The sequence below is a fragment of the Callithrix jacchus genome, chromosome 10, assembly GCF_049354715.1.
Source record: "Callithrix jacchus isolate 240 chromosome 10, calJac240_pri, whole genome shotgun sequence".
In the NCBI taxonomy this organism is placed as follows: domain Eukaryota; kingdom Metazoa; phylum Chordata; class Mammalia; order Primates; family Cebidae; genus Callithrix; species Callithrix jacchus.
The window spans coordinates 69857671-70001849 of NC_133511.1; the positions used below are offsets into that span (position 1 = coordinate 69857671).

Consider the following 144179-nt stretch of genomic DNA (forward strand, 5'->3'; position numbering starts at 1 on the left):
GGGAAAATGTGTTCAGTATCTAATTTTAAAGAGTTGTTGTCTTAAAATTTAGGACCCTGCAATCAACTCCTAGTACTGTAAAGAGATTAGACTTTAGACAAGTGGGCTGAACTCCAATTTCCATCCAAGCCCTAGAGGACTCATCCCTACCCCAGGAACATCTTTGATTTCTACTTGGTGACCTTAGAATAGCTTCAGATACCAGGAAGACCAGATGCAAGAAACAAGAGGACTTGGACACAAGGGATTAGGACTCAGTTAACGGGTCTGTTCCTTCCCTCTGGACCAACTTTGGCATGCTGTGCTTAAGTTTAGATTTTGTGCTCATCCTTCTGGGACAAAGCCTGCTATTAGCTTTCTATATTGAGGAAAGTGGGGAGGCTCAGATCCCAGATGGAATTCCCTAGACACCCAAGCAGAGTGCTCATAAGTGCAAGGTGTCTGAGGCATTTGTAGAGCTCCAGGCTCTTAGTGACATGACACAGCCCAGGTAAGAGGATCTTACAAAGAATGATATAGAAAAAGAATAGGGGTCATAGGGAATAGTCCCCAGCTTATAAGGATGTACAGAACTTGGGGAGCCAACTTAGCTCATGTTCCTATAAGTCCAAGGCCAGACTCAGGACAGGGATTCTCTGGGAAGGGGAATTTAGAAAAGGTGGAGTCCACACAGAGCCACAAACAAGAAGTCTCATGAAGCCTCTAGTTCACTAATGTCAATACAAGACCTTTTAATACACGGCCATGTTCTTTAAATAGGCGTAATAATTTCTTATTCAGCAGAGCCATGTACTGTGCTAGCACATGACTTCTAGTAAAAGCCAGGCAAGATCACCACCCTTTTAGAACTTACTCTGTTTGGGAAAACATCAGAAGACAATTCAGAGAACTATTCAGGCAGTACAGAAATAGGGCGCCAAACCCAGAATCAAGGCAAGGTTCACTAAGAAGTGTGTATCTAAGCTATGGCGAGGTGAACATGTAAGGATTCACTAGGTGAGGGAAGGAAGGAAGAATGTCATTTCAGTATCAGGAAAGAATATGAATTATTCTCAGAGGCAAAAGGACATGTTGCAGCTGGGAAACAAAAATGCAGTCTCATTGGAAGGTAGTAAAAAGGGTGAGAAGTGGTAAAAGCCATGACAGGTTTGGTGGATGTTTGGACACATTATGCTCACACCATCCCTGCACAGAAGCTGCAGTAGACTACCGTATTTAAGGTATGAGAACTGCTGACAAAGGAGGTATAAATTAGAGAGCTAGTCTCAGTGTTGGGATCTTAGAGGAAAAGACAGGGGTCAAAAGTTTATCCCAAGAGTGGGTCCTCTCCATGTAAGCAGCTGAAGTGCATCTCTGCAGTCAAGGATATGCTCTTCAGTTTCATGATATGCTACCAGAAATGAATAGGAAGAGATGAAATGGAGGTGTCCATCAGAAAACAGCCCTGTATGTTGTCATGTATGAGAAAGGAAAGTGAGACGATAAATTCGACCTTCTCCAGAGTTTGTCAGTCCAGGAGGACATCTGATGTGGCTCTAACAAGGTCTGTGACACCAGAGGTCTATTGGATTTCATGAGAAGTCACTTCCTCTCATGTCCACAATTCACCAGGTACACACTTGGTCTCATCTGTGATTTGTGCCTTTAAGATTCTCCTACAACATGATCTCTGCACAAACCTAGAAGGGAGCCACTTGCCAGGGAAATAGCAAAGGGGTTCAAATTGCATTAGAAGGAAAGATGAACCCTGAAACAGCTTTCTCACCAATATAGGAGGAGTAATAGCTGTACTCAGGAATCATGGCAAAAGAAAAATCCACTTGGTAGAGTCCTGGTAATTTTACCATTCAAGAACTCTCCATTTCTGGAGTAGAACAAAACATTTTCATATTACAGCTTTGCTTAGGACACATTCAAGCTATAAAAGCCCTTTGATTTGACATAGAAGCAAAATAGACAAGTCCCCCTTTATTGTAAATCTTAGTATCAGAGGAAAGAGTATCTAGCCCAATTGCCATGAGTTTATAGCTCCTTCGCCTTTAGAATTATTTTTGTGACTTGTCAACTTAGATTGTGTCCTACTGAGGAAGCAGTCTTGTCAAGAGACAATTCTGGGTAAATATTAGAAACTGTTTGGATCTGGTCTGATATATTCACAAAAGAACAAGTGGCATAGTCAAAGGGCATTTGAAGGGATTATATGTAGAGACATAAGACCAAGACACTGCCAAAAGGGAAGTGGCAGGCAGGAAGGGAACTAGACAGTAGGTCTCTGATCACTGGTTTTACCCTCTTTTCTAACATTAGTGCCTTCCATCGACTGAGCCCCCCTGGAATCTAGAGGATAAGGGAATCTGGGTGATACAGCTCATGAGTATAATATTTCTGGGGCATAAATAGGGATCTATGCAAATGGAGGATGCAAATGGAGAACCACCAGCATATAGGTTAAGGAAGCCAAGCCAGCCACCCTCCAACTAAACCCATCACCCTATTCTAGCTGATGGCCTCACAGGCCAGTTTCTGTGTATTCTTCCCAGCTCCAATGACTCAGCTTTTTTTTTTTTTTAATTTTTTATTGGATTATAGGTTTTGGGGTACATGAGCAGAGCATGCAAGACAGTTGCGTAGGAACACACATGGCAGTGTGCTTTCTTTTCTTCTCCCCTTCACCCACATTTGGCATTTCTCTCCAGGCTATCCCTCCCCACCTCTCCCTCCCACTGGCCCTCCCCTTTTCCCCCCAATAGACCCCAGTGTTTAGTACTCCCCTTTCTGTGTCCATGTGTTCTCATTTTTCATCACCCACCTATGAGTGAGAATATGCGGTGTTTCATTTTCTGTTCTTGTGTCAGTTTGCTGAGGATGATGTTCTCCAGATTCATCCATGTCCCTACAAACGACACAAACTCATCATTTCTGATTGCTGCATAATATTCCATGTGGGAGTGTAAATTAGTTCAACCATTGTGGAAGACGGTGTGGCGATTCCTCAAGGCCTTAGAAATAGAAATTCCATTTGACCCAGCAATCCCATTACTGGGTATATATCCAAAAGACTATAAATCGTTCTACTATAAGGACACATGTACACGAATGTTCATTGCAGCACTGTTTACAATAGCAAAGACCTGGAATCAACCCAAATGCCCATTGATAATAGACTGGATTGGAAAAATGTGGCACATATACACCATGACTCAGCTTTTTTATCTTCCCTCTTCAGTTACTGAAAACACTATGTCCACTTGTAATCTTTGAGAATCTTAAGGTGAGCCCAGCTTAAAGGAGAGAAATTTTATAGAATAACATCAACAGGCTTACAGCAGTCATCCTCCCGAGCACTACAGCTACCTGGAGATAGACATTCTAGAGTCCTTTGATGTTTGAACATTTTTGGCTTTGCATGTTAGTCTTAACAGAATAAAGAGCTAATGCTTAGTGTTACTGTCAGACCCTGCATTTTCATTTAGACATGACAACTTCTCTAGGCCACAGCCTTAAGTCTCTTGCAAATTGAGGTTAGCCGTATTTCACTAACGGGATAAAGCAGTTCACCTAAGCTCCCAATACCAAGATTTGAAGACAGATCTAGAAAGGTCCTATGCCCAGACGACTGACTATTCTACTGCAGTCACCATAACTAGGCTCAAGATGCAGAGTATTAAACTTCTCACAAGCTCCTCACTTCCTTTCACACTCCTCTGATCTATAAGGAACACATTCTGGTATGATCTTTCAGACAAAGAAAAACACCCAAATCAGAGATAACACAAATTGTTTTCATGTATTTTCTTTAAATTGGTATCTTTTTAGTGACATTCTCTGGACTCCACGTAAAGATGTTTCATCACCAAATGTTTGTTTCCTAGCCTTCATGCCACTCTGCACTGAGTATCTTCTTCCTCCTTGCTGATAACCCTGTTTCTGGAGTCTTATCTCCATATTCAGCCTTCAGAAAGGGAGGAGGCTCTTGCCAGGCTTTGCCTTTGGGAATCAAATATGCATAAAGTGAGCTTTGATTAGCTTTTATCTTTCAGAAATCACTGTTTCCACCCTCTGGAGGTCCCATTTTTACCATCCCAAGTCGCTGCTTTGTGACGCTGGCCTACAAATTAGGCACTTCAGCTCATCCAGTAGTCAATTTTGGTCCCAGGCTTAAGCTTTCATTTACCATAGAGCCTAGGTAGTTCCAGGAGTCTGACCCTCTGACACTTCAACGCATCTCCTTTTCTTTCAAGGAACTCTATACTCTAAAGCCTTCCAATATTATCTCAAGAGTCATCTCATAGCCTACATGCAGTGGTAAATGACCAAATAGATATTTGCTTTAGGTCAATTCATTCAGTGATGCAAGAATATCAACACCTTGAAGGTCATACTGCAAAGAGATCGATTTCATTCAAGTGAGTGTTTTGGCTTGTGCTTGGTAAGACTGAATATTTTAGTATGATGTGACACTGACATTCTACAATTTCTTCTAAGGATGACTTATTATCTAACATCTAGACAGTGATCCTATTCCCTATTATATGGTCTTAGAGTAAAATATTGTCTTTTGTTTCCAGGAAAAACACCCTGCTGCATTTAGTGGTACAAGTGAGAAGGTTCACATACAAATAGCCATGATCTATTTTCATAATGTCTGCTCGGTACCCAGCTCCTTCCAGCTCACAGGCATCCCAGGGCTGGAGTCCCTGCACATCTGGCTCTCCATCCCCTTTGGCTCCATGTACCTTGTGGCTGTGGTGGGGAATGTGACCATCTTGGCTGTGGTAAGGGTAGAGCGTAGCCTGCACCAGCCCATGTACTTTTTCCTGTGCATGTTGGCTGCCATTGACCTGGTTCTGTCTACTTCCACTATGCCCAAACTTCTGGGAATCTTCTGGTTTGGTGCTGGTGACATCGGCCTGGATGCCTGCTTGGGCCAAATGTTCCTTATTCACTGCTTTGCCACTGTTGAATCGGGCATCATCCTTGCCATGGCTTTTGATCGTTACATGGCCATCTGCAACCCACTACGTTATAGCATGGTGCTCACTCATACAGTGGTGGGTCGTTTGGGGTTGGTTTCCCTCCTCCGGGGGGTTCTCTACATTGGACCTCTGCCTCTGATGATCCGCCTGCGACTGCCCCTTTATAAAGGCCATGTTATCTCCCACTCCTACTGTGAGCACATGGCTGTAGTTGCTTTGACGTGTGGCGACAGCAGGATCAATAATATCTATGGGCTAAGCATTGGCTTTTTGGTGTTGATCCTGGACTCCATGGCTATTGCTGCCTCCTATGTGATGATTTTCAGGGCCGTGATGGGGCTAGCCACTCCTGAGGCCAGGCTTAAAACCCTGGGGACATGCGGTTCACACATCTGTGCCATCCTGATCTTTTATGTTCCCATTGCCGTTTCTTCCCTGATTCATCGATTTGGTCGCTCTGTGCCTCCGCCAGTTCACACACTGCTGGCCAACTTCTATCTCCTCGTTCCTCCAATCCTCAATCCCATTGTCTATGCTGTTCGCACCAAGCAGATCCGAGAGAGGCTTCTCCAAATCCTGAGGATAGAAAAGAAGATTAGCTGATTGCTATTTTCTTCTCAACTAAGCTCATGGAGAAGGTGTTTAAATATGGTAGGCTGCTTCCTGTTGGGAACTTCACGAGCAGTTTGAGATATTAGGCCCTGTGGTCTCCAACTTTTGTAGTTCCAAAGGAATACTAAGAAAGTATACAACTCTAAGTCCTAAAGGTGGAAAATATAAGACTTATGACTAAAAGATACTTGAGCTGCAAAGAAGGTAAACCAACAGTAACGACGACAAACTGCTAACATTTAGCATTGGGTCATGTAACTCCTGGAAATATCCTGACATGAAGTATTATTGTTTATGTTTTATGAGGAAATAGGACAGAACACCTTGCTCTATTAACTGCATACAGTTACTTAAGCTGCCTTGCTCCATGTTTTGACTGGAGTTTGTAATACATTGTTAAGTTATATATTAATACTTTCTACTCTTTGTTTCCTGTATATCTTTTAAGAGGTAAATTCTAAAAACTAAATCATTTAATCGATGTTTCCTTAGTTACAAGATACTTCCCGAGTTTAGCCTCTAGTGATTGAGATGCTGTTCAAACTGCTGGTAATGTGTTCTAGAAGACTTACTTGTAAGCCCAGAAGATTTGGGAATACTTATGAAAGAATGTGGCCCCCCAAAATTTGTCAGGTCAATGAAGGAAAATGAGACAAAATTACCATGTCTCAACATTGCCTTTGTTGTATTCTCTGCAGGCTCGAGACATGAGGGCTCTGTGGAAATAAGCCTTCCCTTTCCACAGAAACACTCCCCAAACCCTGGTCCATCTGTAGGATTCCTGCGGAGAGTGCTACATCCTTAAAATGAATTGGCATAAATTGTGAGTTACACAATTTATAAAGACACTGACTTCATCCTTCTGATTAAGTGTTAACGCAATAACTAGAGTGCAGTTAATGTGAATAAAGTGTTTAGTTACTATGGTTAGGAAAAACTTAGAAACAAGGAAACACCTCAGAGAGGCCTCAGGAAATTGGTACCAAAAACTGTTCTCTTGGTCCCCCTGGCTGACATCCTTGCTCACTGGCTTAGCAAGTCCTTTAATGTTAGTGGTCCTAGGGTTGACATTTGGACCATGCCTTTTAAACATGCTCCGCAAGTTTATCCAAGAAAGAATAGATTCGGTAAAATTAATGGTTCTAAGATCTAACTATGGGCCCCTGTGTCAAGAAGAGGACACCTATTAAAGATTTAATACATGATTATAAGAACAGGGGGGAATGTGATATAGCTGGCCTAGAATTAGAACCTGTATAATGCCATTTTTTAAAGAACAGTGCTGTTTCCATTCTCACAATGACTGCTAACCTTGGCTTTTGTAAATTGCTAGATCATTTGCAGGATGCAAAGAGAGGTAAAGCTGCATACCTTTTATCTATCAGAATTGCTGGCCTTTGTTTCCCAGAGTAGGCACCCCAAGATCATTCCATCCTGGCGCCAAGCAACTGAAAATCTATGGATCCCACCCCTACCCAGACGATGTGTAAACGAATGCTAATCTTAGCATTTGTGAACTCCTTAAATGACAATCAGAATAGTCCTCTGGCCCTCGAAATGTCCGGAACCCCCTCACCCTCATCTCCGCCCAGAAGCTGATTTGAATCCACTGGCCCTCGGAATGTCTGAAGCCCCTCACCCCATCCTCTCCCCTCACCCCCGAGGCGATTTTACGGGTATAAAAGGTCTTGTCACCCTCTTTTACGGGGCCACGGGTTGGAGAGACGTGAGTCCTCCGTAGTTGCCGGCAATAAACCTGCAATTTGGCATACTTTTGTTCTGGTGTTGACTTTCTGTGCTAAGTTCAATGCAACACACTTCCACACTAAGAATTACTCCATTTTGCAAATGAAGCAATTGAGTTCCCGGAAGTGATATAATTGCCCAAGGTCACTCAGTGAACAACAATGAAACCAGGGATTCAGCCAAGTTTGTTTTTAAAGCTCAGAAGCTTCCAGCCTCTGATCTGCATTTTCCTTAACTGAGGTAAGGTGCTGAAAATTTCCTGGAGGTCCGAGTTGTCATGTGCTTAAAGTTCCCAACCCAGCAGACATTAGCTACACTATTTCTAAAGCCAGATCCAAAAGAAGTCTTCCTTTACACTGCTGTTTCCAAAGGAAGGACAAAATGTAACATTAGTGAACAGACTTAGATTTACAACTCCATACAGTCAGGATAATTTTGAATATACTAGGCTTTAGGTACACCAAATCATGTAATTGGGCATGACAGAAAGGAGTAGTCAGGCGCGAGGGAAAGTTCTGCATGAAACCGTAGAAACTGCTTTCTGGTTTCTCTTTGGCTAGTCGAAAGAATGGAAACCACTCCACTACTGAGGTATCTGGAATGTGTGATCATTTAGGGATCCAATTACACGCATCTCTAAGTTCCATCCTCTCACACCGTAATAAGTAGCTTTCCTTAAGCTTTCATCTGAGTTTAGAGAATGAGTGTTCTCCTATGATTGGGGAAACAATCATAAGATGCATCTTCTGCTTTACCTATCCCACCATGGTTGGGAATCAGAGGAAGACTTTTGGAATCAGTGCCAAGTATGTGCTCACAAGCTGGCTACGGAGCAGGGATGAAAGGGCAAAGCAGTGACCCAGAATGACCTCTGATGTGATTTAAAAATGTCATCTAGTAAGGTTAAACTGAGATATCTCGCTGTTCTCCCACAGCACATTTTTTTTTTTTCCTGGAGGAAAGTATACAGGAAGGAAGTAGACATAAGTTGGAACCCAATTTATGGAACTTCAAGAAATTCAGCCTATCATGTGAATCATGCCTTCATTCTCCAAAAGTTATGCAGTCTGTGTCAGATTGTAGAATACCATGTTCCTGTAATTCTAGCTTTTGTATATTGTCATACAGAAGTTGTGAAATCTAAATGTAGCCAAAGGACATTATGTTTGTCACCTAAACGTAAAGTTAAATAACTTATGAAACATACAAGAAGCCATGAAAATTACTGTGGCAACCTTTAAGAGTATCTTCCATATCTTCTACAGTGAATGCAGTTGACTGACAGCTTCAACTGCTGCCATCTAAACTATCACCATGCTTCTACTGAGGCCACATTTCCCAGAAGCTGTTCCCAGTGATCTAGCATGATAGGGACCTAGAATAGGCCCACCTAGGACTGCACACTTCTGACAGGAAACTGACTCCAAGACTCTCATATGGAACTTCTAAAAGTTTAGCGATACTTCCTTAGCCTCCCTCAATCCTTCACAGAAGTCAGGCTGGCATTTACCATTAGTTCTCCCAACCTCCTCCAGCTCCCTCCCTGATTCTCCTTCACAAGCATATTCTTCAGTAAAATACTAAGATGAGATTAGGCCTAAGATTGTAGAGTTTATTGGTTTCTTCTAAGTTACACTGGTGCCCCTGCAGAATAATGAAGTTGAGAGCTATTAAACAATTAATGGATAAGGCATGAGAACTTAAGGGTCTCCTAAGCAAACAGAGAAAGTCCCCTGCAATGATGCACAGCTGAGAAGCAGACTAAAGACAATTGTTACAAGCACACAAATGTTTGAGAGCTCAGGAAAGTGTTATTCTAAAGTCAGGGCCATATTTAGGAAAACCTGAGACACTGAAACACGGCACGGGAAGGGATGCCCTTGAGGATATTGAAACTGTAGATACCCTAAATGCTTTGGGCTTTCAGAGGTGACCCACTTTTCTCTAGTAAAAGGTAACACTTTGCAGCAACAGGGACTCCCTCAGGAGCTGCTCTCACCTCTTCTGGCTGCCAGGGTACGTAGAGTTAAAGACAGCATATTCTTGCTGAGAACAGGCAGGGCTGGATAAAGACGGAAGTAACTGTACAATAGAATTGTTTTTAGAGTTAATTAACAAATGTTCCTTAGCAAAGGCCCACCCTCAAGCCTGGAAACCCACAGCCCTAGGTGGTAACCGGCATTCCTATTTTGCATCAAAAGTTGCCTTTTGGCCTGCCATACCGCCTCTATCCTGTAGCCTTATAAACCCCAGACCCCACAAGCAGGTGAGGAGATGAACAGAAGAGCAGAAGAATGGCACAACAGCACAACAGCACAACAGCACAGCAGCGAGAAGAGAAGCAGCATCTGAACACCAAGAGGAGTTTGGCTGGAGGTGGTCACAGAGGAGATCGGCCACTGGGTGGCCAGACTCCAGGGGAAGATTGTGTTCACATTCCATCCCCTTTCTAGCTCCCCACACATCCCACTGAGCACACTAACACATGCTCACTTGGGCTTCAGAAGTCACAGGCTCCCGCCTCAGACACTGCTGTAGGGCTGGAGCCAAGGGGTGCTTGCCCGATTCCTGTCGTCCTGTGTGCTTTCTCTCCCATAAGGGGTTTGAACACACACAGCATCCAAACAGATGAGCAACAGCCTTGTCTCATGTCCTGCAATGGGGGTCAGGGAACTCTCATCTGGGGGCTTGTCTGGGATAAAAAAAAAAGTTAAAACAGAACTGTCAGATCTGTCTTTTCCATAACCCTGCCAACTCTTTCTGGTAATCAATAGGGATACTGGCTCCGTTGCCCTTCACAGAGGTCTGGCTGTCACATGGGACTGGAGTAAACCTTTGGGGCAAGCAAAGGCATCTTTTGCTGGAAGACTCCAAGACTGAATTCCATTGGCCAGGACCCCCAGACTTTGTTATGATATCTCTTCTTTCACAGTTTGAAATGGCTTCTATCTCTTTTCATAATGTTAACAGTTTTGCTACAACTGCAGCAGTGATGGCATTTGGCTCAGCCAAAGGTGTAGTTCAGAACCATGTGGTCTGTTCTTAGAAGTGCCATCCTGAGCCCCATCCCAACAGCTGCAGGTGCAGGTGGTACATGGTGCCTTCCCTCCCAGCTCAAGTGCCTTCATGTGTCCTGCAGCATGCACAAGCCACATCCAATGCCCACAAAGGGTGGGAGAAAACTGCAGCTGCTGCTGGGGCCCTGCATGGAGGTTCTTCCCCCACACCTCCCCCTTTTGCCCCTAAGCTGTGTTTTTTCCCTTCCCCATTTTCTTTTTTTCCCCTTCTCTAAAAAGAGGGCTCCTTTCCCCAGCACTCTTGCTTATGCTAGAAAAAGTGGAGTGACCCCTGCTGGCTAGTAATTGCAAATTTTGCAAGGCCCATTTGAGTCTTCAACAGATAAATGCAGACCCTGAAATATTTTTGTCCTTAACTCAATTCCAGGCTTCAGGCTGAGGCCCTAGAAAGGAAAACCAGATCTGAGGAATCTAAAGCTAGGTGACAGGCACCATGTAAACAGGCAGAACTGCTGACTAAAGCCCTGCTTCAGGGAAGGAGGCTGTGCTCCATGGCATGGATAAAGCCCAGGAAATTCAAAGGTTGCCGACAGCAGGGAAAATACAGACACAGGTAAGGGTGGCTAATTCCTGCTCTCCAGGTGCCCCTGCTTCACGGGTGCAAATTGAAATGGCCGCCATCTGTCTAGGGTCACTGGGACTTGGGAACAACAAAAAAATAAGAGGGAATGCCTTTCTTTCATCCTCACACAAGTTTTTGGTGAAAGAGGGAAATGAGCTATGCCTCTATTTTCCTTTCTCTGAATGGGCAACCAGCTCTCTTCATCACCCTCAGCTTATACTCCTCTGGAGTGTATCCTGAACCACTGGGTCTGCTTTAACCCTCAATATGTGAAGGAAAAATGCCTCATAGCCCTCTGCACATAGGTTTGGCCAAAGTATAAAGGACTGGCTTGGGCTCAGGAGTCATTTATTTTAATACTATTGGACCTTTTTATATAGGCATGAGAACAGGTGGTCTGAGGCCCCATATGTACAGCCTTTCTATACATTTCAGAGCAATCCAGAGCTTTGCCAACAGTGCAGGGTTAATGCAGCCCTCCCGTTTGCCATATCAGGAAAGGATGCAAGCAGCAATCCCAGGCAACTGAAAAAATTCCAGAGGCATTCCTAGCAGAGAAGCCAGCTCCCTCCAGCCCTGCTTCTCCAGGTTCATGTCAACCTCCCTATCCAGCTTTAGTTTCTCCTGCCGCCTCCTAGAAATAATCAGATTAGATAAGCTCCAGTCTCACTCTTGCCCCTCCAACAGATGCCTGGTGAATTTGGCCCCAGTAAGGTCCAGGTTCTCTTCTTTCTACAGAACTTAAAGCAAATTAAGGGGATCTTGGCAAGTTTTCAGATAACCCTGATATTATATATATGCATATTATGTATATTACATATGAAAGTCTTTTTAGAATTTAACCCAAATATTTAAGCTCTCCTGAAAAAAAAAATGTTAATTTGAAATCAAACCCTGGTGGACTGAGAAACAAGCTGCTCTGCAAGTGGCAGAAAAAGCTGGGGATGAGCTTTGTATCATATAGCATCAGGGAGTGGGGGGGGGCAAACTTTATCTAACTGGAAGAAGAGCGGTACCAGCAAATGACCCTGGATGGGATACCAATGAGATGGGAGACTGGAAGAGGAGACATTTTCAGCTGTGCATACTGGTGGGCTTATGTAGAATTAGGACCAAGCCTTGATTTTAGATAGACCAGGAATTTAACGAAGTAGATAGACCATGACAGACCAGTTTAATAAAAATCTCACTGCCTTCTTGGAAAAGCTAGAAAGGTTCTTGGTAAAGCACAGCTCTATCTCCCGATTCAGTGGAGGAACAACTAATGAAGGATAAATTACTCAGGCAGCTCCTGAGATCAGGGCATTGCAGCAATGGGCCCTGGAACCAGACAGTACTTTAGGGGACCTCTTCAAAGTGTCTATACCTCAGTCTTTTATAATAAAGATAGGGAGACAAAAAAAGCAGAAGCAGCTTTTATGGCCACGATGCAAGCCCACAAACCCCAGAATTCCCAAGGCGTACCTATTAATTGCTACAGATGTGGCTTGACCTAGACAGTAGTGGAGATTAAGTATTTTCCCCTAAGGAACAAATTAGTTATGCAGCCAGCAGGCTTTTCTCACCACTTTTGAACACGGCAAAAATGGAGGATCAGGAGGCTGAGATAATCACTAGCGAAGTCAATGTCAGGCCAAATTCCCAAGCTTGTGTCAGTTTCTAGATCTAGAACTCATTGAAGAGGTACCTGAAACCTTAAGTAGAAACGCCCTGAAAAAGCCCCCATTATGTACCATGATTATCTCAGCTCCTCCTCAGAGGCACCTGTGATACTTTACTCAGGCAACCTGGGGTAAGAACTAGACATTGATTACTGAACAGCTTGAGTTGACATTGATATCCAGAAATCAGAAGTACAGTCATGGTTCCTCTATTTACTACATAGACTAAAATAGAGTCCCTGCTTTAAACAGTGTTCATATAGCCTGGTTCAACAGATCCATTCACTGGTTGTGTTTTTAGACACTGAAACTTAAATTACTATACCAGTTTGTTTAAATAATGACCACACAAGATTTTGTTCTGAAACTGCCGTCCCCACCAAAATAGAAAGCTTTTTGAACACATGATAGAGAACTTGGCAGTTTATTGCTTTCTATTCTAGTTATATGATGATCAAAGTTCATATTCATACCGGATAGAAAATAGGACTCAATTTGCCTTGGGCACATTAACTCTACTGTCATGTGCCATAGTATAGTCCTAAAAGACATGGACCGCCTGAACATCCCAGAGCACATCTCAGTGATCCAATGGTATCATGTTGATTGTGCCAAATGAACACGAGGTGCTTTGTAAAGGCCTTAGATGAAAAAAGCTCGAGCCCAATTCCAGATGTGTCAGCAAGCCATGGTCTAAGATGCATGGCATGTGCATTAACAGCCATATCCAGGGGCAGTTACAAGAGTGGAGAAGCAGTCTTCAATTAGTGAAACTTGCTATCACTAATCGACAGGTTTATCAATTATCAGTTTCTTCCATGGGAAGTGGATAACCAGGTATCAAGTAGTATTATCACTTATTGCAGAAAAAGTGGCCCAGGATGAGAATCTCTTTAAATTTCTGTGTAGTGGCCAACGGTCTTCTATCTGGTTAGGGGCTTAGAAAGAGACCAGATGATTAAAAACAAGAAAGACTGGGAGAAAGGCATAAATTTGAGTATGTATGAATCAGGCCCAAATGTGAAGATTCTTGTATCTTTAAAAGACATCTACCCCATGAGGCACTGAACATTCAAGTAGATGAAGTGACTCCGCCTGGTGGAGTTAAGTAGATGAAGTGACTCCGCCTGGTGGAGTTAAGTAGATGAAGTGACTCCGCCTGGTGGAGTTAAGTAGATGAAGCGACTCCACCTGGTGGAGTTAAGTAGATAAAGTGACTCCGCCTGGTGGAGTCAGCTAGCCTTCACTGTTCAGCTCAGAACTAGAATGATGGCTTATAGAATGGCATCAGCGGCAGCAGAAGATCCCATGTATGGTTCCTGAAGCCCCGATGTATGGCTCCTCAAGGAGGCCACTTAGTGGCAGTTCAGATCTACATTGAGCCTCTATATTCTGGGAGGGCCAGTGGTTTCTACTTCCAGTTATGTATTTGTTTTGGGTGTGGGTTTGCCTTTCTTGTCCACAGAGCCTTGGCCATTAGTACTAATTTGATGGCTTCCAAATCCCTTATCTACAGGCAAGAGACCCCACATGGCATAGGATCAAAGGAATAGACATTCACAGCAAAGGATATGCATGATAGAATAGGGCTGATGACCATGGGATTCACTGGTAGTATAATATTAACAGAAGAAGCTAGTCTCAGGATATTAAGGATACCTGCTAAGAAACAACTAAAGCAGCATCTCACTGATGCAGAATGTCAGCCTTCAGAATACATTATGTATGCTTAATTAGAGATCTGTATGGTGCTGTGGCTCCAACAGAAGTACCATATATCAGAACCCAAGGAGTAAAAACAGGAACATCTTAGTCATTTCTGATAGTCTACTAGGAGACTGACTTCCCATTTCTGGAAATCTTGGCTCTGCAGGGTTGGAGATTCTGGTTCCCAAAGCAGGTTCACTGTGTGCAAGGGACTCAAGGTCTTGTTGAGCTACAACTCACAGCTGACATCAGGATACCTTGGACTACTATGCCCAGGGACCAAAAGGTGAGGAGTTGCCATACTGGCAAAAGTAATCGATCTTGATTAGCAGGAAAAGAGTGTTGCCTTTATACAGTGTATGAAGGAAGAGACTTAAAATGTGAAGCCAGGTGATTCACTTGGACATTTTTTGGTGCCTCCTTGACACATTGTAACTATGGGCATACATATGGATCATTCCCCAGATAAGGGTATAATTAAAGTATCAGTCCCCTCAGGAATAAAGAATTGGGGTCACCCCACCAGTTAAGCCACCAAGATTTGCCATGGCAATAATTGAGGGTGAGAAGAATTGAGTAACAAAGGAATGAGAGGAAGAGTCATGTCCTGAAACTACTTCAGAGAAAAGGGCTGTAGTTTGTTCTATCAGCCTTCCTCTAAGTGTCCCCTTCAGCAGGGAAGACCCACTGGAGCTATGAAGGAGATGCTCCTCACATCTGTTTGAAGGAGATCCATGCAGTGCAAGAAAGGACGGTGGTGGCTGTGAAAACATGCCTTTAAGGTTGAATGCAGACATATTGGATGGCCTCAGTTCCTGTGCTCTAGAAATACATGGCATTGTCTAGGCTCTACTTCCCTTCAGTTGTTTCTGACCAATCAATAAGCACAGAGCTATTAAGACAGGCCTAATCTTATGAGATACTGGACTCCTGATAGGTGCCCTTGTTCAAGGTCTCCATTAACCTTTCCAAAACATTCTTAGAGATGCAGACATTTAAGACCCTCCTTATTTTCCTTCCACCCTCCCAAAAAGGAGACTTGCACGGTGACCTCATGGCTCCTAGACCCCTAAGATCCCCCTCTCTCCATCTTCCTTGATGGCCTTTTTCCTCCCGCCCCCTTCAATAAGCCTCTGAGATATCTAGTTCCATCTTTATCTGTTCTTGGGAAGATCCAGAGAAGTCTTTCTTCCCCCACAGCAGTGGGTCCTTGGAAAGAATGAATACCTTTTATGAGTAGAGTCCTTTGAGATCTCTCTTCAAAGACTTCTCTCAAAGCCAATTAAGGAGGAATAAACGGATTCCCTGAGGTCTGTCCTGGGGAGATAGTGCTGCTCCGGGGGCTGGCCTGTCAGGGAATGGCTGCGCAGTCTGCTCTGGTGCAGATTCGTGCAGGCAGCCTCTAGCCCCTCTACTCCCAGGTCTACCTCCTGGGACACCGCCCACCCAACATGTGCAGTTCTACCTGCATCTCTCCACTGTGGACTTTTAAGAAGTGGCTCCCCACCTCCGGGTCTCAGGACTTGACTGTGCTGGGAGCCAGGAGGCATCCTCCTTGACCTGCCCGTGCCCCTGGGCTCCAAAGCTGTGGGAGCTAGTGTGAGTTGGAAGGTTTGCCTTAGGGCCGGTGCAGGCTTGGAGTACTTCAGGCTGGAGCTGGGGGCTGTGCGCTGCCCTGGAGTGTGACCCAGCCAGCAACCAAACCTTATGTGACTGTGCCCAAGAGCAGCGCGTGCAGATTCTCCTCAGAAGTGAGACTTTCCAAAAGGCCCATTGACTTTTCTGTGCCCTTTCATTTTTTTTTTTTTTTTTTTAAACTCTGTAGCTATGTCTCAATCCTGCCATGCAAGGCCTTACAGATTAGTCAGGAAAAAGATGTAAACAAGAAAAACAGCCAACTACGAAAGACAACCAAGGCAGCCAACAAAAATATGGCATCCGTCGACTGTAAGCCATGGCAAATTAAAGCAATTAATTCAAGAAAGAGATATTAAGAGAAAAACAACCCAAACCACATGCCTGTCAGAAGCCTTCTAACAAGACCTGGAGTAGCACGCATGAGTTTAGATAGGACTGAGGTTCTTGGTCAGAACCCAGAGCCCTTAACCTGCAATGTGTTTACAATGGTGCTAGGAAGCATCTCTTAGTAGGTGACTATCCCACCCACACTGGTCACAACCAAATCCAAGAGGATTCCACTTTCTAAGGGTTTAGAAAAGCAACGTGATTATGACATGACACTTTTGGAAGCAAAGCACTCAAAATGATTTGGTTCCAAGGCAACACACCCAAGTCCTTCCTGATAGAGACTAATTGGTGTACAAAATTCCTCTTAAAAGTTAAGAGCCAAGAGACAACTCAGTCTTGGTGCCAAAGAGTTGAGGATTCCAAAATCAATATCCCTACCCACAGGGCCACTGGAAGGCACATGCTGTGGTGAAGGACTATTCTGTGACAAGACATTGAATGATACTAGTGATTCCCCAAAATTGTTTGCTCAGGACAGTGTGTGCTTCTCTGCCCCAAAGAGTTACCCTAAAGTTTACTCTCAAGGTAACCCCTGCATTCAGTTAGAAGAGATTCATGAGTAGAATCTCTTAAGTTATCTGATTCTTACCTGGATCCCATTAAAAGTGAACATGATTGCTACCCTATCTCCAGTCAAAGGTTCAATTCAGGTATAACCTTATTAACTCCTTGGCTCTTGGTGGGTGTACTTCTACCTCTGTAATAAAATTCCACTTGGCAGGTTCAAAACAAGTGACCCTTGCTGCTAATCAAGAGACCTTCAAAGTTACTTCAAATCAACAGGAAGCTCCTGATACCACCTCTGTCATAGGACAGGACTTTGGTGCTATCCCACTTCAATGGGAACTTCCTGGGGATTACCCAGGTCATGAGGCGGCCCTGGGTGAGACCCCAGATCCACCCAAGATTCCTGGTGCTATTCTGGTCCAAGGAGAGGTCTTTGGTATTATTTTAGAGCAACAAACTCTTGGTATGAGTGGGGTGTTGTTTCAGACTTGCCAGTTCTCCTGTTCCTTCATATCCAATTGCTACCTTTAATGCTCTTTCCAAATGGCCTGAGCCCCAAAGCACTGTCTCATATGGACTTGCAGTCCAGGATGCTATACATATTTCTGCCTTTGGGCTCAGGACACATTCCTCAGTGATCATCAAACACAGAAAAATTCATTACCTCCAATAATGGCTATAAGCAATGTAGAAAGTTAGAAGTAGGTTCATATAAGCTTCCTGACAGCTAACACTCAGGGTTTCCCATTAGCCCGAGAGAGGACTCTTCCATGCTTTATTAGTGCTGCCCAACTTCCTGCTGATTTGCAGAAGCTTTAAAGTTCTCCTGATTTGGTTTAGCACCAAGAGTCACTTGTTTCGAGCCTGCCAAGAGGAATCTGGAGGTTATAAAGGAAAACAAGAGGCCCCAGAGGAAAAAGCAGCCCAAAGTTTTAGAGGTAGATTGACAACAAATGAGTAAATGGCCCCAACTCAGAATCCATGGACTACTGTAGATGTGGTCATGGGAAAGAATGAAAATTGGAATTGAGTCCATATCCTGTTGAAAATATACCTAAGAATGAAGAAAGCATGACAGGCATTAAGGTGGAGAAGTGGACACAAAACAAGAAATCACATTTAACTGATGTCAAAGGAAATTTCAGTGCTAATGTCCCAGAAGCTGAAAAATAGAAAAACAGATTGACAAGAGTTGAACAAAAACTGCAAAGTTTTCTGTACAAAGTAAGAAATGGCATTAAACATGTACACCTCTATCCCACTGAAACAAATGTGTCATTTAAAAAAATTCAGTATTGAAGAATTCGGCAAGCCATTGGAAGACAAGTCTTATAAATTCCTAAAAGACACTGGAAACCGTAACAACACTATGAGCTCCATTGCTACTGATGAGTTGTGATCATCTCAAGGGGAGAAGTCATGTTTTAGCATTTCAGTAGCCTGGTTTAGCTGCAATTCCATCCCATATTCTTTATACTCCAACATAAGTCATCATGCTAGCATATACACGATGAGGGTGATCAACCAAAAACTCTTGGTTCTTTACTTGGAAACTTCTCAAAAGATGGATCTCCAAGTTCATCCAAGTCTCTGAAAGATAGAAGATCAACACTGGAGCAAGCGGGAGCCAAAGATGCCCTGACTGAACTCTCAGAAGCCCCATCGGAGAATTCCTCCCCATCAAAGTCAGAGAAGGATGAAGAATTAGAGCAGACAATAGCCAGTTTGCCTTATAGCTGCAAAGCTATCCTCTACACTAAGAAAAGACCTCTAAGACCCAAGGAGAGTCACCAAACCTTCATCACTGTCCATCTTTGGAAAAACAAAGTTCATGCAACACGGTGGTTTTCAATCGGCAAACTATGCTTTCCAACTCACATATCAGCTCAGCTACTAACCAAGCATCCATCGAGTCACATGAATATCCAAAAGTTACAAATTCATTTTTATACCAACCTCGAACTCATCCAATACTGAAACCAAAACAAGTATCGCTCCAGGGATATTGGAGCAGTTGTTCCAAGGATTTGCATTAGTTGCCTCCAAGAAATAATGAAGTGGAGTTTTGTAACCAGTTACTGGACAGCAGCAAAATTTGGACTCAGATAATCTATTGCTTCAGGATGCAGCCCATACTCAAATTGAAGATGTTGCAACACAGTTGATACAACTTGCTTCAATAATTAAGTTCAATTATATAAAACCACAGGATGAAAAATTGCAAGTACACCACAAGCCTTGTGGCATGTAATATGCAGCAAAAATACAATCAGGAGAAGGGCACAATACAACAAAGCCACCTACAAGTGTATAAAATAATCGTGGCTCATCACTAACAAAGCAAAAGAACACAACCCAGAAAAAGAAAATCCATCCCATCAAGAGATTGGTGGAAAAAGCAGCCCAGTTTTAAGTTATCAATAAAATGATCAGAAATGGGAAACATTGTCCTGTATGCATGGCACAATTTGAAATTAAAGCTGTCCAAATGTCACATAATTTTGGGCAATTTTGTCAACATGATTTTCCTACTGTATTTGAGAAAATTTCTTCCTCGACCAAATTATGGAAACCACTGACTCAAACGAGGCCATTATCCAGCCCCAAACAGTATTTCCTACACTCAGATAAAATTAGAGATATCCTGAATCAACAGAGGACAAAATGAAGACTGAACCATTGGATTCACTCAGCTTATTTCATCTTGAAACAGAATCCAATGGGAAGGCATTCACTGATAAAGCTTATAATTCTCAGGTAGAGTTAACAGTGAATTCCAATCAGAAAGCACATCCTTTGACCCAGCTCTCTTCTCCTTCTAACCACTGTGCTAATATGATGGCTGGCAATGACCAAATACGGTTTCAGCAGGTTAAGGAGCAATCCCTGCATCAGAGACTGCCAACACTGCCCAGTATCTCTCATGAAACACCCTTAGCGGAGTCAGCTCTAACTCTGGTATGTAAATGTACGTTCAGGTGGAATTACATTGGTTTTTACCAGAAGTGAAGAGGAAGTCTGTTCATCCAGTGTTAGAACATCCGAGTTTTCCACAGTGGAGAGTGCACAGAAAAATTTCAATTATGCCATGAAATTCTTTACTAACCCTACAAAAACCTAGTGTCTGTAACTAAAGATTCTGAACTGCCCGCCTGCAACTGTCTTGATTGAGTTATACAAAAAGACACAGGCCCATATTATCTACACCTTGGGGCAGGACCAAATGTTGCTGCTCTCAGGGAAATCATGGAGAATAGGTATGGTCAAAAAGGAAATGCAATAAGGACAGAAATAGTTGTGTATACCGGTAAAGAAGGGAAAAGTCTCATGGATGTCCAATTGCTAAGTGAGTTTTAAGAAACAGTTAAGAAAAAGTTCTTTGTTTGGTCCAGAAGCATACAGGTAACCACTGTTCAATGCTGTGCTGGTGGTGCTCTTCATAGTATGGGGTGGCATCCCTCTTCCAGTGACTGACCGGCTATACACAGAGCTCACAGAATCTAAAGTCATACAATGGGCGTCCTATCAACTGAAGATGCACCCTCAATGAAAATCATACCTGTACATGTCAAGGAATTAATCCAGAGACCTGTGAGGCTTCATTCTCTTGGCTGTTCATGGAGTATGTACTTTAATGTCTATGTTTGGTAGAAGTCCAAGCCCCAAAAGATTTAGAATTGGTTCAAGCTCTCTTACATGAATAAAAGCCCTTGAAGGTAACAGTTTGGCTACACTATTAGCTCCAATTTATAACAGGATGCTCCAGTAGCTTACCTGAATTTTTCAGAATCAGATGGAATATGATGTTGTGGGAGAATGCCAGCTTGGCAGCATGGAAGGTCGTCCCTTCTCTGGGGTCACCGCTTGCCTGGACTTCTGTGCCCACCCCCACAGGGACATTCACAACATGAATAATGGAAGCATGGTGGTTTGTACTTTAACTAGAGGAGATAAGTGCTCTTTGGGTGTTACTCCTCAAGATGAGCAGCTCCATGTGCTTTATAAACTTTCAGACAGATGAATTTGGCTCCAAGGAAGGAATGGAAACCAAGATCAAATCTGGGGCCACTGAGGTCCTGACACCCTGCCAGAAAAAAAAAAGAACATGTTTCACTCAGCCTGTTTCCTGTTCTGGGAAGAGGGCTGTGAAGATGGAGGTTGTTGCCCGTAAGAGCAGTGGAGAAGAAACGTATTGCCCGAATCAAGCAAAGAATAACTCAACAACCAACAGTAAGGCTTGGTCACTGCCAACCTTAGGGAGTAAAACAGACCATGCAAACTGAAATACAAAGTGAAACCAATCCTGATTTTATCTTAAGTTCAGGCAACACTAAGCTGATGCCATCTGCTTCTCACCCAGTGAAAGAGCCATCTCCAGGCTTCTCCTGGTCCCCGAAGATTGCTTCAGCCACACCAGCTCCACTGAAGAATGTTGCAGCAGTCTTGTGCAGGTTTTCAGAAAGCAGCAGCACCCCCCACACTGCACGATGCCTTCGGGAAGACTCAGTGGTGCCAATGCAGCTGCTGCAGAAGTCCCTGGCACTTGACAGCCTGGTGACGTTGCTACTCTCCCACTCTGTCTGCTCCTGTGACAGAGCTTCTTAATCTGAGATTTCCACTGGTGTGAATGACTGAACCACTAACATGTCAGCCAAACCAGCAGCCCTCCTTCACCTCTCAAGACCTTGCCTCTTCTCCAATGGAAGATGAGCAGCATTCTGAAGCAGATGATCCTCATCAGAGGAGCCCCTATCTGATAACCCCTTGTCACCTGCTGAGGAACTGCCCCACATTGATGAGTATTGGTCAGTAAGCACCTCTTTTTGGATGCAAATATTGGTGGAGCGGTCATTGCACCGGCTCACGGCTCAGTTTTGATTGTATGTGCCTGGTGAGAGCTGCGCGTTAACACTCCCGTTGAGCATCCCAACCATAATCATCCAACCCACCTCTCCCTTGTCTTGTTACTAGCACAAAAACCTGAATAAACCCCAAAATGGTTTTGAGCTAAACAAGAGTAAGTTTGAGGCTAAGGAAGCTAAGAATAAGAAAATGAAGGCCTCAGAACAGAAACACCAGGCAGCTAATGAAGGTCCAGAATTGTCCTCAGTAAATGCATTGAACCAAATTTCTTCTCGTAAAGCATTAACATTAACCCATGACAATGTTGTCACCATGTCCCCTTATGCTCTCACACATGCTGTGGGGCCCTATAACCATTGGGTCTGAAGGTTTTTCTCCCCCTTTTAATGCCTTGCTAGTTCAGTGCATTTTTTCAAGGTGCTGTTAAAAATCAGGTCATTTAGTGTATTTTGATCTCACCCATTTCAAGTCTGAGGTAAAAAAAAACAAATGTGGTGGGTATTTCTGACTATATTTTGACAATTGGTAGAAGGTGCACATTTTAAGCAAAGATAAGTTTTATCATTTTAAATACATAGAGAAATAGGCATTAATCTTGGTAGAATCACTCAGTTTGGAGCTTTAAATTAACTTTACTATGAAATGAGTCATGTTTAGGGAATTTTAACAGGTTCATGTTCTATGATGTAAAATCAAGACACAGTGTTAACTCTACACAGTTTCTGGTGCTTAACCACATCCACACAGTTAAAGATAAGCTGAATTATTTCATGGTGCAATTGTCCCAACATCTTCCAATTATTGCTAAAAAAATTAGCATATTCTTTTGAAATAAACTTATGAAATGTTTTCTCTTAAAATATTTCTCCTGTGTAAAATAAATCGTTAGTAGTGGTTGGAGGCTGTTCATGACTTGTATTTTAAAAGCACCTTCTATTTTTAAAAGTAACTTGAAATAATATAGTGTAAGAATCCTATTGTCTATTGTGCATAGTTGCATACTAGAGAAGTCATTTGTCCTTCTGTATAGAGTTCCATCTTATTAACTGCAGTATGTATTCTAATCAAGTAAATGGTTTGTTCTTTTAATGGTGTCCTTTCACATTCAAATACTAGCAATGTGCAGTATATAAAAGAGATTGAGAAGTTCTTAATTAGGGAACTAGAAAGCATATCACCAATATTAACATTTTCTTTGGAACTAGATAGGTTGTTCAATAAGTCAGAAGAGACCAATCTTAAGTTTAGTTTCATCCCACCTTTCTAATACATGAGAGGTGTTTCCAAAAGAAGATGGGACAGAATAGGTTTCAGGAGAGTCAAATGCTAATATCTCAAGGTGATAAAATACAAAAATCAAGTAGACAGGTATTTGTACTGACATCTGATAGAATTAGAAAAATTCTTGAAATATTTTGAAAAGAAATTCCCTACTATGAAATGCCTCCCTAGCCCCAAGTCAAACAAGAGGAATGGTACTATAAACATGACTTTGTCCATTAAGAGCTAATTCATTTGCTTATCTTAGCATATTAAAATTGAGAAAGTAACTCATTTTTTCCTGATAATTGCCTATGTTCTAGGTAACAGGAAAATAGGAATCAAGTTTAGTCTTCCCATTTTTTCCCATTACTTTGACTCATTGTATTGCATAACAAAAAGGATTACCCAAACAACATGCTTAGAACAAGGAGAACTTTCAGTGAAATACTTGATTATGTTAAAATGCAGAGGTGCTGTAACATTGAAAGTGTCAGATTCCTGGGGAGTATGGAGAACCTGATGGTGCTTCTCCCTTGGAAATGCCCTAGGAAGCCCACAACCACTAACACAATTTTGGTGCAAAAGCAAACAGTCCAGCAGGCTCTCTAAAGTACCACTAATTGTAACTTATTAAAATAAAATACAGTGTGAAGTATCTGCTTTGAGCTTTTGACTAATCCAAGTAAAGGTATATGAAGAGATCGTAAACAAAATGTCCATTGATAGAACATTGTGTACAGATTTCTGCTTGTTGAAATGTAATAGGGTAATTCATTAACTTTAGTATTTGTGTCTTAGATTTCTATTTTAAAACATGTACATTTTTGTGAGCCTAAGGTTTCTTATACATGGAAGTATGTAAATAAGTGATTGTTTATTGCTACGGCTGCTTCAGTAAGATGCTTACTAGTATTAGATTATCAGGAATACACCCTTGCAAGATTACGTTTTAGATTTTAGGCCTTAGCTCCCACTAGAAATTATTTCTTCACCAGATTTAATGAATAAAGTTTTATGGTTCTTTATGCATCCTAAACTTATTGGATAGTCATTAATCAGTATAGGCTCAAACAGTGAATAGATGAGTTGATGCATAATCTGTCACCTCTGTCTTTGCATCATGACCTATGACACAGTAAACTTGAAAAACCCCCCTCAGGAATATTTTAAAAAGAAATAGCAAATTATCTTCAGAATAATCCATGGCAATGTATACAGTAATTCAAATTGATGCCTCTCTTATAGGTTTCTTAACAATCTAAACTTGAAAGATCAAATTTTTGGGACTATTGGGATTTGTGTTGCTTCTTGCAGGTTACCACAACAAGTATATGAAAATATCTAATATTGACTGAAATGTTTCCATTCCATTGTTGTAATTACTATGAATGGACTTCTTAAACTGATTACCCCACTGGGGGAACCAAATTGGAGTCCTACTTTGTTGGACTCTTTTAACCATTTACCATCCCATTTTCTGCCCTGTGATTTTTAAAAAGCTTATTCAATGTTCTGCAGCATTGCTATTGTATGCTGGCTACATTGCTTTTAGGATGCTCTTTCTCATGGAGAGAAAATAAATTTGTTTGAAATTAAAAGAAAGGAATGAGGGGCCAAGATGGCCAAATAGAAACACCTCCTGTTTTTGCCTTTGGGCACCACATAAACTGAGCATTGGTCAGCTTTTTTTTTTTTTTTTTTTTTTTCCCCCAAAAGTCACTGTTTCCACCCTCTGGAAAGTACCATTTACTCTCTAGAGGATCCATCTTTACTCTTCCAAGTTTCTGCCTTGTGACTTTGGCCTGCAAAGTAGACACTTCAGCTCATCCAGTAGTCAATTCTGATCCCCTTTCCAGCATCCCACCCATCCCACTGAACAGACTAACACAAGCTCACTTGGGCTTTGAGAGTTGCAGGTTCCTACCTGAGACACTGCTGCCAAGCTGGAGACCCGGGTTGCTCCCAATCCCATAAGGAGTTCGAGCACACACAGCATCCAAACAGATGAGCCACACCCCTGTCACATGTCCTGATATGGGGTCAGGGAACTCTGCTTCCTCCGGGGGCCTGTCTGCTATACAAAAAATAGCAAGTTAAAACATAGAACTGTCAGATCTGTGTCTTTACCATGACTCTGCAAACTTTCCTGTAAGTAAAAGGAATACTGGCTTTGCTTCCTGTTTCAGAGTCTAGCTGTCACGTGGGACTAGAGTAAAGCCCTGGGGCAGCCAAAGACATCTTTTGTTGGAAGACTTCAAGACTGAACTCCATTGGCCAAGACCCCTAGACTTTGTTATGGTATCTCTTCTTTCAGGATTTGAAATGGCTCCTATTTCTTTTATAACGTGAATGATTTTTTCTACAGACTACAGCAATGACATTAAATGATGGCATTTCGTCAGCCAAAAGGTGCAGTTCAGAACCACGTGGTCTTTCTCAAAGGTGCCATCCAGGGCCCCATCCTAACAGCCGCAGGTGCACGTGGTGCATGGTGCCTTCTGTCTCAACTCAGGTGCCTCTGTGTGTCTGGCAGCAGACTCAAGCCACGCCCAATGCCCACAAAGGGCAGGAGAAAACTGCAGCTGCCTCTGGGGCCCTGCATGGAGGTTCTTCCCCTAGATCTTTTTGCCCCCTATGCTGTGTTTCTTTCCCATACCCATTTTCTTTTTCCTCCTCCTCCTCTAAGTGAGGGGGTTCCTTTCCCCAGCACTCTGCTTGTGATAGAAAAAAAAATGAAGGAGTGACCCCTGCTGGCTAATAATTGCAAATTTGGCAGGGCCCATTTGAGACTAACATAAATGCAGCCTCTGAAATATTTTGTCCTAAACTCAATTCCAGGCTTCAGGCTGAGGCCCTAGAAAGAAAAAACAGATCTAAGGAATCCAAAGCCAGGTGGACAGATACAATGTAAACAGGCAGAACATATTCCTATCGACTAAACCCCTGCTTCATGGAAGGAGGCCATGCTCCATGGCATGGATAAGGCCCAGGAAAGACAAGGTTGCCAACAGCAGAGAAAATAAAGACACAGGTAAGGATGGATAATTCCTATTCCCTAGGTGATCTGTTTCACAGTTGCAGGTTGCAATGGCTCCCATGGGTGGCATCTGTCGGGGGTCACTGGGACTTGGGGACAAAAAAACCCAAAAAAATAGGAATGCCTTTCTTCCTCACACCCCACATTTTTGCTGAAAGGAAATGAGGAATGCCTCTTTCTCTTTCAGAATGGGCAACCAGCTCACTTTACCTTCCCCAGCTTATGCTCCTCTGGTGTGTATCCTGAACCATAGAGACTGCTTTAACACTGTACCTGGAGAACAAAATGCCTCTAACCCTCTGCACAAAGGTTTGGCCTAATTATAAAGGACTGGCTTGGCCTCAGGGGTCATTTGTTTCAATACTATTGGGCAGTTGGACCTTTTTATATAGGCATGAGGACATATGGTCTGAGGCTCCATATGTACAGCTTTTGTATGCCTTGCAGGTAATGTAGAGATTTGCCAGCAGTGTAGAGCTAATGCAGCCCTCCTGTGTGCCATCTAAGGAAAGGTCAAAGGGCCATCCCAAAAAACGAATGAATTCCAGAGGCACCTCCAACAGAGAAGCCAGCTCCCTCCAGTCCTGCTCCTCCAGATCCATGCCAACCTCCCTATCCAGCTTCAGTCTCTCCTGCCCCCTCCTAGAAATCCTCACATTAGACAAGCCCCAGTCTCACTCTTGCCCCTCCAACAGATGGCTGGTGAATTTGGCTCCAGTAAGGTTCAGGTCCTATTCTTCCTATAGAAATGAAAGAAAATTAAGCAAGCTTACTGATAACTGACATTCTCTATGTTATACATATACATATTAGGGAGGCATAGAGGGAGGAAGGAATGGGGGGGGCTTTTTAGAATATAACCAAACTAAGCTCTCTTGAAAAAAAAAGTTATTTGAAATCAAACCCGATGGACACTGAGAAGCAAGGTGCTCTGCCAGAGGCAGAAAAATTTGAGGATGAGCTTTTTATCACATAACATCAGGGAGGAATGCAAACTTTATCCACCTTGAAAAGCAGTACCAGCAAATGACCATGGATGGGATTCCAATGACTAGAGGAGACTGGAAGAGGACACATTTTTAGGTGTGCATAATGGAGGGCTTATGTAGAACTAGGATGAGGCCTCAATTATACACCAGGAATTTAATAAAAATCAATTTCATTAAATTCTTGGTCTATCATGGTCTAACTTTTGAAAAGGCTAGAAAGGCTCTTGGTAAAGCACAGCTATCTCCTGTTTCAGTTGAGGAATTAGGAAGGATAAATTACTCAGGCAGCCCCTGTTATCAGGAGGACATTGCAGAAATGGGTCCTGGGACCAGATAGTACTTTAGAGAACCTCTGGAAAGTGGCTACCTCAGCCTTTCACAAGATAGGGAGACACAAAAAAGCAGAAGCAGCTTTTATGGCCACCATGCAAGCCCATAAGCCCCAGAATTCCCAAGGCACACCTAGTAATTTCTACAGATGCGGCAAGAACAGTTACCTCTTCTGAAGTTTAACCACTCCTGTATGAGGAGTAATTTCTTTCACCAGGGTGAAACAGCTCAGGGTACAATGTTAGTATGTTTCACTTATTGTCATATATTTGGCACTAGATTCTTTCCTTGTATCATACACATGTTTAACCCATGCATACTTAACCTTATAGAACTATTTCTCTTGCCTGGCAGCCAAAATCCAAGCGATCAAGCAACTGGAATCTCAGACAATAGCTCTTTTGCCAGGGAGCCTTAAACAAACCTCTGGGAGGAATCTGACTGTTTCCCCTTAAACTCTACTACTTGTCAAGCAGAAAGTAGCTAAGATTGGTTATTATCCATATTCTAATTGCAGTTAGATATGCCTCTTCAGAGGGGAAAATGATACAGACAAGAGACAGGGAAATACTGGGTAGAAGAGGGCAGTTCCCCAGCAAAGGCACTATTCTGTCCAGCTTGGAAACCTATGGCCATAATATAGGAACAGGTATTCCCATTTTCATGCCTCAAAGTTGCCTTTTGGCCTGCCATGCCCCCTATCCTATACCTACATAAGCCCCAGAACTCCAGGTTTACAAACAGATGAGCAGATGAACATAAGCAGACAAGATGAACAGAACAGCAGAAAAAAGGAAGAGTATGGCAAAGAGAAAAGGAACATAGGAACTCAGGAGTTTGGTGGAGGTAGTCAGAGATTGGCTACTGGATGGTCAGACTCAAGATTATCTTCCCACTCCATCCCCTTTTCCAGCTCCCCAACCATCCAGCTGAGAGCCACATCCACCACTCAAAACCCCCACATTTATCCTTCAAGTTTGTGTGCAACCCAATTTTTTCTGGATGCCAGACAAGAGCTCAGGATATGGAAAGCTGTCACAGTGACCCTCTGCTCTTGCAAAAAGGCACAGGGTCCACTGAGCTGTTTAACACTTAAGCCGTCTGCAGATAGCAAGGATAAAATGTATTGTAGCACATCCACTTGGGCTTTGGGAGTTGCAGGTTCCTGCCCTATAGGCTGCTGTGAGGCTGGAGCACTGGGTCCTGTGCTGCCCATCTGCATGCTCCTCATCCTGTAAGCTAAGTGTGCATGGTAGTTGAAAAGATGAGCCACACCCCTGTCCCATGTCTTGCAATGGGGGCTGGGGAGATTTGTTTCACTAGGATGGCTCTTGTAAGTCTGTAGTAGTGATGGCCAGTGCTCAGCAAAGCAAAATACTTAGATTTCTCTGGAAGAAGATAGAGGAAGAGGGAAGGGAACCTGTTATGATAGACATAAGGGCAGAAGAGCCAGAAGATTATGTCCAATGGGAGAACCCAGAGGACAGTGTTCACCAAGGCCATCATAAATGATCTGATGACATGGACAGCAACACTACTAAGTTTTCCTCGGGCCAGAACACATGGCAGCAGGGGTAGTCAGTCACAGTCTTATTAATACCTATTGGGATAAAGGAGCTATAGTGAAGCCAGGTGTTAACACTTAACATGAAGGAGGTGGCTGCAGTTCTGTAAGAGCTGGCAAGGTTGCAGGAGATGCTAAGGGAGCTTGACCCGGATAGTTGTGGAGATTGTTAAGTATTGTCCACCAAGGACCAAGTTAGATATGCAACCAGCAAGGCTCTGCTCACCACTTATGAGCAAGACAAAAATGGAGGATCAGGAGGCTGAGATAATCACTAGTGAAGTCAATGTCAGGCCCAATTCCCAAACTTGTGTCAGTTTCTAGATCTAGAACTCATTGAAGAGGTACCTGAATCCTTAAGTAGAAAAGCCCTGAAAAAGCCCCCATTATGTACCATGATTATCTCAGCTCCTCCTCAAAGGTGTCTGTGATACTTTACTCAGGCAACTGTACTTTGGGGTAAGAACTAGACATTGATGATTACTGAACAGTTTGAGTTGACAATGATATCCGGAAATCAGAAGTATAGTCATGGTTCCTCCATTTACTACATAGACTAATATCTAGAATAGAGTCCCTGCTTTAAACAGTCTCCACGTATCCTGAGTCCACAGACCCACTCACTGGTTATTTTTCTAGTCACTTAAATTACTATTTTGGGATGTTTAATGACAAACTTTTCTGAAACTGCCCTCCCCACCAAAATAGCCTTTTGAATGCATGATAGAGAACTTGGCAGTTTTATTGCTTTCTATTCCAGTTATGTGATCAGAAAGTTCATATTTATACGAGATAGAAAGTAGAACTCCTACAGTTTGCCTCAGGCACACTAACTGTACTGTCACGTGCCTTAGTATAGTCCTAAAAGACATGGACTGCCTGAACATCCCAGAGAACATCGGTGATCCAATGGTATCATTTGATTGTGCCAAACGAAAAAGGCACTTTGTAAAGGTCTTAGTAAGATACATGCTTCAGAGGGTTGAGACAAATCCAAACAATTTTTAGAACCCATCATGCCATTATTTAATTGGGTCAAGGATTACATTGAATGTTTCCGAGTAAAGAAAAAGGCTTCATCTTGCATCTGCTATCCCAAAGAGGAGGGCACAATGAATAGTAGGCCTCTTTGGATTCTGGAGATAACACTTGATACCTAGGAATCCTGCCCTGAGCCATGTATGAAAAGTCATAAAAGGCTCCCAACTTTAAGAGGGTCTGCAGCAGGAATGAGTGCTACAGCAGATCCAGGCTTTGGTGCAAGCATCACTGCCACTTAAACCTTAAGAAGTGACAGACAAGTGTTGGAGGTGCCAGTGGTAGGAAGAGATGCAGGATGAAGCTTATGGAATTATCACTATAGAGATCCCTGTATTTTGAAATTAGTCTTGTCTATCAGCAAAACAATTATAGATCTTTTGAGAAATTGCTCCTATTTTACCAGGCTGTGGTCATGGGGTACCAAGCATTCAAAACAGCCTATTATGAAATGGGTTCGTCCGACCTACATCATAGACTTCCACTGGACCTGTCCAGGTCCACAAGATGGAAGTGGTAAATCTGGAACCAAGCCGGACAGAACCAGAGAGCATAAACTGCATGAGCAGGTAGCCCAGACTCAGGGCACCCACAATATTTGCACCAGTACTCCTTCCTCACATCCCATCAGTGGCCCTATGGAGTAGTGCCATATGACCAACTGAAGTTAGAGCCCGTTTACAGAGGAGTTGGTAAGCTACGTTCTAAAGATGCATCACAGCCATATCTGGGACAGTTTCAAGAGAACGAAGAAGCAATCTTCTTCCTGTGGAGGAAAAAGTGGCCCAAATGAGATTTTTTTCTAAATCCCTGGGCAGTGGACAATGACCTGCTGTCAGGTCAGGGGCTTAGAAAGAGACCAGATAAGAAGCAAGAACTGGGAGAGAGGCATAAATATGAGTATACGGGAGGAGTCAGGTCCAAATTGTGAAGATTCTTGTATTTTTAAAAGACATCTACCCCATGAGGCACTGAACAATCAAGTACAGAAAGTGACTCTGCCTGTTGGAGTTAAGTAGATGAAGTGACTGCGCCTGTTGGAGTCAGCTAGCCTTCACTGTTCAGCTCAGAACTGGAATGATGGGTTATAGAATGGCATCAGTGGCAGCAGAAGATCCCATGTATGGTTCCTGAAGCCCAGATGTATTGCTCAAGGAGGCTACTTAGTGGCAGTTCAGATCTACATTGAGCCTCTTTATTCTGGGAGGGCCAGTGATTTCTACTTCCAGTTATGTTTTTTTTGTTTTGGGCATGTGTTTGCTTTTCTGGTCCACAGAGCCTTGGCCATTAGTGATTTGATGGCTTCTAAAATTCCTTATCTGCAGGCAAGAGACCTGACACAGCACAGGATCAAAGGAGTGGACATGTTTCACAGGAAAGCATGTGCAGGATAGAATGGGGCTGATGACCGTGGGATTCACTAGTATATCATTATCTCAACTGCCAGAAGCAGCTGTCCTCAGGATATTGAGGATACCTTCTCAGAACAGAACTAAAACAGCATCTCAGAAAACACTTCACAGAAGCAGAATGTCAGCCTTTAAAATAGTTTATGTGTATTTAGAGATCCATGTGCTGCTGTGTCTCCAATAAGAGAAGTACCATAAACCAGAACCCAAGGGGTAAAAACAGGAATATCCTATGTATAGTCATCCTTAATAGTCCACTGGGAGGCTGACTTCCCATCTGGGAGTGTTGGCTCTGCAGGTTGGAGATTCTGGTTTCCAAAGCAGGTAGGTTCACTCTGGGCAAGGGACTGAAGGTCCCATTGAGCTACAACTTTCAGCTGCCATCAGGATACCTTGGACTACTATGCCCAAGGATCAACAGGTGAGGAAGATTTGCCATACTAGCAAAAGTAATTGATCTTGATTAGCAGGAGGAGAGGGTTTCCTTTATACAATGTATATGAAGATAGATATGTAAAATATGTGAAGCCAGGTGATCCACTTGGACATTTTCTGGTGCTTCCTTGACCAATTGTGACTATGGGCATACATGTGGATCATTCCCCAGATAAGGGTACAATTAAATAGTCAGTCGTCTCAGGAATAAAGGATTGGGGTCACCCCACTAGGGAAGCCACCAAGATTTGCAGTGGCAATAGTTGAGGGTGAGAAGAATTGAGTAGCAAAGAAATGAGGGGAAGAGTTGTCGCCTAAAACTTGAGAGAAAAGGGCTGTTTATTCTACTAACCTTCCTCTGTTTCTCCTTCAGCAAGGGAGGCCTGCCGGAGCTATGAAGGAGATGCTCCCCACATCTTTTAGGAGATCCACGCAGTACAAGAATAGACTGGTGGCCATGAAAACATGCCTTTCAGATTTGAATGCTGACAGCATATGGGATAGCCTCAGTCACTGTGCTCTAGAAATACATGGCATTGTCTAGGCACCACTTCCCTTTGGTTGTTTCTGACCAATGAATGAGCACAGAGCTATTAAGACAGGCCTAAACTTGTGAGATATTGGACTCCTCATAGATACCCTTATTCAAGGTCTCTAACCTTTCCCAAAACATTCTTAGAGATGCAGACATCTAAGGGTCTGTTCTTTTTTCCTGATCATCTTTCTTGAATTAATTTCTTTAATTTTCCAGCTTCCTAAAGGTGAGTCTTACATTGTGATTTATATCTCCTAGTTTTTTTTTTGAGATCCATCTCTCTCCATCTTCCTTTATGGCCATTTTCCCTCCAGCCCCCTGCAATAAGCCTCTGAGATACCTAATTCTATCTTTATCTGTTCTTCAGAAGATCTATTCTAACACAATTATGAAAAGTCCCACAGGAAAGTCTTCAATTTTATGCACACAGCAGTTGGTCCTTGGGAAGAACTAATACCTGTTATGAGTAGAGTCCTTTGCGATCTCTTTCCAAAGACTTCTGTCAAAGCCACTTAAGAAGGAATAAAGGGACTCCCTGAGGTCTGTCCTGGGGAGATACTGCTGCTCTGGGGGTTGATCTGGCAGGGAGTGGCTGTGCAGTCTGCTCCTCCACTGCTTTGTGCAGGCAGCTGCTGGCCCCTCTGTTCCTGGGTTTGCCATCCCAGGACACCCTCCTGGCCCATCCAAGAAATGCAGCCCTACCTGCATATCTCCACTGTAGACCTGTGGGAAGCGGCTCCCTACCCTGGGGGCTCAGGACTTTACTGTGCTAGGAGCCTGTAGTCTTGCTCCTGACCTGACCTGCCCATGCCCCTCCCACCTGCAGGGGCCCCGGGCTCTAAAGTTGTGGAGAGGGCGTTGGAAAGGTTTCCTGAGGACTGGTACAGGCTTGAAGCTGGAAGCCATGTGCTGCCCCAGGAGTGTGACTGAGCTCAACAGCAGTGCATGCAGATACTCCTCAGAACTGAGGCTGTCCAAAGGACCCATGACTGTTTCCTGTGCCCTATGATTTTTCTACTCTGTAGTCTCTTGATCCCACCATGCAAGGTCTTCCAGATCAGGAAAAAGGATGTTAACAAGAAAAAGAAAAACAGTTAACTACGAAAGACAACCGAGGAAGCCAACAAAAATGTGGCATTGGTCAAGACTAAGCCATGGAAAATTAAAGCAATTCAAGAAAGATGTTAAAAAAAACAGAACCTAAACCACCTATGCTGGTCAGAAGCCTTCTGATAAGAGCTGGGGCAGCACACATGAGTTCGGATAGGGCTGAGGTTCTTTGTCAGAACCCAGAGTGTCCTTAACCTGCAATGGGTTTACAATGGCAGTAGGAAGCACCTCTTAGCAGGTGACTCTCCTAACCCCCACTGGTCATAGCCAAATCCAAAAAGTTTCCGCTTTCTAAGGGTTTAGAAAAGCAACATGATTGTGATTATAAGATACCCCCCAATTTGGGAGTAAAGCACTCAAAATGATTTGGTTCCAAGACAACACACCCAAGTCCTTTCTGATATAGACTAATTGGTGGGCAAAATTCCTCTAATAAAAAGTTAGAGCCAAGAGACAAAGCAGTCTTGGTTACAAAGAGGTGAGGATCTCAAAAATCAGTATCCCTACCCAAAGGGGCCCTGCAGCTGAGACCCTTCCTGCTCTACTGGAAGGGACATGCTGTGGTGAAGAACTATTCTCTGAAGAGACATGGAATGATACCAGTGGTTCCCTAAAATTGTTTGCTCAGGACACACTGTGTGCTCCTTTGCCCCAAAGAGCAACCCCCAAAGTTACCTAAAGGAAACCCCCGAATTCAGTTAGAAGAGTTAACTTAAGAGATTCTACTCCTGAGTTTACCCAATTCTTACCTGGATCCCATTAAAAGGGAACATGATTGCTACCCCACCTCCAGTCAAAGGTTCAATTTGTGTATAACCTTATTAACTCCTTGGCTCTTGGTGGGTGTACGTCTCCTACCTCTGTAATAAATTCCACTTGGCAGGCTCAAAACAAGTGACCCTTGGTGCTAAACCAGATCAAGATACCTTCAGAGCTACTGCAAATCAACAGGATATTTCTGATACCACCTCTCTTCTAAGACAGGCCTTTGGTGCTATCCCACTTCAATGGGAACTTCCTAGGGATGACCCAGGTCATGGTGAGGCCCTGGGTGAGACCCCTGAGATTCCTGGTGCTATTTCAGTCCAAGGAGGGGTCTTTGATACTCTTTTAGACCAACAAACTCTTAGTATAAATGGGGGTGTTGTCCCAGACTTGCCTGTTTTCCTTTCTGTTCCTTTAAATCCAATTGCTACCTTTAATGCTCCTTCCAAATGGCCTGAGCCCCAAAGCACTGTCTCATATGGATTTGCAATCCAGGGTGGTATACAGATTTTTGCCTTTAGGCTCATGACACACTCCTCAGTTATTAGCAAGATAGAAAATGAGAAGTAGGTTCATATAAGCTTCCTGACAGCTAACACTCAGTGGTTCCCATTAGCCTCTGAGAGAGGACTCTTCCATGCTTCACTGGCTGTTGCCCAACTTCCTGTTGATGCAGAAGCTTTGAAGGTCTCTTGATCTGATTTAGCACCAAGGGTTGCTTATTTTCAGCCTGCCAAGAGGAATCTGGGATTATAAAGGAAAACAAGAGGTCCCAGAGGGAAAAGCCCAAAGTTTTAAAGGTAGATTTTGACAAGCCAGTAAATGGCCCCAAGCCAGAATCCATGGACTACAGTAGATGTGCTCATGGGGAAGAAAAATTGGAATTGAACCCACATCCTGTTAAAAATATAACTAAGAATGAAGAAAGCATGACAGGCTTTCTTTCAGGTGGAGAAGTGAACACAAAAGAAATCACATTTAACTGATCATGTCAAAGGAACTTTCAATGTTAATGTCCCAGAAGCTGAAAAATTGAAGAACTCAAGCAAGATAAACCAAACCTGCGAAATTGTTTGTACAAACGGTAAGAAATGGCATTAAACATGTACACTATTTACACCCACTGAAACAAATGCGTCATTTAAAAAATTCAGTATTGAAGAATTCAGCAAGACATTGGAAAACAATTCTTACAAATTCTTAAGACACTGCAAACTAACAATGCTACGAGCTCCTTTGCTACTGATATGAGTTGTGATCAAGGGGAGAAGTAGTGTTTCAGTGTTCCAGCAGCCTGGCTTTAACTGAAATTCCATCCCTCATTCTTCACACTCCAAAGTAAGTTGTCATGCTAGTATACACAATGAAGGTGATCAACCAATAACTCTGGAGAATATACTAAGAACCAAAAGATGAATCTCCAGTTCAATCAAGTCTCTTATCATTAATAAAAGATAGGAGATTAACACTGGAGCAAGTGGGAGTTATTGAGGCCCTGACTCAACTCTGAGAATTCCTCCCTAAAGTCAGAAGGATGAAAAGTCAGCAGAGAACAGCAAGCTTGCTTAATAGCTGCAAAGCTATCCTCTACACTGTTTAAAAAAAAAAAAAAAAAAAAAAAGACCTCCAAGACCCAAATTTCCGAGGAGAGTCACTAAACCATCACTGTCCATCTTTGGAAAAACAAAGTTCATGCAACATGGTGGTTTTCAATGGACAAACTACACTTTCCAACTCGCATAACAGCTCAGCTACTAACCAAGCATCCACAAAGTCACATGAATATTCAAAAGTCATAAATTCTTTTTATACCAAAATCAAACTCATGCAGGACTGACACAATACAAGTATTTCTTCAGGGATAATTACTCTTGACAGTTGTTTCAAGAATTTGCATCAGTTGCCACCAAGAAATAATAAAGTATGGTACTGTAACCTGTTAATAGATAGCAGCAAAAATTTGGATTCAGCTGATGTATGTCAGGATGCAGCCCATACTCAAATTGAAGATGACCTTGTAACGTGGTTGGGACAACTTCCTTCAATAATTAAGTTCAATTATATAAGTCCACAGGACAAGAAAGTTGGAAGTACACCCACAAGCCTTGTCACATGTAATGTGCCCTTCCCACTTTCTATATTGCTTATAGCCATTATTGGAGGTAGTAAATTTTTCTGAATTTGATGACTGAGGAGAGTATCATGAGCCCAAAGGCTAAAATAGGCACATTACGTGCAATAAGGGCACATTTATCCAAAAATAATTGTGTTCTTGCTATACAACAGAATCACCTTCAAATTGCAAAATAATCATGCTTCATCATTAACAAAGAAAAAGAACACATCTCAAAGAAAATCCACCCCATCAAGAGACTGGTGGAAAAAGCATCCCACAGTTGTAAGTTAAAGAAAAAGATCAGAAGTGAGAAACGTTGTCCTTTACGTACAGCACAATTTGACATTTGGATAGCATTGAAATTTCAGTATTTTGTCCACATGATTTTCCTCCTGTATTTGGAAAAATTTCTTTCTCAACAAAATTATGGAAATCACAGGCTCAAATGAAGTCCATTATACAACCCAAAACAGTATTTCCTATACTCACCGAGATAAAATTAGAGATATCCTGAATCAACAGAGGAAAAGATGAAGGTTTAACCATTGGATTCGCTCAGCTTATTTCATCTTAGAATGGAACCCAAGGGAAAAGCATTCACTGATACAGCTTGTAGTTCTCAGGTACAATTAAAGGTGAATGCCAATCAGAAAGCACATCCTTTGACCCAGCCCTCCCCTCCACCTAATCAATGAGCTAACACGACGGCTGGCAATGACCAAATACGGTTTCAGCAGATTAAGGAGCAACTCATGCAGAGACTGCCCACACTGCCTGGTATCTCCCGTGAAACACCCTTAGTTGAGTCAGCACTAACTCTGGAATGTAAATGTAGTATGTTCAGGTGGAATTACATTGGTTTCTACCGAAAGAGAAGAGGAAGTCTGTTTATCCAGTGTGGGAACATCAGCATTTTTCACAGTGGACAGTGCACAGAAAAATTTCAATGATTATGCCATAAACTTCTTTACTGACCCTACAAAAAAGCTTAGTGTCCATAAAGATTCTGAACTGCCCACCTGCAACTATCTTGATCGAGTTATACAAAAAGACACAGGCCCATACTATATACACCTCGGGGCAGGACCAATTGTTGCTGCTCTCAGGGAAATCATGGAGAATAGGTATGGTCAAAAAGGAAATACGGTAAGTATAGAAATAGTGTATACTGGTAAAGAAGGAAAAAGCTCTCATGGGTGTCCATCACTGCTTTTTCTTAAAACCCACTTAGCAGTTGAAGAAGAAGTTCTTTGGTCCAGCAGCATACAGGTAATGACTGTCCAACTACTGTTGTGATGGTGCTCATCATGGTATGGGATGGCATCCCGACCGACTATACAGAGTTCAGAGAATCTAAAGTCATACAATGGTCATCCTACTGATCGCAGATGCATCCTCAATGAAAATTGTCTCCGGATTCCTTGACATGTACAGGTAACTCATGGAGCTTCTTTCTCTTTGGGCTGTTTGTTGAGTATGTACCTTGACGACTAAGTTTGGTAGAAGCCCAAGCCCCAAAAGACTTTAGAATTAATCCAAGCTCTCCCTTACATGAAAGAAAAAACTTTGAAGGTAACAGTTTGGATATGCTATTAGCTCTAATTCATAAGCAGTATGCTCCAGTAGCTTACTAAATTCAGGTGGAATATAAAAATGTTGCCTGAGAGTGTCAGCTTGGCAGCACAGAAGGTCGTCCCTCCCCTGGGGTCACTGCTTGCCTGGACTTCTGTGCCCACCTCCACAGAGACATTCACAACATGAATAATGGAAGCACCATAGTTTGTACATTAACTTGAGGAGATAACTGCTCTTTTGGTGTTATTCCTCAAGATGAGTAGCTCCATGTGCTACGTCTTTATAAACTTTCAGACACAGATGAGTTTGGCTCCAAGGAAGGAACTGAAACCAAGATTAAATCTGGGGCCACTGAGGTCCTGACACCCTCCAGAAAAAATGTGTTTCACTCAGCCTATTCCCCATTCTGGGAAGAAGAAGGCTGCAAAGATGAGAGGTTGTTGCACATAAGGGCAGTGGAGAAGAAACCTATTCCCCAAATCAAGCAGAAGAATGACAGTAAGGCTTTATCACTGCCACCTTAGGGAGTCAAACTGAGATCATGCAGTCTGGAGTACACAGTGAAACCGATCCCCACTTTATATTAAAAGGTTCAGAAAACACTAAAACCTATTTGCTGATGCCATATGTTTCTCACCCAGTGAGAGAGGCATCTCCAGGCTTCTCTCCTGGTCCCCAAAGACTGCTTCAGCCACACCAACTTCATTGAAGGATTAGTCTCTTGTGGGTTTTTGGAAAGCAGCAGCACTCCCCACTGCACGATGCCTTTGGGAAGATTCAGTGGTGCCAAGGCAGCTGCTGAAGACCCTGGCATTTCACAGCTTGGTGAAGTTGCTTTTATCTGTCTGCTCCTGTGTCAGAGCCCTTCATTATTCTGAGCCTTCTCCTGGTGTGACTGAGCTGCTAATGTCTCATCAGCCAAACCAGCAGCCCTCATTCCTCACCTCCCCTCAAGACCTTGCTTCTTCTCCGATGGAACAAGATGAGTAACATTCTGAAACAGATGAACCCTCTATCCGAAGAGCCCCTATCTGATGACCTCTTGTCACCTGCTGAGGAGAAATTGCTTCACATTGATAAGTATTGGTCAGACAATGAGCACACATCTTTTTGGATGCAAATATTGGTGGAGTGGCCGTCGCACCTGCTCGCAGCTTGGTTTTGAGTGTGACCAGCGAGAGCTGTGCTCTACCACTCTTGTTGAGCATCCCCACCATCTCTCCCTTGTCTTATCAGCACAAAAACCTGAATAAACCCCCACATGGTTTTTAACTAAAAAAGATTAAGTTTGAGACTAAAGAAGCTAATAGTAAGAAAATAAAGGCCTCAGAGCAGAAAGACCAGATAGCTAATGAAGATCCAGAACTGTCTTCTATGAGAATTTGGTTCAATTCATTCACTTCAAAAGAATTAACTCATGACAATGTTGTCACCATTTCCCCTTATGCTCTCCCACACATTGCAGGGCCCCATAACCATTGGGTCTAAATGCTTTCCTCCCCCTAATTCCTTTGCTAGTGTAGTGCATTTTCTCAAGGTGCTGTTAAAAGAAAGTCATGTCATTTACTATGTTTTCATCTGACGCATTTAAAGTCTGAGGTAAAAATAGTAATAAGTGGGGTGGGTGTTCTTAACTATTTTGACAACTGGTGGAAGGTGCACATTTTAAGCAAAACTAAGTTTTTACAGTTTTAAATACATAAAAGAAGTGTTTCATTTAGGCATTAACCTTGAGACTGTTACCAAGACTACGTCGGGGTTTATTCAGGTTTTTGTGCTGGTAACAAGGGAGAAATGGTTGGGATACTCAAGAGTGGTGGTGTGCAGCTCTGTTTACTATGAAACAAGAGTCACTTTAAGGGGATTTTAACAGGTTCATGTTCTATGATATAAAATCAAGACAGTGTTAACTCTACGCAGCTTCTGGTGCTTAACCACATACACAGTTAAATAAGCTGACTTATTTCATGGTGCCATTCCACCATTTCCAATCATTGATAGAAAATTGGCATCTTCTTTTGAAATAAGCTTATGAAATGTTTTCTCTTAAAATATTTCTCCTGTGTAAAATAAGTCATTGTTGTAATGGTTGGAGGCTGTTCATAAATTATAAATATATTTTTATAAGCACTTTCTATTTTTACAAGTAGCTTGAAATAATGTAAGAATCCTATTGGATTCTGGAGAGAACATTTGTCACTTAGGAATCCTGCCCTGGCCCATATGTGAAAAGTCATAAAAGGCTTCTAACTTTAAGAGGGCCCAGAGCAGGAATGAGTGCTATAGCAGGTCCAGGCTTTGGTGCAAGCATCACTGCCACGTAAGCCTTAGGAACTAACAGACAAGTATTCCAGGTGCCAGTGGTAGGAAGAGATGCAGAACACAGGTTATGGAATTATAGCTATCTCTGGTATTTTGAAATTAGCCTTGTCTACAGCAAAACAATTGTATTTTGAGAAATAGTTCCTGGTATTTTACTGGGCTCTGGTCATGAGGTATGAAGTGATCATCCATTCTAAACAGCTTTTTATGAAATGGTTTGTCTGACCTACCACACCATAGACTACCACTGGACCTGTCCAGGTCTGTAAGATGGAAGTGGTTAATCTGGGACCAAGCCTGACAGAACCAGAGAGCAAAAGTTGCATGAACAGGTAGTAGATTAAGGGAACCCACAACATTTGCACCAGTCCTCCTTCCTCACATCCAGTCATGGCTCTGTGGAGTTGTGCCATAAGACCAACTGAAGCTACAGCCTGTTTCCAGATGCACTGGTAAGCTATAGTCTAAGATGCATGGCACATGCATTAAAGTTATATACAGGAGGAATTTCGAGAGAACAGAGAAGCAGTCTTCAATCAGTGAGACTTTTTATACCTGGTTATCCAGTTTCTGTGAAGAAAAAGTGGCCCAAAATGATAATTTCTCTAAATCCCTGGACAGTGGCCAATGCCTTCTGTCTGGTCAGGGGCTTAGAAAGACTAGATTAGAAACAAGGACTGGGATAGGGGCATAAATATGAGTATATGGGAGTCAGACCAAAATTGTGAAGATTCTTGTGTCTTTAAAAGATATCTACCAGAAGAGGCACTGAACTATCAAATAGATGAAGTAATTCTTCCAGTTGAAGTTAGCTAGCCTTCATTATTCAGCTCAGAACTGGAATTATGGGTTATAGAATAACATCAGTGGCAACAGATGACCTTATGTATGGTTCCTAAAGCCCAGATATATTGCTCAAGGAGGCCACTTAGTGGCAAGTCAGAACAACACAGCATCTATTCTGGGATGGCCAGTAGTTTTTTTTTATAATTGTGTTTGTTTTGGGCATGGGTTCAACCTTCTTATCCACAGAGCTTGGCCATTAGTCCTACTTTGATGGCTTCCAAAATTGCTTATCCACAGGCAAGAGAACCAACATGGTACATGATCAAAGGAGTGGACGTGTATCACAGCAAAGGATAAGCAGGACAGAATGGGGCTGATGACCATGGGATTCACTAGTGGTGTAACATCTCAACTACCAGAAGCAATTTTCCTCAGGATATTGAGGATACCATCTAAGAATAAAACTAAAGCAGCATCTTAGAGAACACTTAACAGGAACAGAATGTCAGCCTTCAGAATACATGTGTGTTTAGAGATCATTATGGTGCTGGGTCTCCAATAGAAGTACCATATACCAGGACCCACTGGGTTAAAAACAGCACTATCTTATATAGTTATTTCTAATAGTCTGCTAGGAGACTGACTTCCCATCTCTGGAAGTAGTCTTGGCTCTTCAGGGTTGGAAATTCTGGTTCCCAAAGCAGATTCATTCTGGGCAAGGGACTCAAGGTCCCATTGAGCTATAACTAACAGCTGCTATCAGGATACCTTGGACTACTATACGTCCAGGGGTCAACACTTGTGGACAAGTTGTTGTATCAAAAAAAGGAATTGAGCTTGATCAGCAGGAAGAGAGGGTTGCAATGTATGAAAGATATATGTAAAATATGTGAAGCCAGGTGATCCACTTGGACATTTTCTGGTGCTCCCTTGATTAAAGTGTCAGTCCCCTTCGGAATAAAGGACTGGGGTCACCCCACTAGGTAAGACACCAAGATTTGCCATTGTGATAGTTGAGGGTGAGAAGAATTGAGCAGCAAAGGAATGAGGGAAGAGCTGTGGCATAAAACTTCAGATAAAATGGCCTGTAGTTTTTTCTACTAACCTTAAGTTTCCCTTCAGAACGGGAGGCCAACTGGAGCTATGGAGGAGATACTCCCCACATGTTTCAAGGAGATCCATGCAGTGCAAGAATGGACTGTGGTGGCCATGAAAACATGCCTTTCAGATTTCAATTCAGATAGCATATTGAATGGCCTCAGTCACTGCGCTCTGTGCTCTACAAATACATGGCTTTGTCTGGGCTTCATTTCCCTTTGTTTCTGACCAATGAATCAGCACGTAACTATTAAGACAGGCCTAATCTTGTGAGATACTGGACTCTATAGGCTCCCTTGTTCAAGGTCTCCATTAACCTTTCCAAAACTTTCTTAGAGATGCACAGACATATAAAACCTTTATTTTCCTTCCACCCTCCCAAAGATGAGGCTTGCATTGTGACCCCATGGCTCCTAGCATCTTGAAATTCCTCTCTCCCCATCTTTCTTTATGGCCATTTTCCCTCCAGCCCCCTTCAATAAAGCCTCTGAGATATCTAGTTCCATCTTTGTTCTTGGGAAGACCCATGCTAACACAATTACAGCAGATCCCACAGGAAAGTCTTCAACTTTATGCCCACACAGTTGGTCCCTGGGAAGAACTTATACCTTTTATGAGTAGAGTACATTGAGATTTCTTTTCATAGACTTCTGTCAAAGACATTTAAGAAGGAATAAAGGGACTTCCTGAGGCCTGTCATGCGGAGACAGTGCTGCTCTGAGGGGCTGACCTGGTGGGGAGGGGCCACACAGTCTGCTCCCATGCTGTTTTGTGTGAGCAGCCCCTAATCCTACTTTTGGGTCTGCCCCTTCGGCACACCCATTTCTCACCAAGTCATATAGCTTTATCTGCCTCCCCCCTCCACTGTGTACCCTTGGGAAGTGGCTCCCCACCTATGGGGCTTGAGCCTTGACTGCTCGGAGCAGGTAGGCTTCCTTCCATACCTGTCCATGTTCTTTGCTTCCTTGCGTTCAAGAGACCCTGCCTCCAAAGTTGTGGGGAGGAGCATGAGTTGGAAAATTTGCCTGAGGGCTGTTGCCGGCTTGGAGCTGGGGTCAGTGCACTGCCCTGGGAGTGTGTCCTGGCCAGTGAATGAAACCTTGTGTGACTGAGCTCAAGAGCTCAGATTCTTTTCAGAAGTGAGACTTTCTAAAGGACCAATGACTCTTTCTTGCGCCCTTTCATTTTTTCCTACTCTATGTCCTGATCCTACCATGCAAGATCTTCCAAGTCAGGAATAAAGATGTAAATCAAAGAAAAATGGCTACTAAAGACCACCAAGACAGCCAAAATGTGGCATCAGTTAAGACTAAGCCCTGGAAATTAAAGCAATTGATTTAAGAAAGACGTTTAAAAAAAAAAAAAAAACCAACCTAAACCACCCATGCCAGTCAGAAGCCTTCTGACAAGAGCTGGAGCAGCATGCATGAATTTGGATAGGATTGAGTTTTTCAGAACTGGAATCTTTAACCTGCAATGCATTTACAAAGGTGCTATGAAGCACCTCTTAGCAGGTGACTCTCCCAACCCCCATCGGTAATAGCCAAATTCTCAAAGACTTTTGCAAGACATTGGAGACCAAAAGATTCCACTTTTGACGGGTTTAGAACAGCAACATGATTGTGATTATAAGATACTCCCTGGAGATCGATCCAAGATGGCCGACTCCTTACAGCTCAGGATTGTAGCTCCCAGTGAAAGCCCAGAGAACGAGACGACGCCACACTTTTGAACGAATTTTCGTCACTCACCGATCAGCCGATTCCCAGTGGAGGAGCCCCATGGGTCGCCAGCGCGACTCTTGTGGCCGCCGCAGCGGTTTTGCTGGCGTCTCGACGCAGCAGCTCTTCATGCAGAGCCAATGGGACTGCTTCCCCTACTGACCAGAGTTTGGAGCTCCAGGAAGTCAGAGCCACTTGTTGCGGACTCAAGAGGGAAGCCAGACCAGAGATTCCCGGGCAGAAGAGCACCATCAGTCTTATCGCTGCTATTTAGGCTGCCACAGTGGGTTGCTCGGATCCCAGCACTGGGAATCAATAAGTTGGACGTCGACTCAGAAACCTAATTAGAAAGGCGGTTCATCTATAATGAAGGGAAAAAAACAGCCTAAGAAGGCCGAGTATACTCAAAATCAAAACCCATCAGCAAAGGAACAAGCCCTGATGGAAAAGGACTCATCAGTAACGGAACAAGCCCTGATGGAAAAGGACTGTGTTCCATTATCTGAAGTAGGCTTTAAAAGGTGGGTAAGAAACTTCTGGGAGTTAAAGGAACTTGTTTTAACCCAATGTAAAGAAACTAAGAACTTGGAAAAAAGGTTAGATGAAATGTTGAATAGACAATATAGAGAGGAATACAAATGAACTTATGGAGTTGAAAAATACAACACGAGAACTTAGTGAAATATGTACAAGCTTCAACAGCCGAATGGATCAAGCAGAAGAAAGGGTATCAGAGATCGAAGATCAACTTAATGAAACAAAATGACAAGACAAGAATAGAGAAAAAAGGATAAAAAGGAATGAGCAAAGTCTCTAAGCAATATGGGACTATGTGAAAAGACCTAATATACGCTTGATTGGTGTACCCGAATGTGACGGAAAGAATCAATTCAAGCTGGAAAATACTCTCCAGGACATTATCCAGGAAAATTTTCCTAATTTAGCAAAGCAGGACACTATTCAACCCCAGGCAATACAGAGAACACCACAAAGATATTCCTCAAGAAGACCAACCCCAAGGCACATAATTGTTAGATTCACCAAGATCGAAACGAAGGAGAAAATATTAAGGGCAGCCAGAGAGAAAGATCAAGTTACCCATAAAGGTAAGCCTATTAGGCTTACAGTAGATCTCTCAACGGAAACCCTACAAGCTAGAAGAGAGTGGGGGCCAATATTCAATATACTTAATCAACAGAACTTTCAGCCCAGAATTTCATATCCTGCCAATTTAAGCTTTACATTTGAAGGAAAAATAAAATCTTTTAGGAACAAGCAAGCATTCAGAGATTTTATTACCACCAGGCCTGCTTTACAAGAACTTCTAAAAGAAGCATTATACACAGAAAGGAACAACCAGTATGACCCTTTCTAAAAATACACCAAAAAGAGCATTAACATAAAGAATTTTTATCAACAAAAGGACAAAATAGCCAGTTAATATCAAATGGCAGCAACCCTAAATTTAAATCGACCAAATCTCCCAATCAAAAGATACAGACAAAATCTAACGGTATATCCAAAGATATACATAGACTCAAAATAAAGGGTTGGAAAAAAAAACGTACCAACCAAATGGAGAGCAAAAATAAATAAAAAGCAGGAGTTGCAATTTTCACATTTGACAAAATAGATTTCAAAGCTACAAGGATACAAGGGTAAAAGGATTAATGTAATAAGAGATCTTAACACCCAGATACATAAGACCCATTATGAGATTTAGATTCAACGAGACAGAAAATTGATAACGGTAACCGGGACTGGAACTAAGATCCAGAACAAATAAACTCAATAGAGCTCTCCATTTTAAACACACAAAATATACATTATCCACCAAATCTAACGATATATCTAAAGATATACAAAGACTCAAAACAAGGGGATGGAAAAAAACTCACCAACCAAATGGAGAGCAAAAATAAATAAAAAGCAGGAGTTGCAATTCTCACACTTAATAGATTTCAGAGCTACAAGGATGCAAGGGTAAAAAGATTAATGCAACAATAAGAGATCTTAACACCCAGATACATAAGACACATAATGAGATTTAGATTCAACGAGACAACAAATTGATAACGATATCCAGGACTTGAACTCAGAGCCAGAACAAATAAACACAATAGAGGTCTCCATTTTAAACACATAAAACATGCATTAACCACTTTAAACACTCAAAATATTGATCGGCCATTATTGAAACCCATATTTAGGAATGAAGTAATATTCCTTTTTCCCTCTCTTTTTCCCCTTTTTCTCTTTTTCCCTCAAAAAAAAAATAAATTTAATCGGTTTAAAAAAAAATAAAGAATGGCCATAATTAAAAAGTCAAAAAACAGAAGAAAAAAAAAATACTCCCTGATTTGGGAGTAAAGCACTCAAAATGACTCAGTTCCAGTGAAAGACACCCAAGTCCTTCCTGATCCAGAGACTAACTGGTGTACAAAATCCCTCTTTAAAGCTAAGAGCCAAGAGACAACTCAGTCTTGGTTCCAAAGAGTTAAGGATTACTAAAGTCAGTATCCCTAATCACAGTAGCCCTGCAGATGGGATCCTTGTGCCACTGAAAGGGACATGCAGTGGTGAAGAACTATTCTCTGAAGAGACACTGAATGATACCAGTGGTTCTCCAAAATGTTTGCTCAGGACAGTGTGTGGTCCTTTGTCTTAAAGAGCAAGCCCCTAAGTTACCTCTTAAGGAAATCCCAGCATTCAGAAGAGTTGGGTTCACGAGTAGAATCTCTTAAGTTATCTGATTCTTACCTGGATCCTGTTAAAAATGGATGTGGAGTAGCAATCATTTCAGTCTTAAGGTTATACCTGAATGGAACTTTAGAAACTGCTTGGCTTTTGGTGAGTCTACATCTCCTACCATAATGATTTTTTTTTTTTTTTGCAGGCTCAAAATAAGTGACTGTTGGTACTAAAACCAGATCAAGAGACCTTCAAAATTACTGCAAGCCTATAGGAAGTTTGTTACCACCTCTCTTCTAAGAGATAGCCTTTGGTGCTATCCCACTCCAATGGGAACTTCCTGGGGATGACCCAGGTCATGGTGAGGTCCTGGGTGAGGCCCCAGATCCATTCGAGATTCCTGGTGCTATTCCAGTTTAAGGAGGGGTCTTCAGTACTCTTTCAGAGCAACAAGAAACTCTTGGCATGAGTGGGGGTGTTGTCCCAGACTTGCCTGTCTTTCTTTCCGTTCCTTCAAATCCAGTTGCTACCTTTAATGCTCCTTCCAAATGGCCTGAGCCCCAAAGCACTGTCCCATATGAAGTTGCAGTCCAGGGTGGTATACAGATCTAGCCTTTTGGCTCATGACACACTTCTCAGTCAAACCTGGAAAAATTCGCTATTTCCAATAATGGCTATAAGCAATGCAGAAAATGAGAAACCGGTTCACATAAGCTTCTTGTCAGCTAACACTCAAGGGTTCCCATTAGGTTCTGAGAGGACTCTTCCATGCTTCACTGGGTGTTGCCCAATTTCCTGTTGATTTTCAGATTTCAAGAGTCTCTTGATGATCTGGTTTCACACCTAGGATCAGTTGTTTTGAGCTGCCAGGAGGCATCTGGAGGTATAAAGAAAACCAAGAGGCCCCAGAAGGAAAAGCAGCCCAAAGGTTTAATGGTTTGTCGTCAAAATTGCCTTTAAATGGCCCCAAGTCAGAATCTATGGACAGTAGATGTGCTCATGGGAAGAACAAAAATTGAAATTGAACCCACATGCTGTCGATAATGTAACTAAGAATGAAGAAAGCATGACAGGCATCGAGGTGGAGAAGAGGACATAAAAGAAATCACATTCAACTTATCACAAAGGACAGTTCAGTGCTAATGTCCCAGAAGTTGAAAAATTGAAAAATTCTGAAGTTGACAATGAACCAAACCTCCAAAATTGTTTGGCATTAAGTGTACACTATTTACCAAGAGAAACAAATGTGTCATTTAAAAAATTCCCTATTGAAGATTTTGGCAAGACATTAAGAACATTTCTATGAGCTCCATTACTACTGATGTGAGTTGTGATCATTTGAAAGGGCAGAAGTCATCTTTTAGTGTTCCAGCAGCCTGCTTTAACTAACTCCATCCCACATTCTTCACACTCCACCATAAGTCGCCATGCTAGTAACAATGAAGGTGATCAACCCATAACTCCTGAGAATATACAAAGTAAAGAACCAAAAGATTGGTCTCCAGTTCAGCCAACTTATCATTAATCAAAGATAGGAGATTAACATTGGAGTAAGTGGGAGCCATAGAGGCCCTGACTCAACTCTCAGAAGCCCCTTCGGAGAATTCCCCCCCATCAAAGTCGGAGAAGGATGAAGAATCAGCAGAGAACAGCCAGTTTGCTTAATTGCTGCAAAGCTATCCTCTACATTGTAAGAAAAGACCAAGACCCAAACTTACAAGGAGTCACAAAATTTTCATCAATGTCCATCTTAGGAAACCACCGTGTTTAATGAACTTTTTCCAATGGGCAAAATACTATGCTTTCCAACTCACATATCAGCTCAGCTACTAACCAAGCATCCACAAAGTCACATGAATATTCAAAAGTCAAATTTATTTTTATACCAACCTCAAACTCATCCAAGACTGAAACCAAAACAAGTATTGCTCCAGGGATATTACTCTTGACAGTTGTTCCAAGAATTTTTTATCAGTTGCCACCAAGAAATAATGAAGTAGGGTATTATAACCAGTTACTGTACAGCAGAATTTTGGACTTAGCTGATCTATCCCATCAGGATGCAGCCCATACTCAAATTGAAGATGTTGCAGCACAGTTGGGACAGCTTGCCTAAGTTCAGTTATGTGAAACTACAGGACAAAAAGTTGCAAGTACACCCAAAAGCCTTGTGGCATGTAGTGTGCCTACTCCTGACTGAATTTTTTGCTGTATAATACAGCAGAAACCACCTTCAATACAAAATCATGGTTCATTAACAAAGCAAAGAACACATCCCAGAAAAAGATAAAAATCCAACCCATCAAGACATTGGGTGGAAAACGGAGCCCACAGTTGTAAGTTATTGAGAAAATGATCAGAAGTAGGAAACATTGTCACATATGTGTAGCACAATATGTGACATTTGGATAGCATTGAAATTTCAAGATTTTGTCCACATGATGTTCCTACTGTATTTGGGAAAACTTCTTCCTCAACCAAATTATGGAAACCACTGGCTCAAATGAGGTCCATTATACAACCCAAACAGTATTTTCTCCACTCAAAATTATGGAGATATCCTGAGTCAGCAGAGGAAAAGATGAAGGGTTAACTTTGATTCACTCAGCTTATTTCATCTCAAAATGGAATCCAATGGGAAGACATTCACTGATGATACGTGAGAATTATAAGCTTTAACGATGAATGCCCATCAGAAAGCCCATCCTTTGACCCAGCTCTCCTCTCCACTTAACCAGTGTGCTAACATGATAGCTGGCAGTGACGAGATACAGTTTCAGCAGGTTAAGGAGCAACTCATGCATCAGAGTGCCAACATTGCCTGGTATCTCATGAATCGCTCTTACTAGAGGTGGCACTAACTCTCAGGAATGTAAATATAGTGTGTTCAGGTGGAATTACACTGGTTTCTACCAAAAGTGAAGAGGAAGTCTGCTCAGCCAGTGTTAGAACATCAGCTGTCCACAGTGGACAGTGCACAGAAAGATTTCAATGATTATGCCATGAACTTCTTTACTGATCATAAAAAAAGCCTGAAGTCTATAAAGATTCTGAACTGCCCACCTGCAACTGTCTTGATTGAGTTATACAAAAAGACACAGGCCCATATTATATACACCTTGGGGCAGGACCAAGTGTTTCTGCAGTCAGGGAAATCATGGAGAATAGGATTTGTTCTAAAAGGAAATGCAGTAAGGATAGAAATAGTAATGTACTCCAGTAAACAAGGGACAAGCTCTGATGGGTGTCAAATGCTAAGTGGGTTTTAAGAAGCAGCAGTGATGAAGTTTGGTTCAGCAGAGTACAGGTCACCTCTGTCCAACTGCTGTAATGGTGGTGCTCATGGCATGGGACGGCATCCTTTCCAAAAAGCCGATCAGCTATACACAGTGCTCACAGAAAGTCTATCATACAGTGGGCATCCTACTGATGGAAGATGCACCCTCAATGAAAATTGTACCTGTACATGTCAAGGAATTGATCCAGATACTTGTGGAGCTTCATTCTCTTGGCTGTTCATGAAATACGTACTTTAATGGCTGTAAGTCTGGTAGAAGCCTAAGCCCCAGAAGATTTAGAATTGATCCAAGCTTTTCCTTACATGAAAAAACCTTGAAGATAACAGTTTGGCCACACGATTAGCTCCAGTAGCTTACCAGATCCAGGTGGAGTATGAAAATGTTGCCCAAGAATGTTGGCTTGGTTGCAAGTCATTCCTTCTGAGGTCACTGCTTGCATGAACCTCTGTGCTCACCCTCACAGGGACACTCATAACAGGAGTTAAAGTACCAACCACAGTGCTTCCATTCAAGGGGATAACCACTCTTTGGATGTTATTCCTCAAGATGAACAGCTCCATGTGCTACCTCTTTATAAACTTTCAGACACAGATGAGTGGCTCTAAGGAAGGAATGGAAGCCAAGATCAAATCTGGGGCCCTCAAGGTCCTGGCACCCCACGAAAAACAAAACGTTTTTCACTCAGCCTGTTATCGTTTTGGGAAGGAGGAGGCTACAATAATGGAGGTTTTTGCACATAACGTAAGGGCAGTGGAGAAGAAAGCTATTCCCCAAATCAAGCAGAATAACTCAACAGTAAGGCTTTGCCACTGGCAACCTTAGGGAGTAAAACAGACCATGCAACCTGCAGCAAAACCAATCCCCCATTTTACCTGAAAAAGTTCAGTCAACACTAAACCTATTCACTGATGCCCTCTTCTTCTTGCCCAATAAGTGAGCCATCTCTAGGCTTCTCCTGGTCCCCGATGACTGCTTCAGCCACACTAACTCCACTGAAGAATAATCCAACAGCCTCGTGTGGGTTTTAAGCAGCACTCCCCACTGCACGATGCCTTCAGGAAGACTCAGTGGTGCCAATGCAGCTGCTGCAGAAGGCCCTGGCATTTCACAGCTTGAAGACGTGGTTCCTCTCCCTGCCCTGTCTGCTCCTGTGGAGCCCCTTGTTAATTCTGAGCCTCCCACTGGTGTGACTGAGCCACTAGTGTCTCATTAGCCAAACCAGCAGCCATTCTTCCTTATCTCTGCTCAAGACCTTGCCACTTCCCCAATGGAAGATGAGCAGCATTCTGAAGCAGATGAGCCTCTATCAGGGAAGCTCCTATCTGATGACCCCTCGTCACCTGCCGAAGAGAAATTGCCCCACATTGATGAGTATTGTTCAGACAATGAGCACATCTTTTTCGATGCAAATACTGGTGGACTGGCCATTGCACCTGCTCAGGGCTTGGTTTTGATTGTACGTGCCTGGGGAGAGCTGCGCTCTACCACTCCCATTGAGCATCTCAACCATAGTAATCCAACCTGCTTCTCCCCTGTCTTGTTACCAGCACAAAAATGTGAGTAAGCCCCAGTACTGTTTGGAACTAAAGAGTAAGTTTGAGGCTAAAGAAGCTAAGAACAAGAAAATGAAGGCCTCAGAACAGAAACACCAGGCAGCTAATGAAGGTCCAGAACTTCCCTCTGAAGTGAATGAAGTGAACCAAATTTCTTCTCATAAAGCATTAACATTAACCCATGACGGTGTTGTCACACATGCTGCGGGGCTCTGTAACTATTGGGTCTCAAGGACTTTCTCCCTCTTAATGCCTTTGCTAGTTCAGTGCATTTTTTTTCAAGGTGCTGTTAAAAGAAAGTCATGTTGTCTTCACCCGTTTCAAGTCTGATATATAAACAGGGTGGGTATTCCTAACTTCTCAATTAGACAACATATTTTAAGTAAAAATAAGTTTTATAGTATTAAATGTTTCAGTTAAAATTAACCTTCATAGGATCACTGTTTAAGAAACAAGAGTCATTTTTAGAGGATTTGATCAGGTTCATCGTCTGATATAAAATCAAGACAGTGTTAACCATAAAGCTTCTGATGTTTAAACACATACAACCAGTTAAAAATAAGCTGAATTAATGTTGCCATTGCTCCAACATCTTCTAATCACTGCTAGAAAATTCGCATATTCTTTTGAAATAAACTTAATGTTTCCTTTTAAAATATTTCTCCTGCGTAGATCATTGTAAACATTTTAAAAGCACTTCCCGTTTTTAAAGGCAACTTGAATCTAGTATAAGAATCCTATTGTCTATGGTTTGTGCATATTTGCGTAAGGAGAAATAATTTATCCATTTGTATAGAGTTCCATCTTAACTGGAATGTGTGTTCTAAAAAAAGGAGGGAGGGGCCAAGATGGCCGACTAGAAACCGCTCTGGTCTTTGCCTTTGGGCACCACATACACAAACTGAGCTTCATTCAGCTTTTGTTTTTCAAAAATCACTTTCTACCGCCTGGAAGGTACCATACGCCCTCTGAAGGTCCCATCTTTACCACAGAGCAAGTCTTTCCCTGGTGACTTTGGCCTGCAAATTAGGCACTTCAGTTCATCCAGTAGTTAATTCTGATCCGTCCCCTTTCCAGCTTCCCACCCATCCCACTGAGCACACTAACATATGCTCACTTGGGCTTTGGGAGTTGCAGGCTCCCACCTCAGACACTGCTATGGGGCTGGAGCCAGGGGGTGCTCCCACTCTAAGGGGTTTGAGCACACACAGCATCTAAACAGAGCCACACCCTTTTCACATATCCTGCAATGAGGGTCAGGGAACTTTCCTCAGAGCTTGTCTGCTACACAAAAAATTGCAAGTTAAAACAGAACTGTCAGATCTGTCTCTTTTCCATACCCTGCCAACTCTTGTAAGTTAAAGGAATGTTGGCTATGTTTCCCTTCAGTGGTCTGGCTGTCACATGGGACTGGAGTAAAGCCCTGGGGCAGCCAAAGTTATCTTTTGCTGGAAGACTCCAAGACGGAACTCCATTGGCCAAGACCCCTAGACTTTGTTATGGTATCTCTTTCACAGTTTGAAATGGCTTCTGTTTCTTCTTTTATAATGTTGATGGCTTTGCTACAGACTGCAGCAATGATATTAAATGATGGCATTTGACTCAGCCAAAAGGTACAGTTCAGAACCATGTGGTCTCAGAGGTGCAGTCCCCAGCCCCATCACAACAGTCACATGCACGTGGTACATGGCGCCTTCCCTCCCAGCTCAGGTACCTGTGTCCAGCAGCAAGCAGAAGCCATGCATAATGCCCACAAAGGGCAGGAGAAAACTGCAGCTGCCTTGGGGCCCTGCATAGAGGTTCTTCCCCTAGACCTCCCCGCTTTTACCACTTACACTGTATTTTTCCCTTCCAATTTCTTTTCCTACTCCTTAGGTGAGAAGGTTCTAGCACTCTGCTTATGATAGAAATAATGAAGTGCCCCCTTCTGGCTAATAACTGTAAATATGGCTGGCCTCATTTGAGACTTAGATACATGCAGGCCTCTGAAATATTTTGTCTGAAACTCAATTCCAGGCTTTAGGCTGAGGTCCTAGAAAGGAAACCAGATCTGAGGAATCCAAAGCCAGGAGACAGGCACCATGTATAGGCAGAACAAACGCCTGCTGACTAAACTCCTGCTTCAGGGAAGGAGGCCGTGCTCCATGGCTAAAGGCCCAGGGAGCTCATAGGTTGCCGACAGCAGGGAAAATACAGTTAACAGTGGATAATTCCTATTCTCTAGGTGCTCCCTACTTCAGTTGCAGTTTGCAGAGGTATGCATGGGTGGCATCTGTCTAGGGTCACTGGGACTTGGGGACAAAAGAGGGAATGCCTTCTTATACCCCAAGCTTTTGATGAAAGGAGGGAAATGAGGACCGCCTCTTTCTCTTACTTTCAGAAAAGGCAACCAGCTCTTTACTACCCCCAGCTTTTACTCCTCTGGAGTGTACCCTGAACCATGGAGACTGCTTTAACCCTCAATACCGGGAGAACAAAATGCCTCTAGCCCTCTGCACAAAGGTTTGGCCAAATTATAAAGGACTGGATGGGCCTCAGGAGTCATTTACTTCAATACTATTAGGCAGTTGGACTTTTAATATAGGAATGAAGACAGATTGTCTGAGGCTCCATATGCACAGCCTTTCTATACCTTGCAGGGCAATTTAGAGCATTGAAGGGCTAATGCAGCCCTCCCCCATTTGCCATCTAAGGAAAGGTCACAAGGGGCCATCACAAAAAATCTAAAATGGATTCCAGAGGCACCCCAGCCGAGCAGCCAGCTCCCTCCAGCCCTGCTTCTCCAAGTCCATGTCAACCTCCCTATCCAGCTTCAGTCTCTCCTGCCCCCTCCCAGAAATACAATAGACAAGCCCCAGGCTCACTCTTGCCCCTCCAACAGATGCCTGGTGAATTTGGCTCCAGTAAGGTCCAGGTCCTATTCTCTCCACAGAAATTAAAGCAAATTAAGGGGATCTTGGCAAGTTTTCAGATATCCCCGAGAGTCTTTATATAGATTGTTATGTATGGAGAGAGAGTTTTTAGAATGTAACCCAAATATTTAAGCCCTCTTAAAAATGTTACTCTGAAAATTAAACCCTGATGGACACTGAGAAGCAAACTCCTCTGCTAGTGGCAGAAAAATTTGGGGATGAGCTTTGTATCATATATGGCATCAGGGAGGAGGGCAAACTTTATCCAACTGGAAGAAAAGTGGCAACAGCAAATGACTCTGGTTGGGATTCCAATGACTAGAGGAGACTGGAAGAGGAGACCTTTTCAGGTGTGCATAATAGAGGGCTTATGTAGAACTAGGACCAAGCCTCAATTAGATAGACCAGGAATTTGATGAAATAGACCATGATAGACCAGGAATTTAACGAAAATGTTTTGGAAAGGCTAGAAGGGCCCTTGAAAGCACAGCTATCTCCTGATTCACTTGAGGAATTGGGAAGGATAAATATATTACTCAGGCAGCCCCTGTTATCAGGGGGACATTGCAGAAATGGGCCCTGGGACCAGGCAGTGCTTTAAAGAACCTCTGCAAAGTGGCTACCTCAGTCTCTCACAATAAAGATAGGGAGACACAAAAAAGCAGAAGCTGCTTTTATGGCCACCATGCCATCCCACAAACTCCAGAATTCCCAAGGTGTATTTATTAATTGCTGCAGATGAGGCAAGAACAGTTACCTCTTCTAAAGTTTAACCACTGCTGTATAAGGTTTAATTTCTTTCATCAGGGTGAACAGCTCAGGGTACAACATTGTTAGTATATTTCACTTATTGTTATATCTTTGGCACTAGATTCTTTCCTTGTATAATACCCGTGTATAACCCTTGCATACTTAACCTTATAAAAATTTCTCTTGCTTTGCGGCCAAACTCCAAACAGGCGACTGGAATCTCAGACAACGGCTCTCTATTGCCAAGGACCCTTAAATAAACCTCTGGGAGGAATGTGACTATTTTCCCTTAAATTCCACCACCTGTCAAGCAGGAAGTAGCTAAGATTGGTCATTATCCATATTCTAACGGCAGCTATGTGTGCATCTTCAGAGGGGAATACAGACAAGGGGCAGGGAAATACTGGCTACAAGAGGGCTATTCCTGAGCAACAGCCCCACTCTTCAGCCTGAAAGCCAGTGTCCCTAAATGGGAGCAGGTATTCCCATTTTCATGCCTCAAAGTTGCCTTTTGGCCTGCCATAACTCACATAAACCCCAGACACCAGGCTCCACAAAAGATGAGCAGATGAACAGATGAGCAGACATGGAGATGAATAGAACAGCAGCAAATAGAAAAGGAGCATATGAACTCAGGAGTTTGGTGGGGGTAGTCAGGATGGCCAAATTCCAGAGGAAGATTATTTTCTCACTGCATTCCCTTTCCAGCTCCCTAGCCATACCACTGGGAGCCACATCCACCACTCAAACCTCCCATTCGTCCTTCAAGTTTTTGTGCAACTGTTTTCTGGATGCTAGACAAGAGCTCAGGATATGGCAAGCTGTCACACTGGCCCTCTACCCATGCAAGAAAGGCAGAGGGTCCACTAAGCTGTTTAATGCTCAAGCCGTCTGCAGATGGCAAGAGTAAAACAATGCATGATAGCAAGTCCACTTGAGCTTCAGGAGTCTGGGTGCTGCCCAGCATGCTGCTGTGGGGCTGGAGCATAGGATCCTGCCCTACCCATCTGCATGCTCCCCTCCTCTTGTAAGGTGTTTAAGTGCATGACAGTTGAACACGCGAGCCACACCCATCACATGTCCTGTGATGGGGCAGGGGAACTCTTTCACTAGGGTGGCTCTTGTAAGCCTGAGAAATAGTGATGGCCACTGCTCAGCAAGCAAAAAACTTAGAATTCCCTGGAAGACAGAGGGAAGGGAACATATTATAATAGACATAAGGGGAGAAGATCAAGATTATGTCCAAAGGGAGAAGCCAAAAGACATTCATCAAGGCCATCATAAATGATCTGATGACATGAACACTAACACTACTAAGTCACTACTAAGTAGTGCAGTGATGGTTTTCCTCAGGCCAGAACAAATGGCAGTAGAGGTAGTCACAGACATAAGCTGATCACTACCTATGGGGATAGAAAGCTATAGTGAATCCAGGTGGTAACATTTATCAAGTCAGAAAGCTGCAGTTCTGTAAGAGCCAGAAAGGTCAGAGGGGACCCTAAGGGGGCTTGCCCAGAGAGAGAGTTGGAGATTGCTAAGTATTGTCCCCCAAGCACCAAATTAGATTTGCAGCCAGCAAGGCTCTGCTCACCACTTATGAGCAAGACAAAAATGGAGGATCAGGAGGCTGAGATAACCACTAGTGAGATCAATGTTAGGTTCAATTCCCAAACTCGTGTCAGTTTCTTTACCTAGAACTCCTTGAAGAGGTACCTGAATCCTTAAATAGTGAAGCCCTGAAAAAGCCCCCATTATGTACCATGATTATCTCAGCTCCTCCTCAAGGCACCTATGGTAATTTACTCAGGCAACTGTACGTTTGGGAAGGAAAAACTAGACTGAGGATTACTGAACAGTGAGTCAACACAGATATCCAGAAATTGGAAGTATAGTCATGGTTCCTCTATTTACTACAAAGACTAGCATCTAGAATAGAGTCCCTGCTTTAAACAGTCTCCACGTATCCTGGATGCAGAGACCCACACTGGTTATTTTTCCTCATTTAAATTACTATTCCAGGTTACTTAAGACTGTCAAATGGGGACTTGGTTCTGAACCTGCCCTCCCCACCCAAATAGAAAGCTTTTTGAAGGCATGATAGAGAACTTGGCAGTTTTCTTGCTTTCTATTTGTTATAAGATGATCAGAAAGTTTATATTCATACAGGATAGAAAATAAGACTCATACAGTTTGCCTCAGGCACATTAACTGTCATCTGCCATATAGTCCTACAAACCTGGACTGCCTGAACATCCCAGAGAACATCAGTGATCCAGTGGGATCATTCTGATTGGGCCAAAAGAACACGAGGTACTTGTAAAGGCTGTAAAAAGACATGCTCCAGAGGGTAGAGACAAATCCAAAGAATTTTAGGACCCATCGTCAGAAGTATTTAATTAGGTCCAAGGTTACGTTGAACATTTCCAGAAGAAAGAAAAAGCCTTTATCTTGTGTTTTCTATCTCAAAGAGGAGGGCACAAGGAATAGTAGGCCTCTTTGAATTCTTGAGATAACACTTGTCACCTAGGAATCCTGCCCTGGGCAATATGAAGAGTCATAGAAGGCTTCCAACTTTAAGAGGACCCAGAGCAGGAATGAGTGCTACAGCAGGTCCAGGCTTTGGTGCAAGCATCACTGCCACTCAAGCCTTAGGAACTGGAGGTGCCAGTGGTAGGAAGAGATGCAGAATAAAGCTTATGGAATTGTCACTGTAAACATCCCTGGCATTTTGAAATTAGTCACATCTATAGCAAAACAATTGTAGATCTTTTGAGAAATAGCTCCTGGCATTTTACTGGGCTGTGTTCATGGGGTACCAAGTGATGATGCATTCAAAATAGTCTATTCAGAAATGGGTTTGTCTGACCTACAAGACCATAGCCTTCTCACTGGACCTGTCCAGGTTTATAAGGGGGAAGTGATTATTCTGGGACCAAGCCTGACAGAACCAGAGAGCATAAGTTGCATGAGCTGGTAGCTCAGGCTCAGGGCACCCACAATATTTGCACCAGTCCTTTTTCCTCACATCCTATCAGTGGCCCTGTGGAGTAGGTTCATATGACTGAAGCTAGAGCCTGTTTACAGATGGGTTGGCAAGCTATGAATTAAGATGCATGACCTGTGCATTACAGCCATATCCAGGGCAGTTTCAAGAGAGTGGAGGAGGAGTCTAATTAGTGGACTTGTTATACCTGGTTATCCACTTCCTATGGAAGAAAAAGTAGCCCAAGGTGAGAATTTCTCTAAATCCCTGGGCAGTGGCCAATGGCCTTCTGTGTAAATCTGAGGCTAAGAAAGGGACTAGGTTATTAGAAGCGAGAGGGACTGGGAGAGGGGCATAAATGTGAGCATATGGGAGTCATGCCCAAATTGTGAAGAAGCTTGCATCGTTAAAAGACATCTACCCAAAGAGGCACTGAACATTCAAGTAGATGAAGTGACTCTGCCTGTTGGAGTCAGCTAGCCTTCACTGTTCAGCTCAGAACTGGAATGATGGCTTATAGAATGGCATCAGCGGCAGCAGAAGATCCCATGTATGGTTCCTGAACCCCCGATGTACTGCTCAAGGAGCAATTCAGAACTTAATGGCAGTGCAGAACTACGTTAAGCCTCTTTATTCTGGGAGGGCCAGTGGTTTCTACTTCCAGTTATGTTTTTGTTTTGGGCATGGGTTTGCTTGTCCTGTCCACAGAGCCTTGGCCATTAGGCCTACCTTGTTGGCTTCCAAAATTCCTTATCTACAGGCAAGAGACCCGACACAGCACAGGATCAATGGAGAAGACATGTTATACAGCAAAGCACGTGCAGAATAGAATAGGGCTGATGACCATGGGATTCATTAGTAGTATAACATTATCTCAACTACCAGAAGCAGCCGTCCTCAGGATATTGAGCATACCTTCTAAGAGCACAACTAAAGCAGCATCTCAGAAACACTTCACAGAAGCAGAATGTCAGCCTTCAGAATAATTAGAGATCTCTATTGAGCTGGGTCTCCAATAGAAGTAACATATACCAGAAGCCAAGGGGTAAACACTGGACTATCTTATGTATAGTCATTTCTAATAGTCCACTAGGAGACTGACTTCCCTTCTCTGGAAGTCTTAGCTATCAAGGGTTGGAGATTTTGGTCCCAAAGCAGGTTTCCTCTGGGTAAAAGACTCAAGGTTTCATTAAACTACAACTAATGGCTGTCATTCAGATACCTTGGTCTACTACACACAGGGGTCATCAGGTGATGAGTTTCCATACTGTCAAAAGTAATTGATCGTGATTAGCAGGAAGAGAATATTGCCTTTCTACAATGTATGAAGGAAGAGATGTGTAAAAATATGTGAAGCCAAGTGATCCACTTGGACATTTTCTGGTGCTTCCTTGACCCATTGTGACTATGAGCATACATGTGGATCATTCCCCAGATAAGGGTATGATTAAAGCGTCAGCCCCTCAGGAATAAAAGACTGGGGTCACCCCACTAGGGAAGCTACCAAGATTTGCAATGGTGATAGTTGAGTGTGAGAAGAATTGAGTAGCAAAGGAGTGAAGGAAAAAGTAATGAGGGGAAAAGCTGTGGTCTAAAGCTTCAGAGAAAAAGAGTTTGCTCTAAGCTTCCTTTAAGTTTCCCCCTTCAGCAAAGTGGGCCCACTGAAGCTATGAAGAAGATGCTCCCATCATCTGTTAGGAGTTCCATAGTTCGAGAATGGAGTGTGGTAGCCACGAAAAGATGCCTTTCAGATTTGAAAGCAGACAGCATATTTGATGGTCTCAGACACTGTGCTTTAGAATTACATGGCATTGTCTAGCCTCCACTTCCTTTGTTTCTGACCAATGAATGAGTACAGAGCCATTAAGATAAGCCTAGTCTTGTCAGATACTGGACTTCTCATTGGTGCTTTGTTCAAGGTCTCCATTAACCTTCCCAAAAACATTCTTGGAGATGCAGACATCTAACATTGTTTTTTCCCTTAACATCTCCTTGAAATTGTTTTAATTTTCCAGCCTCTAAAAGATGAGACCTGCATTGTGACCTTATGGCTCCTAGCCTCTCAAGATCCCTCTTCCTTTATGGGCATTTCCCTTCCAGCCCCCTTCAATAAGCCTCAGATATCTAATTCCATTTTATTTGTTCTGAGATGACCCATTCCAACACAATTCTGTTAAGTCCCACAGAAATCAACTTTATGCCCACAGCAGTCGGGCTTTGGGAAGAACTAATGCCTGTTATGAGTAGTGCCCTTTAAGATCTCTTTTCAAAGTCTTCTGTTAAAGGACCTAAGGAATAAACAGTCCCTGAGATCTGTTCTGAAGACACTGCTGCTCCAGTGGCTTGGAGGGGAAGGACCCCACAGGCTGCTCCTGTGCAACTTTGTGCAGGCAGCCACTGGCCCCTCTACTCCCGGGTCTGCCCCCCTGGGGTACCCTCTTGCCACACCCAAGACACGCAGCCCTTCCCGCATCTCTCCATTCTGGTCTTTTGGGAAGCAGCTGCCTATTTTGGGGCTCGGGCCTTGACTGTGCTGGGAACCAGTAGGCTTCCTCATGACCTGCCTGTGCCCCTCAAGCCCTGTGGGGCCCCAGGCTCCAAAGTTGTTGGCATGAGTGAGAGTTGGAAAGTTTGCCTGAGCTGGTGCAGGCTCGGAGATGGAAGCCATGCACTTCCCTGGGAGTATGACCTGGCCAACCACCAAAACCTTTTGTGACTGGGCTCAAAAGCAGTGCATCCAGATTCTCCCCAGAAAAGAGACTTTCCGAAGGACCAATGACTTCTGTGCTTTCATTTCTTCCTGCTCTGTACCTATGTTTTGATCCTGCCAGGCAAGTCCTTCCAGATTAGTCAGGAAGATGTAAACAGAAAAGAACAAGGGTCAGCTATGAAGAAATCAAGGCCGCCAACAAAAATGTGGCATTGGTCAAGATTTTTAGCCCTGGAAAATTAAAGCAAATAATTGAAGAGATGTTAAGAAAAAACCAGAATCCAAACCAACCATGCCAGTCAGAAGCCTTCTGACAGAAGCATGTATGAATTTTGATAGGACTGAGGATATCAGAACCCAGAGTCCTTAACCTGCAATGGGCTTACAGTGGAGCTACGAAGCACCTCTTGCAGGCAGCTCTCCCAAGCCCCACTGGTCATAGCGAAATCCAAAAAGGTTCCACTTTGTAAGGGTTTAGGAAAGCAGCATGATCATCATTACAAGATCTTGACTTGGGAGTAAAGCGCTCAGAAAATGATTTGGTTCCAAGACAAGACACTCGTGTCCTTCCTGATGCAGAGACTAAGTGGTGTACAAAATCCCTCTTTAGAGGTAAGAGCCAAGAGGTTACTGCTAATCAGCAGGAAGTTTCTGGTGTCCCCTCTGTCCTAGGACAGGCCTTTGATGCTATCATCCCACTTCAATGGGAACTTCCTGGGGCTGACCCAGGTCACATTGAGGCCCTGGGTGAGACCCCAGGTGAGACCCCAGATCCACCCAAGATTCCTGGTGCTATTTCAGTTTAAGGAGGGGTCTTTGGTACTCTTAGAGCAACAAGAAACTCTTGGTATTAGTGGGGGTGTTGTCCCAGACTTGCCTGTCTTTCTGTTTCTTCAAATCAAATTGCTACCTTTAATGCTCCTTCCATCAAACTTAGAGAATTTAGTATCTCCAGTATTGGGTATAAGTAATGTAAAAAAATGAGAAGCAGGTTCATATAAGCTTTCTTCCAGCTAACACTGAGGGGTTCCCATTAGCCCTAGAGTGAGGACTCTTCCATGCTTCACTGGTTATCCAACTTCCTGCTGATTTGCAGTAACTTTGAAGGATCTCTTGATGACCTGGTTTAGCACCACGTGTTGCTTGTGTTGAGCCTGCAAAGAGGAATCTGGAAGTTACAAAGGAAAATAAGAGGCTCCAGAGGGAAACGCAGGCCCAAGTTTTAAAGGCAGATTTTGACAACAAACCAGTAAATGGCCCCAAGTCAGAATCCATGGACTACAGTAAATGTGGTCATGTGGAACAACAAAAATTGGAATGGAACCCACATTTTGTTGAAAATATAAGAATCAAGAAACCATGACAGCAACAAGGTGAAGTGGATACAAAACAAAATCACATTTAACTGATCACATCAAAGGAGATTTCAGTGTCAATGTTTCAAAAGCCAAGGATTAGAAAAACAGGCTGAAAAGAAATGAACCAAACCTGCAAAATTGTACAATCTAGTAAATGGCAATAAGCATGTATACTATTTACCAACTGTAACATGTGTCATTTAAAGAATTCAGTATTTTTTTCCTGGATAATGTCCTGAAAAGTATTTTCCAGCTTGAATTCATTCTCTCCATCACATTCAGGTACACCAATCAAACGTATATTAGGTCTTTTCACATAGTCCCATATTTCTTGGAGACTTTGCTCATTCCTTTTTATCTTTTCTCTACTCTTGTCTTGTTTTATTTCATTAAGTCGGTCTTCGACCTCTAATATCCTTTCTTCTGCTTGATCCATTCGGCTATTTAAGCTTGTACATATTTCACTAAGTTCTCGTGTTGTATTTTTCAACTCCATAAGTTCATTTGTATTCTTCTCTATATTGTCTATTCTTTTCATCATTTCATCGAACCTTTTTTCAAAGTTCTTAGTTTCTTCACATTGGGTTAGAACAAGTTCCTTTAACTCCCAGAAGTTTCTTATCATCCACCTTTTAAAGCCTACTTCAGATAATGGAACACAGTCCTTTTCCATCAGGACTTGTTCTGTTGATGAGTCCTTTTCCATCAGGGCTTGTTCCGTTGCTGATGGGTTCTGATTTTGGGTATACTCGGATGCCTTAGGCTGTTTTTTTCCCTTCATTGTAGATGAACTGCCTTTCTAATTAGGTTTGAGTCGACGTCCAACTTATTGATTCCCAGTGCTGGGATCTGAGCAACCCACTGTGGCAGCCTAAATAGCAGCAATAAGACTGATGGTGCTCTTCTGCCCTGGAATCTCTGGTCTGGCTTCCCTAGAGTCTGCAACAAACTTCCTGGAGCTCCAAACTCTGGTCAGTAGGGGAAGTGGTCCCGTTTGCTCTGCATGAAGAGCTGCTGCGCCGGCCACGAGAGTCATGCTGGCGACCCGTGGGGCTCCTCCACTGGGAATTGGCTGATCTGTAAGTGATGAAAATTCGTTTAAAAGTGTGGCGTCGTCTCGTCCTCTGAGCTTTCACTGGGAGTTACAATCCCGAGCTGTTAGTGATTGGCCATCTTGGATCTGAATCTGAATCCAGGAAAATTTTCCCAACTTAGCAAAGCAGGACACTATTCAACCCCAGGCAATACAGAGAACACCACAAAGATATTCCTCAAGACGACCAACCCCAAGGCACACAATCGTTATTCACCAGGATCGAAACAAAGGAGAAAATATTAAGGGCAGCCAGAGGGAAAGATCAGGTTACCCATAAAGGGAAGCCTATCAGGCTTACAGCAGATCTCTCAGCGGAAACCCTACAAGCTAGAAGAGAGTGGGGGCGAATATGCAATATACTTAAAGAACCGAACTTTCAGCCCAGAATTTCATATCCTGCCAATTTAAGCTTTACAATTGAAGGAAAAATAAAATCTTTTAGGAACAAGCAAGTACTCAGATTTTATTACCACCAGACCTGCTTTACAAGAACTTCTAAAAGAAGCATTATATATAGAAAGGAACAACCAGTATGAGCCTTTCTAAAAATACACTAAAAAGTAAAGAGCATTAAGAATTTACATCAACGAAAGGATAAAATAGCCAGTTAATATCAAATGGCAGTAACCCTAAATTTAAATCGACTAAATCCCCCAAAAGATACAGACAAAATCTAACTGTATATCTTTAGATATACAAAGACTCAAAATAAAGGGTTGGAAAAAAACTTACCAAATGGAGAGCAAAAGTAGATAAAAAGCAGGAGTTGCAATTCTCATAATTAATAGATTTTAAAGCTACAGGGATACAAGGGTAAAAGGATTGATGTAATAAGAGATCTTAACACCCAGATACATAAGACCCATAATGAGATTTAGATTCAAAAAGACAGAAAATTGATAACGATATCCAGGACTTGAACTCGGATCCAGAACAATAAACTCAATAGAGTTCTCCATTTTAAACACACAAAATATACATTATCCACTTTAAACACACAAAATATTGATCGGCCATTATTGATACCTATTTTAGGAATGAAGTAATATTTCTTTTTCCCTCTCAAAAAAATTCAGTATTGAAGAATTTGGCAAGACATTGGAAAACAAGTCTTATAAATTCCTAAAAGACACTGGAAACTAACAATTCTATGAACTCCATTGCTACTGATATGAGTTGTGATCATCAAGGGGAGAAGTCATGTTTCAGTGTTCCAGCAGCCTGGCTTTAACTGAAATTCCATTCCACATTCTTTACACTCCAACATAAGTCATCATGCTAGTATACACAATGAAGGCAATCAACAAAAAACTCCTGAGAATATTCCAGGTAAAAAACCAAAAGATGGATCTCCAGTTCAACCAAGTCTCTTATCTCAAAGATAGATTAACAATGGAGCAAGTGGTAGCTAGAGGCCCTGACTCAACTCTCAGAAGGCCCTTCAGAGAATTCCTCCCCAAAGTCAGAATGAAGAATTAGAGCAAACAGCCAGTTTGCTTCATAGCTGCAAAGCTATCCTCTACACTGTTAAAAAATAAAAACCTCCAAGACCCAAACTTACAAGGACAGTCATGAAACCATCCAGAAACAGTTCATGGAACACAGTGGTTTTCAATGGGCAAACTCCGCTTTCCAACTCACCTATCAGCTCAGCTACTAACCAAGCATCCAAAGTCACATGAATATTTAGAAGTCAAAAATTTCTCTTTTTATACCAAATCAAACTCATCCAAGACTGAAATCAATACAAAGTATTGCTCCAGGTATAATTACTCTTGAAAGTTGAAGATTTTATCCGTTGCCACCAAGATAAGTAGGTTGTCACCAGACACTTGACAGCAGCAAAAATTTGGACTCTGCTCAGGAAGCAGCCCATACTCAAATGGAAGCAGACGTTGCAACAGTAGACAGAACTTGCTTCAATAATTAAGTTCGATTATATAAAACCACAGGACCAAAGAGTTGCAAGTACAACAAGCCTTGTGGCATGCAACGTGCCCTTCTCCTGAGTGTACTTTTGGTGTACAGTACAACAGAAACCACTGCCAAGTGTACAAAATCATGGTTCATCATTAACAAAGCAAAAGACCACATCCCAGAAAAAGACAAAATCCACCCCATGAAGAGATCGGCTGAAAAAGCCCACAATTGTAAGATATCAAGATAGTGATCAGAAGTGGGAAAAGTTGTCCTATGTGTGGCACAATATGTGACATTTGGATAGTAATGAAATTTAAGATTTTGGGCAATTTTGTCCACATAGCTTTTGTACTGCATTTGGGAAAATTTATTTTCCAACCAAAATATGGTTAATTACTTGCTCAAATGAGGTCCATTGTACAATCCAAAACTTTTTCCCCACTCACTCAGATAAAATTAGAGACATCCTGAATCAACATAAGAAAAGATTAAGGTTGAACTCTTCTCTTCACTCTTATTTCATCTTGAAACAAAATCCCATGGTAAGGCATTCACTGATAAAGCTTAAAATTCTCACAAAGCACATTTTTTGACCCAGATCTCTTCACCTAACCACTGCGCTAACATGATGGCTGGCGATGACCAAATACAGTTTCAGTAGGTTAAGGAGCAACTCATGCATCAGAAGCTGCCAACACTGCCTGGCATCTCTCATTGAACACCCTTTACCCAAGTCAGCACTGACTCTCAGGAATGTAAATGTGGTGTGTTCAGGTGGAATTTACATTGGTTTCCACCAAAAGTGAAGAGGAAGTCTGTTCATCCGATGTTGAAACATCAGAGTTATCCACAGTATAGAGTACACAGAAAATTTTAATGTTATGACATGAACTTCTTTACTAACCATACAAAACCCCTAGTGTCTACAACTTAAGATTTTGAACTGCTCACCTTCAACTACCTTGATCAAGTTATACAAAAAGACAGGCCCAGATTATACACACCTTGGGGCAGGACCCAGTGTTGCTGCTGTCACTGAGATCATGGGGAATAGGCATGGTCAAAAGGAAATGCAATAAAGATAGAAGTAGTGTACACTGGGAAAGAAGGGACAAGCTATCGGTTTCCAATTGTTGCCTGGGTTGTAAGAAGCAGCAGTGATAATAGTTGTTTGGTCCAGCAGTGTACAGGTCAACACCGTCCAACTACTATGTTGGTGGTGCTCATCATGGCATGGGATGGCACCCCTCTTCCAAAAGCCGATCAGCTATACAGAGCTCACAGAAAATATAACGTCATGCAATGGGCATCCTACCCAATGGAAGATGCACCTGCAATGAAAATTGTACCCGTACATGTTAATGAATTGATCCAGAGACTTGTGGAGCTTCATTCTCATCTGTTCTTGGAGAATGTACTTTAATCGAATTTGGTAGAAGTCCAAGGCCCAGAAGATTTATAATTAATCCAAGCTCTCCCTTACACAAAACCTTGAAGATTACTTGCAGAGTTTGGCCACAAAATTAGCTCCAATTTATAAGCAGTATGCTCCAGTAGCTTATCAGAATCAGGTGGAATATGAAAATGTTGCCCAAGAATGTCAGCTTGGGCAAAAAGGGGCAAAAAGGCCAAGAAAGGGCAAAAGAGTTTGTCCCTTCTCTGGGTCACCACTTGACTGAACTCCGTGCCCAACCCCACAGGGACATTAACATGAATAACGGAAGCAAGGTGGTTTGTATTTTAACTCAAAGAGATAAAGGCTCTTTGGGTGTTAAAGATGAGCAGCTCCATGTGCTACCTCTTTATAAACTTTCAGTCACAGATGAGTTTAGCTCCAAGAAAGGAGTGGAAGCCAGAATTAAATCTGGGGCCATCAAGGTCCTGGCACCCCACTACTAAACAAAAACAAAAAACGTGTTTCACTCAGCCCATTCCCCATTCTGGGAAGAAAGCTGTGATCATGATGGAAGTTCTTGCACATAAGGTCAGTGGAGAAGAAACCGAGTCCCTGAATCAAGCAGAAGATCAACTCAACAAGCAGTAAGGCTTTGCCATTGCCACCTTAGGGAGTAAAGGTGAGACCATGCAAGTTGAAGGAAACAGTAAAACTGATCCCCATTTTACCTGGAAAAGTTCAGACAACACTAAAACCTATTTGCTGATGCCATCTTCTCATCCTGTAAAGAGCCATCTCCAGGCTTCTCCTAGTCCCCAAAGACTGCTTCAGCCAGACCAACTGCATTAACCAATCCAACAACCTCTTGTGGGTTTTAAGAAGCCACACTCCCCACTGCACAATGCTTTGGGAAGACTCAATGGTGTCAATACAGCTGTTGCAGAAGGCCCTGTCTTTTTGCAGCTTGGCAAAGTCTCTCCTCTCCCCACCCTCTGTTTGTGACAGAGTCCTTTGTTAATTCTAAGCCTGCCAGTGGTGTGACTGAACCACTAACTTAACCAAACCAGCAGCCCTCCTTCCTCACATCTCCAAGACCTTGCCTCTTCTCCAATGGAAGATGAGCAGCATTCTGAAGCAGATGAGCTTCTATCAGAGAAGCCCATATCTAATGACCCTTCTCACCTGCTGAGTAGAAATTGCCCCACATTGATAAGTATTGGTCAGACAGTGAGCACAGATTTTTGGATGCAAATATTGGTGGTGTGGCCATTGCGCCTGTTCGGGGCTTGGTTTTGATTGTATGTGTCTGGAGAGAGCTGCACTCTATCACTCCCGTTGAGCATCCCAACTCTAATCATCCAACCCACTTCTCCCTTGTCTGGTTACCAGCACAAGGACCTGAATAAGCCCCAACAAGGTGTTGAACTAAACAAGATTAAGGTTGAGGCTAACAAAAGCTAAGAGTAAGAAAATGAAGGCCTCACAGCAGAAAGACCTGGCAGCTAATGAAGGTTGAGAACTGTTCTCAGAAGTGAAAGAATTGAACCAAATTTCCTCTCATAAAGCATTAACATTAACCCATGATAATGTCACTGTGCCCATTATGCTCACATTGCGGGGTCCTGTGACTATTGTGTCTGAAGGCTTTTCTCCCTCTTAATGCGCTGCACTAGCAATGGCATTTTTTCCAGGTTTTTAAACAAAGTCATGTTGTCATTTACTGTATTTTCATCTCACCAGTTTCAAGTCTGAGATACAAATAAATGGGGTGATTATTCCTAACTGACTGTATTTTGACAATTGGTAGAAGGTACACATTTAAAGCAACACAAGAATTTTATAAATACAGAAAGTAATGTTTCAGTGAGGCATTAATCTTTATAGAATCATTCAGTTTTAGTGTTTCTTAGTAAACAGACTTAATTTGAAGCAAGAGTCATTTTTTAGAGGATTTTATCAGGTTCATGCTCTGATGTAAAATCAAGACAGTGTTAAGACACAGACCCAGCTTCTGGTGTTTGACCACATGCACCCAGTAAAAAATAAGCTGAATTACTATTTCATGGTGCCATTGGTTCAACATCTAATCATTACTAGAAAGTTGGCATAGTCTTTTGAAATAAACTTATGAAATGTTTTCTCCTAAAATATTTCTCCTGTGTAAAATATTGTTGTTAGTAATCACTGGAGGCCGTTAACTAAATGTATATTTTAGAAGCACTTTATTGGAGACCAACTCAAGATGGTGCGGTGAGAACAACCCAGGATTGAAGCTCTCAGTGAATGCGTGGAGGGTGAGTCAGGGCCGCATTTCCAGATGGATTTTTCTTGCCCACAGAACAGGGAAATTCCCAGGTACAGAAGAGACGTGGGACACCAGGGAAGCAGTTTTGGCTGGTGCAGCTGGCAGCTGGCACTGCAGCGCAGTGGCGCTCCACAGTGCTCCGCACAAAGTGCACTGGTCCAGGTGCCCTGTTGAACCGGCAATCTGAGACTTGAGAGGACAGATTGGCGTATCCATCTGATTGAATGGGACTTGGACGGTGAGCCAGGCCAGGAGATTCCAGGGAAACGGCGTTTGGGCCAGGGCAGTGGGACAAACAAAACAGCGATTCCAAACGCTCTGGATGGAGAGTTTCACTGCGGGCACAGCTGAACCCAGAATGGTGCAGCTCGGTGGCGGAGGGGCATTTGCCATTACCGAGGCAACCCGCCCCTACTGAGGTACACTCCCATTGCTGACGCAGCCTGCCATTGCTTAGGCAACCCACCACAACAGAGAGACTCTGCCTCGGGGCAGGCAACGGGGCAGGCAATGGGGCAGAGCCCCGCAGGCAAATAGTGACTAGACTGCCTCCTAGCTGGGCAGGACAGTGCAATGGACACAAAGAAAACCCCAACCCCCTGATACAGAGCATCTGAGAAAAAGGGTTTTTTTTTTTAAAAAAGTTCTGCAGCAGAATTAAATGTAGCAGCCTAACAGCCCTGAATGAACAACAGAGCTCACAGATCAGCACTTGAGCTCCTATAAAGTACAGACTGTCTCCTCAAGCAGCTCCCTGACCCCTCTATATCCAGAAGACTGACATTTGGCAGGCATCATTCTGGGACAAAGATAGCAGAAAAAGAAACTGGTAGCATCCCTCACTGTTCCGCAGCTGCTATAGGTGCACCCCAGACAAACAGGGCCTGGAGTGGACCTCAGCAGTTGTACAGTGGAGGGGCTAGACTGGTAGAAGGAAAACACAGTAACAAATATTTCATCAACAATCTGGGCGTCCACTCAGACCCAATCGAAAAGTCAGCAACTACTCAAGATGACAGGTGAATAAATCCACAAAGGTGGAAAGAAACCAGCGCAAAAAAGAACACACCCGAAACCAGAACACCTCACCTCCTACAAAGGACCAAAACTCCTCACCAGCAAGGGAACAAAGCTGGATGGAGAATGACTGATGAAACGACGGAATTAGACTTCAGAAGGTGGATAATGAGAAACTTTTGTGAGCTAAAAGAACATGTTTTAAATCAATGCAAAGAAACTAAGAACCTTGAAAAAAGATTTGAAAAAAGATTCGAGGAAATGGTAACAAGAATGGATAACTTAGAGAGGAATATGAATGAATTAAAGGAGCTGAAAAATACGAGAACTTCGTGAAGCATGCACAAGTTTCAACAGCCGAATTGACCAAGCAGAAGAAAGAATATCAGAAGTTGAAGATCAACTCAATGAAAAAAAAAAAAAAAAAGAAACCAAGATCAGAGAAAAAAGTGCAAAAAGGAATGAACAAAGTCTCCAAGAAATGTGGGACTATGTGAAGAGACCTAACCTACGTTTGATAGGTGTACCAGAATGTGATGAAGAGAATGAATTCAAGCTGGAAAATACTCTTCAGGACATTATCCAGGAAAATTTCCCCCACCTAGCAAGGCAGGCCAACACTCAAATGCAGGAAATACAGAGAACACCACAAAGATATTCCGCAAGAGCAGCAACCCCAAGGCACATAATCATCAGATTCACCAGGGTTGAAATAAAGGAGAAAATACTAAGGGCAGCCAGGGAGAAAGGTCAGGTTACCCACAAAGGGAAGCCCATCAGACTCACAGCAAATCTCTCGGCAGAAACACTACAAGCCAGAAGAGAGTGGGGGCCAATATTCAACATCCTTAAAGGAAAGCACTTTCAACCCAGAATTTCATATCCAGCCAAACTGAGCTTCATTAAGTGAAGGAAAAAAAAAATCTTTTGTGAACAAGCAAGTACTCAGATTTTGTCACCACCAGGCCTGCTTTACAAGAGCTCCTAAAAGAGGCACTACACATAGAAAGGAACAACCAGCACCAGCCATTCCAAAATCACACTAAATGCTAAAGAGCATCAACATAATGAAGAATCTACAACAACTAATGGGCAATACAGCCAGCTAGCATCAAAATGGCAGTATCAAATTCACACATAATATTAACCCTAAATGTAAATGGACTAAATGCACCAAAAGACAGACTGGCAAATTGGATAAAAAGCCAAAACCCATCGGTGTGCTGTATCCAGGAAACCCATCTCACATGCAAGGATACAAAGGCTCAAAATAAAGGGATGGAGGAAGATTTACCAAGCAAATGGAGAGCAAAAAAAAAAAAAAAAAAAAAAAAGCAGGAGTTCCAATTCTCATCTCTGATAAAATAGACTTTAAAGCAACAAAGATCAAAAGAGACAAAGAAGGCCATTACATAATGGTAAAAGGATCGATACAAGAAGACCTAACGATCCTAAACATATATGGACCCAATACAGGAGCACCCAGATACATAAGGCAAGTTCTTAACGACTTACAAAGAGACTTAGACTCCCACACAATAATAGTGGGAGACTTTAACACTCTACTGTCAATATTAGACAGATCAACCAGACAGAAAATTAACAAGGATATCCAGGGCTTGAACTCAGACCTGGAGCAAGCAAACCTGATAGACATTTACAGAACTCTCCACCCCAAATCCACAGAATACATTCTTCTCAGCTCCACATCACACCTACTCTAAAATTGACCACATAATTGGAAGTAAAGCACTCCTCAGCAAATGCAAAACAACTGAAATCATAACAGTCTCTCAGACCATAGTGCAATCAAGTTAGAACTCAAAATTTAGAACCCAACCCAGAACCGCACAGCTTCATGGAAACTGAACAACTGGCTCTTGAATGTTGACTGGATAAATAATAAAATGAAGATAGAAATAAAGTTCTTCAAAACAAATGAGAATGAAGACACAACATGCCAGAATCTCTGGGACACGTTTAAAGCAGTCTCTAGAGGAAAATATATAGCAATAAGTGCCGATATGAGAATGGAGAGATCCAAAATTGACACCCTATCAAAATTGAAAGAGCTAGAAGAGCTAGATCAAAAAAACTCAACTCAGCAGAAGACAAGCAATAACTAAGATCAGAGCTGAGCTGAAGGAGATACACAAAAAACCCTTCAAAAAAAAAAAAAAAATCCAAGAGCTTTTTTTGAAAAAAACAAAATACAGACCACTAGCCAGATTGATAAAGAAATAACCAAATAGATGCAATAAAAAATGACAAAGGGGATATCACGACAGATTCCACGGAAATTCAAACCATCAGAGAATATTACAAACAACTCTATGCACATAAACTAGTAAACCTGGAAGAAATGGATAAATTCCTGGACTCCTGTGTCCTCCCAAGCCTAAACCAGGAGGAAAGCTGAAACTATGAATAGACCAGTAACAAGGTCAGAAGTCAAGGCAGCAATTAAGAGCCTACCACACAAAAAAAGCCCAGGTCCGGACGGGTTCACAGCCGAATTATACCAGACACACAAAGAGGAGCTGGTACCATTCCTTCTGAAACTGTTCCAAATAATCCAAAAAAAGGGAATCCTTCCCAAATCATTTTATGATACCAACATCATCCTGATACCAAAACCCGGCAGAGACCCAACAAGAAAGCTTCAGGCCAATATCCATGATGAACATAGATGCAAAAATCTTCAATAAAATACTGGCAAGCCGATTACAACAGCACATCAAAAAAAACTTATTCATCATGATCAAGTAGGATTCATCCCGGGGATGCAAGGCTGGTTCAACGTACACAAGTCTATAAACGTAATTCACCACATAAACAGAACCAAAAACAAAAACCACATGATTATCTCAATTGATGCAGAGAAGGCATTTGACAAAATTCAACAGCCCTTTATGCTAAAAACCCTCAATAAACTTGGTATTGATGGAATGTATCTCAAAGTATTAAAAGCTATTTATGACAAACCAACAGCCAATATCATACTGAATGGGCAAAAACTGGAAGCATTCCCTTTGAAATCTGGCACTAGACAAGGATGCCTTCTTTCACCACTCCTATTCAATATAGTACTGGAAGTTCTAGCCAGAGCAGTCAGGCAAGAAAAAGAAATAAAGGGCATTCAAATAGGAAAGGTGGAAGCCAAATTGTCTATTTGTAGACGACATGAGAGTATACCTAGAAGACCCCATCGCCTCAGCCCAAAAACTCCTGAAACTGATAAGCAACTTCAGCAAAGTCTCATGATATAAAATCAATATGCAAAAATCACAAGCATTCCTATACACTGATAACAGACAAAGCCAAATCAAGAATGAACTGCCATTCACAATTGCTACAAGAATAAAATACCTAGGAATATAACTCACAGGAACATAAGGGACCTCTTCAAGGAAAACTACAAACCACTGCTCAACAAAATAAGAGGACACAAACAGATGGAGAAACATTCCACGTTCATGGTTAGGAAGAATATGGCTATCTTGCCCGAAGTAATTTACAGAATCAATGCTATCCCCATCAAGCTACCATTGACTTCACAGAACTGGAAAAAACCACCATGAACTTCATATGGAACCAAAAGAGCCCACATAGCCAATTCAATTCTAAGCAAAAAGAACACAGCAGGGGGCATCACACTACAGGATTTCAAACTATACTATAAGGCTACAGTAATCAAAACAGCATGGTACTGGTACCAAAACAGATATAGACCAATGGAACAGAACAGAGGCATCGCAGGCAACACAACATATCTACAACCATACAATCTTTGATAAACCTGACAAAAACAAGCAATGGGGAAAGGATTCCCTATTAAATAAATGGTGTTGGGACAACTCTCTAGCCATGTGCAGAAAGCAGAAACTGGACCCCTTCCTGACACCTTACACTAAAATTAACTCCAGATGGATTAAAGACTTAAACATAAGACCTGGCACTATAAAAACTCTAGAAGAAAATCTAGGCAAAACCATCCAGGACATAGGAGTAGGCAAGGACTTCATGACCAACACACCAAAAGCATTGGCAGCAAAAGCCAAAATAGACAAATGGGACCTAATCAAACTCCACAGCTTCTGCACGGCAAAAGAAACAGTCACTAGAGTGGATCGGCAACCAACTGAATGGGAAAAAATTTTGGCAGTTTCCCCATCTGACAAAGGGCTGATATCCAGAATTTACAAACTCAGATTTACAGGAAAAAAACAAGCCCATTCAAAATTGGGCAAAGGATATCAACAGACACCTTAAGAAGACATATATGAGGCCAACAATCATATGAAAAAATGCTCATCGTCACTGGTCATCAGAGAGATGCAAATCAAAACCACATTGAGATACCATCTCACGCCAGTTAGAATGGCGATAATTAAATCTGGAGACAACAGATGCTGGAGAGGATGTGGAGAAATAGGAACACTTTTACACTGTTGGTGGGAGTGTAAATTAGTTAACCATTGTGGAAGACAGTGTGGCGATTCCTCAAGGCCTTAGAAATAGAAATTCCATTTGACCCAGGAATCCCATTACTGGGTATATATCCAAAAGACTATAAATCGTTCTACTATAAGGACACATGCACACGAATGTTCATTGCAGCACTGTTTACAATAGCAAAGACCTGGAATCAACCCAAATGCTCATCGATGATAGACTGGATTGGGAAAATGTGGCACATATACACCATGGAATATTATGCAGCAATCAGAAATGATGAGTTCGTGTCGTAAGGACATGGATGAATCTGGAGAACATTCTCAGCAAACTGACACAAGAACAGAAAATGAAATACCGCATATTCTCACTCATGGGCGGGGGATGAAAAATGAGAACACATGGACACAGGGAGGGGAGTACTAAACACTGGGGTCTATTGGGGGGAAAAGGGGAGTGCCAGTGGGGAGGTGGAGCTGGGGAGGGGTAGCCTGGGGAGAAATGCCAAATGTGGGTGAAGGGGAGAAAGGAAGCAAAACACACTGCCATGTGTGTACCTATGCAACTGTCTTGCATGTTCTGCACATGTACCCCAAAACCTAAAATGCAATAAAAAATTAAAAAGCACTTTATTTTTAAAATTGACTTGAAATATAAGAATCCTGTTGTGTATTGTTTGTGCATATTTGCGTACGAGAAATCACTTATCCTTTTTTATAGAGTTCCATTTTATTAACTGGAATATGTGTTCTGGAAAAAAGGAGTAAAGGAGGGAGAGGCCAAGATGGCCTGATGCAAACAGCTCTGGTGTTTGCCTTTGGGCATCATATGCACGTAAACTGAGCTTTAGTCGGCTTTTGTCTCAAAAAAAAAAAAAAAAAAAAAAAAAAAAAAAAAAAAAAAAAAAAAATCACTGTTTCTACCCTCTGGAAGGTACCATTCACCCTCTGAAGGTCCCATGTTTACCACATCAAGTCTCTCCCTGGTGACTTTGGCCTGCAAATTAGACACTTCAGCTCATCTAGTAGTCAATTCTGGTCCATCCCCTTTCCAGCTTCCCACCCACCCCACTGAGCACACTAACACATTCTCACTTGGGCTTCAGGAATTGGTATCTCTCTGGCACCCTGTGGGGCTGGAGCCCAGTGGTGCTCCCACTCCCGTAAGGGGTTTGAGCACACACAGCATCCAAACAGATGAGCCACACCCTTGTCATATGTCCCAAAATGGGGGTCAGGAAACTTTCCTCTGGGGGCTTGTCTGCTGTACACAAAAGAGCAGGTTGAAACACAGAACGGTTATGTGACGCTGCCAACTCTTTCTTGTAAGTTAAAGAAATATTGGCTTTGTTTCCCATTCACAGAGGTCTATCTGTCACATGGGACTGGAGTAAAGTCTTGGGAAAACCAAAGGCATCTTTTTCTGGAAGACTCCAAGACTGAACTCCATTGACCAAGACTATTTTCTTTCACGGTTTAAAATGGCTATTTCATCCTTTATAATGTTAGTCATTTTGCTACAGATTGTAGCAATGATATTAAATGATGGCTTTAGTTCAGCCAAAAGGTACAGTTCTGAACCATGTGGTATCTTAGAGACACCATGCCCAGCCCCATCCCAACAGCTGCAGGTGCATATGGTGCATGGTGCCTTCCCTTCCAGCTCGGAGGCCTGTGTGTGTCCAGCAGCAAGTGCAAGGCACACACAATGCCCACAAAGGCCAAGAGAAAACTGCAGCTGCCTCTGGGGCCCTCCATGGAGGTTCTTCCCCTAGACCTCCCCCTTTTACCATTTAAGCTGTGGTTTCTTTTTCTTCCCCATTTTTCTCCTCCTCCTTAAGTGAGAGGGTTCCTTTCTCCCACACTCTGCTTATGATAGAAAAAAATGGAGTGGCCCTTGCTGGATAGTAATTGCAAATGTGGCAGGGCTCATTTGAGACTTAGACACATGCAGGCCCCAGAAATATTTTGTCCCAAACTCAATTCCAGGCTTCAGGCTGAGGCCCTAGAAAGGAAAACCAGATCTGAGGAATCTAAAGCTAGGTGACAGCCACCATGTAAATAGGCAGAACAAATGCCTGCTGACTAAACCCCTGCTTCAGGGAAGGAGGCTGCGCTCCATGGCATAGATAAGGCCCAGGAAGCTCAAAGGTTGCTGACAGCAGGGAAAACACAGACACAGGTAAGAATGGATATAATTCCTATTCCCTAGGTGCTCCCTGCTTCATGGTTGCAGGGGTACCCATAGCTGGCATCTGTCTAGGGTAGCTGGGACTTGGGGTAAAGAAAAGAAATGCCTTTCTACCTCACACCAAATTTTTGCTGAAAGAAGGGAAATGAGCCATACCTCTATTTCTCTTTCAGAATGGGCAACCAGCTCTCTTCACCACCCTCGGCTTATGCTCCTCTGGTGTGTATCCTGAACCATAGAGACTGCTTTAACACTGTACCTGGAGAACAAAATGCCTCTAACCCTCTGCACAAAGGTTTGGCCAAGTTATAAAGGACTGGCTGTGCCTCAGGAGTTATTTATTTCAATATTGTTGGGCAGTTGGACCTTTTTATATATAGACATGAGGACATATGGCCTGAGGCTCCATATGTACAGCTTTTGTATGCCTTGCAGGCAATGTAGAGCTTTGCCAACAGTGTAGAGCTGATGCAGCCCTCCTGTTTGCCATCTGAGGAAAGGTCATAAGGGGCCATCCCAAAAAACTAATAAATTACAGAGGCACCCCCAGTCGAGCAGCCAGTTCCCTCAAGCCCTGCTTCCTCAGTTCCATGCCAACCTCCCTATCCAGCTTCAGTCTCTCCTGCCGCCTCCTAGAAATCCTCACATTAGACAAGCCGTCAGGTAAGAGAAAGTTTTATACGGTTAAGTAAGCATGGGTTACACATGTATAATACACATGTTTAACCCATGCTTAACCATATAAAATGGTTGGAGGGGCTCATTCTTGCCCCTCCAACAGATGGCTAGTGAATTTTGCTCCAGTAAGGTCCAGGTCCTATTCTCTACAGAAATTATAGCAAATTAAGGGGATCCTGGCAAGTTTTCAGATAACCCTGACGTTCTTTACATAGATTAATGAAGAGGGTGTGAAAGGGAAAGAGGTTTTTTAGAGTGTAACCCAACCAAGTATTTAAGCTCTCCCCAAAAACGTTACTCTGAAATCAAACCCTGATGGACACTGAGAAGCAAGCTGCTCTGCCAGTGGCAGAAAAATTTGGAGATGAGCTTTGTATTTTAGCATCAGAAAGGAAGGCAAACTTTATCCAACTGGAAGAAAAGCAGTACCAGCTGATGACCCTGGATGGGATTCCAATGACTAGAGAGAAGACTGGAAGAGCAGATATTTTCGGATGTGCATAATGGAGGGCTTATGTAGAACTAAGACCAAGACTCAGTTATAGATAGACCAGGAATAATGAAATAGACCATGATAGACCAAGAATTTAATAAAACTTTTTGGACGGGCCAGACGGGCCCTTGGTAAAGCACAGCTATCTCCTGACTCCATTGAGGAATTAAGGATAAATTTATTACTCAGCCCCTGATATCAGGCAGACATTGCAGAAATGGGCCCTGGGACCAGACAGTAAAGGACCTTCTCAAAGTGGCTACCTTAGTCTTTTACAAGACAGGGAGACAAAAGCAGAAGCAGCTTTTATGACCACCATGACAAGCCACAAACCCCAGAATCCCCAAGGTCCATCTATTAATTGCCATGGATGTGGCAAGAACTGTTCCCTTTCCTCAAGTTTAACCACTCCTGTATGATGATTAATTTCTTTCACCAGGGTGAAACAGCTCAGGGTACAATGTTAGTATGTTTCACTTTCAGCCATAATTGTTGGCACTAGATTTCTTCTTGTCTAATACATATGTTTAACCCATGCTTACTTAACCGTATAAAACTTTCTCTTCCCTGACAGCCAAACTCCAAATGGCGAAGCAACTGGAGACTCAGACAATGGCTTTCTTTTGGCAGAGACCCTTAAATAAACCTGAGAGGAATCCGTTTTCCCTTAAATTCCACCACCTGTCAAGCAGGAAGTAGCTAAGATTGGTCATTATCCATATTCTAATGGTAGTTACATGGGTCTCTTCAGAAGGGAATATACTACAGACAAGAGATAGGGAAATAGTGGCTAGAAGAGGGCAGTTCCTCAGCAAAGGTCCCACTCTCCAGCCTGAATACAGGTGTCCCCAAATGGGAATAGGCATTCCCATTTTCATGCCTCGAAGTTGCTTTTTGGCCTGCCATGCTTCCCTATCCTGTACCCATGTAAGCCCCAGATCCCAGGCTCCACCAACAGATCAGCAGATAAGCAGACAAGATGTACAGAAGAGAACAGAACAGAACAGCCTGGCAAAGAGAAAAGGAACATATGAACTCAGGAGTTTGGCTGAGGCAGTCAGAAGAGATTGGCAACTGGAGAGACAAATTCCAGGGCAAGATTATTTTCTCACTGCATCCCCTTTCAAGCTCCCTAGCCATACCACTGGGAGCCACATCCACCACTCAGACCTCCCATTCCTTCAAGTTTGTGTGCAACCGTTTTCTGGATGCTGGACAAGAGCTTAGGATATGGCAAGCTGTCACACTGGCCCTCTGTGCTTGCAAAAAAGGCAGAGGGTCCACTGAGCTGTTTAATGCTTAAACTCTCTGCAGCTGGCAAGGGTAAAATAATGCATGGTAGAAGTCCATTTGAGCTTCAGGAGTCAGGCTTCTGAGCTGCATGCCGCTGCGGGGCTGGAGCACAGGATCCTGCCCTATCCATCTGCATGCTCCCTTCCTCCTGTAAGGTGTTTAGGTGTGCATGATAGTTGAACAGATGAGCCACACCCACCACACATCCTGTGGTGAGGGCAGGGGAACTCTAAGGTGGCTCTTGTAAGCCTGAGAAATAGTGATGGCCACTGCTCAGCAAGTGAAAAACTTAGATTTCCCTGGAAGCCAGAGAAAGAGGGAAGGGCACATATTATAATAGACAGAAGGGGAGAAGCCAGAAGACATTCACCAAGGCCATGATAAATGATCTGATGACATGAACACCACCACTACTAAGTAGTGCAGTGATGGTTTTCCTCAGGCCAGAACACATGGCAGCGGAGGTAGTCACAGACATAGGCTGATCACTACCTATGGGGATAAAAAGCTATAGTGAGTCCAGGTGGTAACATTTAACATCAAGAAGTCAGAAGGCTGCAGTTCTGTAAGAGCCAGAAAGATCAGAGGGGACCCTAAGGGGGCTTGCCCAGAGTTGTGGAGATTGCGAAGTATTGTCCAAGGACTAAATTAGATTTGCAGCCAGCAAGGTTCTGCTCACCACTTATGAGCAAGACAAAAATGGAGGATCAGAAGGCTGAGATAACCACTAGTGAGATCAATGTTAGGTTCAATTCCCAAACTCGTGTCAGTTTCTTTACCTAGAACTCCTTGAAGCGGTACCTGAATCCTTAAGTAGAGAAGCCCTGAAAAAGCCCCCATCATACACCATGATTATCTCAGCTCCTCCTCAAGGCACCTATGGTAATTTACTCAGGCAACTGTACGTTTGGGAAGGAAAAACTAGACTGAGGATTACTGAACAGTGAGTCAACACTGATCCAAAAATTGGAAGTATAGTCATGGTTCCTCTATTTACTACAAAGACTAGCATCTAGAATAGAGTCCCTGCTTTAAACAGTCTCCACGTATCCTGGATGCAGAGACCCACACTGGTTATTTTTCCTCATTTAAATTACTATTCCAGGTTACTTAAGACTGTCATATGGGCACTTGGTTCTGAACCTGCCCTCCCCACCCAAATAGAAAGCTTTTGAAGGCATGATAGAGAACTTGGCAGTTTTCTTGCTTTCTATTTGTTATAAGATGATCAGAAAGTTTATATTCATACAGGATAGAAAATAAGACTCATACAGTTTGCCTCAGGCACATTAACTGTCATCTGCCATATAGTCCTACAAACCTGGACTGCCTGAACATCCCAGAGAACATCAGTGATCCAGTGGGATCATTCTGATTGTGCCAAAAGAACACGAGGTACTTTGTAAAGGCTGTAAAAAGACATGCTCCAGAGGGTAGAGACAAATCCAAAGAATTTTAGGACCCATCGTCAGAAGTATTTAATTAGGTCCAAGGTTACGTTGAACATTTCCAGAATAAAGAAAAAGCCTTTATCTTGTGTTTTCTATCTCAAAGAGGAGGGCACAAGGAATAGTAGGCTTCTTTGAATTCTTGAGAACACTTGTCACCTAGGAATCCTGCCCTGGGCAATATGAAGAGTCATAGAAGGCTTCCAACTTTAAGAGGACCCAGAGCAGGAATGAGTGCTACAGCAGGTCCAGGCTTTGGTGCAAGCATCACTGCCACTCAAGCCTTAGGAACTGGAGGTGCCAGTGGTAGGAAGAGATGCAGAATAAAGCTTATGGAATTGTCACTGTAAACATCCCTGGCATTTTGAAATTAGTCACATCTATAGCAAAACAATTGTAGATCTTTTGAGAAATAGCTCCTGGCATTTTACTGGGCTGTGTTCAAGGGGTACCAAGTGATGATGCATTCAAAATAGTCTATTCAGAAATGGGTTTGTCTGACCTACAAGACCATAGCCTTCTCACTGGACCTGTCCAGGTTTATAAGGGGGAAGTGATTATTCTGGGACCAAGCCTGACAGAACCAGAGAGCATAAGTTGCATGAGCTGGTAGCTCAGGCTCAGGGCACCCACAATATTTGCACCAGTCCTTTTTCCTCACATCCTATCAGTGGCCCTGTGGAGTAGGTTCATATGACTGAAGCTAGAGCCTGTTTACAGATGGGTTAGCAAGCTATGAATTAAGATGCATGACCTGTGCATTACAGCCGTATCCGGGGCAGTTTCAAGAGAGGGGAGGAGGAGTCTAATTAGTGAACTTGTTATACCTGGTTATCCACTTCCTATGGAAGAAAAAGTAGCCCAAGGTGAGAATTTCTCTAAATCCCTGGGCAGTGGCCAATGGCCTTCTGTGTGATCTGAGGCTTAGAAAGGGACTAGGTTATTAGAAGCAAGAGGGGAGAGGGGCATAAATATGAGCATATGGGAGTCATGCCCAAATTGTGAAGAAGCTTGCATCGTTAAAAGACATCTACCCAAGAGGCACTGAACATTCAAGTAGATGAAGGGACTGTGCCTGTTGGAGTCAGCTAGCCTTCACTGTTCAGCTCAGAACTGGAATGATGGCTTATAGAATGGCATCAGCGGCAGAAGATCCCATGTATGGTTCCTGAAGCCCCGATGTACTGCTCAAGGAGCAATTCAGAACTTAATGGCAGTGCGGAACTACGTTAAGCCTCTTTATTCTGGGAGGGCCAGTGGTTTCTACTTCCAGTTATGTTTTTGTTTTGGGCATGGGTTTGCTTGTCCTGTCCACAGAGCCTTGGTCATTAGGCCTACTTTGTTGGCTTCCAAAATTCCTTATCTACAGGCAAGAGACCGGACACAGCACAGGATCAATGGAGAAGACATGTTATACAGCAAAGCACGTGCAGAATAGAATAGGGCTGATGACCATGGGATTCATTAGTAGTATAACATTATCTCAACTACCAGAAGCAGCCGTCCTCAGGATATTTAGGATACCTTCTAAGATGCTGCTTCTAAAGCAGCATCTCAAACACTTCACGGAAGCAGAATATCAGCCTTCAGAATAGAGATAACTAGAGATCTCTATGGCACTAGGTCTCCAATAGGAGAAGTACCATATACAGAAGCCAAGGGGTAAGAACAGGAATATCTTACGTATGGTCATTTCTAATAGTCCACTAGGAGACTGACTTCCCTTCTCTGGAAGTCTTAGCTATTCAGGGTTGGAGATTTTGGTTCAAAAGCAGGTTTCCTCTGGGTAAAAGACTCAAGGTTCCATTAAACTACAACTAATGGCTTTCATTCAGATACCTTGGTCTACTACAACCAGGGATCATCAGGTGATGAGGAGTTGCCATACTGTCAAAATGAATTGATCGTGATTAGCAGGAAGAGAATATTTTCTTTATACAATGTATGAAGGAAGACAAGTGCAAAGTATGTGAAGCCAGGTGATCCACTTGGATATTTTCTGGTGCTTCCTTGACCCATTGTGACCTTGGGCATACATGAGACTCATTACTCAGGTAAGTGCATCATTAAAGTGTCAGTCCCCTCAGGAATAGAGAATTGGGGTCACCCCACTAGGGAAGCTGCCAGGATTTGCAATGGTGATAGTTGAGGGTAAGAATTGAGTAGCAAAGGAATGAGGGGAAAAGGAATGAGGGGAAAAGGAATGAGGGGAAAAGGAATGAGGGGAAAAGGAATGAGGGGAAAAGGAATGAGGGGAAAAGGAATGAGGGGAAAAGGAATGAGGGGAAAAGGAATGAGGGGAAAAGGAATGAGGGGAAAAGGAATGAGGGGAAAAGGAATGAGGGGAAAAGGAATGAGGGGAAAAGGAATGAGGGGAAAAGGAATGAGGGGAAAAGGAATGAGGGGAAAAGGAATGAGGGGAAAAGGAATGAGGGGAAAAGGAATGAGGGGAAAAGGAATGAGGGGAAAAGGAATGAGGGGAAAAGGAATGAGGGGAAAAGGAATGAGGGGAAAAGGAATGAGGGGAAAAGGAATGAGGGGAAAAGGAATGAGGGGAAAAGGAATGAGGGGAAAAGGAATGAGGGGAAAAGGAATGAGGGGAAAAGGAATGAGGGGAAAAGGAATGAGGGGAAAAGGAATGAGGGGAAAAGGAATGAGGGGAAAAGGAATGAGGGGAAAAGGAATGAGGGGAAAAGGAATGAGGGGAAAAGGAATGAGGGGAAAAGGAATGAGGGGAAAAGGAATGAGGGGAAAAGGAATGAGGGGAAAAGGAATGAGGGGAAAAGGAATGAGGGGAAAAGGAATGAGGGGAAAAGGAATGAGGGGAAAAGGAATGAGGGGAAAAGGAATGAGGGGAAAAGGAATGAGGGGAAAAGGAATGAGGGGAAAAGGAATGAGGGGAAAAGGAATGAGGGGAAAAGGAATGAGGGGAAAAGGAATGAGGGGAAAAGGAATGAGGGGAAAAGGAATGAGGGGAAAAGGAATGAGGGGAAAAGGAATGAGGGGAAAAGGAATGAGGGGAAAAGGAATGAGGGGAAAAGGAATGAGGGGAAAAGGAATGAGGGGAAAAGGAATGAGGGGAAAAGGAATGAGGGGAAAAGGAATGAGGGGAAAAGGAATGAGGGGAAAAGGAATGAGGGGAAAAGGAATGAGGGGAAAAGGAATGAGGGGAAAAGGAATGAGGGGAAAAGGAATGAGGGGAAAAGGAATGAGGGGAAAAGGAATGAGGGGAAAAGGAATGAGGGGAAAAGGAATGAGGGGAAAAGGAATGAGGGGAAAAGGAATGAGGGGAAAAGGAATGAGGGGAAAAGGAATGAGGGGAAAAGGAATGAGGGGAAAAGGAATGAGGGGAAAAGGAATGAGGGGAAAAGGAATGAGGGGAAAAGGAATGAGGGGAAAAGGAATGAGGGGAAAAGGAATGAGGGGAAAAGGAATGAGGGGAAAAGGAATGAGGGGAAAAGGAATGAGGGGAAAAGGAATGAGGGGAAAAGGAATGAGGGGAAAAGGAATGAGGGGAAAAGGAATGAGGGGAAAAGGAATGAGGGGAAAAGGAATGAGGGGAAAAGGAATGAGGGGAAAAGGAATGAGGGGAAAAGGAATGAGGGGAAAAGGAATGAGGGGAAAAGGAATGAGGGGAAAAGGAATGAGGGGAAAAGGAATGAGGGGAAAAGGAATGAGGGGAAAAGGAATGAGGGGAAAAGGAATGAGGGGAAAAGGAATGAGGGGAAAAGGAATGAGGGGAAAAGGAATGAGGGGAAAAGGAATGAGGGGAAAAGGAATGAGGGGAAAAGGAATGAGGGGAAAAGGAATGAGGGGAAAAGGAATGAGGGGAAAAGGAATGAGGGGAAAAGGAATGAGGGGAAAAGGAATGAGGGGAAAAGGAATGAGGGGAAAAGGAATGAGGGGAAAAGGAATGAGGGGAAAAGGAATGAGGGGAAAAGGAATGAGGGGAAAAGGAATGAGGGGAAAAGGAATGAGGGGAAAAGGAATGAGGGGAAAAGTAATGAGGGGAAAAGTAATGAGGGGAAAAGTAATGAGGGGAAAAGCTGTGGTCTAAAGCTTCAGAGAAAAAGACAGTTTGCTCTAAGCTTCCTCTAAGTTTCCCCCTTCAGCAAAGTGGGCTCACTGAAGCTATGAAGGAGATGCTCCCATCTGTTAGGAGTTCCATAGTTCGAGAATGGAGTGTGGTAGCCACGAAAAGATGCCTTTCAGATTTGAAAGCAGACAGCATATTTGATGGTCTCAGACACTGTGCTTTAGAATTACATGGCATTGTCTAGCCTCCACTTCCCTTGTTTCTGACCAATGAATGAGTACAGAGCCATTAAGATAAGCCTAGTCTTGTCAGATACTGGACTTTTCATTGGTGCCTTGTTCAAGGTCTCCATTAACCTTTCCAAAAACATTCTTGGAGATGCACACATATCTAAGACTTTTTTCCTTAACATCTCCTTGAAGTTGTTTTAATTTTCCAGCCTCCAAAAGATGGGACCTGCATTGTGACCTTATGGCTCCTAGTCTCTCGAGATTCCTCTCCTTCTTCCTTTATGGCCATTTCCCTTCCAGCCCCCTTCAATAAGCCTCAGATATCTAATTCCATTTTATTTGTTCTGGGATGACCCATTCCAACAATTCTGTTAAGTCCCACAGAAATCTTCAACTTTATGCCCACAGCAGTCAGTCTTTGGGAAGAACTAATGCCCGTTATGAGTAGTGTCCTTTAAGATCTCTCTTCAACGTCTTCTGTCAAAGGACATAAGGAATAAAGAGTCCCTGAGATCTGTTCTGAAGACACATTGCTGCTCCGGTGGCTTGGAGGGGAAGGACCCCACAGGCTGCTCCTGTGCAATTCTGTGCAGGCAGCCACTGCCCCCTTTACTCCCGGGTCTGCCCCATGGGGTACCCTCTTGCCCCACCCAAGACACACAGCACTTCCTGCATCTCTCCACTCTAGACCTTTGGGAAGAGGCTTCCTATTCAGGGGCCTGGGCCTTGACTGTACTGGGAACCAGTAGGCTTCCTCCTGACCTGTCTGTGCCCCTCAAGCCCTGTGGGGCCCCAGGCTCCAAAGTTGTTGGCATGAGTGAGTTGGAAAGTTTGCGTGAGAGCTGGTAGCCATGCACTGCCCTGGGATTGTGACCCGGCCAGCGACCAAAACCTCGTGCGACTGGGCTCAAAAGCAGTGCATCCAGATTCTCCTCAGAAGAGAGACTTTCCAAAGGACCAATGACTTTTCTGTGCTTTCATTTCTTCCTGCTCTGTACCTATGTTTTGGTCCTGCCAGGCAAGTCCTTCCAGATTAGGCAGGAAGATGTAAACAGAAAAGAACAACGGTCAGCTATGAAGAAATCAAGGCCGCCAACAAAAATGTGGCATTGGTCAAGATTTTTAGCCCTGGAAAATTAAAGCAAATAATTGAAGAGATGTTAAGAAAAAACCAGAATCCAAACCAACCATGCCAGTCAGAAGCCTTCTGACAAGAGCCGGAGCAGCACGTATGAATTTTGATAAGGACTCTGGGTTCTGACATCCTCAGTCCTAACTTGCAATGGGCTTACAGTGGAGCTACGAAGCACCTCTTGCAGGCAGCTCTCCCAAGCCCCACTGGTCATAGCGAAATCCAAAAAGGTTCCACTTTGTAAAGGTTTAGAAAAGCAAAGTGATCGTGACTATAAGATCCTGATTTGGGAGTAAAGCGCTCAGAAAATGATTTGGTTCCAAGACAAGACACTCGTGTCCTTCCTGATGCAGAGACTAAGTGGTGTACAAAATCCCTCTTTAATTAGAGGTAAGAGCCAAGAGGTTACTGCTAATCAACAGGAAGTTTCTGGTGTTTAAACTTCCCTAATGGGATTAGATATCTGAGGCTTATTGAAGGACAGGCCTTTGATGCTATCATCCCACTTCAATGGGAACTTCCTGGGGCTGACCCAGGTCACATTGAGGCCCTGGGTGAGACCCCAGGTGAGACCCCAGATCCACCCAAGATTCCTGGTGCTATTTCAGTTTAAGGAGGGGTCTTTGGTACTCTTAGAGCAACAAGAAACTCTTGGTATTAGTGGGGGTGTTGTCCCAGACTTGCCTGTCTTTGTTTCTTCAAATCGAATTGCTACCTTTAATGCTCCTTCCATCAAACTTAGAGAATTTAGTATCTCCAGTATTGGGTATAAGTAATGTAAAAAAATGAGAAGCAGGTTCATATAAACTTTCTGCCAGCTAACACTGAGGGGTTCCCATTAGCCCTAGAGTGAGGACTCTTCCATGCTTCACTGGTTATCCAACTTCCTGCTGATTTGCAGTAACTTTGAAGGATCTCTTGATGACCTGGTTTAGCACCACGTGTTGCTCGTGTTGAGCCTGCAAAGAGGAATCTGGAAGTTACAAAGGAAAACAAGAGGCTCCAGAGAGAAACGCAGGCCCAAGTTTTAAAGGCAGATTTTGACAACAAACCAGTAAATGGCCCCAAGTCAGAATCCATGGACTACAGTAAATGTGGTCATGTGGAACAAAAATTGGAATGGAACCCACATTTTGTTGAAAATATAAGAATCAAGAAACCATGACAACAATGAGGTGAAGTGGATACAAAACAGGAAATCATTTAACTGATCACAAAGGTTTCAGTGTCAATGTTTCAGAAGCTGACAATTAGAAAAATTGAGGTTGGAAAGAAATGAACCAAACCTGCAAACTTGTTTGTACAATCTAGTAAATGGCAATAAGCATGTATACTATTTACCAATGGAAACAATGTGTTATTTAAAAGATTCAGTATTGAAGAATTTGGCAAGACATTGGAAAACAAGTCTTATAAATTCCTAAAAGACAGTGGAAACCATAACAATGCTATGAACTCCATTGCTACTGATGTGAGTTGTGATCATCCCAAGGGGAGAAGTCATGTTTTAGTGTTCCAGCAGCCTGGCTTTAACTGAAATTCCATTCCACATTCTTTACACTCCATTGTATATACTAACATGATGACTTATGTTGAAGGTGATCAGCCAAAAACTCCTGAGAGTATTTCCAGGTAAAGGACCAAAAGATGGATCTCCAGTTCAACCAAGTCTCTTATCTCAAAGATGAACACTGGAGTAAATGGTAGCCATAGAGGTCCTGACTCAACTCAGAATCCCCTTCAGAGAACTCCCCAAGATCAGAAGGATAAAGAATTAGAGCAGACAATAGCCAGTTTGCTTCATAGCTGCAAAGCTATCCTCTACACTGTAAGGAAGAAAAAGACAGACCTCCAAGACTGAAACTTATAAGGAGTCAAACCATCACTGTCCATCCTTGGAAAAACAAAGTTCATGCAACCCAGTGGTTTTCAATGGGCAAACTACACTTTCCAACTCACCTACCAGCTCAGCTACTAATCAAGCATCCACAAAGTCACATGAATATTTAGAAGTCAAAAATTCATTCTCTTTATACCAAAAGAAACTCATCCAAGACTGACAACCAGTGTTGCTCCAGGGATAACTTCTCTGGAAAGTTGTTCCAAGAATTTTCAGTTGCCACCAAGAAATAATGAAGTGGGTCATTGTAACCAGACACTTGACAGCAGCAAAAATTTGGACTCTGCTGATATGTCAGGAAGCAGCCCATACTCAAATGGAAGCAGATGTTGCAACAGTAGACAGAACTTTCTTCAGTGACTAAGTTCGATTATATAAAACCACAGGACCAAAGAGTTGCAAGTACACCAACCAGCCTTGTGGCATGTAACGTGCCCTTCTCCTAAGTGTACTTTTGGTGTACAGTACAGAAACCACTGTCAAGTGTATAAAATCATGGTTCATCATTAACAAAAGACCACATCCAAGAAAAAGACAAAATCCACCCCAAAATTGTACCTGTACATGTCAAAGAATTGATCCAGAGACTTGTGGAGCTTCATTCTCATCTGTTCATGGAGTATGTACTTTAATCGAGTTTGGTAGAAGCCTAAGCTCTAGAAGATTTATAATTAATCCAAGCTCTTTTTTTACACAAAACCTTGAAGATAACTTGCAGAGTTTGGCCACAAAATTAGCTCCAATTTATAAGCAGTATGCTCCAGTAGCTTATCAGAATCAGGTGGAATATGAAAATGTTGCCTAGGAATGTTGGCTTGGGCAAAAAAGGGTAAAAAGGCCAAGAAAGGGCAAAAAAGGTTGTCCCTTCTCTGGGTCACCACTTGCCTGAACTCCGCCCAACCCCACAGGGACATTCATAACATGAATAATGGAAACAAGGTGGTTTGTATTTTAACTCAGAGATAAAGGCTCTTTCAGTGTTATTCTTCAAGATGAGCAGCTCCATGTGCTACCTCTTTATAAACTTTCAGTCACAGATGAGTTCAGCTCCAAGAAAGGAGTGGAAGCCAGAATTAAATCTGGGGCCATCAAGGTCCTGGCACCCCACTACTAAACAAAAACAAAAATGTGTTTCACTCAGCCCATTCCACATTCTGGGAAGAAGGCAGCTGCGATCATGACGGAAGTTCTTGCACATAAGGTCAGTGGATAAAGCTGAGACAATGCAACATGAAGGAAACAGTAAAACCAATCCCCATTTTACCGAAGTTCAGACAACAGTAAAACCTATTCGCTGATGTCATCTTCTCACCCAGTAAAGAGCCATCTCCAGGCTTCTCCTGGTTCCCAAAGACTGCTTCAGCCACACCAACTACATTAACTAATCCAACAGCCTCGTGTTTTAAGCCACACTCCCCACTGCACAATGCTTTGCGAAGACTCAGTGGCATCAATACAGCTGTTGCAGAAGGCCCTGGCTTTTCACAGCTTGGCAAAGTCTCTCCTCTCCCCACCCTCTGTGTCTGTGACAGAGCCCTTTAATTCTGAGCCTGCCAGTGGTGTGACTGAACCACTAATTTCTTATCAGCCAAACAAGTAGCCCTCCTTCCTCATCTCTCCAAGACCTTGCCTCTTCTCCAATGGAAGAAGATGAGCAGCATTCTGAAGCAGATGAGCTTCTATCAGAGAAGCCCATATCTAATGACCCTTGTCACCTGCTTAGCAGAAATTGCCCCACATTGATAAGTATTGGTCAGTGAGCACAGCTTTTTGGATGCAAATATTGGTGGTGTGGCCATTGCACCTGCTCAGGGCTTGGTTTTGATTGTATGTGTCTGGGGAGAGCTGCGCTCTATCACTCCCGTTGAGCATCCCAATTGTAATCATCCAACCCACCTCTCCCTTGTCTGGTTACCAGCACAAAAACCTGAATAAGCCCCACACGGTTTGGAACTAAAGATTAAGTTTGAGGCTAAAGATGCTAAGAAGAAAATGAAGGCCTCAGAAAGACCAGGCACCTATTGAAGGTCCGGAACTGTCCTCTGAAGATAAATTTGATTCAATTCACATAAAGCATCAAGAGTAACCCATGATAGTGTTGTCACTGTGTCCCCTTATGCTCACACATTGCGGGGGCCTATAACTTGTGTCTGAAGACTTTTCTCTTCCTAATGCCATTGCTAGTACAGCGCATTTTTTCCAAGGTGTTAAAGTCATGTTGTCATTTACTGTATCTTCATATCACCAGTTTCAAGTCTGAGATACAAAGGGGTGGTTATTCCCAACTGTGACTGTATTTTGACAATTGGTAGAAGGTACACATTTGAAGCAACACGAGAGTTTTCTAGTTTTAAATACAGAAAGTAATGTTTCAGTGAGGCATTAGCCTTGATAGAATCACTCAGTTTGGTGCTTCAAATTAAGTCCGTTTACTATGAAACAAGTCATTTTTAGAGGATTTTATCAGGTTCATGTTCTGTGATGCAAGATTAAGGCAGTGTTAACACTACACAGCTCCTGGTGTTTGACCACATGCACCCAGTTAAAAATAAACTGGGTTATTTCACGGTGCCAGTGCTCTAACATCTTCCAATCATTACTAGAAAGTTAGCATATTCTTTTGAACTTATGAAATGTTTTCTAAAATATTTCTCCTGTGTGAAATGTATCATTGTTAGTAATCAATTGTTGGAGTCTAACTGTAAACGTATATTTTAGAAGCACTTTATTTTTAAAATTAACTTGAAGAATCTATTGTCTATTTTTTGTGCATATTTGTGTACAAGAAATCATTTATCCTTTTGTATAGAGTTCCATCTTAACTGGAATATGTGTTCTGAAAAAAGGAGTAAAGGAGGGAGAGGCCAAGATGGCCTGATGCAAACAGCTCTGGTGTTTGCTTTTGGGCATCACATACACAAACAGCTTTAGTCAGCTTTTGTTTTTCAAAAAATCACCGTTTCCACCCTCTGGAAGGTACCATTCACCCTCCGAAGGTCCCATGTTTACCACATCAAGTCTCTCCCTGGTGACTTTGGCCTGCAAATTAGACACTTCAGCTCATCTAGTAGTCAATTCTGGTCCATCCTCTTTCCAGCTTCCCACCCATTCCACTGAGCACATTGTAACACATTCTTACCTGGGCTTGGGGAGATGCAGGCTCTCACCTCAGACACTCCTGTGGGGCTGGAGCCCAGGGGTGCTCCCATTCCCATAAGGGGTTTGAACACACCTCACTCCAAATGGGGAGGCAACTGGAGTCTCAGACAGTGGCTTTTTTTTTTGACACCCTTAAATAAACCTGAGGAATCTGTTTTCCCTTAAATTCTACCACCACCTGTCAAACAGGAAGTAGCTAAGATTGGTCGTTATCCATATTCTAACATGCCTCTTCAGAGGGGAAAACAGACAGGGAAATAGTGGTTAGAAGAGGGCAGTTCCTCAAGCAAAGGTCCCACTCTCTCCAGCCTGAATACCTGTGTCTCTAAACGGGACTAGGCATTTCCATTTTCATGCCTCAAAGTTGCTTTTTGGCCTGCCATGCTTCCCTATACTGTACCCATATAAGCCCCAGACCCCAGGCTCCACAAACAGATGAGTAGGTGAGCAGACAAGATGTACAGAAGAACAGAACAGCGTGGCAAAGAGAAAAGGAGCATATGAACTTATGAGCTTGGCAGGGGCAATCAGGGGAGAGTTGGCAACTGAACAGCCAAACTCTGGGGGAAGATCTACTTCATCCCCTTTCCAGCTCCCCAGCCATCCTGCTGAGAGCCACATCCACCACACAAACCTTGCACATTTATCCTTCAAGTTTGTAACTTTGTCTGGATGCCAGACCAGAGCGCAGTATATAGGCAAGCTGTCACACTGGCCCTCTGCCCTTACAAAAAGGTACAAGGCCCACTGAGTTAACACTTAAGCTGTCTTCAGATGGCAAGGATAAGATAGTGCATTGTAGTACGTCCATTTGAGCTTTAGGAGTCAGATTCCTGCCTTGCATGCTGCTATGGGGCTGGAGCACAGGGTCCTCCCTGCCCATCTGCACGGTCTTCATCGTGTAACGTGTTTAAGTACGCATGACAGTCGAACACGTGAGCCACACCCATCGCATGTCCTGTGATGGGGGCAGGGGAACTCTTTCACTAGGGTGTCTCTTGTAAGCCTGAGAAGTAGTGATGGCCACTGCTCAGCAAAGCAAAATACTTTTCCTGGAGGATAGAAGGGTGAAGGGAACATTGTAATGGACATAAGGGGAGAAGATCATGTCCAGTGGCAGAATCCAGGAGACAATATTCACCAAGGCCATCATAAATGATGACATGAACACCACCACTACTAAGTAGTGCAGTTATGGTTTTCCTCAGGCCAGAACACATGGCAGAGGTAGTCACAGACATAGGCTGATCACTACCTATGGGGATAAGGAAGCTATAGTGAGGCCAGGTGGTAACATTTATCAAGTCAGAAGGCTGCAGTTCTCTAAGAGCCAGAAAGGTCAGAGTGGGGCTTGACCGAGAGTTGTGGAGATTAAGTATTGTTCCCCAAAGACCGACATTAGATATGTAGCCAGCAAGGCTCTGCTCACCACTTATGAGCAAGACAAAAATGGAGGATCAGGAGCCTGAGATAATCACTAGTGAAGTCAATGTCAGTCCCAATTCCCAAACTTGTGTCAGTTTCTAGATCAAGAACTCCTTGAAGAGGTACCTGAATCCTTAAGTAGAACAGCCCTGAAAAAGCCCCCATTATATACCATGATTATCTCAATTCCTCAAGGCACCTGTGATAACTTACTCAGACAACTGTACATTGAGGAAGGAATAACTAGACTGAGGATTACTGAACAGTTTGAGTCAACACCAATATCCAGAAATTGGAAGTATAATCATGGTTCCTTTATTTACTACATAGACTAAAACCTAGAATAGAGCCCTGCTTTAAACAGTCTCTAGTATCCTGGATCCACAGACCTACTCACTGGTTATTTTTCTAGTCCTTTAAATTACTATTCTAGGTTAACTGCCATATCAACTTTGTTCTGAAACTGGTCTCGTCACCAAAATAAAGCTTTTTGAATGCATGATAAAGTTGGCAGTTGTATTGCTTTCTATTCCAGGTGTAAGATGATCAGAATGTTCATATTCATACGGGATAGAAAGTAAGGCTCATACAGTTTGCCTTGGGCACATTTACTTTACTGTTGTCTGCCATAGTATAGCCGTAGAAGACATGGACTACCCGATCATCCCAGAGCACATCAGTGATCCAATGGTGTCATGTTGATTGTGCCAAAATAACATGAGGTACTTTGTAAAGGCCTTAAGGCACATGCTCCAGAGAATACACACAAATGCAAAGAATTTTTAGAACCCATCATGTCAGAAGTATTTAATTAGGTCCAGAGTTACACTGAACATCTCCAGAGTAAAGAAAGCGCCTTCATCTTGCATCTGCTATCGCAGAGGAGGGCACAATAAGTAGTAGGCCTCTTTGGATTCTGGAGATATCTATCATCTTTGAATCCTGCCCCGGCCCATATATCAAAAGTCACAGAAGGCTTCCAACTTTAAGAGGGCCCAGAGCAGGAATGAGTGCTACAGCAGGTACAGGTACAGGCCTTGGTGCAAGCATCACTACTTAAATCGTAGGAACCGACAGACAAGTGTTGGAGGTGCCAGGGGTAGGAAGAGATGCAGAATAAATGGGATTATCACTAGAGAGATACCTGGTATTTTACAATTAGTTCTGTCTACAGCAATAGCAGATCTTTTGAGAAATAGCTCCTGGCATTTTACTGGGCTGTGGTTATGAGGTACCAAGTAATCCTGTTTTCAAAACAGCTTATTATAAAATGGGTTTGTCTGATCTACAACACCATAGACTTCCACTAGACCTGTTCAGGTTTATAAGATGGAAGAGGTTAATCTGAGACCAAGCCTGACAGAACCAGAGTGTAAGCTGCATGAGCAGGTGGCTTAGACTCAGGGCACCCACACTATTTGCACCAGTCTTCCTTCCTCACATCCCATCAGTGGCCCAATGGAGTAGTGCCATGTGACCAACTGAAGCTGAAGCCTGTTTACAGATGGGTTGGCAAGCTATGGTCTAAGATGCATGGCTTGTGCATTATAGCCATATCTGGGGCTGTTCCAAGGGAGTGGAGAAGCAGTCTTTAGTAAGACCTGTTGTACATGGTTATCCACTTCCTGTGGAAGAAAAGTGGCCCAAGATTAGAATTTCTCTAAATGCCTGGGCAGTGGCCAATGGCCTCTTGTGTGGTCAGGGTCTTAGAAAGGGACTAGATTATTAGAAGGAAGGAGGACTGGGAGAGGGGCATAATTATGAGTATATGGGAGTCACACCAAAATTATGATTTTAGTATCTTTAAAAGACATCTACCAGAAGAGGCACTTGAACATTCAAGTAGATGAAGTGATTCTGCCAGTTCAAGTTAGCTAGCTTTCATTGTTCAGTTCAGAACTGGAATGATGGGTTATAGAATGGCATCAGTGGCAAAAGATCCATGTATGGTTCCTGAAGCCCAGATGTATTGCTCAAGGAGGCCACTTAGTGGCAGTTCAGATCTACATTGAGCCTCTATTCTGGGATGAGCAGTGGTTTCTACTCGCAGTTAGGTATTTGTTTTGGGCATGTGTTTGCTTTTCTTGTCCACAGAGCCTTGACCATTAGTGATTTGATGGATTCCAGAATTCCTTATCTGCTGGTAAGTGACCCAACACAGCAGAGGATCAAAGGAGTGGACATGTTTCACAGCAAGGCATGTGCAGGATAAAATGGGGCTAATGACCATGAGATAACGTTATACTAGTGAATCCCAACTACCAGAAGCAGCTTTCCTTAGGATATTGAGCATAACTTCTAGGAACACAACTAAAGCAGTATCTCAAACTTCACAGAAGCAGAATGCCACCCTTCAGAATACATTATGTGTTTAATTAGGTGTCTGTTGAGCTGGGTCTCCAATAGAAGTACCATATACTAGAAGCCAAGGGATAAAAACAGGAATATCCTATGTATTGTCATTTCTAGTAGTTCACTAGGAGACTGACTTCCCATCTCTGGAAGTCTTGGCTCTTCAGGGTTGGAGATTCTGGTTCCCAAAGCAGGTTTACTCTGGGTAAAAGACTCAAGGTTCCATTAAATTACAACTCATGACTGTCATTCAGATACCTTGGTCTACTACACCCAGGGGTCATCAGGGGATGAGGAGTTGCCATACTGGCAAAAATAATTGATCGTAATTAGCAGGAAGACAATCTTGCCTTTATACAATGTATGAAGGGAGAGATGAGTAAGGTATGTGAAGCCAGTTGATTCACTTGGATATTTTTTGTGCTTCCTTGACCCATTATGACCTTGGGCATACACGGAATTCATTATCCAGATAAGCATATCATTGAAGTGTCAGTCCCCTCAGGAATAAAGAATTGGGGTCACCCCACTAGGGAAGCCACCAAGATTTGCAATGGTGATAATTGAGGGTGAGAAGAATTGAGTAGCAAAGAAGTGAAGGGAAGAGTTGTGGCCCAAAACTTCAGAGAAAAGGTCTGTAATTCTACAAACCTTCCTGTCAGTTTTCCCTTCAGCAAGGGAGGCCCACTGGAGCTATGAAAGATGCTCCCCACATGTGTTTCAAGGAGATCCATGCAATGCAAGAACGGACTGTGGCGGCCATGAAAACATGCCTTTCAGATTTGAAGGCAGACAGCATATTTGATGGTGTCACTATGCTTTAGAAATACATGGCATTGTCTACGCCCCAGTTCCCTTCGGTTGTTTCTGACCAATGAAAGCACAGAGCTATTAAGACAGACCTAAACTTGTGGCCTGTCTGGACTCCTCCTTTGCTAAGTTGGGAAAGTTTTCCTGAATAATATCCTGAAGGGTATTTTCCAGCTTGGATTCATTCTTCGTCGCACTCAGGTACACCTATCAAACGTAAATTAGGTCTTTTCACATAGTCCCATATTTCTTGGAGACTTTCCTCATTCCTTTTTATCCTTTTTTCTCTATTCTTGTCTTCTCGTTTTACTTAAATTGGTCTTCGACCTCTGATATCCTTTCTTCTGCTTGATCAATTCAGCTATTAAAACTTGTGCATATTTTGCTAAGTTCTCATGTTGTGTTTTTCAACTCCGTTAATTCATTTATATTCCTCTATGTTGTCTATTCTTGTTAGCATTTCGAACTTTTTCAAAAGTTCTTAGTTTCTTTACATTGGATTAGAACAAGTTCTTTTAACTCCCAGAGGTTTATCATCCACCTTCTGAAGCCTACTTCTGTTAATGGCACACAGTCCTTCTCCATCAGGCCTTGTTCCGTTGCTAATGAGGAACTGTAATCCCCTGTAGAGGGAGAGGTGTTCTGATTTTGGGTATTCTCAGCCTTTTTAGGCTGGTTTCTTCCCTTCATTATAAATTTATCCTTATTAAAATTATCTTATTAAACTTGTGAGATACTGGACTCCACATAGGTTCCCTCATTCAAGGTCTCCATTAAGCATTCCAAAACATTTAGAAATGCAGACATGTGTTTTTCTTCACATGTCCTTGAATTAACTGCTTTAATTTTCCAGCCTCTCTTTTTGGAAACTCGCAGATCCTAGCCTTTGAGATCCCTCTCTCCATCTTCCTTTATGGACATTTTCCCTCCAGCCCTATTCAATATGCTTCTGATATAACTAATTTCATCTTTATCTGTTCTTGGGAAGACCCACTCTAACACAATTATGTTAAGTCCCATAGACAAGTCTTCAATTTTATGCTGACAGCAGTCAGTCCTTGGGAAGAGCTAATACCCAAAGACAAAAGACAACTAAGTGTCTTTTGAGGTATCTTTTTCAAGATTTGTTAAAGGACTTAAAAAATGAAGGAACTCCCCGAGGTCTGTCCTGGGGACACAGCTGCTGCGCTAGGGGGCTGACCTGGCATGGGGTGGCTGTGCGGTCTACTCCTGCACCGTCTTGTGCAGGCAACCACTGCCCCTCTGCTCCCGGGTTTGCCACCCTAGGATACCCCCCTGGTCCACCCAAGACATGCAACCCTACCTGCCTCTCTCCACTGTGGACCTTTGGGATGCGGCTTCCCACCTCAGGGTCTTGACTGTGCTGGGAGCCAGTAGGTTTCCTAATGACCTGCCCACACACCTCACACCCTCTGGGGCCCCAGGCTCCAAAGTTGTGGGGATGAGCACCAGTTGGAAAGTTTGCCCAAGGGCTGGGAGTGTGACCTGGCCAGCAACCAAAATCTTGTGTGACTGAGCTCAAGAGCAGTGCATCCAGATTCTCCCTAGATGTGAGACTTTCCAAAGGACCAGTGACTTTCCTGTGCTTTCATTTTCTCCTACGCTGTAGCTATGTCTCAATCCCAGCATGCAAGACCTTCCAGATTAGTCAGGAAGGAAGATATAAAAGAAAAACAGCCAACTAAAGACCACCAAGGCAGCCAACAAAAATGTGGCCCCTGTCAAGACCTTAATCCCTGGAAAATTAGAGCAATTAATTCAAGAAAGATGAGAAAAAAAACATTACCTAAACCACCCATGCCAGTCAGAAGCCTTCTGACAAGAGCTGGAGCAGCATGCATGAGTTTGGATAGGACTGAGGTTGTGTCAGAACCCAGCATCTATAACCCGCAATGGATTTACAATGGCATTAGGAAGAGCCTGTCTTAGCTGGCGACTCTCCGAACCCCCACCGGTCATAGCCAAATCCAAAAAGGTTCCACTTTCTAAGGGTTTAGAAAAGCAACATGATTGTGATAAGATACTCCCCTATTTGGGAATAAGCACTCAAAAGATTAGTGTGTCTTCATCGAAACCAAGCCCTCCTGATATAGAGACTAATTGGTATGCAAAATCCTTCTAATTAAAAGGTAAGAGCCAAGAGAAAAACTCAGTCTTGGTCCCAGACAGCTGAGGATTCAAGAATCAGTATCCCTACTCACAGTGGCCCTGCAGCTGAGATCCTTCCTGGGCCACTGGCAGGGACATGCTGTGGTGAAGGACTGTTGTCTGAAGAGACATTGATACCAGTGGTTCCCCCAAAGTGTTTGCTCATGACAGTCTGTGGTCCTTTGCCCCAAAGAACAAGCCCCAAATTTACCTCTCAAGGGAATCCCAGCATTCAATTAGAAACATTGGGTTTACAAGTAGAATCTCTTAAGCTATTTCATTCTTCCCTAGATCCCATTAAGAGTGACCATGATAGCTACCCAACCTCCAGTCTAAGGTTCAATTCAGGCAAAACCTTATTACCTGCTTGGCTGTTGATGGGTTCTAGGTCTCTTACTTCTATAATAAAATTCTCCTTGGCAGCCTCAAAACAAGTGATTTTTGGTGCTGAACCAGATCATCAAGAGACCGTCAAGGCTGAAAATCAACAGGAAGTTTCTGATACCACCTCTGTCCTAGGACAGCCCTCTGGGGCCATCACAATTCAAAGGGGACAGACATCTAAGACCCTCATTTTCCTTCTACCCTCCCAAAGATGAGAATTACATTGTGACCTCATGGCTCCTAGCCTCTCTTGATATTCATTTCCATCTTTTATGGCTATTTTCCTTTCATCCCCCTTCAAATAAGCCTGAGGTATCTAATTCCATCTTTATCCGTTCTTGGGAAGACCCATGCTAACACAATTATGGCAAGTCTCACAGGAAAGTCAACATTTTTCCCACAGCAGTGGATTCCTGGGAAGAACAAATACCTTTTAAGAGTAGAGTCATTTTAGATCCCTTTTCAAAGACTTCTCTCAAAGCCAATTAAGGAGGAATAAGGGACTCCCTGAGGTCTGTCCTGGTGAGACTGCTGCTCCGGGGGCTGACCTGGCAGGGAGTAGCAGCACAATCTGCTCTTATGCCTCTTTATGTGCATAGCCTTCCCCCACAACACACACCCCTTCCCAATCAAGTCTTGCAGCCCTACCTGCCTCTTTACTGTGGAACTTTGGGAAGCAACTCCCCACCTCTGGGGCGTGGGCCTTGACTGTGCTTGGAGTACGTAGGCTTCTCCCTGAACTGCCCACACTCCTTGTGCCTGTGGGGACCCCAAGCTGCAAAGTTGTGGGGATGAGTACCAGTTGGAAAGTTTGCCTGAGGGCTGGTGCAGGCTGCTGCAGGCTTGGAGCTGGGGGCCTTGCATGTGCTGCCCTGCAAGTGTGACCTGGCCAGTGACTGAAGCCTTTGGTGACTGAGGGCAAGAGCGGTACATCCAGATTCTCCTCAGAAGTGAGACTTTCTGAAGGACCAATGACTTCTGTGTTTTTCATTTTTTTCTTACTCTGTAGCTATGTCTCAATCTCACCACGCAAGACTTTCCAGATTAGTCAGGAAGATCTAAACAAAGAAAAACAGCCAACTATGGTAGACTACCAAGGCAGCTAACAAAAATGTGGCATCAGTCAGTATTCTAAGCCCTGGAAAATTAAAACAATTCAAGAAAGGTGAGGGAAAAAGACAGAACCTAAACTACCTATGCCGGTCAGAAGCCTTCTAGAAGAGCTGGAGCAGCACGCATGACTTTGGATAGGACAGGCTCTTTGTCAGAACCCAGAGTCCCTAACCCAAAATGGGTTTACAATGGAACTACAAAGCACCTCTTAGCAGGTCACTCTCCCAGCCTCCACTGGTCATAGCCAAATCCAAAAATGTTCCACTTCCCAAGGGTTTAGAAAAGCAACATGATTGTGATTATAAGATACTCCCTGATTTGCGAGTAAAGCACTCAAAGAATGATTCGGGTATCTTGCATTGGAACCAAGTCCTTCCCAATACAGAGACTAATATCGGTGTGCAAAATCCCTCTTTAAAAGGTAAGAGCCAAGAGACAACTCAGTCTTGGTGCCAAGGAATGGAGGATTCCAAAATCAGTATCCCAACCCACAGTGACTCTGTAGCTGAGATCACTCCTCGGCCACTGGAAGGGACATGTCATGTTGAAGGACTGTTTTCTGAAGAGACATTGAATGATGGTGATTCTCCCAAAATGTTTGCTTGTGACTGTGTGCTCCTTTGCCCCAAAACACAAGCCCCAAAGTTACCTCTCAATAAAACCCAACATTCAGTTAGACTTGAGATCACGAGTAGAATCTAAGTTATCTGATTCTTACATAAATCCCAGTAATAATGAACATGATTGCTACCCCACCTTCAGTCTAAGGTTCAATTCGGGTATAACCTTATTAACTGCTTGGCTCAAAGTGGGGCAACTTCTACCTCTAATAAAATTCCTCTTGGAAGGCTCAAAACAAGTGACCATTGGTGCTAAACCAGATCAAGCGAACTTCAGAGCTACTGGAAATCAACAGGAAGTTCCTGATACCACCTCGGTCCTACGACAGGTGTTTGGTGATATCCCACATCAGTTGGAAATTTTAGGGGCTGATCCAGGTCATGGCAAGGCCGAGGGTGACACTAGATCCACCAGAGATTCCTGGTGCTATTCCAGTCCAAAGAGAGGGCTTTGATACTATTCTAGAGCAACAAGAAACTTTGTATGAGTGGGGATGTTGTCCTAGATGTGCCGGTCTTCCTTTCTGTTCCTTCAAATCCAGTTGCTACCTTACTGCTCCTTCCCAATGGCCTGGGCGCCAAAGCACTGTCTCATATGGACTTGCAGTCCAGGGTGCGATACATATTTTTGCCTTTTTGCTCAGGACACTCCTCAGTCAAACTCAGAAAAATTCATTACCTCCAGTAATGGCTATAAGCCATGTAGAAACTGAGAAGCAGGTTCATATAAGCTTCCTGCCAGCTAAAACTAAGGGGTTCCCATTACCCCCTGAGAGGGGACTCTTCCATGCTTCACTGGGTGTTGCTCAACTTCCCATTTACAGCTTTGAAGGGTCTCTTGATGATCTGATTTAGCACCGAGGGTCACTTGTTTTTAGCTTGTCAGGAGGAATCTGGACATTATCAAGGAAAACAAGTGGCCCCAGAGGGAAAAGCAGCCCCAAGTTTTAAAGGCAGAATTTGACGACAAATCCGTGAATGGCCCCGAGTCAGAATCCATGAACTAGATTAGATGTGGTATGGGGAAAAATTGGAATCGAACCCACATCCTTTCGAAAAGGTAACTAAGAAAGCAAGCCTGACAGGCATTTAGGCGGAGAAGTGGACACACAAGAAAAATCCATTTAACAGATCACGTCAGAGATTTCAGTGCCAACGTCCCAGAAACTGAAAAATTGAAAAACTGAGGTTGACAAATGAACCAAACCTCCAAAATTGTTTGTACAAACTAAGAAATAGCATTAAACATGTACACTTTCTCATGGAAACAAATGTGTCATTTAAAAAATTCGATATTGAAGAATTTGGCAAGACATTAGAAACAATTCTTGTAAATCCCTAAAAGACACTGCAAACTAACAACGCTGAGAGCTCAGTTGCTACTGATATGAATTGTGATCATCAAGGGGAGAAGTCAATTTTTAGTGTTCCAGCAGCCTTTAACTGCAACTCCATCCCACATTCTTCACACTCCAACATAACTTGTCATGCTAGTAACACAACGAGGGTGATCAACCAGAAACTCCTGAGGATATGCCACGTAGTGAACCAAAACAGCGATCTCCAGTTCAACCAAGTCTCTTATCGTTAATGGTTAGGAGATTAACACTGGAGCAGGTGGTAGCCAAAGTCAGAAGGATGAAGAATACCAATTAAGTCAGTTCAGGAGACAACAGCCAGTTTGCTAAGTAACTTCAAAGCTATCCTCTACATTAAGACCTCCAAGACCCAAATTTACATGGAGAGTCAAACCATCACCGTCCATCTTTGGGAAAACAAAGTTCATGCAACATGGTTCCCAATGGGCAAACTATGCTATCCAAATCACTTATCAGCTCAGCTACTAATCTAAGCATCCACAAAGTCACACGAATATTCAAAAGTCACAAATTCATTTTCTTTTTATACCAACATCAAACTCATCCAAGACTGACACCAATACAAGTATGGGTCCAGATAATTACACTTGACAGTTGAGAGTTTGCATGTTGACACCAAGAAATAATGAAGCTGGGTATTGTAACCAGTTACTGGACAGCAACAAAAGTCTGGACTCAGATGTGTCATGTCAGGATGCAGCCCGCATTTCCACTGAAGACGTTGTAACACAGTTGGAACAACTTGCTTCAGTAATTGAGTTCAATCATACAAATTTTATCTTGGTTTTACAAGTACACCAACAGCCTTTACAGTTGCATGTAATACACAGCAAAACCATCAGAAGGGCACAATACAACAGAAACCACCTTCAAGACTACAAAATCATGGTTCATCATTAAAGCAAAAGAACACAGCCCAGAAAAGACAATCCACCCCATCAGAAGATTGGGAAAAGCACCCACAGTTGTAATCAGGAAAATCAGAAGTGGGCAGCCTTGTCCTATACTTACGGCACAGTTTGACCTTTCAATGTTTTTCAAGTGTCACATAATTTTGGGCAATTTTGTCCACATGATTTTCCTACTGTATTTGGGAAAGTTTCTTCCTGAACCAAAATATGGAAAGCAGTGGCTCAAACGAGGTTCATTATACAACCCAAAACAGTATTTACTCAGATAAAGTTAGAGATCCTGAATCAGCAAGGGAAAAGATGAATGGTGAACCATTGGACTCACTCAGCTTATTCTACCTTAAAACAGAATCCAACGGGAAGGCATTCACTGAAAGCTTCTAATTCTCAGTTACAATTATTGGTGAATGCCATCCTTTGACCCAGCCCTCCTCTGCACCTAGCCAGTGTGCTAATGTGACGGCTGGCAATGACCAAATACGGTTTCAGGAGGTTAAGGAGCAACTCATGCATCAGAGACTGCCAACATTGCCTGGTATCTCTCATGAAACACCCTTACTGGAGTCAGCACTAACTCAGGAATGTAAATGTAGTGTTCAGGTGGAATTACACTGGTTTCTACCAGAAGTGAAGAGGAAGTCTGTTCATTCAGTGTTGGAACATCAGAGTTGTCCAGTGGGCAATGCACAGAAAAATTTCAGTATAATTTCACCATGAACTTTACTAACACTACAAAAACCTAACGTCTATATCTAAGGATTCTGAACCGCCTACCTGCAACTGTCTTTTGGCATTACTCGATCAAGACAAAGGCCCGTATTATATATACCTTGGGGCAGGACCATGTGTTTCTGCTGTCAGGGAAATCACGGAGATTAGGTATGGTCAAAAAGGAAACGCAGTAAGGATAGAAACAGTTTACACTGGTAAAGGGACAAGCTGTCATGGGTATCTAATTGCTGAGTTTTAAGAAGCAGTGATTAAGAATTCTTTCTTTGGTCCAGCAGCATACAGGCCACAACTGTCCAACTACTGTGATGGTTGTACTCATGGTATGGGATGGCATTCCTTTTTCAATGGCTGACTGCTATGCAGAGCTCAGAGAATCTCAAGTCATACAATGGGCGTTCTACTGACCAAAGATGTACCCTCAATGAGAATTGTACCTGTACATATCAAGGAATATGATCCAGAGACTTGTGGAGCTTCATTCTCTTTTGGCTCTTCATGGAGAAATGTACTTGGATGGCTGTAAGTTATCTTCAAGGGTTTCTTTTGTGTGTTTAAGGGAGAACTTGGAACAATTCTAAATCTTCTGGGGCTTGGACTTCTACCAAACTTAGTTTGTCTACACTATTAGCTTCAATTTATAACAGGATGCTCTGGTAGCTTACTTGAATTTTTCAGAATCAGGTGGAATACGAAAATGTTGCCCAAGAATGTCAGCTTGGCAGCAAGGAAGGTTGTCCCTTCTCTGGGGTCACCACTTGCCTGGACTTCTGTGCCCATCCCCACAGGGACATTCACAACACGATTAATGGAAGCACGGTGATTTGTACTTTAACTAGAGGAGATAACTGATCTTTGGGTGTTATTCAAGAGCAGCTCCATGTGCTACCTCTATCAACTTTCAGACACAGCCGAGTTGGGCTCCAAGAAATGAATGGAAGCTAAGCTCAAATCTGGGGCCATTGAGGTCCTGGCACCCTGCCACAAAAAACAATGTCAGCCTGTCACCTGTTCTTGTAAGAAGTGTGCTGTGGTGACAGAGGTTCTTGCACATAAGAGCAGTGGAGAAGAAACCTATTCCCCAAATCAAGCAGAATAACTCAACAGTAAGGCTTGGTCACCACCAACCTTAGGCAGTAGAACAGAGCACTCAACCTGAAGTACAATGTGATAGTGATCCCCACTTTACCTTAAAACATTCAGATAACACTAAAACCTATTCGCTGATGCCATCTGCCTTTTCACCCATTGAAGAGGCATCTCCTAGTCCCTGAAGACTGCTTCAGCCACACCAACTCCATTGTAGAATAATGCCACAGCCTGGTGCGTGTTTTACGCAGCAGCACTCCCCACTGCACGATACCCTTGGGAACACTCAGCAGTGCCAGTGCAGCTGCTGCAGAAGGCCCTTGCATTTCACAGCTTGAAGTTACTCCTCTCCCCACCCTGTCTGGCTCTGTGACAGAGCCCCTCATTAATTCTGGGCCTCCTCCTGGTGTGACGGAGCCACTAACATCTCAGCCAAACTAGCAGCCCTCCTTTCCTAACCTCTCAAGACCCTTGCCTCTTCTCCAATAGAAGATGAGCAGCATTCTGAAGCAGAGTAGCCCCTATCTAATGACCCCTTGTCACCTGCTGAGGAGAAATTGCCCTATTAGTCAGTGAGTACGTCTTTTTGGATGCAAATATTGGTGGAGTGACCATCGCACCTGTTCACAGCTCGATCTTAAGTTAGTGAACTCGAGAGCTGCAGGCTACCACTGAATACCCCAATCATTATCCAACCTGCCTTTTTTGCAGCACAAAAACCTGAATAAGCCTTAACACTGTTTAACTAAACAAGATTAAGTTTGGGGTTAAAGAAGCTAAGAATAAGAAAATGAAGACCTTGGCAGAAATACCAGGCAGCTCATGAAGTTATGGAACTGACCAGTGAAGGAATTCAACCAGATTTCTTCTCGAAGTATTAACATTAAGCCATGACAATGTTGTCACCGAGTCCCCTTATGCTCTCACGCATGTTGCAGGGCCCTATAACCATTGGGTCTGAAGGCTTCTCTCCCCCTCTTAAATACTTGGGAAAAAAAAATCCACTGCACTAGCAAAGGCATGTTGTCATTTACTATGTCTTCCTCTCATCCATTTCAACTCTGAGGTAAAAATATTAACAAATGGAGTGGGTATTCTTAACTATTTTGACAATTGGTAGGCACATATTTTAAGCAAAAGAGTTTCTTCATTTTAAATACGTAAGTGTTTCAGTTAGGCATTAACCTTGAGAGAAATCATTCAGTTTAAGATTTGTTTCATAGAAAACAGACTTAAGATTTTACATCATAGAACATGAACCCGTTAAAAATCAAGACAGTATTAACTCTACACAGCTTCTGGTGTTTAACCACATGCACCTACTTAAAAATAAGCTGCACTATTTTGTGGTGCCATTGTTCCAACATCTTCCAATCATTGCTAGAAAATTGGCACACTCTTGTATACATTTTATAAAATGTTCTCTCTGGAAGTATTTCTTGTGAAACAAATCATTGTTAGTAATGGTTGGAGGCTGTTCATAAATTGTAAATATTTTAAAAGCACATTGTTTTTAAAAGTAACCTGAGATGATGCAGTATAAGATGTATATTTGCATACAGGACAAGTTATTTACCCTTGCTGTATAGAGTTCCATTTTAACTGCAGTATGTATTCTAATCACATGGTTTGTGTTTTTACTGTGTTCTTTCATATTTAAGTGTTAGCAACTTGCAGTATATAAAATAGATTGTTAGGAAGCGTATCACCAATGTTAACATTTCCTTTGGAACTAGGTAAGTGGTCTCTTCTGACTTGTTGAATCACCTCAGTTTAGTTTCATCCCACCATTCTCAGTATAATCCATGAGAGGTATTTCCAAAAGGAGATGATGGGACAGGATAGGTTTCAGCAGTCAAACGCTTCTAATGTCTCAAGGTGATAAAATACAAACATTGAGTGAACAGGTATTTGTACTGAAGTCTGATACAGACTTACAAAAAATTCTTGTTGAAATATTGTGAAAACAAATTTCCTACTACCATCAAATGCTTTCCCAAGCCCAAGTCAAACAAGAGGAATGGTACTATAACATGGCTCTGTCCACTAAGAGCTATTTCCTTGTAGCATATTAGAGTTGGGAAAATAACTCACCTGTTCTGATAATCACATATGTTCTAGGTAACAGGAAGACAGGCATTAAGTTTAGTCTTCCCGTTTTCTTTCCCCCTATTACTTTACTGACTCATTGTATTGTATAACAGAGGACCACCCAAACATTTAGAACAAGGATAACTTTCAGTGAAATACTTGATTCTGTTAAGGTGCAGAGGTGCTGTAACATTCAAAGTGTCAGATTCCTGGGGAGTATGGAAAACCTAATGGTGCTTCTCCCGTGGAACTGCCATAGGAAGCCCGCAACCACCACCATTTACAATTTTGTTTCAAAAGCAAACAGTTTCAGCAGGCTCTCTAGAGAAAGACTCATTTTAACTTATTAAAATATATGGTGCAAAGTATCTTTTGAGCTTTTGACAAATCTAAAGGAATAAGGGATTGTAAACAATGTTCATTGATAGACCATTGTGTACAAGTAGATTTCTGCTTGTGGAAATGTAACATAGGGTAATTCATTGACTTATTTTGTGTGACTTAGATTTCTTTTTTGAATGTATTTTGTGAGCCTAAGGTTTCTTATACAGATAAGTATATAAATAAGTGTTTATGGTTCAGCTGCTTCAGTAAGTTATTTAATACTAAGACTATACACCCTTGTGAGATTGTTTTAGATTTTAGGCCTTAGATTCCACTAGAAATAATTTCTTCACCAAATTTAATGGATAAAGTTTTATGGGTCTTTATGCATCCACTCATCTATTCATTCTTTGAGTCTACACTTGTTGAATGCCTGCAAAATCTGTTACCTGTTTCTTTGAATCACCACCTATGACATAGTAAACTTAAGAACTACCCTCAGGAATTTTTTAAAATAGCAAATTATCTTCAGAATAATCCATAGTAACATATGCAGCAATTCAAATTGATCTGTCTCTATAGGTTTCTTAGCAATCTAAATTTGAAACATCAATGTTAGTTTTAACACATGCTCACGTGGGCTTTGGGAGTTGCAGGCTCTCACCTCAGACACTGCTGTGGGGCTGGAGCCCAGGGATGCTCCCACTCCCACAAGGGATTTAAGCACATACAGCATCCAAACAGATGAGCCACACCCTTGTCACACATCCTGATATGGGGGTCAGGGAACTGTTTCCTCTGGGGGCTTGTCTGGGATACAAAAAATAGCAAGCTGAAACACAGAACTGTCAGATCTCTTCACACCCTGCCAACTCTTTCTTGTAAGTTAAAAGGAATATTGGCTTCCTTTCCCTTCAGTGGTCTGGCTGTCACAAGGGACTGGAGTAAAGCCCTGGGGCAGCCAAAGTTCTTTTGCTGGAAGACTCCTAGACTTTGTTATAGTATATTTTATTTGTTTGAAATGGCTATTTCTTCTTTTATAATGTTAAGGGTTTTACTTCAGACTGCAGCAGTGATAAATGATGGCATTTGACTCAGCCAAAAGGTGCAGTTCAGAACCAAGTGGTCTCTCCTTAGAGGTGCCATCCCCAGCCTCATCAAAACAGCCGTAGGTGCACATGATGCATGGTGCCTTCCCTCCCAGCTCAGGTGCCTGTGTCTGGCAGCACACTCAAGCCACGCCCAATGCCCACAAGGGCAGGAGAAGACTGCAGCTGTCACTGGGACCCTGCATAGAGTTTCTTTCCTCAGACCTCCCTTTTTTGCCCCTTAAGCTGTGGTTTTTCCCCCCCCTGCTCTAAGTGAAGATTCCTTTCCCCAGCACTCTGCTTATGATTTAAAAATGGAGTGACCCCTGCTGGCTAATTGCAAATTTGGCAGGTCCCATTTGGGACTGACATGGAAGCCCCTGAAATATTTTGTCCCAAACTCAATTCCAGGCTTCAGGCTGAGGCTCTAGAAAGGAAACCTGATCTGAGGAATCCAAAGCCAGGTGACAGGCAATGTAAATAGGCAGAACAAATGCCTGATGACTAAATCCCTGCTTCATGGAAGACTGTGGTCCATGGCATAGACAAGGCTCAGGAAACAAAGGTCACCGACAGTAGGGAAAGTAAAGGCACAGGTAAGGGTGGATAATTCCTATTCTCTTGGTGCTCCCTGCTTCACTGTTGTAGGTTGGAGTAGTACCCATGGTGGCATTTGTCAAGCGTCACTAGGACTTGGTGACAAGAGGAATGTCTTTCTTCCTCACACTCAAGTTTTTGCTGAAAGAGGAATGAGGAATGCCTCTATTTCCCCTTTTTCCAGAATGGGCAAGCAGTTCTCTTCACCACCCCAGCTTATACACCTCTGGAGTGTATCCTGAACCATGCAGACTGCTTTTACCCTCAGTATCTGGAGGAAATATGCCTCACAGCCCTCTGCACAAAGCTTTGGCCAAATTATAAAGGACTGGCTTGGCCTCTGGAGTCATACTATCAGGAATTTGGACCTTTTTATATAGGAATGAGGATAGATGGTCTGATGCTCCACATGTACAGCCTTTCTATGTCTTGCAGGGTAATGTAGAGCTTTGCCAACCATGCAGGGTTAATGCAGCCCTCTGGTTTGCCATATAAGGAAAGGCCGCAAGGAGCCATTCCAAAACACATTCCCAAGCCACCACCAGCAGAGAAGCCGGCTCCATGCCCACCTTCCTTATCCAGCTTGTCTCTCCTGCCCCCTCCTAGAAATCCTCACATTAGACAAGCCCCAGTCTCACTCTTGCCCCTCCAACAGATGCCTGGTGAGTTTGACTCCAGTAAGGTCCAGGTCCTCTCTATGGAAATTAAAGCAAAATAAGGGGAACTTGGCAAATATTCAGATAACCCTGACAGGCTTTTTGGAATTTAACCCAAGCATTTAAGCACTCCTGAAAAAAATGTTACTTTAAAATAAAACCCTGATGGACACTGAGAAGCAAGCTGCTCTGCCAGTGGTGGAAGAATATGGGGATGAGCTTTGTATCACATAGCATCAGGGAGGGGGGGGGCAAACTATCCAAATGGAAGAAAAGCGATACCAGCTAATGTCTCTGGATGGGATTCCAATGACGAGATTGGAGACTGGAAGAGGAGATATTTTCAGGCGTGCATAGTGGAGGGCTTATGTAAAACTAGGACCGAGTCTCAATTGCTGATCGACCAGGATTTAATAAAATAGATGATAGACCAGAAATTTAATAAAAATCTCACTGCCCACGTGGAAAGGCAAAGGGGCATGGGAAAGCACACCTCTCGACCTCCCGATTCAGTGGAGAAACTAATTATGAAGAATACATTTATTACTTAGGCAGCCTCTGATATCAGGAGGACACTGCAGAAATAGGACCTGGGACCAGACAGTACCTTAGAGATCCTCTGGAACGTGTCTACCCTAAGTCTTCAACAATAAAGATAAAGACAAAACAAGCAGATTTTATGGCCACCATGCAAACCTACAACCCTCAAAATGCCTAGGGTACACCTATTGATGGCTACAGATGTGCCAAGGACAGTTACCTCTTCTGAAGTTTAACCACTCCTTATGAAGTTTAATTACTTTCTCCAGGGTGAAACAGCTCAGGGTACAATGTTAGTGTATTTCACTTTGTTTCCATAATCTTTGGCATGACTTCCTTGTATAATACACATTTAATCCATGCACACTCAACTTTCTGTTGCCTGGCTGTCAAACTTCAAATGGTCAGGCAACTGGAGCCTCAGATGATGGCTCCCTTTTACGAGCGACCCTTTAATAAGTCTCTGGGAGGAATCTAACTGCCATTTTCCCTTAACCACCACCAGAAATTAGCTAAGATTGGTCATTATCCATATTCTAACGGCAGATGTGCTGCCGAGGCAGAAATGATACAGCCAAGAGAAATGCTGGATACAGGAGGATAGTTCCTCAGCAATGGTCCCACCCTCAGGCCTAGGAATCTACAGCCCCATAATGGAAACAGGCATTCCCATTTTCATGCCTGTTTGCCTTTTGGCCTGCCATGACCCCCTATCCAGTACCCATGTAAGCCCCAGACCCCAGGATCTACAAACAGATGAGCCAATGAGCAGAGCTGACAAGATAAACAGAAAAGCTGAAGAACAGAACAGCATGGCAAAGAGACAAGGAGTACATGAACTGGGAGGAATTTTGCTGGGGATGGTCAGAGAAGATTGGCAACTGCCTGGCAAAACTCCAGGGGAAGGTTTTCTCACTGCATTTCCTGTTCAGCTCTCCACCCATCCTACTAAGAGCCACATCCACCACTCAAATCTTTCAGATTCCTGTGCAACCTGATTTTCCTGGAAGCCAGACAAGAGGCTCGGAATACAGGAAGCTCCCTTGCAGAAAGGCAGAGGGTCCACTGAGCTGTTTGATGCTTAAGCCGTCTGCAGATAGCAAGAATAAAAGAATGCAGTGTGACCTGTCCACTTGGGCTTTGGGAGGCGCAGCTTCCTGCCCTGCATGCTGCTGTGGGGCTGGAGCACTGGTTCCTGTGGCTGCATGTCTGTATGCTTCCCCTCCTGCAAGCGGTTTAAGTGTACATGACAGTTGAAAAGACAAGCCACATGCTTGTCACATGTCCTGAGATGGGGCCTGGGGAATTCCGTTTCCCTAGGGCAGCTCTTGTAAGCCTGAGAAGTAGTGATGGCCAGTGCTCAGCAAAGCTAAATACTTAGACTGCCCTGGAAGAAGGTAGAGGAAGAGAAAGGATATGATAGACATGAAAGGGTAGAGGGTCCAGAGGATTTTGTTCAATGGGGAAACCCAGAAGCGTTCAAGGCCATCACAAATGATTTGATGTGGACACCAACACTATTAAGTTGTGCAGTGATGGCTTTCTTCAGATCAGAACACATGGCAGCAGTCACAGACAAGCTTATCAATATCTATGGTGATAAGGGGGCTATGAGGCCAGGTGGTAACATTTAACCCTGAGAAGTCAGGCTGCAGTTCAGTGAGAGCTGGCAGGGTCACTGGGGACACTAAGGGGGGTTGACCCAGAGAGTTGTGAAGACTTAAGTATTGTCCCCCAAGGACCAGATTAGATATGCAGCCCGGAAGGATCTGCTCACCACTTTAACAAGACAAAAATGGAGGATCAGGAGGCTGAGAATCACTAGAAGTCAGTGTCAGGCCCAATTCCCAAACTTGTGTCAGTTTCTAGATCAAGAACTCATTGAAGAGGTACCTGAATCCCAAGTAGAAAAGCCCTGAAAAGTCATTATATACCATGATTTTCCTAGTTCAACGGTACCTGTGATAATTTACTGACAACTGTACTTCAGGGAAAGGATAACTAGACACTGAGGATTACTCAACACTTTGAGGCAACACTGATATCCAGAAGTTGGAAGTATAATCATGGTTCCTTTATTTACTATATAGACTAATATCTAGAATAGAGTCCCTGCTTTAAACAGTCTCTCTCCTGGTTCCACAGACCCACTCACTGATTTTTCTAGTCACTTAAAATTACTATGCCAGGTTAACTACCACATAGGCTTTGTTCTGAATCTGCCCTCCCCACCAAAATAGTTTTTTTAATGCATGATAGAACTTGGCAGTTGTATTGCTTTTTATTCCAGTTCAAAGATAGTCAGAAAGTTCATATTCATAGGGATAGAAAATAGGACTCAGTTTGCCTCGGGCACATGAACTCTGTCATATGCTATAATATAGTCTTAAGACTTGGACTGCCTGTACATCCCAGAAAACATCAGTGATCCAATGGTATGTTGATTGTGCCAAAAGAATGCGAGGTACTCAGTAAATGCCTTAGTAAGATACGTGCTCCAGAGGGTAGAGACAAATCTAATTTTTAGGACCCATCACGTCCTAAGTAATTAGGTCCAGGTTTGCACTGAACATCTCTAGAAGAAAGCATCAGCCTTCATCTTGCATCTGCTATCCCAAAGAAGAGGGCACAATAGTAGGCCCCTTTGGATTCTGGAGATAATGTTTGTCACCTTTGAACACTGCCCTGGCCCGTATATGAAAAGTCATAGAAGGCTTCCAACTTTAAGAGGGCCCAGAGCAGGAATGAGCATTACAGCAGGTCCGGGCTTTGGTGTGTCACTGCCACTTAAGCCTTAGGAACTGACAAGTGTTGGTAGTGTCAGTGGTAGGAAGAGATGCAGGATGCAGCTTATGGAATTATCACTATAGAGATTCCTGGCATTTTGCAATTAGTCTTGTCTAGAGCAAAACAATTGTAGATCTTTTGAGAAATAGCTTCTGGTATTTTAAAGAGCTCTGATCATAGGGTACCAAGTTGTCATCCATTCTAAACAGCTTAATATCAAATAGTTTTTCTGACCTATCACACCATAGAGACTACCACTGGACCTGTCCAGGTCTATAAGATGGAAGTAGTTAATCTGGGACCAAGCCTGAAAGAACCAGCATGCATAAGTTGCATGAGCAGGTAGCCCAGACTCAGGCAACCACAGCATTTGCACCAGTCCTCCTTCCTCACATCTGGTCAGTGGCCCTGTGGAGTGCCATATGACCAGCTAAAGCTAGAGCCTGTTTACAGATGGGTTGGCAAGCTATGGTCTAAGATGCACAGCAAGTGCATTATAGCCGTATCCAGGATCCGTTTCAAGAGAATGGAGAAGCAGTCTCAGTGAAACTTGTTAAACCTGGTTATCTAGTTTCTGTGGAAGAAAATGTGGCTCAAGATGAGAATCTCTAAATCCCTGGGCAGTGGCCAATGGCGTTCATGTGGTCAGGGGATTAGAGACACCAGATGATTAGAAGACTGGGAGAGGGGCATAAATGAGTATATGGGAGTCAGACCAGAATTGTGAAGATTCTTGTATCTTTAAAAGGTATCTACCAGAAGAGGCACTGAGCCATCAGACAGATGAAGTAATTCTTCCAGTTGAAGTTAGCTAGCCTTCATTATTCAGCTAGGAACTGCAATTATGGGTTACAGAATGGCACTGGGGCAGCAGACGACTCTATGGTTCCTGAAGCCCACATGTATTTCTCAAGGAGACTTAGTGGCAGTTCAGAACTATATTGACCGTCTTTATTCTGGGTGGCCAGTAGTTTCTATTTATAGTTATGTTTTGGCCATGGGTTTATCCTTTCTTGTCCAGAGTCTTGGCTAGTACTGCTACTTTGATGGCTTCCAAAATCACTTATCTACAGAACACAGTACATCAAAGGAGTGGATGTGTCTCATAGCAAAGGATATGCAGGACAATAGGGCTGATGATCATGGGATTCACTAGTGGTGTAACATCTCAACTACCAGAAGCAATTGGCCTCAGGGTATGAGAATACCATCTAAGAATAAAACTAAAGCAGTATCTCAAAACACTTCACAGAAACAGTATCAGCCTTCAGAATATATTATGTGTGTTTAGAGATCAATATGGTGCTAGGTCTCCAACAGAAGTTGCCATTTACCAGCAGCCACTGGGTAAAAACAGGAATATCCTATATATAGTCATTCTTAATAGTCCACTAGGAGACTCACTTCCCGTCTCTGGAAGTCTTGGCTCTGCAGGGTTGGAGATTCTGGTTCCCAAAGCAGATTTGCTCTGGGCAAGGGATTCAAGGTCCCATTGAGCTATAACAGCTGCTATCAGGATAACTTGGACTACTATATACCCAGGGGTCAACACTTGTGGCCAAGTTGCCATACTGGAAAAAGTAATTGAGCTTGATCAGCAGGAAGAGAGGATTGTAATGTATGAAGGAAGAGATATGTAACATGTGAAGCCAGGTGATCCTTGTGTACCTCTTCTGGTGCTTCCTTGACCCATTGTGACTATGGGCATACAGGTGGATCATTCACCAGATAAGGGTGTAATTCAAGTGTCAGTCCCTCAGGAGTAAAGGATTGGGGTCACCCCACTAGGAAAGCCACCAAGATTTACAATAGCGATAGTCAGGGGTGAGAAGAATTGAGTAGCAAAGGAATGAGGGGAAGAGCTGTGGCCTGAAACTTCAGAGAATAGCCTATTGTTTGTTCTACTAACCTTAAGTTTCCCTTCAGAACAGGAGGCCCACTGGAGCTATCAAGATGCTCCCTATGTCTGTTTCAAGGAGATCCCTGCAATGCAAGAATGGACTGTAGTGGCCATGAAAACATGCCTTTCAGATTTGAATGCAGACAGCATATTGAATGGCCTCAGTTACTGCACTCTGTGCTCTAGAAATACATGGCATTGTCTAAGCTCCCTTCTGTTTGACCAATGAATGAGCACAGAGCTATTAAGACAGGCCTAATCTTGTGAGATACTGGACTCCTTATAGGTGGCCTTGTTCAAGGTCTCCATTAACCTTTCAAAAAAAAAATTTAGAGATGCAGACATCTAATGTTTTTTCTTAACATTTCATTGAGTTTAGTTTTGCAGCCTCCCTAAGATGAGACTGGCACTGTTACACCTCATGGCTCCTAGCCCCTCGAGATCCCTCTCTCCATCTTCCTTTATGAACATTTTCCCTCCAGTCCCCTTCAATAAGCCTGAGATACGGATTTCCATCATTATCTATTCTTGGGGAGACCCATTCTAACAGTTATGGTAAGTCCCACAGAGAAGTCTTCAACTTTACGTCCACATTAGTCAGTCCCTTGGAATTATCAGTCCTTTAAGATCTCTTTTCAAAGACTTCAAAAGGAGTTAGGAAGAAAAGGGACTCCCTAATGTCTGTCCTGGGGACACACTGCTGCTCCAGGGGGCTGACCTGGCATGGAGTGGCTGCACAGTCTGCTCCTGTGCAGCTTTGTATAGGCAGCCACTGGCCCCTCCACTCCTGGGTCTGCCCCCTTGGCCTACCCAAGACATGCAGCCCTAACTACCTCTCAACTGTGGACCTTTGGGAAGCAGCTCCCCACCTTGTTGGCATGGGCCTTGACTGCATGACCTGCTCACACCCCTCACAACCTCTAGGGCCCAGGCTCTTAAGTTGTGGGGACGAGCACCAGTTGGAAAGTTTGCCCGAGGGCTTGTGCAGGCTTGGAGCTGGAAGCCATGCATTGACCTGGGAGTGTGACCCAACTAGCAACCAGAACCTCGTGTGACTGAGCTTAAGAGCAATGTATCCAAATCCTCAGAAGTGAGACTTTCCAAAGGACCAATGACTTTCCTGGGGTTATTTTTTCCTACTCTGTAGCTATGTCTCAGTCCCACCATGCAGGGCCTTTTAGTCAGGAAGGAAGCTGTAAACAAAAACACTACCAACTATAAAAGACCACCAAGGCAGCCAACGAAAATGTGGCATTGGTCAAGACTTGAAGCCCTGGAAAATTAAAGCAATTCATTCAAGAAAGATGAGAACAAAACAACCTGAACCAACCATGCCAGTCAGAAACCTTCTGAAACAGTTGGAGCAGCAGGCATGAGTTTGGATAGCACTGAGGTTCTTTGTTGGAACCAGAGTCTATAACCCGCAATAGTTTTACAAGGCACTGCGAAGCACCTTTTAGTCGAACCTCCCAATTCCCCACTGGTCATAGCCAAATCTACAAAGGTTCCACTGTAAGGGTTTAGAAAAGCAACATGATTGTGATTATAAGATACTCCGATTTGTGAGTAAAGCACTCAAAGAATGATTCGGGTGTCTTGCATGGAACCAAGTCCTTCTTGATGCAGAGACTAATTGGTGTGCAAAATCCCTCTTTAAAAAGGTAAGAGCTAAGAGACAACTCAGTCTTGGTTCCAAACAACTGAGGATTCAAGAAGCAGTATCCCCTACCCACAGTGACCCTGCAGCTGAGAACCTTCCTGGGCCACTGGAAGGGACACGCTGTGGTGAAGACTATTCTCTGAAGAGGCATTGAACGATACCAGTGGTTCCCCAAAAATGTTTGCTCAGGACACTGTGGTCCTTTGCCCCAAAGTTACCTCTCAAGGAAACCCCAGCATTCAGTTAGAAGAGTTGATTCACAAGTAGAATCTCTCAAGTTTTCTGATTCTTACCTAGATCCCAGTAAGTGAACATGCTCGCTCTTCCACCTCCAGTCTTTCTAAAGGTTCAATTCAGGTATAACCACCTATTAAATGCTTGACTCTTGGCAAGTTCTAGGTATCTTCTGTAATAAAATTCCTCTTGGCAGGCTCAAAACAAGCAACTTTTGGTGCTAAACCAGAGACCTTTGAAGCTACTGAAAATCAACAGGAAGTTTCTGATACCACCTCTGTCCTAGGAGAGGCCTCAGGTGGTATCCCAATTCACTGAGAACTTCGAGGAGATTCTGGTTCCCAAATCCAGTTCACTCTGGGTGAGGGACTGAAGGTCCCATTGAGATACAACTCATACCTGCCATCTGTATACCTTTGACTATTATGCCCAGGGATCAACAGGTGGAGTTGCCATACTGGCAAAAGTAATTGATCTTGATTAGCAGAAGAGTGTTGCCTTTATACAATGTATGAAGGAAGACATGTAAAATATATGAAGCCAGGTGATCCCCTTGGACATTTTCTGATACTTCCTTGACCCATTGTGACTATGGGCATACATGTGGATCATTCCCCAGATAAGGGTATGATTAAAGTCAGTCCCCTCAGGAATAAAGGATTGTGTCATCCCACTAGGGAAGCCACCAAGATTTGCAATGGTGATAGTTGAGGGTGAGAATAATTGAGTAGCAAAGGAATGAGGGAAAGCTATGGCCTAAAGCTTCATAGAAAATGGCCTATCAGTTCTCCTAACCTTCCTTAAGTTTCCCTTCAGAAAGGGAGGCCCACTGGAGCTATGAAGGAGATGCTCCCCACATCTGTTTCAAGGAGATCCATGCAATGCAAGAATGGACTGTGGTGGCCATGAAAACATGCCTTTCAGATTTGAATGCAGACAGCATATTGAATGGCCTCAGTTAATGTGCTCTGTGCTCTAGAAATACGTGGCATTGTCTAAGCTCCCTTCCCCCTTCAGTTGTTTGACCAATGAGTGTTCAGAGCTATTAAGACAGGCCTAATCTTGAGAGATACTGGACTCTTCATAGGTGTCCTTGTTTTAGGTCTCCATTAACCTTTCCAGAACATTCTTAGAAACGCACAGACACTTAAGACCCTGCTTATTTTCCTTCCACCCTCTCAAAGATGAGACTTGCATTGTGACCTCATGGCTACTAGCCTTTGAGATCCCTTTATCTTCCTTTATGGCCATTTTCCTTCCAGCCCCCTTCAATAAGCCCCTCATATCTAGTTCCATCTTTATCTGTTCTTGGGAAGACCCATTCTCACAATTATGGCTAGTCCCACAGGAAAGTTTAACTTTTTCCCCACAGCAGTCAGTTCCTGGGAAGAACCAATACATTTTATGAAGAGAGTCCTTTTAGATCTCTTTTCAAAGACTTCTGTCAAAGGCATTTAAGGAATAAAGAGACTCCCTGAGGTCTGTCCTGGGGAGACAGTGCTGCTCTGGGGAGGCTGACCTGGTGGGGAGTGGCTGTGCAATCTGCTCCTGCACTGCTTTGTGTGAGCAGCCCCTAACCCCCTACTCCTGAGTCTGCCCTGCAGCACACCCCATCTCACCCAGGTCATGTAGCTTATCTGCCTTTCCCCACTGTACATCCTTGGGAAGTGGCTTCCCACCTATGGGGCTCATGCCTTGACTCTGCTAGGAGAGGTAAGCATCCTGCCAGACCTGCCCACGCTCCTTTCGCCCTTGCCGTCAAGGGGCCCCTGCCTCCAAAGTTGCCGAGAGGAGCATGAGTTGGAGAACTTGCCTGAGGGCTGGTGTAGGCTTGGAGCTGGAGGCAGTACGCTGCCCTGGGAGTGTCCCGGCCAGCAAACAAAACCTTGTGTGACTGAGCTGAAGAGCAGTGCATCCAGATTCTTTTAGAAGTGAGACTTTCAAAGGACCAATGACTTTCCTGTGCCTTTTTTTCCTACTCTGTAGCTCTGTATTGATCCCACCATGCAAGGCCTTCCAGGTTAATCAGGAATAAATATGTAAGCCATAGAAAAATGGCCAACTACTAAAGACCACCAAGACAGCCAACAGAAATGTGACATTGGTCAAGACTAAGCCCTGGAAAACTAAGTTCATTCAAGATAGATTTTTCTTTTAAATCTAAACCTCCCATGCCAGTCAGAAGCCTTCTGACAAGAGTTGGAGCAGCATGCGTGAATTTTGATAGGACTGAGACTTTTAGAACCCAGAGTCCTTAACCTGCAATAGGTTTATGATGGCTCTAGGAAGCACCTCTTAGCAGGTGACTCTCAGCCCCCGTTGGTAATAGCCAAATTCTTAAACACTGAAGAATTTTGCAAGACATTGGAAACCAGATGGTTCCACTTTTAAAGGGTTTAAGAAAACATTGTGATTTTAAGATACTCCCTTGATGTGGGAGTTAAAGCACACAGAAAATAATTTAGTTCCAACGCAAGACAACCAAGTCCTTCCTGATCCAGAGACAGTAATTCGTGTACAAAATCCCTCTTTAATGAAAGAGCCAAGGGACAACTCAGTATTTGTCCCAAAGGGGTGAGCGTTCCAAAAGTCAGTATCCCTAATCACAGTGGTACTACAGCTGAGATCCTTCCTGGGCCTCTGAAAGGGATGTGCTGTGGTGAAGAATTATTCTGAGACATTAAATGATACAAGTGGTTCCCAAAAAATGTTTGCTCAGGACAGTCTGTGGTGCTTGCCTCAAAGAGCAAGCCCTGAAGTTACCTCTCAAGGAAACCCCCAGCATTCAGTTAGAAGAGCTGGGTTCACAAGTAGAATCTCTTAAGGTAATCCGATTCTTGCCTGGATCCCGTTAAAAGTGGATGTGGAGTAGCAATCATGTTCAGTCTTAAGGTTATACCTGAACTGAACTTTAGGACTGCTTGGCTCTTGGTGGGTCAACGTCTACTACTGTAATGAAGGTTTTCTAGGCAGTTTCAAAACAAGTGACCCTTGGTGCTAAAACCACGTCACAGAGACCTTCAAAGCTACCACAAATTAACAGGAAGTTTGATACCACCTCTGTCCTAGGACAGGCCTTTGGTACTATCCCACTCGAATGGGAACATCCTGGGGCTGAGGTCATGGTGAGGCCCTGGGTGAGGCCCCAGATCCACCCGAGATTCCTGGTGTTATTCCAGTCCAAGGGAGGGTCTTTGGTCTTTCAGAGCAACAAGAAACTCTTGGCATGAGTGGGGTTGTCCCAGACTTGCCTGTTTTTTTCTGTTCCTTCAAATCCAATTGCTACCTTTAATGCTTCTTCCAAATGGCTTAAGTCCCAAAGCACTGTCTCATATGGACTGGCAGTCCAGGGTGGTATGCACATCTGCAGTTTTGGTTCAGTTCATTACGTACTCCTCAGTCAAACTCAAATTCACTGTCTCTAGTAATGGCTATAAGCAATGTAGCAAGTGAGAAGCAGGTTCGTATAAGCTTCCTGACACCTAACACTCAAGGGTTCCCATTAGGTTCTGAGAGAGGACTCTTCCATGCTTCACTGGGTGTTGCCCAACTTCCTGTTGATTTTCAGATTTGAAGGGTCTCTTGATGATCTGGTTTAACACCTAGGGTCACTTGTTTTGAGCCTGCCAAGAGGCATCTGGAGGTTATAACGGAAAACAAGAGGCCCCAGAAAGAAAATCAGCCAAAAGTTTTACCCGTTTGTTGTCAAAATCTGCCTTAAATGGCCCCAAGTCAGAATCCATGGGCTACAGATGTGCTCATGGGGAATAGAAATTGGAAGTGAACCCACATCCTGTTGATAATGTAAGGATGAAGAAAGCATGACAGGCATTGAAGTAGAAAAGTACACAAAACATGTCACATTCAACTTATCACATCAAAGGACACTTCAGTGCTGATGTCCCAGAAGCTGAAAAATTGAAAAACAAACCAATCCTCCAAAATTGTTCATACAAACTAAGTGGCATTAAACATGTACACTGTTTGCCAACTGAAACAGATATGTCATTTTAAAAACGTTGAGTATTTCTGCAAGATATTAAACTCTTGTAGATTCATAAAAGACGCTGCAAAGTATAACACTATGAGCTCCGTTGCTACAGATAGGAGTCGTGATTAAGGGCAGATGTAATGTTTTAGTGTTCCAGCAGCCTGGCTTTAATTGCAATTCCATCCCACATTCTTTGCACTCCAACATAAGTTGTCATGCTAGTATACACAACGAAGGTGATCCGCCAAGAACTCCAGAGAATACCAAGAACCAAAATATGGATCTCCACTTCAAGTCTTATTAGAAGACAGGGGATTAACATTGGAGCAAGTGGGAGCCATAGAGGCCCTAACTCAACTCTCAAACTCGAGAATTTCTCCCCATCAAAGTCAAAGAATGACCAATCAGAGCAGAGAACAGCCAGTTTGCTTAATACCTGCAAAGCTATCCTCTACAGTGCAAGAAAGACCTCCAAGACCCCAAACTTACAAGAAGAGTCACCAAATTTTCGTCACTGTTGGTCTTAGGAAACCACTGTGTTAAATGAACTTTTTTCCAGTGGGCAAACTACGCTTGTCAACTCACCTGTCAGCTCAGCTACTAACCAAGAACCCACAAAGTAACACGAATATTCAAAAGTCAAGTTCATTTTTATACCAACCTCAAACTCATCCAAGACTGAAACCGAAACAAGTATTGCTCCAGGGATAATAAATTCTCGAACTGTCAAGAGTAATCAGTTGCTACCAAGAAATAACGAAGTGGTTATTGCAACCCGTTACTGGACAGCAGCAAAATTTTGAAGTCAGCTGATCTGTCACGTCAGATGCAGCACATACTCAAATTGAAGATGTGGCAACAGTGGGACAACTTTCAATAATTAAGTTCAATGATATAAAACCACAGGACAAAAACGTTGCAAGCATACCAACAAAACTTATGGCATAGTAACACGCCCTTCTGATTTTTTTGCTGTACAACAGAAACCATGTTCAAGTGTACATAGTAATGTTTCATCATTAAAAAAAGTCACAGAAAGATGAAATCCAGCCCAAGAGTTTGGAACAAGCAGCCCACATTTGTAAGTCTAAGAAAATGATCAGAAGTGGGAAACGTTGTCCTATACATATAGCACAATGTGACATTTGGATAGCATTAAAATTTCAAGGTTTTGTCCACATGATGTTCCTACTGTATTGGGGAAAGTTTCTTCCTTAACCCAATTATGAAAACCACTAGCTCAAACGAGGTCCATTGTACAACCTAAGACAGTATTTCCTATACTCTTAAGCTTACAGAGATATCCTAAATCAGAAAAAGATGGATTAACGCCTTTCGATTCACTCAGTTTATTTAATCTCAAAATGAAATACAATGGCAATGTTCACTGATGACATCTGAGAATTATAAGCTTAAACAGTGAATGTCAATCAGAAAGCCCATCCTTTGACCCAGCCCCTCCTCTACACCTAACTAGTGAGCCAACGTGATAGCTGATGACCAGGTAGTTTCAGCAGGCTGAGGAGCAACTTATGCAACAGAGACTGCTAATATAGCCTGGATCTCTCATGAAACACCCATTTTAGAGTCGGCACTAACTCTGGAATGTAAATGTGGTGTGTTTGGGTGGAATTACACTGGTTTCTACTAAAGTGAAAAGTCTGTACATCGTGTTGGAACATAAGAGTTGTCCCCAATGGAAAGTACACAGGAAAATTTCGTTATGCTATGAACTTCTTTACTAACCATACAAAAGACCTAGTGTCTATAACTTAAGATTTTTGAACTGCCCACCCGCAATTGTCTTGATCGAGTTATACAAAGACACAGGCCCATATATTATACACACCTTGGGGCAGGACCAAGTGTTGCTGCTGTCTGGGAAGTCATGGAGAATAGGCATGGTCAAAAAGGAAATTCAGTAAGGATAGAAATAGTATACACTGGTAAAGGGATAAGCTCTCATAGGTGTCCAATTGCTAAGTGGGTTTTAGGCAGCAGCAGTGAAGTAGAAATAGTTCTTTGGTCCAGCAGCATACATGTCACCACTGTCCAACTTCTGATGGTGGTGCTCATGGTACAAGATGGCACCCCTCTTCCAAAAGAGGATCAGCTATACACAGAGCTCATGGAAAATCTAATGTCATACAATGGGCATCCTACTGATGGAAGATGTACCTTCGAAAATCGTACCTGTACATGTCAAGGAATGGACCCAGAGACTTGTGGAGCTTCATTATCTTGTCTATTTGTAGAGTATGTCCTTTAATGGTTGTAAGTTTGGTAGAAGCCCAAGCCCCAGAAGATGTAGAATTGATCCAAGCTTTCTTACATGAAAAAACCTTGATAACTTAGAGTTTGGCCACATGATTAGCTCCAATTTATAAGCAGTATGCTCCTGTATCTTACCAGAATCAGGTGGAACATGAAAATGTTGCCCAAGAATGTTGGCTTGGTAGCAGAAAAGGTCATCCCTTCTCTGGGGTCACCACCTGCCTGAACTTCTGTGCCCACCCCCATGGGGACATTCACAACATGAATAGAAGCACGGTGGTTTGTACTTTAAGTGAGAACCACTCATTCCTCAAGACGAGCAGCTCCAGGTGCTACCTCTATAAACTTTCATACACAGGTGAGCTTGGCTCCAAGGCAGGCATGGAGGCCAAGATCAAATCTGGGGTCATCGAGCTCCTGGAACCCCGCTGAAAAAATGTGTTTCAGCCGTTCTCCCTTCTGGGAACAAGAAGGCTATGATCATGATGGAGGCTCTTGCATATAACATAAGGGCAGTGGAGAAGAAACCTGTTCCCCAAATCAAGCAGAACAGTAAGGCTTTGCCACTGCCAAACTTAGGGAATAAAACTGATCCCCATTTTACCTGAAAAAGTTCAGACAACTCTAAAAGCTATTCGCTGATGCCATCTTCTCACCCAACAAAACCATCTCTAGGATTCTACTGGTCCCCTAAGACTGCTTCAGCCACACCAGCTCCATTGAAGAATCCAACATCCTCATGCGGATTTTAAGCAGCAGCACTCTCCACTGCACATCACCTTCGGAGACTCAGCAGTGACAATGCAGCTGGCATTTCACAGCTTGGCAAAGTTGCTCCTCGCCCTGCCCTCTCTGCTCCTGTGAGGGAGCCCCTTGTTAATTCTGAGTCTCCCACTGTGACTGAGCTGCTAATGTCTCATCAGCCAAACCAGCAGCCCTCCTTCCTCACCTCTGCTCAAGAACTTGACTTTTCTCCAAAGGAAGATGAGCAGCATTCTGAAGCAGATGAGCCTCTGTCAGGAGCTCCTATCTGATGACCCCTTGTCACCTGCTGAGAAGAAATTGCTCCACACTACTGACTATTGGTCAATGAGCACACATCTTTTTGGATGCAAACATTGGATTGGCCATTGCACCTGCTCAGGGCTTGGTTTTGATTGTATGTGCCTGGGAGAGCTGCACCATCACTCCTGTTGAGCATCTCAACCATAGTAATCCGACCTGCCTCTCCCTTGTTACCAGCATGAAAACCTGAATAAGCCAACACAATGTTGAACTGAAAAGATTAAGTTTGAGGCTAAAGAAGCTCAGAATAAGAAAATGAAGGCCTCAGAGCAAAAAGACCTGGCAGCTGAAGGTCCAGAACAGTTCTGAGGCAAATGAATGGAACCAAATTTCTAAGGCATTAACATTAACCCATGACAATGTTGTCACTGTGTTCCCTTATGCTCTCAAGTTGTGCGGTCCTATAACTGTTGTGTCTGAAGGCTTTTCTCCCCCCCAATGCCTTCGCTAGTGCAGTGCTTTTTTCTTCAAGGTCCTGTTTAAGGAAAGTCACGTTGTTTAGTGTATCTTCATCTCACCCATTTCAAGTCTGAGCTATGAAATAAACAGGGTGGTTATTCCCAACTGTATTTTGAAAATTGGTAGAAGGTACACATTTTAAGCAAAGTAAGTTTTGTGGTTTTAAATACATAAACATTTCAATTAGGCATTAACTTTGATAGAATCACTCAGTTTGGAGCTTTAAATTAAGTCTATTTACTAAGAAACATTTTTAGAGAGTTTAACAGGTTCGTGTTCTATGATGTAAAATCAAGACAGTATTAACTATACGGCGTCTAGTGCTTAACCACATGTACCCAGTTAAAAGTAAGCTGAATTTCATGGTGCCATTGCTCCATCTTCCAATCCATGCTAGGAACTGGCATATTCTTTTGAAATGAACTTACAGAATGTCTTAAAATATTTGTGTAAAATAAGTCATTAGTAATCATTGGAGGCTATTCATAAGTTGTAAATGTTTTAAAGCACTTTTTAAAAGTGACTTGAAATGTATAAGAATCATGTTTTCTATTTGTGCCTATTGCATACAAGAGAAATTTATCCTTTTGTATGGAGTTCCATCTCAAGTGGAATGTGTTCTAAAAATAAAAAGAGGGAAGGGCCAAGATGGCCAAATAGAAACAGCTCCTGTCTATGCCTTTGGGTACCACAAACTGAGCTTTAGTCAGTTTTTCAAAAATCACTGTTTCCACCCCCTGGAAGGGACCATTCACCCTCTGAAGGTCCCATCTTTACCACATCAAGTCTCTCCCTGGTGACTTTGGCCTGCAAATTAGACACTTCAGCTCATCTAGTAATCAATTCTGGTCCGTCCTCTTTCCAGCTTCCCACCCATCCCACTGAGCACACTAACACACGCTCACTTGGGCTTCAGGAGTTGCAGGCTCCCACCTTGGACACTGTGGGGCTGGAGCCAGAGATGCTCCCATAAGGGGTTTGAGCACACACAGCATCTAAACAGATGAGCCACACCCTTTTCACATGTCCCACAATGGGGGTCAGGGAACGCTTTCCTCTCGGGGCTTGTCTGCTATACAAAAAATACCAAGTTAAAACACAGAACTGCCAGATCTCTTTTCCATACGCTGCCAACTCTTTCCTGTAAGTTAAGGGAATGTTGGCTTTGTTTCCCTTCACAGGTCTAAGCTGTCATATGGGACTGGAGTAAAGCCCTGGGGCAGCCAAAGGCATCTTTAGCTGGAAGACTCCAAGACTGAACTCCATTGGCCAAGACCCCTAGACTTTGTTATGGTATCTCGGTATCTTTCACAATTTGAAATGGCTCCTATTTCTTCTTTCATAATATTAATGGCTTTCATAATATTAATACCCATTTTTAGAATGAAGCAATATTCCTGTTCTCTCCCCCCCTTTTTCTTCCTCTTTCCTCCTCTTTACTTTTCAACATCCTAGTTCCTCACCTCTGTACATTCCTCTGAACACCTGATTCCTTGTGATTCTCCCATCCCACTGAAACCTCCAATTAAAAAAAAAAACCCATGCACAACGCCCACAAAGGGCAGGAAAGAACTGCAGCTGACTTGGGGGCCCTGCATGGAGGTTCTTCCCCTAATCAGTGAAAAACTGGCTAGAAGAGGGCAGTTCCTCAGCAAAAGCCCCACTCTCTCCAACCTGGAAACCTGGGGCCATGAAGTGGGAACAAATATTCCCATTTTCATGCCTCAAAGTTGCTTTTTGGCCTGCCATACCCCTCTATCTTGTACCTACAAGCCCCAGACCCCAGGCTCCACAGATGAGCAGATGAACAGATCAACAGACGAGATGAACAGAGTGGCAGAGAAAGGAGCGTATGAAAGTTTGGCGGGGGCACTCAGACTCACTGGATGACCAGACTCCAGGGCAAGATTGTCTTCTCACACCATTCCCTTGCCAGCTCCCCACCCATCCCGCTGGGAGCCGCAACCAAACTTCCCACATTCATCTTTCAAGTTTGTAATTTTCTGGATGCCAGACAAGAACTAAGGATACAGCAAGCTGTCACACGGCCCTCTGCCTTTGCCAAAAGGCAGAGGGTCCACTGAGCTGTTTAATGCTTAAGCTGTCTGCAGATGGCAAAGACAAGACACATTGTAGCACGACCACTTGAGCTTTGGGAGTTCCTGCCCTGCATGCTGCTGTGGGGCTGGAGCACAGGGTCCTGCCCTGCCCATCTGCATACTTCTAATCGTGTAAGGTGTTTAAGTGCATGACAGCTGAACACGTGAGCCACACCCGTCACATGTCCTGTGATGGGCAGGGGAACTCTCACTAGGTTGGTGCTTATAAGCCTGAGAAGTAGTGATGGCCAGTGCTCAGCAAAGCAAAATACTTAAATTGTCCTGGAAGAAAGAGGGAAGGGAAGATATTGTAATAAACACGAGGGCAGAAAAAAATCAAGATTATGTCCAATGGGAGAGACCAGAAGACAATATTCACCAAGGCCATGAAATAATCTGATGACATGAACAACAACACTACTAAGCCGTGCAGTGATGGTTTTCCTCAGGTCACAACACATGGCAGCTGAGGTACTCAGACATAGGCTTATCACTACCTATGGGGATAAGGAAGCTATGTAGTGAAGCCAGGTGGTACATTTAACATCAAGAACTCAGAAGGCTGCAGTTCTGGAAGAGCCAGAAAGGTCAGAGGGGACCCTAAGGGGGCTTGCCCAGAGAGCTGTGGAGATTACGTGTTGTCCCCCAAGGACAAAGTTAGATTTGTAGCCAGCAAGGCTCTGCTCACCACTTATGAGCAAGACAAGAATGGAGGATCAGAAGGCTGAGATAATAACCAGTAATGTCAACATTAGGGCCAATTCCCAAACTCATGTCAATTTCTGTATCTAGAACTCCTTGAAGAGATACCTGAATGCTTAAGTGGAAGAGCCCTGTAAAAGCCCTCATTACAGACCAATGATTATCTCAGTTCCCCCTCAAGTCACCTGTGAATTTCCTCAGACAACTGTACATTGGGGAAGGAATAACTAGACTTTGAGGATTACTGAACAGTTTGAGTCAACACTGATATCCAGACATTGGAAGTATACTCATGGTTCCTCTATTTACTACAAAGACTAGTATCTAGAATAGAGCCCCTTGCTTTCAACAGTCCAGTATCCTGGATCCACAGAGACCCACTCACTGGTTATTTTTCTAGTCCCTTAAGTTACTATTCCAGGTTGCTTAAGTAACTGCCATATAGGTTTTGTTCTGAAACTGCCCTCCCCACTAAAATAGAAAGCTTTTTGAATGCTTGGTAGAGAACTTGGCAGTTGTATACACCTGTATCTATTCCAGGTGTAAGAAAGAGAAAGTTTATATTCATGTGGGGAGGACTCATACGGTTTGCCTTGGGCACATTTACTGTCATCTCCCACAGTCCTAAGAGACTTGGACTGTCTGAACACCCCAGAGAACATCATAGTTATCCAATGGTATGTTGATTCTGCCAGAAGAATGAGATTCTTTGTAAGGCCTTAGTAAGACCCCTGGCTCCAGAGGGTAGACAAATACAAAGAATTTTTTGGACCCATCATGCCAGAAGTATTTAAGTCCAGAGTTACACTGACCATCTCCAGAGTAAAGAAAAAGCCTTCGTCTTGCATTTGCTATCCCAAAGAGGGCAGGTTGAATAGTAGATCTCTTTGGATTCTGGAAATGACATCTGTTATCTTTGAATCCTGCCCTGCTCCATGTATTGAAAGTCATAGAAGGCTTCCAATTTTAAGAGGGCCAGAGCAGGAATGAGCACTACAGCAGGTCCAGGCTTTGGTGCAAACACCACTGCTACTTAAGCCTTAGGAACAGAGACAAGTGTTGGAGGTGCCAGGGGTAGGAAGAGATGCAGAATAAAGCTTATGGAATTATCACTGTAGAGATCCCTGGTATTCTGCAGTTAGTCCTGTCTACACTAATGAAGTTGTAGATCTTTTGGGAAACCACTCCTATTTTACTGGGCCATGGTTACGGGGTACTAGATGATCATGTATTCAAAACAGCCTATTATGAAATGAGTTTGACCAACAACAGACTTCCACGAGACCTGCCCAGGTTTATAAGATGGAAGTGGTTAATCTGAGACCAAGCTTTACTGAACCAGAGCGCATAAGTTGCATGAGCAGATGACTCAGGGCACCCACAACATTTGTACCAGTCCTCCTTCCTCACATCTGGTGAGTGGCCCTATGGAGTAGTTCCATATGATCAACTGAAGCTAGAGTCTGCTTACAGATGGGTTGGCAAGCTATGGTCTAAGATGCATGGCATGTGTGTTACAGCTGTATCGGGGCAGTTTCAAGAGTGGAGAAGCAGTCTTTAGTGAAACTTGGTATACATGGTTATCTACCTCCTATGGAAGGAAAAGTGGCCAAAGAATTTCTCTAAATGCTGGCCAGTGGCCAATGGCCTTCTGTGTGGTCAGGGGCTTAGAAATGGACTAGATGATTAGAAGCAAGGAGGACGGGGAGAGGCATAGATGAGTCAGGCCCAAATTGTCTTTTAAGGATACAAGAATCTTCACATCTACCAAGAGGCAACGAACCATCAAGTAGATGAAGTCATTCTGCCAGGTGAAGTTGTTAGCTTTCATTGTTCAGCTCACAATTGTACTTATGCATTATAAAATGGCATCAGTGGCGGAAGATCCTACATATGGTTCCTAAAGCCCAGATGTATCGCTCCTCAAGGCGGCCACTTAGTGGCAGTTCAGAACTACATTGAGCCTTTATTCTGGGACAGCCAGTGGTTTCTGCTTCCAGTTGTTTTGGTTTTGGGCATGTGTTTGCTTTTCTCATCCACAGAGCCTTGGCCATTAGTGATTTGATGGCTTCAAAAGTTATCTGCAGGCAAGAGACCTGACACAGCACAGGATCAAAGGAGTGGACATGTTTCACAGGAAAGCATGTGCAGGATAGAATGGGGCCGATGACCATGGGATTCACTAGTAGTATATCGTTATCCCACCTACCAGAAGCAGTGGTCCTCAGGATATTGAGGATACCTTTTCAGAACAGAACTAAAGCAGTATCAGAAAACACTACAGAAACAAAATGTCAGCCTTCAGAATGCATCGTGTGTTTAGAGATCTCTATGATGCTGGGTCTCCAATAGAGGTACTATATACCAGAAGACATGGTAAGACCAGGAATATCTCATGTATAGTCATTTCTAGTAGGATACTAGGAGACTGACTTCCCATCTCTAGAAGTTGTGGCTCTTTAGGGTTGGAGATCCTGGTTTCTATAGCAGGATTACTCTGGGAAAGGGACTCGAGGTCTGAGCTACAACTCACAGCTGCTATCAGGATACCTTGGACTCCACTGCCCAGGGGTCAACAGGTGAGGAGTTGCTGTACTGGCAAAAGTAATTGATCTTGATTAGCAGGAAGAGTGTTGCCTTTATAAAATGTATGAAGAGATGTATGAAGTGTGAAGCCAGGTGATCCACTTGGACATTTTCTGGTGCTTCCTTATTTTGACTATAGGCATACATGTGACTCATTACTCAGATAAGGGTATGATTGTCAGTCCCCTCAGGAATAAAGGATTGGGGTGAGCCCACTAGGTAAGCCACTAAGATTTGCCATGGTGATAGTTGAGGGTGAGAATTGAGTAGCAGAGGAATGAGGGGAAGAGCTGTGGCTTAAGACTTCAGAGAAAGCCTAGTTCTACTAACCTTCGTTTCCCTTCAGAGAAGGAGGCCCATTGGAACTATGAAAGGGATACTCCCTACATGTTTCAAGGAGATTCATGTGTGGAAGAATGGACTGTGGCCATGAAAACATGCCTTTCAGATTTGAATGCAGACAGCACATTGGATGGCCTCAGTCACTGTTCTGTTCTCTAGAAATACATGGCTTTGTCTAGGCTCCATCTTTCAATTGTTTCTGACCAATGAATGAGCAGAGCTATTAAGACAGTCCTATTAAGACAGAGCTATCAAGACCCCAGGCCAATGAAAGGAGTTCTTTAGAACTTCCACTGGAAGAGAGATCTAAGATGGCCGATTGCTAGCAGCTCAGGATTGTGGCTCCCAGTGAAAGTGCAGAGAACGAGAGGATGCCACACTTTCAAACTTTTGTTGCTCACGGACCAGGAGATTCCCAGTGGAGTAGCCCCACGGGTAACCAGCACGACTGTTATGGCTGGAGCAGTGGTTTTGCCAGCGCCTCAGCGTGATGGTTCTTGGTGCAGAGTAAGTGGGACTGGTTCCCCTCTTGGCCGTCATTTGGAGCTCCGGGAAGGCAGTCGCCTATTCAGCTGATTGAAGGACGGACTCAAGGAAGCCAGACCAGAGATTCCTAGGCAGAAAAGCACCAATCTTAACGCCACTGTTTTAGCTGGTGCAGTGGGTTGCTCAGATTCCGGTGCTGGGAATCAATAAATTGGATGTCCACTCAAACCTAATTAGAAAGGTGGTAATTACAAAGACAGATGGATAAATTTATAACAAAAGGGAAGAAACCAGCCTAAAAAGGCTGAGAATACCCAAAATCAGAACGCCTCTCCTACAGGGGATTCCAGTTCCTCATCAGCAAAGGAACAAGGCCTGACAGAATGACTTTGTTCCATTAACAGAAGTAGGCTTCAGAAGACGGATGAGAAACTTCCGTGAGTTAAAACAACTTGTCCTAACCCAATGCAAAGAAACTAAGAACTCTGGAAAGAAAAGGCTGATGAAATACTAACAGGAATAGACAATATAGAGAGGAATGTAAGTGAATTAACGGAGTTGAAAAACATGAGAACTTTGTGACTTATGCACAAGTTTTAGCAGCCAAATTGATCAAGAATATCAGGTTGAAGACCAACTTAATGAAATAAAACAAGACAAGAATAGAGCAAAAAGGATAAAAAGGAATGAGCGAAGTCTCCAATATGGGACTATGTGAAGTGACCTAATCTACGTTTGATAGGCGTACCTGAATGCAACAAAGGGAATGAATCCAATCTGGAAAATACTCTTCAGGATATTATTCAGGAAAACTTTCCCAACCTAGCAAGGCAGGACAATATTCATCTCCAGGTAATACAGAGACCACCACAAAGATATTTCTCAAGAAGAGCAACTCCAAGACACTTGATCTTGATAATTGTTAGATTCACCAGGGTTGAAATGAAGGAGAAAATACTAAGGGCAGCCAGAGAGAAAGGTCAGGTTACCCACAAAGGGAAGCCTATCAGACTCTCAGATCTCTCAGCAGAAACCCTACAAGCCAGAAGAGAGTGGGGGCCAATATTCAACATCCTTAAAGAACAGAACTTTCAACCCAGAATTTCATATCCAGCCAAACTAAGCTTCACGAGCTAAGGAAAAATAATCTTTTGTGAACAAGCAAGTACTCAGAGTTCATTACCACCAGGCCTGCTTTACAAGCGCTTCTGAAAGAAGCAGTACACATAGAAGGGAACAACCAGTATTAGCCTTTCTAAAAATATACCAAAAAGCAAAGAGCATCAACATAATGAAGAATTTACATCAACTAATGGGCAAAACAGCCAGCTAACAAATGGCAGTAATCCTAAATTTAGATCAACTAAATCCCCCAAAAGATACAGCCAAAACCCATTGGTACATCGCATCCAGACCCATCTTACATGCAAGGATACACAAAGACTCAAAACAAAGGGATGGAGAAAGATTTACCAACCAAATGGAGAGCAAAAATAAAAAGCAGGAGTTGCAATTCTCACCTCTGATAAAATAGATTTTGAAGCAACAAAGATCAGATGACATAATGTTAAAAGTTTCAATGCAACAAGAGCTAACGATCCTAAGTATCACCCAATACAAGATACATAAGACTTAGAGACTTAGACTCCCACACAATAGTGGGACACTTCGTCAATATTAGATCAAGACAGAAAATTAACAAGATATCCAGGATTTGAACTCAGATCCTGAACAACCTAATAAACATTTATAGAACCCTCCACTTTAAAATACACAATATACATGCTTGTCAGTACCACATCACACCTACTCACAGGTTTAAATGAAATATTGGTTGGCCATTATTAAGCACAATTATTGGCATAAAAGGTTTTCAATACCCATTTTTAGACTGCATTCTAGCCTGGGCAATAAAGCAACACTCTTCCTCTGCCTTTTCTTTCTAAAAAAACCTTCCACTGGAGTAAAAAAGACAGGCCTAATCTTTTGAGATACTGGACTCTTCATAGGTGCCCTTGTTCATGGTTTCCATTAACCTTTCCAAAACTTTCTTAGGGATGCAGACATCTAAGACCCTCATTTTCCTCCTACCCTCCCAAAGATGAGACTTGCATTGTGACCTCATGGCTCCTAGCTTCTGCTATCACGCTCATCTTTTATGGCCATTTTCTTTCCAGTCCCCTTTAAGCCTCTTAGATATCTAGTTCCATCTTTATCTGTTCTTGGGAAGACCCATTCTAACACAATTATGGCAAGTCCCGCAGGAAAGTCTTCAACTTTTTCCCACAGCAATAGGTCCTTGAGAAGAACTAATACCTTTTATGAGTAGAGTCCTCTGAGATCTCTCTTCAAAGACTTCTCTCAAAGCCAATTAAGGAGGAATAAAGGGACTCCCTGAGGTCTGTCCTGGGGGGAAGACAGTGCTGCTCTGGGGGGCTGACCTGGCAGGAAGTGGGTGCACAGCCTGTTCCCGTGCTTTGTGTGCATAGCCTTCCCCCACAACACACCCCTTCCCACCCAAGTCATGTAGCCCTGTCTCTCCACTGTGGACCTTCGGCAAGCGGCTCCCCACCTCTGGGACTTTGGCCTTTACTGTGCTGGGAGCAGCCAGGCTCCTCCTGGAACCGTCCATACCCCTCGCACCTCTGGGAGCCCCCAAGCTCCAGAGTTGTGGCGATGAGCACCAGTTGCAAAGTTTGCCTGAGGTCTGGTGCAGGCTTGGAGCTGGGGGGGGGGCTTCCATGGGCTGTCCTGCAAGTGTGACCTAGACAGCAACCAAAACCTTTTGTGACTGAGGGCAAGAGCAGTGCATCCAGATTCTCTGAAGTGAGACTTTCTAAAGGACCAATGACTTTTCTGTGCTTTGTTTTTCCTACTGTTTTGATTGCACCATGCAAGCAAGGCCTTCCAGATTAGTCAGGAAAATGAAAAAAGGAAAATCGCCAGCTTTCAAAGAACACAAAGGCAGCCAACAAGAATGTGGCATCAGTCAAGACGAAGCCCTGAAAAATTAAGGCAATCAGGTCAAGAAAGATGAGAAACAGAACCTAAACCACCCATACCAGTCAGAAGCCTGACAAGAACTGGAGCAGCATGCTTGAATTTGGGCAGGACTCAGGTTCTGTGTCAGAACCCAGAGTCTTTAACCTGCAGTAGGTTTTACAATGGCGCTACAAAGCGCCTCTTAGCAGGCAGCTCTGCCAACTGCCACTGCTTATAGCCAAATCCAAAAAAGGCTGCTTTTTTAAACCCTTAGAAAGTGGAACATGATTGTGATAGATACCAATTTAGAATTAAGGCACTCAGGTAATTCAGGTGGCTTGCATTCGAACCAAGTCCTTCCTGATATGCAGACTAATATTGGTGTGCAAAATCCCTCTTTAAAAGGTAAGCCATGAGACAACTCAGTCTTGGTCCCAAACAGCTGAGGATTCAAGAATCAGTATCCCTACCCACAGTGACCCTGCAGCTGAGATCATTCCTGGGCCACTGGAAGGGACACACTGTGGTGAAGGACTATTGTCTGAAGAGACATTGATACCAGTGGTTCCCCAAGAATGTTTGCTCAGGACACTGGTCTTTGCCCCAAAGAGCAAGCCCCAAAGTTACCTCTCAAGGAAACCCCAGCATTCAATTAGAGTTGGGTTCACAAGTACAATCTCTTAATTTATCCCAATTCTAACCAGGATCCCATTAAGAGTTAACATGATTGCTACCTCACCTCCAGTTTTTCTAAGGTTCAATTCAGGTATAACCTTATTAACTGCATTGCTCCTGGTGGGTTCTACATCTTTCTTCTGTAATAAAATTCCTGTTGGCAGGCTCAAAACATCGACCCTTGGTGCCAAAACCAGATCAAGAGACCTTCAAAGCTAATGAAAATCAACAGGAATTTTGACACTGTCTTAGGACAGGCCTTTGGTTTCCCACTTCAATGGGAACTTCTTCCGGACTGACAGTCACGGTGAGGCTGTAGGTGTGACCCGAGATTCAACCAAGATTTCTGTTGCTTTTTCAGTCCAAGGAGATGTCCGATAGTATTTAGACCAACAAGAAAGTCTTGGCATGAGTGGGTGTGTTGTCCCAACTTGCCTGTCTTCCTTTCCGTTCCTTCATATCCGATTGCTACCTTTAAAGCTCCTTCCCAATTGCCTGGGCTCCAAAGCACTTTCCCATATGGATTTGCAGTTCTGGGTTCTATACAGGTTTTTTTCCTTTAAGCTCAGGACATCCTCAAACTCAAAAATCTGTTACCTCCAGTAATAGGTATAGGCAATGTAGAAAGTGAGAAGCAGGTTTACATAAGCTTCCTGCCAGCTAATACTCGGTGGTGCCCATTATCCTGAGAGGACTCTTCCATGCTTCACTGGGTGTTGCCCAACTTCCTGTTGATTTGTAGTAGCTTTGAAGCTTCTCTTGATTTCTTGAAACTTCATCTGCTACCTCTTTATAAACTTTCAGTCACAGATGAATTTAGTTTTAAGGAAGGAATGGAAGCCAAGATCCAGTCTGGGACCCTCAAGGTCCTGGCACTCAGCCTGCTCCCTATCCTGGCAAGAGCTTCAATGACACATTTATTGCACCTAAGGACAGTGGAGAAGAAACTCGTTCCCTGAATCAAGCAGAACTCAACAGTAAGGCTTTGTCATTGCCAACCTTAGGGATTAAAACAGGCCATGCTACCTTAAGTAGCAAATGAAACCGATCCTAATTTTTATATTAAAGTTTCAGACAATACTAAAACCTGTTCACTCATGCCATCTGTTTTTCTCCGCCAGTGAAAGCGGCATCTGCAGGCTTCTCCTAGTTCCCTGAAGACTGCTTCAGTCACACCAACTCCATCGTAGAATAATCCAACTGCTTCGTGCATGTTTTAAGCAGCACTCCCCACTGCACGATACCCTTGGGAACACTCAGCAGTACCAATGCAGCTGCTTCAGTAGGCACTGGCATTTCACAACTTGAAGTTGTTACTTTCTTCACCCTGTCTGCTCCTGTGGAGCCCCTTGTTAATTCTGAGCCTCCCACTGGTGTGACTGAGCCGCTAATGTCTCATCAGCCAAACCAGCAGCCCTCCTTCCTAACCTCTCAAGATCTTGCCTCTTCTCCAATGAAAGAAAATGATCAGCATTGTGAAGCAGGTGAGCTTAGATCAGAGAAGCCCCTATCTGATGAGCTCGTCACCAGCTGAGGGAAAACGGCCCCACGCTGATGATTATTGGTCAGTGAGCACGTATTCTGGATGCAAATGTTGGAGGGTGATCACACCTGCTCACAGCTCGGTTTTGACCGGTGAGATCTGCATGCTACCAACTCTCGTTGAGCATCCCAACCATCATCCAACCCACCTCTTCGTCTTACTAGCACAAAAACCTAAGCCCCAACATGGTTTTGAACTAGAAGAGTTTGAGGCTAAAGAATAAGAAAATGAAGACCTCAGAGCAGAAAGACCAGCTAAGCTAATGAAGGTCCAGAACTGTCCCGAGAAGGAATCTGTTTCATTTCCCTTCAAAGCATTAACATTAACCCATGACAATGTTATGTCCCCTTATGCTCTCACACATTGAGAGTCCCTGTAACCGTGGGTCTGAAGGCTTTTCCCCCCTTTGACTTTCTTTTAACAGCACCATTGAAAAAAATACAATGACTAGCAAAGCCACGTTCAGTTTATCTTTACTTCAGACTTGAAATGGGTGAGGTGAAAATAGTAACAAATGGGGTGGGTATTAACCATGACTGACAATTGGTAGAAGGTGCACATTTCAAACAAAAATAAGTCTTACATAGTTTTGAATACATGAAAGTACTTCGGTTAGGCATTAACATAGAATCACTTGATTTGGTGCTTTAAGTCTGTTTACTATGAAACAAGTCGTCTTTAGAGAATTTTAACAGGTTCATGTTCTACGATATAAAAATCAAGACTGTTAACTCTACACAGCTTCTGGTGCTTAACCACACCCACAGTTAAAAATAAGCTGAATTATTTCATGGTGTGGTTGTCCCAACATCTTCCAATCATTGCTAGAAAGTTAGCATCTACTTTTGAAATAAACTTGAGATGATTAAGATGTTTCTCCTAAGATTGTTAGTAATGGAGGCTGTTCATATATTGTAAATGTATGTTGAAAGCACTTTCCAGTATATGCTGTTTTGATTGCTGTAAACTTGTAGCATAGTTTGAAGTCAGGTAGCATGATACCAAAACAGACCAATGGAACAGAACAGAGGCCCCAGAAGAAATGCCACACATCTACAACCATCTGATCTTTGACAAAGCAGACAAAAACAAGCAGTGGAAAAGGATTCCTTGTTTAGTAAGTGGTGTTGGGAAAACTGAATAGTCATGTGCAGAAAACTGGACCCCTTATAACTTGTACAAAAATTAACTCCAGATGGATTAAATATTTAAACGTAAGACCTAATGCCATAAAAACCCTAGGAAAAAACCTAGTGATTGTAAACAAGATGTTTATTGATAGACCATCTTGTACAAGTATTTCTGCTTGTTGAAATGTAAAATGGAGCAATTCATTGACTGTAGTTTTTGTGCCTCAGATTTCCATTTTAAAATGTGCATTTGTGAGCTTAAGATTGGTCATGCATTTAAGTATATAGATGTTTATTGCTTCAGCTGCTTCAATAAGCTAATGTGAACACTGAGGAATACACATCCTTACAAGGTTATGTGTGAGGTTTTAGGCCTTATCTCCCACTAGAAATTGTTTCTTCGCCAGATTCAGTGGATGAAGTTTTATGGCTTTTTATGCTTCCACTCATCTATTCGAGTCTACACTTACTGAATGCCTGCAAAATCTGTCACTTTTGTTTTGGATCACCATCTATGACATAGTAAACTTGAAAACTATCTTCAAATATTTAGCAAATTATCTTCAGAATAGTCCATGGTAGCATACACAGTAATTCAAGTTGGTCTCAATAGGTTTCTTAATCTTAACTTGAGACATGTTAATTTGTGACTATTGGCATTTGTGATGCTTGTTGGAGGTTATCAAGCATATGAAAGTTTCAACTGAAATGTTTCCATTCCATTGTTGTCATTCACATCATGGACTTCCTAAACTGATTAGGCCACGGTGGGCACCAAATTGGATTCCTGCTTTGTTGGACTCTTTCCTACTTTTAACAATTGCCCATCCCATCCTCTGCCCTGCGATTTTTTAAAAGGTTATTCAATGTTCTGCAGCAGATTGTATGCTGGCTGCACTGCTTTTAGAATGCTCTGTCATGAGAAGGAAATAAGTTTGAAATGAAAAAAGGTGGGGGCCAAGATGGCCAAATAGAAACAGATCTAGTCTGTGGCTCCCAGTGAGACCAATGCAGAGGGCGATTTCTGCATTTCCAACTGAAGTACGCAGTTCATCTCATTGGGACTGGTTAGGTGGTGGGTGCAACTTGCTAGAGAATAGCATGGGAGCATCGCTTCACCTGACAAGTACAAAGAGCCAGGGTACCTTCCCCTCCCCCAGCCAAGGGAAGCTGTCAGCCTGTGCTACCTGGCCTGGGTACTATGCTTTTTCCAGTTTTTGCAATCCACAGATGAGATTGTTGTGTGCCTACACCAGGGCCTTGGGTTTCCAAGCACAAAACTGGGCGATGGGGCAGAAACCTAGCTAGCTCTGCAGGAATTTTCTTCATACCCCAGTGGCGCCTGGAACCCCAGCGAAGCAGAACCATTCACTTCCCTAGAAAGAGCCAGGGACCAAGTAGTCTCACTCAGTGGATTCCATGTCCATAGTCTAGCAAGCTAAGAACCACTGGCTTGAAATTCTCACTGCCAGCACAGCAGTCTGGGGTAGGCCTGTGAAGATAGAGCTTGGTTGGGGAAAGGACGTTTGTAGTTACTGAGGCTTCAGTAGGTAGTTTTTCTTCTGAGTGCTAAGGATACTGGGAGGTTTGGATTGGGAGAAATTCATGGTAGTGTGGCAAAGCTGCTGTAGCCAGGCTGCTTCTCTGGATTCCTTCTCACTGGGCAGGACATTGCTAAAGGAAAGGCAGCAGCCCCAGTCAAGGGCTTACAGATAAAACTCATCTCCCTGGGACAGAGCACCTGGAGGGAGGGGCAGCTGTGGATGCAGCTTCAGTGGACCCAATCTTTGTCTGCAAGCTCTAGAGAGCAGCTGATCCTGACAAGGGATTCTCCCAGCACAGCACACCAGCTCTAAGGGACAGACTGCCTCAAGTGGGTCCCTGACTCCTGTGCCTCCTGACTGGGAGAAACTCCCAACAGGGAAAGACAGGCATCTCATATAGTAGAGCTCTGGCTGGCATTAGGCCAGTGCCCCTCTGGGATGAAGCTGCCAAAGGAGCAGACAGTAATCTTTGCTTTCTGCAGATTCCACTGGTAATACCCAGGAAGACAGGGTCTGGAGTGGACCTCCAGCAAGCTGCAGCATACCTGAAGAGGTGACTGTTAGAGAAAAAAAAGCATCAAAAATCAAGAACAAACCTCCACACAAAAACCCCAGATAAAGGTCATCAGCCTCAAATAGCAAAGGTAGATAAACCCATGAAGATGAGGAAAAACTAGCACAAAAACGCCGAGAATTCAAAAAATCAGAATGCCTCTTCCAAATGATCACAACAACTCTCCAGCAAGGGCACGAAATTGGAGAGAATGCAATTGACGAATTGACAGAAGTGGGCTTAAGATAGGCAACAAACTCCTCCGAGCTAGAGAAGCATGTTCTAACCCAATGCAAGGATGCTAAGAACTTTGATTATGAGAACTACTAACTGAAATAACCAGTTGAGAGGAACATAAATGACCTGATGGAGCTGAAATAACAGCACAAGAACTTCCTGAAGCATATGCAAGTATCAATAGCCAAATCAACCAAGTGGAAGAAATGCTATGAGATTGAAGATCACCTTACTGAAACAAGGTGTGAAGACAAGATTAAAGGAACAAAGCCTCAAAGAAATATGGGTGCATATATACTTAGAATAGTTAAGCCTTGTAGAGTAGAACCCTTTATTACATAATGCCCTTTGTTAATGTCTGCTTTGTCTGATGTAATTAATGACTTTCTCTAGTGTTGATAGGTTTTTCCAACCCTTTGGGTTTATATACTTGTCATGTGAGATGGATCTCGTTTATTCCAACTTGGAACTTTGCCTCTTAAGTGAGGTCAAAAACAGATGAACAATTCATGTGATTAGTTTAAGCTTGTAGCTTTTTTGTATGTGCTAGTTTGTATGTACCCTCAGAATTCATAAGTTGAAACTTAGTCACCAGAGTGAAGTATTAGGTGGGGCCTTCAGGAGCTAACTGGTAGAACTCTTGTAAATAGAATTAGTGCCTTTATAAAAGGGTACCAGAGACACCCCTGGCTGTTGTATCTGGACATCAGCTGCTGAGAGTATGTGTGAGGTTGGGTAGTACTTCCTTACTCCCAGGGGACCACTGTATTCCTGGAAGAGCATCCTTGAGGCCAGACACCTATGGTGCTCTAAATCATGGTCTTCCCTGCTGCAAGCTCCTTCATCTCAATTTGGCCTTTTATCGCTTTCTGTCGAGATGTGACCATTACCATCCGTTACACCACACTAGATGGCACTATTAGTGGGTGGTTGCGCTGGTTTATGAACACATCCCCATGTAAGTTCAGGGCTCTGTAGAAGTTTGAGGATGTTTTCACATGTTTATCATGAGTCATCACAATGTGAAACAGGAGTCTTTACCCTGAATCAAGATAAGCTCATTAGAACAGCTGCCACAGGTGAAGATGGTTAACTTTGCTGGGTTGATAATCTCAGTAAGCGATGAAAGACATCTGTGAGCTCCTGAATTGAAGGTATAGGTCAGCCCTCAGGCAGAAGTAGCTATTCATGCAACCCCTAGAAAAATGCTTTAAAACCTCTTTACAGGACAGGCAACTGAGTCCTTACAGGAAGGGCACTTAAGAGTTTTGTTAGTGGATAGTGGTGAGGTCTGAGTCTTTAGCCGTCGTCATATGATGTATACTGACAGTTTCTCATGATCCTCTCCCCACCCTTCTGAGTCTAGTGTCCGTCATTCTACCTTATGTAGCTGTGTACACTTAGATTTTACTCAACGAGGGTCTCAATGTATTCGTGACTTCTTCCTCTAACAGGTCTCTTCCATTCTGAGGGCAGAAATGTCTCGAGGATGAGGAAATGAGGAGAACTAGGATCAGCATCACAATCCCGTTTACTGGTCTAATCCCATCCCCTAGCCATGTATGTTTCAAAAGGTTTTGTTTTTCAAAGCAGAAAGCATTAAGGTTGGGTGGAGACTCCAACTATAGGCTGAGGATCAAAGCAGAATCCGTATTAGAAAGCGAGGTTAAGAAATCTGTAGGTTCTACATGAAGTGTGGAAAATAACTTGTAGGTCTGAGGTCCCACAAAAGGTAATGGTGTGATTGATTCTACTCTAGAATTTTGGGGGCATAAGATCCTGAACAAACAAGTATCCTGAAGGGCTGAAATATCTAGGAACTGAAGTACATAGTAAGAGGGACTGTGTATATTTCAATGAGGACAAAAAACTGAGTTGTAAGCCTTGAGACAGTTTTGCTCCTGTTGCCCAAGGTGGAGTGCAATGGCATCATTTCGGCTCACTGCAACCTCACCCTCCTGGGTTCAAGTGATTCTTTTGCCTCAGCCTCCCAAGTAGCTGAGATTACATGCTTCCACCACCACACCCACTTTGTTTGAGTCTTGCTCTCACTGTCACCAGGCTGAAGTGTAGTGGTGTAATCTTGGCTCACTACAACCTCTGCCTCCTGGGGTCACGGGATCCTCCTGCCTCAGCCTGAGTAGCTAGACTACAGGCATTTGCCATAATACCCAGTGGATTTTGTGTTTTTGGTAGACAAGGTTTCACCATGTTGGCCAGAATGGTCTCTCTAGACTTCATCTGCCCACCTCAGGTTCTTAAAGTGCTAGGATTACAGGGGTAAGCTACTGCACCGGCCCAAGTTGTAAGCTTCAACTGCAAAAAAAGCAAGCAATGAACAGCGGCTATGAGGACACTAGGGATGTATTCACTTCCCAGTAAGAATCACTCCTTAACCTTGTGGTCTCCCGGTTTTAAGAAAAGCGGAATCAGAACCTAAATGACCACCAAAAGGTCTGCCAAGTCTTAGGCCGCCAGAAGTCAATTGAGGAGACAGAATAAGAAAATAAGTCCTAACAGTGGAACTTGTGTTCCAAAAAAAAAAAAAAAAAAAAAAGGCTTTGTTAGGGAAAAGACAAGCCTCAGCTGTGGCAAGCATCCTACGAAGTGAAGTAACATTGAGGCCTTCCTGAAAGGACCTTTGGATTGCTTCAGAGAAGAAAGCTGTAAAATAAGTGAAGGCGTTAGGAAAATGGGGTATGTATAAACAACTGTCTGATGGGGAATATTTTGAGTTGGTAGGAAAGCAGCCCACAGCCTTCCCTATGAGCAATTGTACGGCCAGTTTTTAAGAGCAGATAGTGCTCGAGTTATAAGCGAAGCTTGAGCAACCAGAGGAAGATCCTTTTTGTAGTTTTTTTGTCCTATTAGGCCCAGGTGTTAGAAAAACCGTTGCTAGTGAGAGCTGGGTTAATACTCCCATCCCAGCCTTACTGGGGGGCTTTTTTAGGAACTGTTTCTAGAGTTATTCCAGTTGCCCCACAATAACCACAGGAAGAAAGTGGAGAGAAGAAAGAGGAGCTTTACCAGAAGTAGTATTGTCTAGTATCTCGCTAGCCCTAAGCCTCTCTCGGTTCAGTGCTGATTTTCACTATTTCGTTAGCGAAAGTGAGGAACGTTGAGCTTGTTGGAATCTTGACTTCCTGGGCAAGTCATGGGATTACGAGTTGGAAGAAAACGGGACTAAATTTAGTTGCCGTATTCATTTTGCCTCTCTTACAGCAAAGCAGCAAAGAATTTATCCCTTAGAGGAAGCAGAAACAGAAAAGCAGAGAGAAAAATGCAGAAAGGAGAAACTTAGAAGTCTCCCAGGCTCTCTACCCAAACTACACAGGCCCCACCCCCTCACTTCCGTGGCTTGCAGAGCCTATAGGCCCCTGAAGTTCAACTTAAATAGCAGGTGAGAGAACGTCATTGGTCAGAGTTGAACCTTGATTGGCTGGAGCCACGGAGCCTTCTGAACCCACTAAACTGGAAGCAAAGTGGCAGCTGAGGACTGGTGCTGATTCCTTAAATTGGGCAACTCCAGAGTGGGTCCACCTGTAATTACAGCGTCACAATTCACCTTCCAACATTTCACATCAGGATTCACAAGAAAAAAAGAGTTCCAACTGCCAGACATGGGCTAGAATCTTAAATTTCACAGTAAAGAAAATGAACTCTGTACATTGTGAAATATACATCACTCCCTAGATTGTATGATCAGGTCTAGGACCAACTCGGAGTAAAGACACATAACCAGTATTAGTTAGCTTTCAGTAAATTTTTTCTCTGTATCAAAAAGTATCTTTTAATCTAGCAAAAAAAGTAAAAAAGGGAATGATACGGTCTAGCATGGTAAGGACTCTCCTGCCCTAATTGTGTTCAGGACAACTTAGAAAAGTCTTCTGGGTCCAGCCTGCCAGCTTATAATCACACTTGAAAGTCTGCCTTCTGGGGCCATTCCTGCTATCAACTGTCTTAAGGTGGGTTCCTTAGAATCTGACTTTGAGACCTTTCCATGCTGAAAGTACGCCCAGAAACAGTGTCTCCACAGGTGTGAAGGAAGCAGAATTGTGTAGAGGGAGAAGAAGAATTACAATGCAGTTTCATCAGACTTCTCAGCTGATTTTACTTGAAACTCTGGAGTAGAGCTGGTCCTACACACTTGTCCTGAGTTAGGCAAGGGAGTCGGGCCTTTAAACTCACCATCAACTAGTCATTAAATACAATCATTGCAAATGGAGGGTGGCTAATTTAGCAATACAGCTCCCTTTGGCTGAAGGTAATTCCTGGAAAGAAATGTAGGTGTGAACCCTCAACAGCTGACACTCCCAGTTTATGAGGTAATGAGTGCTTCCAGGGGGGATCTGTGTGGGGCTACACAGTTTACTACTGGGGAAAGTTCATACCTGATTAGCTCTTCTGAGAGGACTTGAGCATGGGTGTCAGATCCTAAGTTTCGGGTCTAGCCCATGCTGAAGTCCTAGGGGAGTGGGTGGATGAGCAGAAAGAACACTCGGGGAGCTGTAGGCAAGTGAAAATGATTTTATTCAGCAGCAGTTCTTATTAACAGCTTTCTCACACTGTCCACCTTTATCTCAACTGTCTGCTCTGGCTCTGCAGCTCTTGCCACCCACATGCCTGAAGTTGCATGGCCAGCTCTCCTTTACCTTCAGGATCAGTAGATTAACTTTTTCTCTGTCTGGGCACCAGCGTGAGCCATGCTATGGCTCCCCTCTGTCCACCTGCAAGATGGACATCTTTGGCTTTCTCTCCTTCTCTGGGCACCAGTGCCTACACAAGAGCCATGCTGAGCTGAGCCAAGCCCCAAAAGCCCCTGGACAGTGTTAGCAGGGCATTTATACTTTTTACAGACAATAGTGGCTCAGAGCCAAGTAGGAACTTACACAAACAGTCTATATAACCTGTTGAAATGTGCACCTGTGTGACAGATTTGCTGATTCATGCAGGCCTGGATATCTGCCTTGACCTATTCCTTGACCAAAACTCATCCATCTACCTTACAATAGGTGAAGGAAATAAATGCTCAGACTTTTCCTGATGATAGAATGGACTCTCCCATTGCAGTTTTTGTTTGTTAAGACATTACGAAACAGTATAAAATTAAACATAATTTAAAAATCTAATGAGGAAAAAAATAAACAAAAGTCAATAAGCAATGTAAGCAGACTTAAAATACATTCACTTTCTCAAATCTGATTTTTAAAAGATTCAGGCATAAAATAACAAAACTATTAGAACTAAAATATCAGACAAATTGGGAAAATAAATTTAAAGCTCACTTAAAATGTGTTTGTATTGATTGGTTAGCTTTTTGGCAATGGAAACTGTAGAGAAGGACACATGTAGAGAGCTGGAAGTCATAGATTCCCCTGGCAGGAGGACAAAGACCTTAAATCATTGATACATCTTGATCTAAACCTTGATCTCTAGCGGATCCATCTCTAAGGATATTCTGCTGTTTGAAAAATTCGGCTGCATTTTCTATAATAAAAAATACTTTTGTGAAGAAGTAACTAAAATCTGATAGATTTTTTTTTTTTATTAGGTGGTATTATGGCTGGCTCTTGATGGCCCAAAATGAAATTATTGCCTTGGAAAATATGGCAGGGTTCTTTCTAGTGAAAATTAGCTTGGCCGGGCGCGGTGGCTCAAGCCTGTAATCCCAGCACTTTGGGAGGCTGAGGCGGGTGGATCACGAGGTCAAGATATCGAGACCATCCTGGTCAACATGGTGAAACCCCGTCTCTACTAAAAATACAAAGAAATTAGCTGGGCATGGTGGTGCGTGCCTGTAATCCCAGCTACTTAGGA

The 144179-nt window shown here is 43.1% G+C and overlaps 1 protein-coding gene and 12 pseudogenes across 1 annotated transcript; all 13 read left to right on the top strand.

The window, feature by feature from the left end:
• The first annotated feature begins 4619 nt into the window (after positions 1–4619).
• LOC100402270 (olfactory receptor 52M1) lies at positions 4620–7348 on the top strand. The gene has a single exon (XM_002754882.6). It carries the CDS (start codon positions 4626–4628, stop codon positions 5577–5579), a length of 954 nt encoding a protein of 317 aa, XP_002754928.4. The 5' UTR covers positions 4620–4625; the 3' UTR covers positions 5580–7348.
• Positions 7349–16168: 8820 nt separating this feature from the next.
• LOC144576444 (methylcytosine dioxygenase TET1 pseudogene) lies at positions 16169–17837 on the top strand (annotated as a pseudogene).
• A 5-nt stretch (positions 17838–17842) lies between these two features.
• On the top strand, positions 17843–22105 carry LOC100402631 (methylcytosine dioxygenase TET1 pseudogene; annotated as a pseudogene).
• An 8362-nt stretch (positions 22106–30467) lies between these two features.
• On the top strand, positions 30468–34910 carry LOC144576481 (methylcytosine dioxygenase TET1 pseudogene; annotated as a pseudogene).
• A 131-nt stretch (positions 34911–35041) lies between these two features.
• On the top strand, positions 35042–39393 carry LOC100895115 (methylcytosine dioxygenase TET1-like; annotated as a pseudogene).
• Positions 39394–43537: 4144 nt separating this feature from the next.
• LOC100403352 (methylcytosine dioxygenase TET1 pseudogene) lies at positions 43538–47350 on the top strand (annotated as a pseudogene).
• Positions 47351–47441: 91 nt separating this feature from the next.
• On the top strand, positions 47442–60548 carry LOC144576493 (methylcytosine dioxygenase TET1 pseudogene; annotated as a pseudogene).
• Positions 60549–60677: 129 nt separating this feature from the next.
• On the top strand, positions 60678–64655 carry LOC100403722 (methylcytosine dioxygenase TET1-like; annotated as a pseudogene).
• A 2033-nt stretch (positions 64656–66688) lies between these two features.
• LOC144576534 (methylcytosine dioxygenase TET1 pseudogene) lies at positions 66689–85494 on the top strand (annotated as a pseudogene).
• A 111-nt stretch (positions 85495–85605) lies between these two features.
• LOC100895225 (methylcytosine dioxygenase TET1 pseudogene) lies at positions 85606–89831 on the top strand (annotated as a pseudogene).
• A 7224-nt stretch (positions 89832–97055) lies between these two features.
• On the top strand, positions 97056–104778 carry LOC100404806 (methylcytosine dioxygenase TET1-like; annotated as a pseudogene).
• A 4949-nt stretch (positions 104779–109727) lies between these two features.
• On the top strand, positions 109728–119268 carry LOC128929118 (methylcytosine dioxygenase TET1-like; annotated as a pseudogene).
• Positions 119269–119310: 42 nt separating this feature from the next.
• On the top strand, positions 119311–123475 carry LOC100405168 (methylcytosine dioxygenase TET1 pseudogene; annotated as a pseudogene).
• The last annotated feature ends 20704 nt before the right edge of the window (positions 123476–144179 follow it).

What these genes read in the sequence shown, in the direction of transcription:
- LOC100402270 (XM_002754882.6), top strand. Translation starts at nt 4,626, where the DNA reads ATGATCTATTTTCATAATGTCTGCTCGGTACCCAGCTCCTTCCAGCTC.